Source organism: Bufo bufo, chromosome 3, assembly GCF_905171765.1.
Source record: "Bufo bufo chromosome 3, aBufBuf1.1, whole genome shotgun sequence".
Taxonomy (NCBI): Eukaryota; Metazoa; Chordata; class Amphibia; order Anura; family Bufonidae; genus Bufo; species Bufo bufo.
In genome coordinates, this window is record NC_053391.1 from 350,431,954 (window position 1) to 350,576,132 (window position 144,179).

The window sequence follows — 144,179 nt, forward strand, 5'->3', positions numbered from 1 at the left end:
GAGGGCCACAGACACCTTTGCATGGTGGAGGTTTTATAGCTTCAGTCAGCCACACCAAACTTCTAAGAGACAGTTGAGTTTTCCTGTCTAAAATATTCAGCTTGTAGGGAAAGTCAAGGAATAGGATCCAGCACATCAAAAAGAAACAAGGTACACCTAACCCACTGCTTCCAAAACTAAAAACCTGAAAAGCCTAGAAACAGTGGATTTGCAGAATTAACTCTGTACCATCAAAAGACTGCATATTTGTACTGCTGCAACCAAAGATATCCGAAGTAAAAGTTGTGAGTTGCATCTTACCACTGTCTACCTCATTATTACCACTATTGGTTGTACCACCATTAACGGTACTGGCGTCACGACAAAAACCATCAAGGAACTCAGCCGCAACAAGCACCCTAAGCACCCCTAACATCAAGGGCACCTCAACCACCATATTGGCTGATGCTTCCTACCACAGAGCGTGCCCCGGAGGATTTTGTGCTGTCCACCTCAACACTGTGCTGCCAGCCCAGGGAGGCTATCTGCTAACCGTGAGTAAACTGATGAACTGTGTGTTATTATTTGGCCCCTCATCGGTCCACCATGCACCTCACGTGTTGCCCCTGCGACTGGCTGGCTGCACATAGTCACTTTGCTGTTTGTTATCATGATGTACACCGCACTGAACATGGACAAAAGAAGGCGAATTAGAGAGTTGTCTCAGGAGATTAAAGGTAAAGGCTATAAGACCATCTCCAAACAGCTTCATGTTCCTATTGCTACAGTTGCACATATTATTCAGAATTTTTTTTTTTTAAACTCGCTTTATTGAAAAATGGTAAGCAAATTATGTGACAGTACATTCCAAAATTATTGCAATGAACATAGTCGTACAATGTTGTAAGGAGAGTAATGCACAATTATACATTTCGCATCATTACATACAGTAATAAACATGACATAGTATCCATATTACCTCGTTTTGACTGACGTCATTGGGCAAAGCAAAGCATTTCATGCTGTGAATTATTTCAGCTAAATTGAATTAATAGAACCTAATATCGCACATTTGGACGGGTGCATCCCTCAATCCATCAAATGCAGATGGGCCGTCGTAGCAGTCAGATGGGAAGCACACCAAGGTCCCCATATTTTCTCGAATTTTTGAGGACAACCCCTACGAGAATAAATAATCCTTTCGAAGGGAATAATATTATTAACCATGGTTTTCCATTGTCCAACCGTAGGAGGTCTGTCTGCCATCCATCTGATTGCAATGGCTTTCCTAGCCATAAATAGGGTTTCTCTAATGAAGGTGAGGGTATAACGTGAACGTGATTCAACTTCCACAATGCCCAGAAGACAAGATTTAGGGCAAACCACCAGTGAGTCCGGGATCAGGGACGAGACTACATCCACCACCCCTTTCCAGAACGATTGTATGTGACTGCAATCCCACATTAGGTGCCAGAAATCCGCATTCAGTTGTGAGCACCTGTGGCACTCTGTGTGCTGCCTCCTACCCATTTTAAAAAGTCTGGTTGGGGTCAAATAGCACCTATTTAAAATGAATAGCTGTGTCAATCTGTTATTGAGAGATGGAGATACAGCCACTGGAGCCTCCAGAGCTTCTCCCCATTCCTCATTCGTCATAGTAGGTATATTCCCTCTCCATTTACAGTACTTTCCGCGCCCAATGGAGAAGCTGAAATTTTGAGACCAAGTAAGTGAGTGTAGATAGCGGATATCAATCCCTTTGGGCCTTGAGTCCTGAAGACCCCTATCAAAGGATAGACTGACACAGGCCTCTTCAGATCCTTTAACTGGGCCTGGAGGGCATGTCTCAGTTGCAAATACCTGAAAAGATGTGATCTCAGAACCCCCGCTTTGGACTGTAGCTGGGAGAAAGAAAACAGTATACCCTTTTCATATAGGTCCCTCAAATAGCACACCCCATAACTTCTCCAAATCCCCTCCCAATCACTCTGCATCAGATGTGGAAACATCGGGTTGTTCCACAATGGCACATCCTCCTGTAGATCCTTCCTTGTATTGCTGCATCTTTGCAGCCCCCCACACCTGATGCGCCAGTTTATGAATCGGAAGGAGCGAGCCTGACACCGAAGATCGGCCCTCAAGTATAGGCCACAGGGTGGGGAGCTGCAAAAACTCCCGCAAATAATATTCAGAGCTAGGGAGCACGTCCCGGGTCACCCATGGCACCAGATACCTCAACTGACCAGCAAGAAAATATAAGTGCAAGTCCGGCAGAGCTGTTCCACCCTGATCCCAACTTCTCTGTAGAGATCTGACGGCTAATTTCCTTCTATTCCTACCCCAGATAAAGGTTGCCATAAGGGAGTGCAACTTATCAAAGAACGCGCGTGGTACAGGCGTGCAAGCGTGCTCTAATAGATACAGAGCTTTGGGCTGGAGAACCATTTTGATTAAGTTCACTCGTCCAATTGTGGACAGCGGTAAAGTATTCCAAGATTTAAACTTGTCTATGAAGTATGCCATCAGAGGAACTATGTTCAGCAAGTGGGATGTTTCCGGGGCTTTTGTAATGATCACTCCCAAATATTTAAATTTATCTACTACTATCAAATTCCTATGCACCGCTGGCCAGTCTGAGGCCCACAAAGGCATAATGGCCGACTTGGCCCAGTTTATACATAGTCCGGAGAATGTGCCAAATTGTTCAATAATGGATATCGCTCTCGGTAAAGTGCACTCCACGGAGTCCATGTACAAAATGAGGTCGTCAGCATATAGGCCCAGCCTATCCTCTCTGTTACCTAACTTTATACCAATATATACATCATCTTGACGAATTCTCAGCGCTAGATGTTCTATAGCTACTGCAAATAACAAGGGAGAAAGGGGGCATCCCTGCCTGGTACCTCTGTATAGTCTAAACGTGGATGATAAAAAGCCATTAATCAATATGTTCGCAGATGGGGAACTATATAGTATATTGATCCACTTGATAAACCTAGGACCAAAGCCAAAAAACTGCAAGACCTGCACCAGGAAGGGCCACTCGACAGAATCAAATGCCTTGGCGGTATCCAAGGCCGCCAAAGCCCATGATCTCCCATCCGCACAACCCACCTGAGCAATAACCTGCGCTCTACGTATGTTGCTAGAGGTAGATCTGCCTGGTATAAAACCTGATTGGTCGTCATGTATGATAGTAGATATGACTCTGTTCAGTCTATTCGCTAATAACTTAGTTAGAATTTTGTAATCTAAGTTCATCAGCGAAATAGGCCTGTATGAACCGCACTCTAGGGGTTCCTTATCAGGTTTTAATAAAACTACAATGGAAGCCTCGTATAGTGACTCCGAAAGGACCCCTCTGTCCAAAGACTTCTTGTACATGCGCAGGAGCTGCGGCGCTAGGATCTCCACATATTTGGAGTATACCTCCAATGGTATCCCGTCCGGTCCTGGGGCCTTTCCCAGATTTAACCCTGCGATCGCCTCACTTACTTCTTCCAGTGTAATCTCTCCATCTAGTATTTCCCTATCCGCCTCAGATAATTGTGGGTAAGTTACTTCCTGTAAATAATTCTCTAATGACTGAGGAGAATACTCAGCGTGGGAACAGTAGAGGTCCTGGTAAAATTCACTGTTCCATCTTTGTTCGAGATGCGAAGTATCGGTGGGGACATGTTATTCCTCCTCACTATCTGCGCCAGGACTTTACCCACTCTGCTTCCCTGTTCAAAGGTCTGTTGCTTCAAAAAGAGCATTTTGCGGTCTCCCTTCTCCTGCAGGTGGTTCATATAATTCCTACCTTTCAGCAACCAGTCACTCCTATTCTCCTCGGTGGGATCTAAGACAAACGCACATTCAGCATTTCTGCACTGCATGCCCAACTCCTCCTCTTTTCGGCGGGTAACCTTCTTGATATATGTATAAGTAGTGATAGACAGGCCGGAGGAGGATTGTACATATTCATAACCACGTATGGCATACCATTTATGTGAGCATAAACAAAAACAAATTTCCCCCCTGGGTCAATACTCGTGTGGTGCGGTTCCCATCTGACTGCTCGATGAATCAACAATGACACCCCTTTAGAGTATGAGTTCCCATACGCGTTTTCCACCCATTGAGCCCAGGGTTTCCGCACCCTCCCCCCGGTTTCAGCTGTGAGGTGCGTTTCCTGTAATCCTAGGATATGGGGAGCATAACTTCGGATATGTGAAAAAACAGCCATGCGTTTCCTGGGCCCGCCTAGCCCTCTGACGTTCCAAGACATTACTCTAATGTCTGCCATAGTGGGCACCAGATAATGGAGGAGGATTGAATCCCAGATGCTGGGGAACACTATGGCAGAAGAAATGTATATGGATCATAATACTCAGTAAACGACTGTACATTTTAGAAAAAGCGAATAACATAAAGCATACATTTAACCACCCAAACAGAGGGTAAACCAGTAGAACATGAACATGGCCTTTGTAGCTAGTGGCCTCGTACATTGGGGGACCTGCACGGTGTATAGGGATGTCAACCCAGTGCAGGTAGAGTAGCGGACCTCCACCATTTGCAGTGGGATGTACCGACTGGATATTCACAATCAACCCAGTAACATGTATATATGTATGTGATTAACCCTCAACAACTCTGAGTCCAGATACAAAAGAGGTAATACATCACCAAGTGAGGACCCAGGTGAAATGGAGGAGTAAGAACATAGGACAGCCGCGTCACATATTCTGTGTAGAATGTCCTAAGTCTCTTTTGATGACAATGGATCTTCATCCATTTCCCAAATCAGTTTGGAGGGGAACGGCGAGGTCTCCCAGAAAGCCAGTCCTCCGCCTCGGCAGGTGTAGAGAAGAATAACGATTTTTCGCCATCGACGATCCTCAAAGCGCAGGGTATGCCATGGAGTATTTGAAATTCATCTCGCGGAGTCGTCTTTTAATGGAGACAAAGGTAGCCCTTCTTTTTTGCAGGTCAGCGGAAAAGTCCGGGTATAAAGATATATTCGCCGAGCCCAGAGTAATAGCCTGTGCGACTCTGGCTTGCGCTAGGATAAGATCTCTGTCGAGCCAATTTAACATGCGGGCAAGTAAAGGCCTTGGCGGGGCACCCGGCGGTAGCGGTCTGGCCGGGACACGATGTGCTCTCTCGACAGCGTAAGCAGTGGAGAAGGTAGCGTTCGGGAATACCTCCTTGAACCACCCCTCCAGGAAAGCCGCCGGGTCGGCGCCCTCCGCCCGTTCAGGCATGCCTATGATGCGCACATTATTGCGACGCGCGCGATTCTCCAAGTCATCGCATTTCTGGCGGTACAACTCCACAGAAGCTTCCACGGCTGCAATTCTCGCCGGCAGGGGAGTAGTAATGTCCTCCAGGTCAGACACTCTGGTTTCGGTGAGTTTAACTCTCTCCCGCAGCTGCTGTACGTCATGCCGCAGTAGGCCCAAATCCACCCTGACCTCCTCTATCTTCCCTGTCAGGGAGACCTGGCAACCTGTAATAGCTGCCATCAGCTGCTGGTGAGAGGTCTGCAGGGTAAGTTCTGGCGCGTCCTCTGTGTCAGTCGGAGGCTGTTGCAAGGCCTGACTCCGCGTGCTGGCTGTGCGGGATGGTGAAGAGGTCGCGGCGCCATGTTGGGAGTCCTGCCTGGCGAACTCCTTAAGCCGCTCCGCCGCTAACTGTGCCTTGCTGGGACTCATGGTGCGCAACCGGGCTCAGTATTAGGTTCAGTAAGTGCAGGATGGCTCAGGATTGCTGGTGGAAGACGGAGCTGCTCTCAGATGCGACCGTCCATGACGGCAGTTAGGCACGCCCCCTTATTCAGAAGTTTAAGGTCTATGGGACTGTAGCCAACCTCCCTGAACATGGCCATAAGAGGAATATTGATGACAAATTGAAGAGACAGATAATACGAATGGTAACCAAAGAGCCCAAAACATCTTCCAAATACATTAGAGGTGAGTTCCAAGGTCAAGGTACATCAGTGTCAGATCGTACCATCCATTGTTGTCTTAGCCAAAGTGGACTAAATGGAAGACAACCGAGGAGGAAACTACAGTTGAAAGCAAATCATAAAAAAGCAAGACTAGAATTTGCCAAAATACATAATGACAAGCCACAAAGCTTTTGGGACAATGTACTTTGGACAGATGAGACAAAACTGGAGCTTTTTGGCACGTCACATCAGCTCTATGTTCACAGATGCAAAAATGAAGCATACAAAAAAAGAACATTGTAGCTACTGTGAACCATGGAGGAGGCTCGGTTATGTTTTGTGGCTGCTATGCTGCATCTGGCACAGGGTGCCTTGAATCTATGCAGGGTACAAAGAAATCTGAAAAGAAAAAGACGATTCCGGCACTTAATGTTCTTCCCATAAAATCTTCCTCTTTATTTAGTCATATCATATGCGGAACAGTGTCACAAACAAGCTGTTGTTTGCGCGTTTCGGAGACCTTCTCCTTAGTCGTAACAATGTGGTCTGAGAGTTTACAGAAATTTAAAGACCCATGTACCCTCCCCCAATGGTGGGTGGTGGTAACATTACGTCATGAATCAATCACCCCACAGACTCACACCCGGAGTATCATTCTCAGTAAACATTAGTTAAAATGGCCCCACATGATGCTCCTCCCGCATCCCTGCGCTTGGGCCACACATATCCCGGCTGAAACTTTCGCTTATCAAGAGCAAGCACAAGCGCAGGGTGTGAGAAAACGCATCGTGTGAACAAGGCTATACAAAGTATCAAAATACAAATAAAATGTAAACCTGTAGAAAAACTCTACATGCGAAAATGGATAAAGGTGGATAACATATGGCCACAATCTTCATATCAATGTAATATAATATAAATGTAAATATAAATATAAATGGACGTGTTGGAAACCATGATGGACGTGCTTAATATAACATGTGATATAATAAATAAATAGCACATGGTATGATACATAATGGATGACATCAAAAAGCAGCTGAGAGGTTGAATACTGGCTACCGATGTGAAGGGTTATTAATAAATGTACATCAATTCTTTCTTTTGATTAAGACCTGTTGGCACCCTTGTGTTTAGCAAAAAAATCCAAAAGTCCTCTCTCAAGAGTATTTTCTTTTGGTAGTCCCCTCCCCTAGTTGGTACTGTTACTTTCTCAATCGCGAAAGCACGGAGGGATCCCATGCTATGACCATGTGTATGGATGAAGTGTTTGGCAGCACCTGAAATATTGAGAATGGATGGATTTGAAATGTAGTTCAGATGTTCAAGTTTTCTATTTTTGAACTTACTTATGGTGCTGCCGACGTACATCAAGTCACACTCCACACACTGTATAACATAGATCACCCCCGAGTGATCAGCATTGTGGAAACTTTTTTGGACTGATACATATTTGCATGTTTTACAAGGATGGCTACCACACTTTGTGAAGCCTTTGTACTTAATCCACAAATTCTGTGATTTTTATATTTTTATTGGCCACAAACAGGGAAGGGGAAAGGGAACTTGCCATGGTTCCTGCTTTTCTAGGTACTATCTTGCAGCCATTTTTCAGAGCATTGTACAGAATGTTATCATCAAATAAAATAGGCAGACACCTCTGTACAATGCTTCGTATTCTATTGAATTGCCGGCTATATGTCAAAACCAGGGTAGGTGGATCTTTTTCTGTTATCTCCCGTTTATTTTTCTCTTGTGTGTATGATCATTATTCATGACTTCCTCATTGGTTTACTTTTTTACTTTTTTTACACTGACCTTTCGATCTACAGTTTTTACGGGTATTTTTAATTCCAAATAATAGATCATATCTGGATTTACTTGACGTTATATTAAGCCCTATTTCCAACATCCATGTTGGGTATCCTCTGATTTTTAATCTCATCTTGATACTTTCACATTCTTTATGGAAAGCCACCTCTGTATTAAAATTTCTACGTGCGCGCATGAATTCCCCCACAGGTATGGCCCTTAAGACATCTGCCGGGTGGTGGCTGTTCGCATGTAATATAGAATTGCCTGCAGTAGTTTTCCTATAGGTCTCTGTATAAATTGCTGCATCTGGGACACCTGTTAATCTCAGGTCAAGGAAAACAATAGACTCCACCTCCACAGCGCACATGAAACGCAAATTGTACGTGTGGTCATTCAGAAATGAATGAATGCATGAAATCCAATACGGCAGACACATCGCCCTCCCATAGAATGAGTAGGTTGTCGATGTATCTGCCGTACCACGACAAGCACCGTCTGAAAGGACAGTCAACATTGTATATATATCTCTCCTCCCAGTATGCCATAGTGAGGTTTGCCAGGGAGGGCGAGAATTTTGCCCCCATTGACACCCCTCATGTCTGCAAATAATACATGTTATTAAACATGCAGTAATTATGCGTGAGTAGGGAAGATGTAACTTCGCATACATGAAAACATTTCAATGACCGGTGTACCTGTGGAGGTTAAATTCTAGAGCCATAAGGGCCACTCCGTGGGGGATCGATGGATACAATGCTTCAACATCAGCAGTAACCCACTTGAATTGTGGGTGCCAAACAAAATCATGCATGGCACGTAACACATCTCCTGTGTCCTTAAGATATCCTGGTATACGCCTTACCAAAGGCTGTAATATATTATCTAGCCAGTTTCCCATGCGTTCCATCAGGGACCCAATGCCCGAGATGATGGGACGCAGTGGAGGGGGAGCCAGCCCTTTGTGTACCTTTGGCAAGGCGTGCATAATAGGGGTTATGGGTGAGTTCACACTGAGAAAGCGGTATTGTGAATCATTAAAAAGGCTAAGGTTAATCCTTTCTGAATGAGTGAGTTATAATCACATGTATATTCCGCAAGTGGATTCTTGTCAAGCTTTCTATATGTGGATGCATCACATAAAATTTCTTCTACCTGTTTTTCATAGCTATTTTTATCAAGAACCACGATGGATCCACCTTTGTTGGCCATCTTGATGACCACTTCTGTCATTGATTCCAATTCCACCAGGGCCTGTTTTAAAGAGCTAGAGAGATTATTGGGTCGTACCTCTACCATTATGTTGTTATATATATATATTAACTCTTTCTGGGAGGGAGATGGGAAAAACAGCAATACTTCCACAGAGTTTTTACGTTATAAATTTTACAGCGTTCATTTTTTTGTGCAATAAAACCCCTTTATTTAAAAAAAATCTTTTTGCATTGCCCTTTCCCAAGACATATTTTTTTTTTCTTTTCATTTTGCCTACGTCCAGGAACTTGCTGGCTTGACTCCGGGCACACGGGATACTACATGCCGACTAGGTGAGCTGGACAAACGTTTCCTATATACAATGAAATCTCAAGACTGTCAAGGCATGTGTCAGAAAGCCTGGTCTCAGTCGCAGGTCATGGGTCCTCCAACAGGACAATGACCCAAAACACACAGCTAAAAACATCCAAGAATTTCTAAGAATAAAGCATTGTACTATTCTGAAATGACCTTCTATGAGCCCTGATTTATATTCTATTGAACATCTTAGGAAGGAGCTGAAACATGCAGTCAGGAGAATGCACCCTTCAAACCTGAGACAGCTGGAGCAGTTTGTTCACAAGGAGTAGACCATAATACCTGCGGACAGGTGCAGGTATTGTGATTGACTCAAAAGGTTGTGCAACAACATATTAAATTAAGGGTACCATCGTTTAATTTTCTGTAAATTTTTATTATTACTTTTGTCAGTTTCGAGTTATTTCAGTGACCATTGTGAGTTTTTTTTTCTTTAACGGAAAGGTACCAACAATTTTGTCCACGTGTATATATAATTTTATTTGGCAGTAGTCATTATACACACATATAAAGCTTGCATGAAGATGGAAAAACAAATATATTAAACTTGAAATTGAAATTAACCCCTTTGTGACCAGCCTGTTTTGGGCCTTACTGACAAAGTGTTTTTCTTCCTTTTTGCTTCGTTACTTTCCAAAAGCTATAGCTTTTTTATTTTTCCGTCTATATAGCTGTATGAGGGCTTGTTGTAGTTGTAGCTTTTAATGGTGTCATTTTGGGGTACACATAACTTTTTAATTAACTTTTAGTAACTCTTTCTGGGAGGGAGATGGGAAAAACAGCAATACTTCCACTGAGTTTTTACGTTATAAATTTTACAGCGTTCATTTTTTTTATATAAATAAGATTATCTGGATCAGTATGATTACAGCGATACCAAATACATATATATTTTTTTTTTGTGCAATAAAACCCCTTTATTTAAAAAAAAAATTTGCATTGCCCTTTCCCAAGACATATTAACATAGTAACATAGTATATAAGGCCGAAAAAAAACATTTGTCCATCCAGTTCGGCCTGTTATCCTGCAAGACCCATAACTTTTTTTTTTCTGTGGAATTGTGAGGGCTTGATTTTTGCAGGAAGATTTGTATCATTTTGGAGTAAATTACGATTTTTGATCGCTTGTTATTATGTTTTTTTGGTGGCAACTAGGAATAAATTTGCAATTCTGTAATTCTGTAATTCTGTAATTTCTTTTTTCTTTTCTTTTTTACGGCGTTCACCGTAGAGGATAATTTATGTAATATTTATGTAGTGTGGGTCGTTATGGATGCGGTGATACCAATGCAGCACGCATCATGGGCCCATTCACTTCAGCATGCGCTACTTTTTTGCGGGCACACGGTCGTGTGCATGAGCCTAATAGTCCTCACTGGTACTGTTGATGCAATATTTTAGGTTTTAAAAATGTGGCTCTCGAAAGAAATTCCAATCGTGGTTTTGGCGATATTTGGCTTAGTTGACAAAAAAGGTTGCCCACCACTGCTATAGTGCATTGCATTTAAATGTCAGTTTTATATTGACATTGACCAGCAGGCTGCACCAGAGAGGCACAGCCTGCTGGAAATTGCTTAAGACAGGCTTGGTGTAACGGGGTGCCGAAGGCGCACTCGGTCTCCCATCAGCTGCAGACCTGCTGCTTAGCTTCGGGAGCGAGGATCTGTGTTTGGCCTCGTTCCCAGGGCGGCTTTGCTAGCTGGGAGGCTCCCTTAGGTCTGCCTTGAGCGCCGAGCTGATCACTCGGTGCTCGACTTGTCTGTCTGTCGGTCATGTGACGCTGGCCACGTCACATGACCCTCACTCCCCACTATAAATACAGGCGGCCTGCTGGCTACAGGTTGCCTGTGATTTTAGTCTCTTAGGCTGTGTGTATTGTTAGCTACTCAATTGATTGACCTCTGGAATTTGACCTTGACCTTTTCCTGACCTCCCTTTGCCTACATCTCGGATTCTGACCTCGGCTCGTTCTCGGATTTTCCACCTGCCTCTTCCCTTTGTATTGACGTGACCTCCCGGACTGACCTCGGCTAGCTGACCCGCCTTTGCCTTCTCCTTCACAGGGTACCTCTCTCTTGTCCACTTCCTTGTCCAATTGTCTGCCTGAATCTCGTGTACCGTTCTCTGCCTAGCTGTCCGGTACCCTCTCTGTTCCTTCCTCCCCTACCCTGCACTTACAGAGGTTAGGGACCGTCGCCCAGTTGCGCCCCGTCACCTAGGGCGGGTGGTGCAAGTAGGCAGGGACAGGGTTGAGGGTGGCAGTCTAGGGGGTGCACTTCCTTCTACCTTCCTTTCCCGTGACACTTGGGGCCTACATCAGACCCCATCCAGTCTTTACACGCATCGGTACCCCGCGATCGGATTTGCAGGGTGCCGATGGGAGACAGAGGGAGTCCGTTCCCTCTGTCAGTGCTTTACATGTGGCAGGCGCCATTGCCCACGGTATATAAAGCGTTAAACAGCCCAGATTGGCACTCCTGCCAGTCCAGGCTGTTAGAGCAAGACCGGGGCTCTCATGTTAGAGCCGGGTCCCCGCTCCCTGCTGCATTGAGGACCCGTGCAGCGCTTAGACTGGGCCACCGTGAAAAAGCGGTGGCCCAGCCTAAGGCCCCTTAGTGACTGCTGTAAAAAGGCGTATGGGTGGTCACTAAGGGGGTTAAAAATAATGATTGCCAAAAATAGGAACAAAAGCTTCTAGACAAGTTAAATGGTTGTGTTGTGGTATTGAAATGTCAGTGGCACAGGCCAGGAGTTTAATGTATATATTATTGATATATATACATGAGCATCCTGTCTTCTCAGACCATTGAACTGAACTTTATTGATTGCTGTATGTCTGCCTCTATAAATAGAAAGAAATCATTGTGCAATCAATACAGAAAATTAGGACCCTTGGTGTATTTACAGCTCTTTTAACACATATATAACTACCTTATAAATAGGAATAGGGTATGCAAATACGTTCTCAGCAAGCTCTGCCTCTTATGCCACCAGATGTAAGGCAGCTATCAAATAAGTCAATGTTCAACCTTTTAAACAGGCCTTTAGACCTATGAGGCCAAAAAAGAACAATCCACTACCTAGCTCATCTGTTTTCCAGCTGAAAAGGGGCAGCTTAACCCCCCAATAGTATGGCGCTGGCAGGAGACCTATAATGGCGATCTAATGGGAACTTTGCCTGCACACACAGCAGCAGGATCATGGTTGCAATACACAGCAGAGCTCCTAAAGCAATGACCCCCATAAAGAATTAATAAAAGTTATATTCACCCTAAAATGGTGTAGTTGAAAAGTACAACTCATTCCTCAAAAAACAAGCGCTCATACAGCTATGTCAATAAAAAAGTTTTAAAAAGTTATTGCTTTTATGATTTTACATTTTATTCACATGTCCATGTCCATTTCGCAGAACCATTTTGTGTTTGTGTTTTTCATACGAGTTAGGACACGTCACAATATTTTTTTCACAGTGGTTCATATTTTTTTTTGCATTTGTGAGGAAAAAATTGTGTGCAGTAGATCAGAGAAAAAGAGACCAAACTCAAATGTTATCCATGTGCTGTCTGGGGGTTTCTATTTTTCCATTAAATAGAATGGGCATGTTCAGCCCCAAAAATGGATCAAATTAGTGCACACCCCCATTTTCTTTTTGCAGACCAATGTTCTGCAGAATAAAAAAATTATGTTTATATAATAGAATTTTGTGGATCCATATGCTGTCCATGGAGAACACTGACAGCACATGGACATCAACTATTGACTTGAATAAGCCCTCGGAATCGGACAATTTAAAAAAAAAATAAAAAAATCGTTAAGGGGTTAAGCTGCAACAACTAGCATCAAAATTTCATAAAAATTTTGGCACGATGTAAACCAACCAATAGGTGGTATAAACTTAGACAAACGTGTCTTGCCATGCACCAAATCTATCATCCAGCCTGAGCCCCTTGTGATAAATTTGGTGGATCTTTAGACTGTGTATGTTTACGCTGTCTAATTTTTAGACAAAATTAGTAAATCAGCCCCAATGTGCTATTACTGACATTTTGACATCACTTTGTAAATTACTTTGTATTATCATTACCTGTGAATTTTATCACTGTGATATCATTATCTCAGAAATCCAGTTATATTTTTCAAAAAAATGTTTAGCACTTTTTGGGGCAGATTTATCACGCCTTCATTCCAGAATTCTAGCTTCAAAAAGTTGCGAGTTGCGACGTTTTGCATTTTTACACCACTCTAGATAAAAGTGTTAGGAATAAAACAAATGTATCAAACATGCGAAATTTGGTAAATGTGGCATAACGTACTCCAACACTCAAGCAAAAATTACTTCACATATTCCCTTTATGATAAATTCTCCCCTTTGTTACTATTATTTAGCTTTTTTGTAATTAAATATATAATGTCATTTGGCATTAGTCATTCTACACACATATAAAGCTTGCATGAAGATTGAAAAATAAATATATATATATATATATATATATATATATATATATATACTGTATATATATATATATATATATATATATATATATATATATATGAAGTTATTAAAGTTAAAATAATGATTGCTAAAACTAGGAATTAAAACTTCCAGACAAGTTAGGCTACTTTCACACTTGCGTTCAGAGCGGGTCCGTCTGGTGTCTGCACAGACGGATCCGCTCCTATAATGCAGACGTTTGGATCCGTTCAGAACGGATCCGTCTGCATTATAGTTTAGAAAAAATTCTAAGTGTGAAAGTTGTTCAGACGGATCAGTCCAGACTTTACATTGAAAGTCAATGGGGGACGGATCCGTTTGAAAATTGAGCCATATGGTGTCAACTTCAAACGGATCCGTCCCCATTGACTTACATTGTAAGTCTGGACGGATCCGTTAGCCTACGCACAGCCAGACGGACACCCGAACGCTGCAAGCAGCGTTCGGGTGTCCGCTTGCTGAGCGGAGCGGAGGCTGAACGCTGCCAGACTGATGCATTCTGAGCGGATCCGGGTCCACTCAGAATGCATTAGGGCAGTACGGATGCGTTCGGGGCTGCTTGTGAGAGCCTTCAAACGGAGCTCACAAGCGGAGCCTCGAACGCTAGTGTGAAAGTAGCCTTAAATGGTTGTGTTGTGGTATTGAAATGTCAGTGACACAGGCCAGGAGTTTAATCTATACATTAATAATATACTGTATATACATGAGCATCCTGTCTTCTCTGACCATTGAGCTGAGGTTTATTGCTTGCTGTATGTCTACCTCTATAAATAGAAAGAAATCATTGTGCAATCACTACAGGAAATTAGGGCCCTTGGCGTATTGACAGCTCTTTTAACACATATATAACTACCCTATAAATAAAATGTATATATACATTCTGGTATCAGCGATCTGTCTTTCTATAATTTCTATGACTCATTGAACAGTATTACCCTTTAATAGAAGGAATATCAGTAGCGACCTACTACAGTATAAGTAGATATCCCAAAGGAAAGCCAGCGACAACATTTGAAGTATGCTGTCCCTAAGTGCAACACAGTGACTCAGTGATTGGAAGGTGTCATCATAAAATGAATTATTGTTTAAATCACATTTTTATGTTTAATATACTTTAAAAGAATTTTTGCTTTTGTTATTTTACATTTTCCATGTCAATATCTATATTTAAACAAAAAACCATAAAATCCTGTAGATTTCGCACTGGCCACTAAGCCTAATAATTATTGGTCTGTACAGATCACTTTACTGCAGTTATCTGCTTATCTGTCATTCTAATCCTGCTTGTAATGATATCACCTCTGTGTATAGATAAGACATGATTCACCATTCATAATAGGTGATTATATCAGCTTATCTATTCTTTCCTTGTACAATGACCTCTGCACAGGTCACAGAGCGTGCCTAGAGAACTCTCCCATAGAAGTTAATGAGTTCCTCTCCTGACCATTGTGTCTATGGCCCATGGGGCTGCCGTAAAGCAATTTTCTTAATGCTTTCTAATTAACAGCTCAGGGAAGATGGCCACTCCTATAATAATGTACAGGAAATAGAAAAAATAAATCTGCAATCAGAAAATAAAAACAGAGTAGAAAAAAGATTGTGTGCTGCATTCTGGTTTTAACTGACAGAAAAGATTTTTGGTGAAACATTTCCTTTAAGGGCGATGTCTACAAGAAGTGTGTATGTTTTCTTATGTGTGATGGTTTCCTAGTAGACTAATTTCCCTGCTGTTACATTGATCATTATTGGGCCATTGTCAAGGACTGATGTGAGTGATAATCTGTACAGGGAGTGCAGAATTATTAGGCAAGTTGTATTTTTGAGGATTAATTTTATTATTGAACAACAACCATGTTCTCAATGAACCCAAAAAACTCATTAATATCAAAGCTGAATATTTTTGGAAGTAGTTTTTAGTTTGTTTTTAGTTTTAGCTATTTTAGGGGGATATCTGTGTGTGCAGGTGACTATTACTGTGCATAATTATTAGGCAACTTAACAAAAAACAAATATATACCCATTTCAATTATTTATTTTTACCAGTGAAACCAATATAACATCTCAACATTCACAAATATACATTTCTGACATTCAAAAACAAAACAAAAACAAATCAGTGACCAATATAGCCACCTTTCTTTGCAAGGACACTCAAAAGCCTGCCATCCATGGATTCTGTCAGTGTTTTGATCTGTTCACCATCAACATTGCGTGCAGCAGCAACCACAGCCTCCCAGACACTGTTCAGAGAGGTGTACTGTTTTCCCTCCTTGTAAATCTCACATTTGATGATGGACCACAGGTTCTCAATGGGGTTCAGATCAGGTGAACAAGGAGGCCATGTCATTAGATTTTCTTCTTTTATACCCTTTCTTGCCAGCCACGCTGTGGAGTACTTGGACGCGTGTGATGGAGAATTGTCCTGCATGAAAATCATGTTTTTCTTGAAGGATGCAGACTTCTTCCTGTACCACTGCTTGAAGAAGGTGTCTTCCAGAAACTGGCAGTAGGACTGGGAGTTGAGCTTGACTCCATCCTCAACCTGAAAAAGCCCCACAAGCTCATCTTTGATGATACCAGCCCAAACCAGTACTCCACCTCCACCTTGCTGGCGTCTGAGTCGGACTGGAGCTCTCTGCCCTTTACCAATCCAGCCACGGGCCCATCCACCTGGCCCATCAAGACTCACTCTCATTTCATCAGTCCATAAAACCTTAGAAAAATCAGTCTTGAGATATTTCTTGGCCCAGTCTTGACGTTTCAGCTTGTGTGTCTTGTTCAGTGGTGGTCGTCTTTCAGCCTTTCTTACCTTGGCCATGTCTCTGAGTATTGCACACCTTGTGCTTTTGGGCACTCCAGTGATGTTGCAGCTCTGAAATATGGCCAAACTGGTGGCAAGTGGCATCTTGGCAGCTGCACGCTTGACTTTTCTCAGTTCATGGGCAGTTATTTTGCGCCTTGGTTTTTCCACACGCTTCTTGCGACCCTGTTGACTATTTTGAATGAAACGCTTGATTGTTCGATGATCACGCTTCAGAAGCTTTGCAATTTTAAGAGTGCTGCATCCCTCTGCAAGATATCTCACTATTTTTGACTTTTCTGAGCCTGTCAAGTCCTTCTTTTGACCCATTTTGCCAAAGGAAAGGAAGTTGCCTAATAATTATGCACACCTAATATAGGGTGTTGATGTCATTAGACCACACCCCTTCTCATTACAGAGATGCACATCACCTAATATGCTTAATTGGTAGTAGGCTTTCGAGCCTATACAGCTTGGAGTAAGACAACATGCATAAAGAGGATGATGTGGTCAAAATACTCATTTGCCTAATAATTCTGCACGCAGTGTATACAATGCAGCATAATATACTGTAGAGGCTAATCAGTTCAGTAAATGGTGGGAACAATGCAGGTTTAGTTACTTATTCCAAAGTAAGGGAGGTAAATGTTACAGAAGTTATCCTAGAACAGGGATCAGCAACCTTCAGTATTCCAGCTGCTGTGAAACTACAACTCCCAACATGCAACATGGCCGGTTTTCCTTCTAACTCGCATAGAAGTGAATGGAGAATTCTGGGAGTTGTAGTTTCAGAATGGTTGTAGTTTCAGTTTCAAAACACATACGGACGTCTGAATGGAGCCTTACAGGGGGGTGATCACCCCATATAGACTCCCTGATCACCCCCCTGTCATTGATCACCCCCTTGTAAGGCTGGCTCCATTCAGAGGTCCGTATGTGTTTTGCGGATCCATGGATCGGATCCGCAAAACACATACGGACGTCTGAATGAAGCATTACAGGGGGGTGATCAATGACAGGGGGGTGATCACCCCATATAGACTCCCTGATCACCCCCCTGTCATTGATAACCCCCCGGTAAGGCTCCATTCAGACGTCCGTATGTGTTTTACGGATCCATGGATCGGATCCGCAAAACACATACGGACGTCTGAATGGAGCCTTACAGGGGGGTGATCAATGACAGGAGGGTGATCACCCCATATAGACTCCCTGATCACCCCCCTGTCATTGATCACCCCCCTGTAAGGCTCCATTCAGACATTTTTTGGCACAAGTTAGTGTAAATTTATTTTTTATTTTTTTTATTTTTTCTTACAAAGTCTCATATTCCACTAACTTGTGACAAAAAATAAAATCTCACATGAACTCACCATACCCCTCGCGGAATCCAAATGCGTAAAATTTTTTAGACATTTATATTCCAGACTTCTTCTCACGCTTTAGGGCCCCTAAAATGCTAGGGCAGTATAAATACCCCACATGTGACCCCATTTCGGAAAGAAGACACCCCAAGGTATTCGCTGAGGGGCATATTGAGTCCATGAAAGATTGAACTTTTTGTCCCAAGTTAGCGGAAAGGGAGACTTTGTGAGAAAAAAAAATAAGCAATTTCCGCTAACTTGTGCCAAAAAAAAAATCTTCTATGAACTCGCCATGCTCCTCATTGAATACCTTGGGGTGTCTTCTTTCCAAAATGGGGTCACATGTGGGGTATTTATACTGCCCTGGCATTTTAGGGGCCCTAAAGCGTGAGAAGTCTGGGATCCAAATGTCTAAAAATGCCCTCCTAAAAGGAATTTGGGCCCCTTTGCGCATCTAGGCTGCAAAAAAGTGTCACACATGTGGTATCGCCGTACTCAGGAGAAGTTGGGCAATGTGTTTTGGGGTGTTATTTTACATATACCCATGCTGGGTGAGATAAATATCTCGGTCAAATGCCAACTTTGTATAAAAAAATGGGAAAAGTTGTCTTTTGCCGAGATATTTCTCTCACCCAGCATGGGTATATGTAAAAAGACACCCCAAAACACATTGCCCTACTTCTTCTGAGTACGGCGATACCACATGTGTGACACTTTTTTGCAGCCTAGGTGGGCAAAGGGGCCACATTCCAAAGAGCACCTTTCGGATTTCACAGGGCATTTTTTACACATTTTGATTTCAAACTACTTCTCACGCATTAGGGCCCCTAAAATGCCAGGGCAGTATAACTACCCCACAAGTGACCCCATTTTGGAAAGAAGACACCCCAAGGTATTCCGTGAGCAGCATGGCGAGTTCCTAGAATTTTTTATTTTTTGTCACAAGTTAGCGGAAAATGATGATTTTTTATTTTTTTTCATCTTACAAAGTCTCATATTCCACTAACTTGTGACAAAAAATAAAAACTTCCATGAACTCACTATGCCCATCACGAAATACCTTGGGGTGTCTTCTTTCCAAAATGGGGTCACTTGTGGGGTAGTTATACTGCCCTGGCATTTTAGGGGCCCTAATGCGTGAGAAGTAGTTTGAAATCAAAATGTGTAAAAAATGCCCTGTGAAATCCGAAAGGTGCTCTTTGGAATGTGGGCCCATTTGCCCACCTAGGCTGCAAAAAATTGTCACACATCTGGTATCGCCGTACTCAGAAGAAGTAGGGCAATGTGTTTTGGGGTGTCTTTTTACATATACCCATGCTGGGTGAGGGAAATATCTCGGCAAAAGACAACTTTTCCCATTTTTTTATACAAAGTTGGCATTTGACTGAGATATTTATCTCACCCAGCATGGGTATATGTAAAATGACACCCCAAAACACATTGCCCAACTTCTCCTGAGTACGGCGATACCACATGTGTGACACTTTTTTGCAGCTTAGGTGGGCAAAGGGGCCCACATTCCAAAGAACACCTTTAGGATTTCACAGGGCATTTTTTACACATTTTGATTTCAAACTACTTCCCACACATTAGGCCCCCTAAAATGCCAGGGCAGTTTAACTACCCCACAAGTGACCCCATTTTGGAAAGAAGACACCCAAAGGTATTTCGTAATGGGCATAGTGAGTTCATGGAAGTTTATATTTTTTGTCACAAGTTAGTGGAATATGAGACTTTGTAAGGAAAAAAAAACAAAACATCATTTTCCGCTAACTTGTGACAAAAAAAAAAAAGTTCTATGAACTCACTATGCCCATCAGCGAATACCTTAGGGTGTCTACTTTCCAAAATGGGGTTATTTGTGGGGGTTTTTCTACTGTCTGGGCATTGTAGAACCTCAGGAAACATGACAGGTGCTCAGAAGTCAGAGCTGCTTCAAAAAGCGGAAATTCAAATTTTTGTACCATAGTTTGGAAACGCTATAACTTTTACCCAAACCATTTTTTTTTTTACCCAAACATTTTTTTTTTATCAAAGACATGTTTAGAGAAAAATTTATATATAGATGTCGTTTTTTAAAAAAAAAATTACAACTGAAAGTGAAAAATGAAATTTTTTTGCAAAAATTTAGTTAAATTTCGATTAATAACAAAAAAAGTAAAAATGTCAGCAGCAATGAAATACCACCAAATGAAAGCTCTATTAGTGAGAAGAAAAGGAGGTAACATTCATTTGGGTGGTAAGTAGCATGAACGAGCAATAAACGGTGAAAGTAGTGTAGTGCAGAATTGTAAAAAGTGGCCTGGTTATTAAGGGTGTTTAAGCTAGGGGGGCTGAGGTGGTTAAACTAATCATGGCAGAACAACTTTAAATATAATTTACTGGAATGTATACTGTATACCATATACAACATAATGGTATGTATACAGTATACAAGAATATAACTGTAACTGTATGAACATATAGTATAAATATACTACATGGATGGTATATAATAAGAAAACAATTTTTTTTTATTATTATTAACTATACACTTGCTGATAAATATAGTTGAAAAGATGAACTGAATAGAGAGAGAATAAAAACAGGATAAAGGCACATGTGGAAGGTAGAGCTAATTTTTCATCACATCAGCTATTTTTGTAGTGCTTCCAAACCAGGACCCTAAGTCTTGTTTCCCATAGAGAATGTGTCAATTATTGACTTCTAAAATGCACAGTCATCACATCATAGCAGGACCACTATACTGAGTAATGTACTGCAGTAATGAAGCTAGTACCGCACTACTGAACTCACAGCATTTACAACGTACACCGCCAAGCGCAATCAATACCTCCATAGTCTGGCTGTGAACAGAAGAGAGCCAATCAATCGGTCATGTCCGATTTCATAGTTAAATGGAAACCCTGCCCCAGTTTAATTAAGCAATGGGCAGCAAATAAACCTTTGAAGTTGAAGCAAATAGCCGCTTGATATTTACTGTGCTGAGAAACCGCTTGAGAGATTTTCCTAATATGCAGATGTTACTTTATTCAAATTTTAAGCAGATGTTGAGTTTCCAATTTATACATGACTGCCCTAATTATTTTACTTAAAGAGAACCTGCCACCACAAGAGGCCACCTGTCTTAAATTGTTAAAGAATTAGACCTCGCGGAAAATAATTCTGTAAAAAGAGACCTTTTTTCATTCGTTTTTTTTGTAGTGCATTTTTTAGTACCTATCTTGACAAAATTATTTTTGGTGGGGGATTACTTGTTATCAGTTAAAAATGGGTCCTCTTTTGATGATAGGTCCTCCATAAAGAGGATGTGCCACCACTTCTCTACAAAATAACAATTCTGGAGCATCTTTTTTTATAACTCTGCATTGTCCCTAATTATTACTCTTAGAAATATACTGTATGAATAAATTGACAGCTGGGTGTTACCATTCCATTTATCAACGTGTTGTGCCCCTGCACAGTGTTGACACTGTTAGCACCGATTAGACAACAACAATGTAGGGACCTATGCCCAACTGGTTACACCCGGTTGTCGATTGGCACAACAGAGTTCTAACAAAAGATTCTCCAAAATGATTTAATGGGGGCTGCAAATATTCCCTAAAACACGTCAGAATTGCTGACAAACCCTGTTTAAACCTTTTTTGCTTTGCAAGCTGTAGTTTTTATTGATATCATTTTGGGGAACATGCAACATTTTGATTAATTTAATTCCATTGTTTGGGACGAGATGACAAAAATGGCATTCTGGCTTTGAAATTGTTTCCTTTCTGCATTCATAGACATAGAAATGTTAATATTTTGGACATTTTTGGACACGGCGATACCTTTTTTTTATCATTGTTTTATTTGACAAGTGGATTTGTTGAAATTATTTATTTTTCTTATACTTTTAAACATTAACTTATTTTTACTTTTGTTTTTTACCTTTCTTAGGGGACTTGAACCTGCAATACTTCTGTATTGCTGTGAATAGTGATTTGGCTGAAATTATATTACACCTTGCTAGAAAATCGGAAACGTGGTATGCCTGTGGCCCAATATTTAACATTATAATGTTATTCAAACTGGATGGCAACCTTTAAAAAAATGCCAGAATTGTTGGTTTTTGTTGACATTCCCCCCCCCCCCAAAAAATAAAAAAATATTGATCAAAAAGTATGTATCCCAAAATGGTACCAATAAAAACCATCATTTTCTATTGTTATTGTGAAAAAGTAGTGAAACATTTTGGCATTGCTGTAATCAAACTGTTTTACAAAATAAAGTTAACAAATCACTCTTATTGCATGGTGAGTGCCATAAAAATGAAAACTTTGGAAAAGTACTACTGGGTTTTTTATTCCTCTCCAGCAAAAAAGTGATAAAAGTTTTTCAGTGTGTTATATGTATCCCAAGTGCTTTTAAAAATACAACTCTGCCCACAAAAACAATTCCTCAAACTAAGGCTACATGCACACGAACGTTGTTTGTTTCTGTGTCCGTTCCGTTTTTTTGCGGATAGGATGCGGACCGTGTGCTGTCCGCATCAGTATGTACGTTCTGTAGCCCGGCAAAAAAAATAGAACATGTCCTATTCTTGTCTGTTTTAGGCATTGTTACAATGGATCCACAAATCAAAGTCATAAAAGTAAAAGATACTGGTCCACACTGTTTATGTCTTCATAAAACAACCAATCTGGACAGAGATACAACCCTCTTGTAGGAGTTTTCATGTATTTATAAGATATCACAAAGAATCATTCTTCACCGTTAAGTCTAAACAGATGCAGACGATATAATGTTCGTTACTCCAGTCGTACTCCACAGAAAAACCTGTGGAAGACGCAGAGCAGCCCAGAATGGTGAAGCACAGCAAAATTCAGTAAAACAGCAATGTCATTTATTGTACTCACAAACACAGATAAAAAGCAGACACATGAAGTGCACAAAAGTGCATTAAAGCCAATTCTCACGACTACAGACGCAACTCACGTTTTGCTCAAAAGCTTCTTCCGGGACTTCAACCCCTTCCCCATCTAACATATAAATCCTGATAATCTCATAAACATCTGTTGTGTTTCTGTAACGGTCGCGTACACACACACACAGGGGGGAGGGAAGTGACCACTGCGCTCCACCCTTACCCCTGGCCCTGCCTACTTGCCTCGCGAGTCCTGGACGGCAATCCCTAACTTGGAATAAGTGCAGGGATGACAGACAGACAAACAACATGACGTGAACGGACCGAGTCAATTCCAGAAAAGCTACAAAGTACAAATGGAGCAAACAGAGAATTGTCAGGAGAAGCCGGGGTCATAAATACCAGGAGTGACGTGAAGTACCAAAGGAGTCAGCAGAGGATCGTCAGGAGGAGGCCGGGGTCAAATACCAGGAGAGCAGCAAAGTACACAAGGAGCAGGCAGAGGATCGTCAGGAATTCAGCAGGAGGTAAGTACGCCAGGAAAGACCAAATCACAGGTGGAACCTAAATTAACAGGCAACCTGTGGCCAGCAGGCTGACTGTATTATAACTTTGAAACGCCTTTACTTATCCAAGTCATTCAGAGATTGTTTGTTTTCTCGTGACACATTGTACTTCATGATAGTTATAAATTTGAGTCAATATATTTCACCTTTATTTATGAAAAAATTACAAATTTACCAAAAATTTGGAAAAATTTGCAATTTTCTAAATTTCAATTTCTCTGCTTTTAAAACAGAAAGTGATACCTCATAAAATATTTATTACTTAACGTTCCCCATATGTCAACTTTATGTTGGCATCATTTTGGAAATGTCATTTTATTTTTTTAGGACGTTAGAAGGCTTAGAAGTTTAGAAGCAATTCTTCAAATTTTTAAGAAAATTTCCAAAACCCACTTTTTAAGGACCAGTTTAGGTCTGAAGTCACTTTGTGGGGCTTACATAGTGGATACCCCCATAAATGACCCCATTGTAGAAACTACACCCCTCAAGTTACTTAAAACCGAATTTACAAACTTTGTTAACCCTTTAGGCGTTCCACAAGAATTAAAGGAAAATGAAGATCAAATTTTTAAATTTCACTTTTTTGGCAGATTTTCCATTTTAATCCAATTTTTTCTTTAACACATCGATGGTTAACAGCCAAACAAAACTCAATATTTATTACCCAGATTCTGCGGTTTATGACTACATGACCCACATGTGGTCATAAACTGCTGTATGGGCACACGTCAGGGCGCAGAAGAAAACGAACTCCACATGGTTTTTAGATGCCATGTCCCATTTAAAGCTCCCCTGATGCACCCTTACAGTAGAAACTCCTAAGAAGTGATCCCATTTTGGAAACTAGAGTATACGGTGCCAGTTTTATTGGTACTATTTATTATAACACTTTATGGGGCAAGGTGACCAAAAATGTGGTTGTTTTAGCACAGTTTTAGCACGCGTTCACCTGAGGGGTTTGGTCAAGTGACATTTTTATAGAGCAGATTGTTCCGGACGTGGTGATACCTAATATGTATACTTTTTTTATTTATTTAAGTTTTACACAATAATAGCATTTTTTAAACAAAAAAATTATGTTTTAATGTGTCCATGTTCTGAGAGCTATAGTTTTTTTTATTTTTTTGAGAGATTTTCCTATGCAGGGGCTCATTTTTTGCGGGATGAGGTGACGGTTTTATTGGTACCATTTTGTGGGACATACGCCTTTTTGATCACTTGGTGTTGCACTTTTTGTGATGTAAGGTGACAAAAATTGCTTTTTTTGACAGCTATTTTTTATTTATTTTTTATGGTGTTTATCGGACTGGGTCGATTATGTGATATATTTATAGAGCCGACGGTCACGGACGCGGCAATATCAAATCTGTCTATTTTATTTTATTTTTTATATTTTTTACATTTTTTTTATTTCTTACTTGGGGAATTTTTTTTTTTACATGTGAAACCTTTTTTTTTTTAGCACTTTATTTTTTTTATTTTTTTTTTACACTTTTCGTCCCCCATAAGGTCATACAAGACCTCTGGGGGACATTTACTTCACTTTTTCTTTTTTTTTTCACTGTTGATTTCTCCTGTAACTGGGGCTGACATAGTAGCCCCAGTTACAGGAGAAATACACCCCCCAGAGAGGCTGTAGAGCGCAATACAGCGCTGTACAGCCTCAGTGCAGGGCTGATCGAGGTCTCTGAAAGACCTCACACAGCTCCTGCACTCTCCGGTCCCGGCGATCACATGACCGCCGGGCCCGAACAGGAAGCGCATAGCGCTTCCTGCTCTGCATACACAGCGCTCGGTGAGCGCTGTGTATTGCAGCGATCCAGAAGGCAGGGACACCTGGGCACTGTCCCTGCCTTCCCTCTGGGTTGCCCTGCTGTCACTGACAGCAGGCAACCCGATCAGCAGCTGCACGATTAGCGTGCAGCTGCAGTTTCTGAACGGACGTTCTGGAACGTCCATTCAGAAATAGAGAACCACCTCCCGGACGTTTATAGTCAACATGCGGACGGGAGGTGGTTAAGTGTGCGCTCTGGAACCCACAGTCAGTGTGTAACAAATTCCCCTACATTCATAATTTCTTTTTTATAAATTCTCTTAACCTGCTGGCTCTCACCGAAACTTGGATTCAGAAATCTGACACTGCTTCTCCTACTGCTGTATTTTATGGTGGCTTACATTTTGTGCATACCCCCAGTCGGCATTGTCCCCAATCACTTTCCTAACCTGTCCTGAACTGACTGCAAAACACTATGACTTCTTCAGTAGCACCCTTGATAAAGTAGCGCCCCCTACACTCAGAACTTCCAATTAGAGACAAAGTCTGGCTTACATCTTGTGAAGAATATGGATTATTGTTCTTTGTCAGCCATGTTCCCACACCAGCCATCAGCTGTAAAATAGCAGAGGTAGGGAACTCCACAGGAGGGGCCTGCTTCAAAGCCCAGCCATATGGCAGAGAACTTCTTGCAGGCCGCCTTTGTTTACAAGTTTGCACATCCATTCAGCCAGCCAGGAACCCAGCTAATGGAACAGGAAATACCTCTCTGCAGGGGGTCTAGGCCAGTCTCCAGTTCAGTCAAAATTATCAGACTTTCTGCAACCGGCGGTTCATAAGGAATTATGAATCACCCGTCCATCACAGACATAAACCAGATACATATTTGTGTCCCTGTGGCCACGATGAACAGACCCGTGGTCATAGCTTGGTGGTGGGATGCCAGGGAGGGGAGATATACATATATCCCCACAGAAACCACTGATGAAGGGGTCACTGCTTTAAAACCCCGAAATGCATCTGGTATCAGCCCCTCTATTTGGAAAAGCACATTGTCTGACTGAGGAGGCTTGGACATCACTGTATGAATACTGAATTGCCAAAGAAAGAAACTACTATTACACGAAAGATATCTGGATCCAAACAAAAGACCACGTGTATTCAGAAATTTTTGGCGCCGAATTCAAATCTGATCAAACAGCCCTTGAGATCGGAATCCTAACCTTCATAGAAAGCAGACCGAGTCGAGGGCTTGAAGTCCATTTAAAGACCTCCCGGTAAGACTGTGCACATTCCATTCACAATTAAGCGATCGCCTTTCATTCAAATACAGCGGGACGCCGCTGTCTGTATGAGCAAGTGGAACATCATAACATACACTATCGACTTCCATTTGTGGTTCGAATTTTGGTACCAAGTATGTGTGTTGAAAATTGGTCACTAGTTGGGAATTAATCCGAATATTCGGTAGAAATCGATAGTTCCTCTTCTGTGACTTTCTTCGAACTTTACTAACAATTCTTATCATCGAATATAATTTTTCATCGAATACTATCATCGAAATTTTATGGTCGACTATTTTTACGATTATTATTACCTTTATGATTGGAGACTCCACATTGCTGCCTTTTAGAATTTATTGATTATTGGGATCGGTATATCTATGTAATTATTTTTTAGGTTTTTATGATGATATCCAGTTGAATATTTCTTATCAATTAACATTAATAATTTATTGCTATATCTGTGATTTATTCATCTCTACTTTTACTTAAACCTGTTGATATTATATTGCCATATTTGTGATTTATGAAATTCTATTCTTATCTAATAAAGATCCCTTTACTATAGAGAGTGCCCCACTACTTTTTATTTTTTCATTTATTCACATTTTGCCAGACTGGGTGTTGTCTGACAGTGGGAGCACCTCTGCGAGATTCCCCCCTCATCCTAGTGCGACATTTCTTTGTATTTATAGAAACCAAATAATGGTACCATGCTTGGACTCTACTGGTAGCCGGAACCAAGGCGGATCCATTGGTCCCAGAACCACCTCGCTGCGACATTCTGGTCTGGAGCCATGAGCCCTAATCGGTTTTGTGGCTCATGTGCTACCAGCCCAGCAGAGGGGGTGGACCCCTCCCAGAGGCCAGGAGAGGAGGGGTCGGCTACAGGTTAGAAGGCTTGTGCCAGCAAGTGGGCGTGTCTTTTCTCTGAATGAGAGTCACATCGTGCCATGTGTTTAGAGGGACCTGCAACCTGCTGACATCACTGCCCTCCATGTGAATACAGCAAATTACTCATCACCACCCAAAGGACTCCTATACCTGGTAAACTGACTTTTGTTCGGTTTAATCCTGTTTGTACCACGCCATCTGTATTTGTAACCTCAGACCACCGTATATAATCACGAATCCCCACGTCCGTGTTTCGGCCTAGTTATACGCTACCGCGGGTTGGTTTCTTACCCTATATAATCCCGTTAGCGGACCGGGCTTATATCAAACAAGAAACTGATGGCAGTCTTCCCAGGCTGAGAATGCACTGTTTCACTGGGGCAGTGAAAAGGCTCTCTCAGCTTGTTGCCTCTCTGTGCCCATGTGGACAGGCGGAATCTGTGAAAACTGTACCAAGACAGACCTTACCTGCTCCTCCAGGAGGGCGTAACGTCACGCCTTGGTAACCAGGGACCATACCATATCTTGCTAGCTCTACATAGTTGACGTCCGACATCAGTCGGGGTACGGTATTCGTCACACATCTCAAACTTAATTTTTCCAGTGATGCTTCATAAGTCCTGAATGCCTATGGAGAAAACTACAGGATTTCCTCCATTACAAATTTAAGATGACATTCACCTCTCCAAACTGACCTATTTTACGACCCTCATCTCCTCACTATTTAATAATCCAAAAAACTCTTTGACACCCTAAGTCCAAAAGTGCAGGTGCCTATCACAGACCTCTATGCTGAAGATCTGGCCACCTACTTCAAAGAGAAAATTGAAGATGTCCGGCAAGAAATTAGCTCCCAGCCTATAAGTGTCTTTAATCCCCTTCCCCCACATATCCTCTGGTTCACTTTCCACATTCAGCCAGTCACAGAATAAGAAGTCTCCCGGCCCCTCTCTTTTTCTCGCCCTACCACATGCACTGACTCTATTACCTCACAGCTTCTCCAGTCTATCTCCCTAGAAATTGGAAAATGGGTCAGGAGTGAGAACTGCTGGTTTATGCAGCTCTAACTGAGATCCATTTCTAACATCTGTATCTTGAGCTGTATGGTACTTAGCACCATGAGACAGTCTTGTTTTAAAGTTTAGATTGTCAGTCAATTATAGCCTAAGAAAGAACCCTCATAAGCGGAATCCCCTCTGTAGCCACACAGCCTGAACACAGTTCATCAAATACACTATTGTCCTTTTCTACTAGAACAAACTTTGTTTGGGGTGATCAGTGGGTGTGGGTTGGAGGGTCAGTTTGTTCAATTAATAACATGCATCCCAAAAATGTGTCCTGTAATTCTTCATAGCAATGTCAGATACATTGTTCAAATTATGAAACTGCTATAGTTGTGAGAACAAAGACCATAGTTACATAGTTACAGTACAAAGGCTGAAAAAAGACACGGGTCCATCAAGCTCAACCTTTTTTAAATCAATTATACAACATTTATTGTTAGATTACTTATAACCCTCAGTGCTGTTTGCTACGAGATAAGTAGCTAGGCCTTTTTTAAATGCTGACATAGTATCTGCCATTATTTCCTCTTGGTGCATTCTATAGCTTGACTACTGTACTGAAAGAACCCTTTCCTTGGAGGACCTATCTGCTTAAACTTTTAAATCTGTGTACCTCCCTTCATGACTGGGTATTTGAGGATATTACTGGCTGGGGTAATATACAAACAAGAATTCTACAACTGCCAGAATTTCCCTGGTTGTCATCTCTCACATACAAGAGCTGACAACCTATTGAAGAAAGAAAACACAAAATCTATCACTTCTCCATTTTCCCTCTCCTCCATACAAACTACATAGAATAGTCAAACTCACAGAACAGCTCCACCCCCTAAAGTGACATGATCATCCTCAAAGGTCGTTCAACCACCACTTATCCTCTCCACTGCTGAGCTCTGCCTACTCACATAACTTATCACATGGAGGCAGTGGCGTACCAAGGGGGGGGGGGGGGGGGGCCACTCACAAGGGGGGTGCCAGCCGCGACTGAGGATAAAAAAAAAATGTAAAAAAAAAAAAATGTGGCGAGTGGGCCAGGCGTGGCACTGTGATAGGGGCAGGGCTCCAGATGGTCTCTCCCTCCCCCTGTGCTGCTGCCGCCGCGGCCAATATGAAGAGGGACAGGGCCGGGGGAGGGGCTGTGGCCACTGTGCCACCAATGAAGATAACTGACCTGTTAATACAAATGCAGGAGGCGGGTGCCGGAATCAAATAGCCGGCACCCGACCTCTATGACAGGGAGCTGCGATCAGCCTCATCATCGGCAGTTAACCCCTCAGGTGCCGCTCCCTGTCATAGAGGTCGGGTGCCGCTATTTGATTCCGGCACCCGCCTCCTGCATTTGTATTAACAGGTCAGTTATCTTCATTAACATTGAGTGCGGACCCCCCCACCCCCCAGTATAATAAACATTGAGTGCGGCCACCCCAGTATAATAAACATTGAGTGCGGCCCCCCCAGTATAATAAACATTGAGTGCGGCCCCCCCCAGTATAATAAACATTGAGTGCGCCCCCCCCAGTATAATAAACATTGAGTGCGGCCCCCTCCAGTATAATAAACATTGAGTGCGGCCGCCCCCCCCCAGTATAATAAACATTGGTGGGCAGTGCCAATGAGGGTTAAAAAATAAAAAATTAACTCACCTCCTCCAATTGATCGCGTAGCTGCTGCCAGTCTACTTGTAATTTCTTCAGGACCTGTGGTGACGTCACTGAGCTCCAGCCTCTATCACATGGTCCATTACCATGGTGATGGATCATGTGATGTATCATGTGATGAGCTCAGTGACATCACCACAGGTCCTGAAGAAAGTACATGAGACCGGCTGCTACGCGATCAATTGGAGGTGGTGAGTTAATTTTTATTTATTTTTTTAACCCTCATTGGCACTGCCCACCAATGTTTATTATGTTGGGGGGGGGGCGCACTGTGCCACCAATGTTTATTATGCTGGGGTGTTGGGGGGAGGGCACACTGCACCACCAATGTTTATATGTTTATTATGCTAGGGAGGGGGGGCGCACTGCCCACCAATGTTTATTATGTTGGGGGGCACACTGTGCCACCAATGTTTATTATACTGGGGTGTTGGGGGGGGGCGCACTGCACCACCAATGTTTATATGTTTATTATACTAGGGAGGGGGGGCGCACTGCGCAACCAATGTTTATTATGTTGGGGGGGCACACTGCGCCACCAATGTTTATTATACTAGGGTGTTGGGGGGGGGGCGCACTGCACCACCAATGTTTATATGTTTATTATACTAGGGAGGGGAGGCGCACTGCGCCACCAATGTTTATTATGTTGGGGGGGGGGGGCACTGCGCCACCAATGTTTATTATACTGGGGTTTAAGGGAGTGCAGGTTTTTATTTTATTAAGGAAGGGTTAAGGGGTCTATTAAGGGGTGGTTAATGGGTTTTATTAAGGGGGGTTAATGGGTTTATTTCGTTAAGGGGGTGTGCAGAGGTTTATTTTATTAAGGGGTTTTAAGGGGGGGGGGTGCCAAACAAAGGGTTCGCCCCGGGTGCCAAATGCTCTAGGTACTACCCTGCATGGAGGTAAGATGACAAGTTCTTTAGTCAGAACTTAGAATTCCCACTGTTAAGCTCTGCCCATAGAGAGCAGGGGCAGTGGTGGTGGTGTGTGCCACCCTTCTCCTCAATCCTAGGTATGCCCAGGGCACATGCCTATATTGCCCAAGCCCCCCAGCTACATCCCTGCATAAAGAATGTCTCCTCGTCCTTTGTAAATGTCATTGAAATTAATAAAACATGTGCCATTTGTATTAGTAACATACTACATAAGGCCGAAAAAGAAATTTGTCCATCCAGTTCGGCCTGTTACTCTGCAAGTTGATCCAGAGGAAGGCAAAAAAAAAACTGTGAGGTAGAAGTGCTCCTCAATCCTACGTAATCCTCAATCCTAGGTATTCTCTCCTCTAGGTATGGAGGAGAGAAAAATGGAGAAGTGATAGATTTTGTGTTTTCTTTCTTCAATAGGTTGTCAGCTCTTGTATGTGAGAGATGACAACCAGGGAAATTCTTTTTCAAGGCTGCTAATCTAGTGCTGGTCTAATCAAGTGCTGATCTGCAAGTGCATTGGTCTAATCAAGTGCTGATCTGCAAGTGCATTGGAGATATTCAGGAGACAAACTTTATCCAACTCAGAGTTTTTCCACTGTAGCAGAACTTCAGTGGTGTTTCGGGTGGATACTCAGACACTGTTTCACAAGAGGAAAGGAATTTGCTAGACACGGTATCTCTATTGTCTGATTGCAAATGAGCATAGGCGGGTAAGGTGTTAATTTGCTGTTGGGGGAGGACCCTTTGTGGGAGGGTGTGTATATATAGCAACATTGCATTAGCTTGCTAATTATAGCTTGCTGCTTTTTTGAAGGCTGCTAATCTAGTGCTGGTCTAATCAAGTGCTGATCTGCAAGTGCATTGGAGATATTCAGGAGACGAACTTTATCTAACTCAGAGTTTTTCCACTGTAGCAGAACTTCAGTGGTGTTTCGGGTGGATACTCAGACACTGTTTCACAAGAGGAAAGGAATTTGCTAGACACAGTATCTCTATTGTCCGATTGCAAATGAGCATAGGCGGGTAAGGTGTTAATTTGCTGTTGGGGGAGGAGCCTTTGTGGGAGGGTGTGTATATATAGCAACATTGCATTAGCTTGCTAATTATAGCTTGCAGCTTTTTCAAGGCTGCTAATCTAGTGCTGGTCTAATCAAGTGCTGATCTGCAAGTGCATTGGAGATATTCAGGAGATACTCAGGAGGTAATCTGGAGGTGGATACAATCTAAACAAGTAAGATTTGTTTGTTTAAATCCCCCCCCCCCCTCTTTGCAATGGCAAACCTGGTTCTGTGCAGGAATTGTTGTGCTTTTATTTCAGGTTCCACTCTTCAGAGGTTTGGATACTGTCTGATCTGTAGACAGCTCTCCATAATGCAACAGGAAATTACCTTTTTGAAATATGAGATTTGTAAATTAACCATTAAGCAAACTCAGACTGAGAACATTGCAATGCCACTGCCACAGAGGCCCCCTAGAAATTGAAGATGGGTTACTGTAGGTTCTGGTAGACTGAGAGTTGTGGATAGAAGGCATGTCCCACAGTCTGTGGCTCTCCATAATTCATTTGCAGCACTTTCAGAGTGCAAGAGCAACATGGCGGATGGCTCAAGTACAGTGGGTGAGAAACAATCATCTCCCATGCCTAAAGTATGCAAGACTGCAGCCAAAGACAAAAAGGAGAAGGTGAGGACTGATAGTAAGCAGCTGTTGGTGGGCGATTCCATCATAAGAGGTGTGAAATTTGAGGAGAATGATGTTGTAAGATGTCTCCCTGGTGCTACCGCTAGCAGGGATAGACGACGGATCCTTAATATTGTTAGGCAAGCAAAACAGGAAAGGGAAGTGGATGTTATTGTCCATCTGGGGACAAACGATCTGGCTTGCAATGAGGTTTCAAAGGTGAAAGAAGCTTTTCACACACTTGGAAAGGATATACAGGAGGTTGCATCAACTGTTTCATTCTCTGCAGTTTTGCCTGTGCATAACCTTCAGCATGACAGGAAGATGCGCATTAAGGAATTCAATGTATGGCTTGGTGAATGGTGTCAGAACCAAGGGTTTGGCTTTCTGTCTCATGTTAGCTCTTGTTGGAATGGAAAAGAACTGTACAAGAAAGATGGTTTGCATCTTTCTCTCAAAGGAACGAATGTCCTCGGTGAACAGTTCCAAGTATTTGCTAAGGAGCATTTAAACTAGGAAAGGGGGGCAAAAGAGTGATAATCCAGCAGTCCGACTGCCCGCCGGAACAATGCCAGAAGATGCCAGTAGCACAAAGGTTAAGAAATGACAAGCTCAGATTCTTATCTACAAATGCTCGCAGTTTAGGGAATAAGATCAATGAACTTGAGGCTATAATGGCATCTGAGAATATAGATGTAGTGGCTGTTACTGAGACGTGGTTCAAGGGGAGTAATGACTGGGATATATCAATACCAGGGTTCTCTCTATACAGGAAAGACAGAGAAGGCAAGAAGGGGGAGGGGTGGCCCTGTATGTGAAAGACAGCATAAAATCTAATTTGATACAAGTTAGCGAGAACAATTTAGAGTCAGTTTGGGTTACCTTGCAGCTTGATAATCATAAGGTAACTCGTGTAGGTGTGATATATAGACCACCTAGCCAAGTCAAAGAATTAGATGATCTACTAGTTGAGGAAATAGCTAAAATGACATTGAAGGGGGAAGTTATCAATATGGGAGACTTCAATCTTCCTGATGTAAACTGGAAAACCAAAATAGCTAGTTCTGCCAGGAGTACAGATATTCTAAATTCCCTACTGGGATTATCTCTACAGCAAGTAGTTGAGGAGCCAACCCGGAAGGAGGCCATTTTAGATTTAGTATTCACAAATGGGAATTTGGTATATGATATTACTGTAGGGGAAAGCTTGGGATCTAGTGATCACCAGTCAGTGTGGTTTACTATAAGTACAGTGACTGAGTCACACCACACAAAAACAAAAGTTTTAGATTTTAGAAAAACTGACTTTTCTAAAATTAGATTAATGGTATACGAGTCCAGGAGAAATGGGACTACTTAAAAGAGGCACTATTAAAGGCAACAGAAAATTGCATTAGGCTTGTCAGTAAAAGCAAAAAAAAGGAAAAGACCACTGTGGTACTCAGCAGAAGTGGCCAAAATCATTAAAAACAAAAAGATAGCATTTAGGAATTATAAAAAAAAAAAAAGAGGATGACAGGCTAATTTACAAGATTAGGCAGAGAGAGGCCAAACAAGTTATAAGAGCTTCTAAAGCACAGGCAGAAGAGAAATTAGCTCAGTCAGGGAAAAAAGGCGATAAGGCATTCTTCAGATACATAAATGAAAAAAGGAAACTAAAACAAGGAATTACAAAATTAAAAACAAAAGAAGGAAGGTATATGGAAGAAGATAAAGAACTAGCTGACTGCCTCAATGAATACTTCTGTTCAGTCTTTACGAAGGAAAATGAAGGAAAAGGACCTCAGTTAGGAAAGAAGACTAATGAATCTTTTGATGCATGTGTCTTTACAGAGGAAGAGGTTCTAAGTCAGCTGTCTAAAATCAATACAAATAAGTCACAGGGGCCTGATGGGATACACCCAAAGCTATTAAAAGAGCTCAGCGGTGAACTAGCAAAACCATTAACAGATTTATTTAACCAATCACTGGCAACAGGAGTCGTCCCAGAAGATTGGAAATTAGCAAATGTTGTGCCGATTCACAAGAAAGGTAGTAGGGAGGAATCGGGCAACTATAGGCCAGTAAGCCTGACATCAATAGTGGGGAAATTAATGGAAACCATACTTAAGGAGAGGATTGTGGAACATCTAAAATCCCATGGATTGAAAGATGAAAAACAGCATGGGTTTACTTCAGGGAGATCATGTCAAACTAATCTTATTGATTTTTTTGATTGGGTGACTAAAACAATAGATGGCGGAGGTGCAGTAGACATCGCTTATCTAGACTTCAGTAAGGCTTTCAATACTGTCCCACACAGAAGGCTTATCAATAAATTGCAGTCTTTGGGCTTGGACTCCCATATTGTTGAATGGATTAGGCAGTAGCTGAGGGACAGGCAACAGAGGGTTGTAATCAATGGAGTATATTCAGACCAAGGTCTTGTTACCAGTGGGGTACCTCAGGGATCTGTTCTGGGACCCATATTGTTTAATATCTTTATCAGCAAAATTGCAGAAGGCCTCGATGGTAAGGTGTGTCTTTTTGCTGATGACACAAAGATTTGTAACAGGGTTGATGTTCCTGGAGGGATACACCAAATGGAAAAGGATTTAGGAAAACTAGAGGAATGGTCAAAAATCTGGCAACTAAAATTTAATGTGGATAAGTGCAAAATAATGCACCTGGGGCGTAAAAACCCAAGAGCAGAATATAAAATCGGTGATACAGTCCTAACCTCAGTATCTGAGGAAAGGGATTTAGGGGTCATTATTTCAGAAGACTTAAAGGTAGGCACACAATGTCATAGAGCAGCAGGAAATGCTAGCAGAATGCTTGGGTGTATAGGGAGAGGCATTACTAGTAGAAAGAGGGAGGTGCTCATGCCGCTCTACAGAGCACTAGTGAGACCTCATTTGGAGTATTGTGCTCAGTACTGGAGACCATATCTCCAGAAGGATATTGATACTTTGGAGAGAGTTCAGAGAAGAGCTACTAAACTGGTACATGGATTGCAGGATAAAACTTACCAGGAAAGATTAAAGGACCTTAACATGTATAGGTTGGAAGAAAGGCGAGACAGAGGGGATATGATAGAAACTTTTAAATACATAAAGGGAATCAACAAGGTAAAAGAGGAGAGAATATTTAAAAGAAGAAAAACTGCTACAAGAGGACATAGTTTTAAATTAGAGGGCCAAAGGTTTAAAAGTAATATCAGGAAGTATTACTTTACTGAGAGAGTAGTGGATGCATGGAATAGCCTTCCTGCAGAAGTGGTAGCTGCAAATACAGTGAAGGAGTTTAAGCATGCATGGGATAGGCATAAGGCCATCCTTCATATAAGATAGGGCCAGGGGCTATTCATAGTATTCAGTATATTGAGCAGACTAGATGGGCCAAATGGTTCTTATCTGCCGACACATTCTATGTTTCTATGTTTCTAATTTTCCCCACTTTAGGGGAATAAAAAATTCCTTCCCGACTCCAATCAGGCAATCAGAATAACTCCCTAGATCAACGACCCCTCTCTAGTAGCTATAGCCTGTAATATTATTACGCTCCAGAAATACATCCAGGCCCCTCTTGAATTCCTTTATTGTACTCACCATCACCGCCTCCTCAGGCAGAGTGTTCCATAGTCTCACTGCTTTTACCGTAAAGAATCCTTTTCTATGTTTGTGTACAAACCTTCTTTCCTCCAGACGCAGAGGATGTCCCCTCGTCACAGTCACAGTCCTGGGGATAAATAGATGATGGGATAGATCTCTTTACTGACCCCTGATATATTTATACATATTAATTAGATCTCCCCTCAGTCGTCTTTTTTCTAAAGTGAATAACCCTAATTTTGATAATCTTTCAGGGTACTGTAGTTGCCCCATTCCAGTTATTACTTTAGTTGGCCTCCTCTGAACCTTCTCCAGCTCTGCTATGTCTGCCTTGTTTACAGGAGCCCAGAACTGTACACAGTACTCCATGTGTGGTCTGACTAGCGATTTGTAAAGTGGTAGGACATAGTACAGTGGATGCTGCACTATGTTGCCGTTCTCTTGAAGGTGCTGGAGTGTATGAGATCTTGCTTGGCAGCGTGGAGTGAGGAACAGGGCGTCTGCCTGTGAGAAACACAGCGTCAGTTTACCTACAACAGATGTTAAACTTACCGGCCTATAGTTTCCAGGCTCTGTTTTTGGACCCTTTTTGAATATTGGCACCACATTTGCCATGCGCCAATCCTGTGGGACATTCCCTGTCAGTATATTGACCACACATATTTACACATGTAAATGATATATTTTTATTTGTGTTATATTTGGGGCAATACACATGCATGGAATGAACTGGTTAAGCACCTGGTTAATAATATGGGCCCAAACACTATATGTAAATTGTGGGTTTATTGCTTTGTGCAATGATCCCTGGCCTCAAAACTCAAAACACAGATTTTGCTGTGGGCCATGGCAAAAACAGAGATAAAATGCAAAACTTGCTGAAGGACCTTCAAATGATTACATGACCTCTGAAGGTCTCCAAACTACAGGAGAGAGCAGCAATGAGGCAGAGGGGAAACTGCTTGGTAAGTATATAGGGTCTGGTGTCTGAGTTTATTTAGGGTGTACGTCCTGGGACGTATTAAGAGGGTCTGAATTTATTTGGGGGGTCTGCTCTGGGTCTGTCTTTTCAGGGTCTGGTTTGGAGGTCTATATTTAGGGGGTCTGGTCTGAGTCTATATTTTGAAGGGGGTTGTTTGCTGTATGTATTTATTAAGGTCTGTCCTGAGTCAGTGTTTAGGAAGTCTGGGGTATGAATTTACAGTGGGTTGCGAAAGTTTGGGCAACCTTGCTAATCGTCATGATTTTCCTGTATAAATCGTTGGCTGTTACGATAAAAAATGTCAGTTAAATATATCATATAGGAGACACACACAGTGATATTTGAGAAGTGAAATGAAGTTTATTGGATTTACAGAAAGTGTGCTATAATTGTTTAAACAAAATTAGGCAGGTGCATACATTTGGGCACCACAAAAAAGAAATGAAATCAATATTTAGTAGATCCTCCTTTTGCAGAAATTACAGCCTCTACATATAGGACTGCATACATATGTTTACAAATATTTTGTTTTATGTATTGTATATGCACTTTTATTTTATATATAATCTAAAATATTTTAATAAATATTATTGCCAGTACTTTAGCCAACTGCTACTGCTCCAGATTCCAGTCCAGGTCCGACGATAGCCTGTTCTTCATCCCCAGATTCAGCCTGCCCTGGTGAATACATTCTGCCTGCTGGACACGGTAGTTCAGCTGTGTCTGTGCCTTCACCCAGCTTTTTAGCCCTGTGCAGGGCTATAAAGCAGTGTGAACCCAGTGTAAAGTGTAGTAACTCCTTCAGGAATTTCGCCATACATGTATTGCAGAAGTCCAAGGTTTAATAATGGTGTCCGCTCAGAAGCTGCAGTAGCCCCCATGTGCCTTTTGTTTTATACAGCAGACACCCAGCGGCATTGTCCATGATCTGAGCTGTCTTTCCCCGAAAGTGGTGCACTCAGAGATTGAGGGAGCTGTTCGGTAGGGAGGGGGCCCAAGTTGGGTAAACAGCCACAGGCATATGCTGCACCGTATCGACCCCTGATCACTGAGGTTTTTAATATAAGTGCAGCCAGCCAGTACCGCAGGGGCAACACGTGAGGTGCACGGTGGGCCGAGGAGGGGCCAAACAATAACACAGTTCACCAGTTTACACACGGTTAGCAGAAAGCCTCCCTGGGCTGGCAGCACAGTGTTGAGGTGGACAGCACGAAATCCTCCAGGGCACGCTCTGTGGTAGGAAGCATCAGCCAAGATGGTGGTTGAGGTGCCCTTGATGTTAGGGGTGCTTAGGGTGCTTGTTGCGGCTGAGTCCCTTGATGGTTTTTGTTGTGACGCCAGTACCGTTAATGGTGGTACAACCAATGGTAAGAATGAAGTAGATAGTGGTAGGATACAACTCACAGCTTTTACTGATGTTGGTTCCAGTTGCAGCATGTACATCAAATAGAATACAGTCCTTTGTAATTTAAAGGAATCCTATTGATCCACTGTTAATCGGTTTGGCTGGGTTTAGCTTAGCTTGAAGGTTCTGTATCAGTGCAATTTGGTGAGGTTGCCTGTGGCTATAGTATCCTTCACCTGGATAGCCAAAGGTCTTTTATGCCTGGTTTGTGGCTTTTATCCTTTGGATGTTACTCTTGTCTTTCTTTTGTCCCTTTCTGGACTAGACGTTTATCTGAGCAGAAGTGCTAGATCTGCACTCTCTCAAACTCAGCAGACTGAATAATCAATCACCAACCACTGACCTGTCTCACTAGGCCTGACCTAAGTATTTATATGACCTAAGTACTATCCCGATCTAGTGGTGGGATGTATAAATTACACCAGACCAGCCTATAAACAGGGATACAACAGGTGTTGTAATACAAAATAACATGCAATATGATAATGCAGTTTTAAGCAATTTTGCAGTTCCCAGGGGTTCCTGAGTGGGACGCTGCATAAGCACAATATTGTCAGTATCATTTTGCTTGAGAAAGGCCCTATGATTGGACGGAAAAGTAGCTGCTGTACGTATGGGTGAATAAACTCCACTTATTTGTGCTTTATTTACCAGACTGATGTAGATTTCTACTGTAGACAAAAAGACAGATACACAAGTGATAGAGATAGTGTAGGAAGGGGCAAGGGTCTGTCGTTGACGGAAGGTATGTGTCACCGAGGTTCCTGGCCTCGGTGAAGTAAGAGCTAGTATTTTCAGGTGTCAGCGGCAGCTAATGCTGATTGACACTTTGCAATTTTAGTATGGCTTTATAGCTGATCTGGGACAGCTCTTACTGGGAGTAGTCAAAGTGATGGGTGGGTGACTACTTCCCACATTCCAGGCCGGGTCTTGACTGGCCTATAAAAAACCCAGCCAGCAGTGTCAGCTGTGAGTGATTACTTCTCTCAGACAGAGGAGCTCTGGTAATTGCTGGTGTGGGAACTGAGCTCTGTGCTGGGCTGAAAAGCTGAGACCTGTGTGTTGGGAGAGCAGGCCACCTAAAGCCTGCATTTGGACTGCTGGAGGCAGAACCGCCGACAAGGTGACTTTTTTTGTTATGCACAAACTTTCTACTTGGTGTGAACAAACACCAACCTTGCAAAGAGTGTTTTTTGTTTGACCTTATGTGTGAATAAACACGGACATTTGAATTACGAACTTGTACTTTGCCTCTGTACTGCACCCGCTTATCCCAACTACCAGAGCGAATCCCCGCAATAGATAAATAGATAGATAGATAGATAGATAGATAGAAAGAAAGATAGACATGAGGCTCTAGTAGAAATGTATTGGTTCCAAAGGCAGCTCCAAATATTTTTTTGTCTCCTGGACCTTTAGGGCCCACTATGGTATCAGGGCCTGGGCCTACTGAAGGATTCTCTGGTACTCTAGTGGGCCAGTCTGCCATTGGTACACACCGAACATAAAGAAAACTCTCAGTGTAAATCCAGCCTTACTAGTGATTTGTATACACAGACATGCAGAGAATATGTAGATTGGATCTTCTTTGCTTGCCATTTTGAGCCCCCTCTCTAAAGGGTGATATAATTAAAGCCGTGACACGGTTCTCTGACATCAGCATGAATGCAGAATTGGCAGCTATTTCATTTCCCTGTCACAGTGCAGGATACAAGCTGTTAGTGGCATCCTGGTCATGGTACTACCGTATGTGCCATTAGTCCATTAAATTACACAGGGTAGACAGGAAGGTGTCCAGTGGCTTGACGGTAAAGTTTAATATTCTGAAAACTTTACAGCTTTTAAAGAGGTTGTCTGAGTTATTAAAAAGTCAGCCAAAATAGCATTTGTCATAAAACGTTAAAATAACATATAATCACCTATCTCATTCCCTACCGTTTTCACTGCTGTTGCTTGGATCCTCACTGCTGTAGCCATGACATGATCTTCTTGGCTGCAGTAGTAATGTTCCCATATACCTGACATCACTGGCCTCAGCAATATACAGAAAATGAGCACTGAGACCAGTGATTGGTTGCAGTATTCATATGGGGTATATAGAGGCATCATCGCTGAAGCCAAATAACCACAGCCAGGCGGGTTGGATTGGACCAGCAGCACTGGACGCAGCAGGAGATGAAATAGGTGAGTAAATATGTTATTTTGAAGCAAGTTGTAGATCCAGCACTGAATGAACCATAAAATATCCAACTATTATTGTATCTAAGGGGTATTAAAACTTTAATGGAACACTGTATGGTCAGCTGACACGTTTCAGCAATATAACATTTTTATAGCTCATTATACCATTATATACATGTTATTTTATTACTTTATGACAAAACCTGCCTTCTTTCTTATTGGTCATAGGATAGAACTTGATTTGCATGTGTGTCTGATTCAGGCAGGGTGGAAACAAACAATGAGTCAGCCTGAAGAATGATGCTAGCAGAATAATACCTTTGCTATTCTGCTGTCAATCATAAGCATTTTTCTACTTTTATCTGAATAGAACTTACTCATTGTATAACTGACAAGTGATGCAACTTGTATCAAGTCTAAATGTTTGTCAGGGGCTATACTTTAGGCTAAAAACCTGTACTGTCCTAATTGGAGGAGTAACTTGAACCCCCTCCCTGGGATTCAACTCAAAATCTGTAACAGCGCTTTTATAATACTGCACACCCTATAGTACGCCCCTCGACCTAATCCCTGCCAAATCTGAAAGTTTGCTACAATTGTATATTGGCAATCTGGTAAACATGCTCATTAGATTATATTACAGTAAAAAGCTATCACATAGACATCCTTATTTTATTAGTTTGATATCATAACTTTATATTATTGTATATAACTGTGTACATATGGATGACCACTGGAAGCAATATACAAGCCATGTGGTTTGTAGTTAAATGTATAGTGTTATAGTGGAGCTTCCACTATGCTGTATACTGTATACTTTTACTGTGCGCCACAACATCTCAAACAGCTTCTTTTGGCCTCAGCAGCCTTAGCATCAGTGGTCGACATCCATGTCAAAAGATGGATATGTAGACAGTGATTTATTAAACTGATGGAGGAGCTCTGAAAAATTAGAGGCAGAATCTGATTGGTTGCTATGGGCAAGTAAGCCAGTTTTTCTTTGCACCAATTTTGATAAATCTTCCCCAGTGTGTTCCTGCCTCTTCCCCATGGTGAAGGATCTTGCAGCTTTGACTTATCCACTTAAATGAAACAAAGCTGAAATATCCTGTACCACCCCTACTAAGTAGACGGCAAGCTGGTAGACAACCCCATGTAAATAATGAAGAGGCTGGAGCCTCCACACAAGCACTGCAGTTCTTCCAAACAGCTGGCTGGCCTGGGTGCTGAGAGTCAGCCCCCCACCGATTTGATGTTGGTGGCCTATCTTGAGGATAGGCTACCAATATCTTAAACCCAGAATACCTACATATGACCAATTTTGATTGCACCTTGCCTCCACCACTTGTACTCAATAGCGTAGAAGTGGTGTAGGGTATTACACATGCTACACTGTCATGTTCAATATGCAATTTCAACATTTTATTGTTCAAACAGGATACTATATATATTTAAAAAACTAAAAGCTTGAGTTCACTGTGACAAAAGCGCAAGTTATCATCACATGAAAAGTCAGTAAAAACTTAAAGAGTTTCTGTCATCAGAAAAATCGTTATGTAGCTGGCTGACATTAGGGATGTGCTAATGTCAGCAGAACATAACTGTGTGACTTATATCTCCCTGTCTGCCGCCATTTGCGCTAAATAATGACTTTTATAATATGCAAATGATCCTCTAGGTGCTAGTGGGGCGTTGCTGCAGCATCTAGAGGCTCCGTCCTCTCACCGTTTGGCACGCCCTTGTAAAAGTGATTGACATCATCGGTCTCCTCCGTGCCCTGCAAATCCCGCGCCATCCATTTTAGTATTCGGTGCAGGCGCAGTGAGTGAAGGATGGGAGCAGGCGAGTGTCTTTCACTCAATGCGCCTGTGCCTAATACTAAAATGGACGGCGCAGGCGCGGGATTTGCGGGACACGGAGGAGACCGAGGATGTCCATCACCTTTACAAGGGCGTGCCAAACGGTGAGAGGACGGAGCCTCTAGATCAGGGGTCTCCAAACTTTTCAACAGGAGGGCCACATTGAAGATTTTACAAGTATTCGGGGGCCGGAAAAAAAAATCAGTTATGTATTAAATTAAATGTCCCCATCAGCACAGCAATGTCCCCATCAGCACAGCAATGTCCCCATCAGAACAGCAATGTCCCCATCAGAACAGCAATGTCCCCATCAGCATCGCTGATGGGGATGCCGCTGATGGGGACATTGCTGTGCTGATGGGGACATTGCTGTGCTGATGGGGACATTGCTGTGCTGATGGGGACACCGCTGATGAGGACACCATTGATGGGGACACCCGTATCCCCATCAGCACAGCAATGTCCCCATCAGAACAGCAATTTCAGCATCAGCACAGCAATGTCCCCATCAGCGGTGTCCCCATTAGAAGCTGATGGGGACGCCGCTGATGGGGACATTGCTGTGCTGATGGGGACACCGCTGATGGGGACACCATTGATGGGGACACCCGTGTCCCCATCAGCACAGCAATGTCCTTATCAGAACAGCAATGTCAGCATCAGCACAGCAATGTCCCCATCAGCGGAGTCCCCATCAGCAGTGTCCCCATTAGCAGCTGATTGGAACACCACTGTGTCCCTATCAGCGGTGTCCCCATCAGAAAAACAATATTCCCATCAGAAAAACAATATTCCCATCAGAAAAACAATATTCCCATCAGAAAAACAATATTCCCATCAGAAAAACAATGTCCCCATGAGCGGAGTCCCTATCATCGCTGATAGGGACACTGCTGATGGGGACGCTGCTGTTGGGGACATTGCTGTGCTGATGGGGACACCGCTGATGGGGACACCATTGATGGGGACACCCGTGTCCCTATCAGCGGTGTCCCCATCAGCACAAAAATGTCCCCATCAGCACAGCAATGTCCCCATCAGCACAGCAATGTCCCCATCAGCACAGCAATGTCCCCATCAGCACAGCAATGTCCCCATCAGCACAGCAATGTCCCCATCAGCACAGCAATGTCAGCATCAGCACAGCAATGTCAGCATCAGCACAGCAATGTCAGCATCAGCACAACAATGTCCCCATCAGCACAGCAATGTCCCCATCAGCACAGCAATGTCAGCATCAGCACAGCAATGTCAGCATCAGCACAGCAATGTCAGCATCAGCACAGCAATGTCCCCATCAGCCGTGTCACCCTTAAGCACAGCAATGTCCCCATCAACGATGTCCCCATCAGAACAGCAATGTCCCCATCAGCGGAGTCCCCATTAGCAGCTGATAGGGGCCACCACTGATGGGGACACTGCTGTTGGGGACGCGGCTGATGGGGACACCATTGATGGGGACACCCGTGTCCCTATCAGCGGTGTCCCCATCAGAACAGCAATGGCCAAACAGAACAGCAATGTCCCCATCAGAAAAGCAATATTCCCATAAAAAAAAAAATATTCCCATCAAAAAAACAATATTCCCATCAGAAAAACAATATTCCCATCATGGGGACACCCACTGATTGGGACGCTGCTGTTGGGGACATTGCTGTGCTGATGGGGACACCACTGATGGGGACGCTGCTGTTGGGGACATTGCTGTGCTGATGGGGACACCACTGATGGGGACACCATTGATGGGGACACCCGTGTCCCTATCAGCGTTGTCCCCATCAGCACAGCAATGTCCCCATCAGCGGTGTCCCCATCAGCACAGCAATGTCCCCATCAGCGGTGTCCCCATCAGCACAGCAATGTCCCCATCAGAACAGCAATGTCAGCATCAGCACAGCAATGTCCCCATTAATGATGTCCCCATCAGAACAGCAATGTCCCCATCAGTGGAGTCCCCATTAGCAGCTGATGGGGACACCACTGATGGGGACACTGCCTTTGGGGACGCGGTTGATGGGGACACCCGTGTCCCTATCAGTGGTGTCCCCATCAGAACAGCAATGTCCCCATCAGAATGGGGACGCTGATGGGGACATTGCTGTACTGATGGGGACACTATTGATGGGGACACCTTTGTCCCCATCAGCAGTGTGCCAATCAGCGGTGTCCTCAGCAATGTCCCCATCAGCACAGCAATGTTCACATCAGCAGTTTCCACATTAGCAGCGTCCCCATCATTGCTGATGGGGACGCCGCTGTGCTGATGTGGAAACCGATGATGGGTCACCGCTGATGGGGATACCCATGTCCCCATCAGCGGTGTCCCCAGCAATGTCCCATCAGAACAGCAATGTCCCCATCAGCAGTGTCCACCGCAACATCCCCATCAGCACAGCAATGTCCCTGTCAGCGGTGTCCCCAGCAGCATGTGTCCCCATCACCGCTGATGGGGACACCTCTGATGGGGACATTGCTGTGCTGATGGGGACATCGATTATGGGGTTACCGCTGATGGGGACATTGCTATCCTGATGGGGACACCATTGATGTGGACACCCATGTCCCCATCAGCAGTGTGCCAAACAGCGGTGTCCCCAGCAATGTCCCCATCAGAACAGAATTGTCCCCATCAGCAGTGTGCCCATCATCGCTGATGGGGACACCTCTGATGGGGACATTGCTGTGCTGATGGGGACACCATTGATGGGGACACCCGTGTCCTCATCAACGGTGTCCCCATCAGAACAGCAATGTCCCCATCAGCACAGCAAAGTCCCCATCAGCAGTGTCCCCAGCAGCACAGCAATATCCCCATCAGTATGTGTCCTCAGCAGCTTGTGTCCCCATCAGCGCAGCACAGCAATGTCAGCGTTCCCCATTGTGTCCCCATCAGCGTTGTGCAACACTTGCCTCCGCTGTAGCCGGCTTCTGCTCCTCTTCTTTTTTTTTTCTTCTTGGACTCCTGAGTCCCGACTCCCGCCCGCTGCTACACACGTGGATTTGTTATTTCAAACAGCGGGCGGGAAGAGGGGAGGTGCCGCACCTGTGACGTCACTGGTTGCCGGGACATCGGCGGTCCCAGCAGCCAATCAAAAAGCACAGCGTGACAGCATGGGCGGTTGTGCGGCTTTCGTTCCTGCAACCTGTCAGCTGCGGGCGGGCGCGGAATCGAACACACAACACAAGCGTGACAGCATGGGCGGTTGTGCGGATTTGGTTCCTGCAACCTGCCAGCTGCGGGCGGGCCGGATCGAACGCACAAGCGGGCCGGATGTGGCCCGCGGGCCGGGGTTTGGAGACCCCTGCTCTAGATGCTGCAGCAACGCCCCACTAGCACCTAGAGGCTCATTTGCATATTATAAAAGTCATTATTTAGCGCAAACGGCGGCAGACAGGGAGATATAAGTCATACAGTTATGTTCTGCTGACATTATCAGATCGCTAATGTCAGCCAGCTACATAACGATTTTCTGATAACAGGAACTCTTTAAATGTGTAAACTGTCATTAGCACCACTCTTGTCTATGGGCAATATCGCTAATATTGCAGTTTACGTGGTGTGGATCCACCGATGTATTTAGCAGCCGCAATGAAGATTTCCCATTGAGAGAAAATAGAAGATGGAATACACATGGTTTTCCATGCAGAATATATGTCAAAATAACATAGAGAATCCACTGTGTGAACATGCCCTTACTATTAAATATCTGTGTATATTTAAATATTTCTGGGGTTAGCAAAATATGCTCATATACCATTTATTTTAATTTACGGTAATTAAAGTGACTTGGAAGGGACAAAGAAGACCCCAAACAGTCCCTATTGTAATAAAGAAATCGTCAGAGAGCCTGCTTCTATTGAAGTTTGAAACCATAAACTAAAAGGGCATGTACCATTAACTTCATATATACAGCGTGGAAGTGATCAAGGTTGCTACGCTGGTTTTATGGCATAGAATAGCGGAAAAATTTTGTGCAAGGCTCATATGCGCAAAAATTATGAGACTTTCTGTTGCTTTCAAAATGTTTTTAAAAAGTGGGCAGGGTGTGAGTGGGAGGTAATGAGAAACGTAACACGACTTACAGCAGAAATCAGGTTTAAATTACGCCTGAGATCTACACCAACTTCTGGCTGGTATAGTTTTCAGTTTCTGACGCACACACACCTTCCCAGATGCGCCAACATTTTTAAGAGGTGTGTGCCAGCAAAACAGCTGATTAAGACAGGCATATTACATGCCACTCAATAAATAAGTCCCAATGAGTAAAAGTAAAAGAGCCACCAAGAATATAGAAAACAGGCAGATGACAGCTGGGCTTAAAGACATGCTATAAGATGTCAGGAATAGTGGCACTACAAACGGGATAATACATGAGTATATATGTACAACATAACTGATCAATAACTATAGTAAACCTTTAGGTACACATGACATTTAAATTACAAGTAAAAATGCCCAAAACATGTATAGTTCTGATATGATCCATCAAGCACGATGAATTGGTCAAGTACTACGCATATCAAGGCACTTCATGGATGTTCAACCACAGGCAATAGTCTTTCCAAAATTTGACATATACACTTAGTAAGTGAGGAAAGGGTTTTCTCCTGTGGCATTGAGGTATAAACTAGATTTTCTGAATCTTGTAAACATTTTTAAAAGTAAGGCAGTAGCATACTGGTCAAGTTGAACCGTGGCATGATGGTTAGTAATGACTCCACTAGGCGCTCTTTTTTGTGTCCATATTCTGAGCATTATCCAAAACTGTGTTTAACTATTGGGATATCTGGGGTCAAGAACAGGGGTGTAATTTTAGAGGTAGCGCCTAAAGACCTTCAGGCGAGGGCACCTTTGCAACATGAGAAGACATCCATAATATAAATTGCATGTGGTAGGTTGGCTCAGAAGCTTCAAGTTCTCAGATTTGAGATGTTGAGGAGTAAACATATTCTGGTTTTTGAAAAGAATTAGGACACCGGAGACAAGAATATATTGAAGAATACAGCAAAAACTAGGAAAGCGACGTATGCGGCAATGCAGATCCAGAACCTTGGGTCCTTTATCAATTTTTTGTCAAAGCAGCTGAACACTGCGTAGCCTATAGACATTCCTGCAAGCCCTCCTGCAAAGTGAGCCACAAATGAGACCTGTGAAAGCCAGGAGAACAAATGGTTAATGCCAAGAAAGCCATTAATTGATTGACTGTAGCCTGCAAGTTCCAAAGCATTTTGACATATTTTTTTGACTTACTTTAGTTTTATTCAAAGTAGAAGAAAAATGTCCCAAAAATGGCAAGACCACTTTTACAAATTATATTTCTAAATTCACATAAAAAATGGATACATGTACACCTTTTACATATGCCCGATCCTGCCAGAGCAGTATGAAAGTGGCTTTCTCGCCTCTCCTCATTCAAACACATCCATACTTATTGGAGCTGGGGATGTGTGTGTGTATGGGGGATCAGGAGTGATAGCTGTCAGCTGAGCAATGTGTCCGGCTGACATCTATCTCATATGTATGACAGGCCTTTCTCCCTGTGTGAGCTTAGCTTTATTGAAAAAAGACAGTTTACCTTTGAACCGGTCACTTTAGAGATATATCTTCTGTAGAGGGCAAATCCAACATCAGTCCCAACTGTACAACAAAGAGGAAATCATGAAAAAAGATACTGGGCACTCTCTAGAATAAAAGGAACCTCACAATTTATTATCAATAGGACATATAAACATATAGACAATTCATTTAATACCATTAAAACACCATAACATAAAATCCGGATAAATATAATAAAATATGAAATATAAAACTAAATTCCTATTAATCTAAAAAATATTTAGGAATAAGACCGCCTCTGATTATTCGGGGATAAAAAGTCTTTAAAATAAATGTTCCTCCAACTTTGAGTTTGGGTATACTGTAGAAATATTCTTTAGGGTATTGATAGCCCAAATATAACTTCTCCTCCGCAAATGAAATGAAATCTCAGATTTTCAATACAGTGATTTAGTTATGCGGCGTCCCGCTTTACTCACTGTTCAGTTGAAATGCTTTATTCCGCTGCTGTGCCGGTACTTTGAGTTCAGGGATATCACATATGAGTTTCGTTCCCCTCTCTGTCTCGTAGGCGCCGCTCTATCAGTAGAAGAGCCGGCGCTCGATGATTAATGCAGGCTCCTTTTTTCTGCGCTGGACTTGATTTGTAGATGAGAGTGTGATACTCCTCAGAGAAATCCTTTTGGAGTGCGCATAAGGTCTGCAGTGAGACACAGTAGATCCGGGTATCTATGATACTTTAGCACGGAAAGTCAATGTCCATCAGGGGGGATCCTAGCACCAAACGCGTTTCGGGGTCTGTTATCACCCCTTCCTCAGTGGTAATGAGTCCCCCTTCTAAGCTTCTTTATATAGTCTCAGATAATGACACAACTATCATCTGCTGTGTAATTGGACTTGTTTCACAAGACCTGGTGTGGATTTTGGAAACGCCTCATTTTCAACAGTTTCTTTTATTCTCTATACTAAATTTGTATATACTTCTTTTTATCCTTCAGCTATATCCCAATATAGGCAGTACGAAATGTAGAAAAACAAATTAAGTTGGCATTAAGCAAATATAAATTTTTATCACTACATTCAGTGTGATTTGTCGCCATTTCTATAATATCTTATCTGCAACAAAACGCAATCTCTCCCGCGGTATTCATGCGGTTTTCTTCCGACTTATTCATATCACCAAAATTTACTAGCATCCAATAAAATTTAGAATTAAACACTTGCACAAGCATCAATATAAATATACATAAATAAATATATGACTAATTATTTTTATACATTTTTTCAAAAAATCTTTTTAATTTCTACAAAGTTTTTACGTAGGGTGTGGGCGAGTTCGTGGCTAAGCAGAGTATACATGAATAGTGTCGGATACGGGACTGAAGTGTCGGTGGAGGCCCGCCGCGGAGGACCGGACCCCCCCAGAAAAAAATTTTTTCACTGGGAAGGATCCCGTCTCCCGCCGCGGGCCCCCCCCATCATAAGAATCCGAATAACTCGAACTCTGAGTTCAGTCCTCCCGGCACAAGTGTGTTCAGTTCATAAATTCTCTGCGTCTCCACCCTCGACATTTTGCCTATATGATCTCCCCCCCTCCATTCTTTGGTCACCTTGTCAATTGCGGCAAATTTTATCCCAGATGGATTCTGATTATGTAGCATTTTAAAATGTTTGGACAATACGTGTGTCTCCAATCCTTTTTTAATGTTAGCTACATGTTCGGAGATACGTTTTTTCAACATTCTTTTTGTTCTTCCCACATATTGCTTCCCACAGGGACATTCTATAATATAAATTACGTTTTCAGAACTGCAGGTTAAAAAATCTTTTATAACATGTTTGTGGTGATTCACTGTTGAGATCACTTCTCCTGTTTTGCGTGGGAATGTGGTAATTTTGCAATTGCCACATTGCCCACATCTATAGAATCCTTCCATATGGATCCAGTTTTGTATGGAGGGTTCAGGTATTTTATTCTTTTTTATCGTAGGTGCCACTATATTTGCCAGGTTAGGGGCCTTGGTGAAAGTAATGCATGGATTAGGTGGGATCAGGGGGCCTATTATTTTTTCTTTCTTTAATATGTGCCAATGTTTGCGTATGATTCCCTGAATTTTTCTATATTCATTATTAAATGGGAGTGTAATCCTAATTTGATCATTTTTGCAAACTTCATCTTCCACCTTTTTATTTTTATTTTCAAAAAAATCTTTCCTTTGCATTCGTCTCACTTTATCTAGTGATCCCTTAATCAAACTCTCTGGATACTCTTTTTCCCTAAATGCTTCTGACATTGCGAATGCCTCCTTCTCAAATTGTTCATCCATCGTACAGTTACGTTTTAATCTTTGAAATTGTCCCTGTGGGATATTTGTCAACCAATTGGGAAGATGACAGCTACTGTACAAAATATAACTGTTCCTGGTTGCAGGTTTGATGAATGTGCAACTTTTTAAAAAACCGTCTTCTACATATAATTTTAAATCTAAAAATTCTAAAATGTCTTGACTAATATTGTGGATAAATTTGAGATTAAAATCATTTACATTAATAATATTGAGAAATTCTTCCAAACTACTTTTGCCCGATTTCCAAATAAAAAACACGTCATCTATATATCTTTTCCAGAGCACCAGGTCCGTCCCCAGCCGGAGCGTTATGGCCAGATCTTCCCAAAATGCCATAAAAAGATTGGCATAGCTGGGGGCGAACCTGGTGCCCATCGCCGTGCCCTGAATCTGTAAGTAAAAATTTCCCTCATAATAAAAATAATTGTGCGTTAAAATGAAATCTATCCCTCTTATTAAGAACTCTATTTGGTCATCTTTTAAACTTCCTTCTTTTTTTAGTTGAGCACTCACTGCCTCCTTGCCCTGTTTGTGTTTAATGATCGTGTACAGTGAGTGTACGTCCAGAGAGCCCATCCACCAGCCTTCCTCAAATACCATATTTTCCACAGTTTTGATTATTTCTGTGGAATCTTTCGTATAGGAGGGGATTTTTTTAACTATTGGTTGTAATAATGTGTCTATATATTGGGACAGATTACATGTTAAGGAATCTATCCCTGACACTATTGGGCGACCTGGTGGATTTGTCATATCCTTATGGATTTTTGGTATGCAATAAAAGATTGGGATTCTCGGGTATTTGTTTAAAATAAAATTATATTCCTCATCTTTTAGAATGCCCTTCATTTTACCTTCTTCACATAGTTTGACCAGTTCTTCAAAAAATTCATTTGTGGGATCTTTAGTAAGTTTCTGATATGTATTAGTGTCAGACAATTGTCTAAGACATTCCGAATTGTAATTTTCCGTACTTTGTATTACTATCGACCCTCCTTTGTCGGCAGGGCGGATAATAATATTATTGTCCTTTTGTAACTGTTTCAAAATACCAATTTCGCTTTTCGTTAGATTTTGGCGCTTAAACCTATTCGTATCTTTAATCTTACGTATGTCATTTCCTACATTCTCCTTAAAAGACGCCATTTCTTGGCTGATTTCGTTTCTCGGATATTTTTTTGAACGATTTTTTAGGTTAGTGTGGGTGTAATTTTTGCTTTCTATTCCACTTATTTGTAGTTCCCTTTCTATAGGATTTTTAGCGAAATATTTTTTTAGACATAGGCGTCTTATGAATTTTTCTATCCCAATAAACGTTGTGAATTTGTTTAATTTTTCGGTTGGGGCGAACTTTAAACCTTTGTTTAAAAGATGACTTTGGACTTCTGTTAATATAGTGGAACTTAAATTTATGATAGCATCGTTATTTACTGATGTGTTTTTTACCTGTGATAGTGATCCCTTCCTCCTACCTCTCCTTGTTCTAACCTTTCTTCTTCGTGAAATCGTCTGGTTTGTGCATTGTGATTGTGTGCATTGGGGTATTGGTGGTGTCTCCCTGATCTCGGTGTTTTGTAGTCTTGCTGTGTCCAATGTGATTGAGGTCTGTCCCTCAAATTGTAGTGATGATCTATTGGTGAATTGTGGTGAGCCCTGTATGTTTTCTTTGGAGGTGATGGGTTTCTCGTGCGTGTGTGGTGATGTGGGGGAGTTCGATCTAAAAAAGACTCCCTTTCTTCCAAAGCTTCAAACCTATTGTGTACTGGAATGTTGAAATTAGGGTGTTTATTTGAATCATTACTTTCTTTTTCTTTTATTACTGTGCTCGTGCCTATTTGAGTGTCTCCCTTACTTGCTACCATTATTTGTTCCACATTTTGTTCTTTCCTTTCTTTTCTTTCTCTTTTATGAAAAAAGAATTTTTTTATTTTTTTGTCCATTATTTCCCGTTCTATTCTGTCCAAATTGTTGCACAATCTGTTCTGCAATATATTAGATTCTTCATTCTTTGGAAATTTGTCTGTTATAATTTTAATTTCAGCAATTTTTTGCGTAGTTTCCTCCAAGATTATGCACCGCCTTGTAATAATCAGGTGGGTTAGAGCTATGGATTGCTCCTGTAATAATTTATCCCACTCCCGACTAAAATCTGGACGGCATAAATCCTGGGCCGGGGTTTTTATATGTAATAACCCTTTAGGGAAGAGGAAATCATATTTTAAGATTTAACAAGCAAAATCCATATAACCTTATGATTCTGGTGATGCTGAAAGCCATTCCTTCACCTCTGTTGTGCATCATACTGTATGTAGGACAACTTACAGTGGATGCACAGTTGTATGTAAGTGACTACTTATTTTCATCAGTGCTGGCTGCATTTTGCCTCTGCTTTATTAGGCCACAGATATGGTCAGTGGCTCCAGCGATTCTGAAGTAGTTTAAAATGCATCTTCTGGCAACGGAACTGCCTGCCGGATCCGGCAAACAGTATGCAAACGGAAATATGTTTTTTTCCGGAACCGTTAGATCAAAGATCAAAAGCAAAAATAGCTGCTCCTATGTCCTGGCGCATGCGCAGACCGGAGGACCAGATCCGGCAACGCGGCAATTTCCGGAACACTTGGTACCGGATCTGGCATTAATACATCTCTATGGAAATCAATGCCGGATCCGGCAAGTGTGGTAGTGTTCCGGGATTTTGGCAAAATACCTTTGTCAAATACCATTTTGTCAAATACCGTACAAGGGACGGAACGGAAGACATCCTGATGCATGCTGAATGGATTGCTTTCCATTCAGAATGCCTTAGGACAAAACTGATGCGTTTTTTTCCGGTATTGAGACCCTTTACCAGATTTCAATACCGGAAAAGAATAACGCTAGTGTGAAAGTACCCTCACTCATCACAAAATCAGGCCACTGTTCTCCCCTATTGCCTACTCTGCAGCTCTGCTTTTTAAAGTTGGCTGATTTCCATGAACACAAGCCCACCCTAATATTTAATAGACTATAGTGCTGCCTATCGCCATTACAGAACGAACAGATGATTTTAAACTGCTGTGATTTTGTAATATTAATAACAAGATGCAAACATGTCCCCTCTGTGAGAAGAGAGACAGAAAGAGACTCAAAACAGCCTATAATGAGAAATAATATCAGACCAGTTGGTATATATGTAGACTATATTGATAAAAGTATTGGGACAACTACACATTACATCTACAGGATCTTTAAAAGAGCTTCTACTCTTCTGGGAAGACTTTCTACAACATTTTAGAGTGTGTCTCCAGAAATTTTTGCCAATTCATCCAGAAAAGCATTTGTGAGGTCAGACGTTGATACTGGATAAGAGGGGCCTGGCTCTCAATCTCCGTTCTAGTTCATCCCAAAGGTGTTTGATGGGGTTGAGGTCAGGGCTCTGTGTGGACCAGTCAAGCTCTTCCAAACCAAGCTCACCCAACCATGCCATTATGAACCTTTCTTTGCTGGGGCACAGTCATGCTGGAACAGAAAAGGGTCTTGACTAAACTGCTCTCACAAAGTTGGAAGCGTACAACTGCCCAAATGTCTTGGTATGCTGAAGCATTAAATGGAACCTGTCACATTGAACATGGTGTCTGAGTTGCAGACATCATGTTATAGAACTGTAAGAGCTGTGTGGACTCAGTATAACTTGTATATCATTCATTTGTATTCCTGATCATTCTGGGCTTTGAAGTCAAGGGTGTATCACTGACTGACGGCTATCTGTGTATTCACAGTCATAGGGGGGGGAGACTGTCAATCACTGATAGGACTATCTCCTTCCCTTCAAGGCCCAGAATGAGCAGGAATTTAAATGTATAAATTACAAGTTTTACTAAATCTTTTCCCATAAAACTTATATCAATCTACTCAGCTCCACCTGCTCTATAACATGATGCCTGTAGATTTACACCCCATTTTTATAGTGACAGGTACCTTTAGGATTTTCCTACACTGTAGCTAAGGGGCTTAGGCCAACCATTGAAAAGCAACCCCATCACATTATCCCTCCGCCACTAAACCTTATAGTTGGCACATTGCAGTCAGGCAGGTAATGTTTTCCGAGCATTTGTCAAATCCAGACTTGTCCATCAGACTGCCGGAGAAACATGATTCATCAGTCCACCAAACCTTTTTCCACTGCTCCAGAGTCCAGGGGCAGCATACTTTACACCACTCTATCCGATGCATCGTGCTTGGTGATGTAAGACGTGCGGTACATGCACCTGCTCGGTAATAGAAATCCAGGCCATGAAGTTTTTGTGCTGATGTTAATGCCAAAGGAGGTTTGTAGCTCTGCAGTTATTCAGTCGGCAGAGCGTTGGCAACTTTTATGCACTATGCGCCTCAGCACTCAGTGACCCAGCTCTGTAACTTTACATGGTTTGCTACTTTGTTGCTGAGTTGCTGTGGTTCCTAAATGCTTCCACTTTGCAAAAATAACGCTCACAGTTGATGGTGAAATATCTAGTAGGGAAGAAATTTCATGCACTGACTTGTTACAGCAGTGGTTCCCCGCTCAATGTTTCTAAAGGCAGACTGCATGGCTAGATGCTGGATTTTATACACCTGTGGCAAGGGGACTGAATGAAATACCTGAATTCCATGATTAAGAGGTGTGTCCAAATACTTTTGTCCATCTAGTGTATATTATAGGCACTTACCTATCATAAGAATGGCCAATATTCTAAAAATTCCAAACAAAGGCACCATGTCTGTGAAATTCTGTGGGGAAAAAAAATAAAAAAACATTTTCTTCATTTTGACTGTACCTCTAGCATTTATTGCAGTTCTGGTATAAATTATAGTAAGTCTTTTGGGCTACGAAGTCCTAGCCCTTTCTGCTAATCCCCACCCATTTAAAAAAAACTGGCAAGAGCAGAGAGTCTCACATTATTCACGAAATGAGACTTGAACAAACATTAGCAACTTTCATATGCCAGTCCAGGTGTAAGTAGTTTCCAGTATAAATACATTTTACAACTCTACTTGGCTAGACCCAATTACCCCCATTGTTTTACTGTGAGCAGAAGAATATAGATTTATATCAAGGGTTGCAGCAAGTACTAAAAAGAATCAGCATTTAAAATAAATGTCAAATGGCATCAGACATGATTTGTTGATTCCTCTACTAGACATTTTTTTATTAGTTCTTATTACTACAGTACCAGGTATCTTATTTAGTCAGTATTATGGATACACAATAACTGCTGAAAAGTTCATATACAATATGTATATATTGTTACAAAATTCAACTTACCACTATGACATTCATGAAGTAACCTCCAATTAGGGCGTAGACTCCCCCAGAGGCTCCTACCAGACCAAGGTGTGGATCAAAGATGGAGCTTGCCAGAGACCCTAGTTGTAAAGACAGAAATCCTCACATGTTGGTATGCAGCTGCAGAATATGAATAATGGGTGCACTTTTCTGAAAGTTCAAGCATTCAGTTGGATTGTGAGCCCCCCTACGGACAGGGACTGAGGTATGTGATGAGAATCGCTGTACAGCACTGCAGAATATGTTAGCGCTAAAATTAAAATAAATGAGTTCAGATTGATGTGGAAAGTATCTATGATTAGAGTGCTTCTTTAAATGACATTAGAATAATTAGATACGTTGATAAAGTCTTGAATTATATCAATATATTCCACAGCACTGTACTGAGATTGTCAACTCTCACACCAGTCCCTGTCCTCAGTGGAGGTCACAATCTAGAAATTGTCATCACTCACACCAGTCCTTGTCCCCAGTGAGATCACAATCTAGAGGGCATCACTCACACCAGTCCTTGTCCCCAAGGGAGTCACAATCTAGAGGGCATCACTCACACCAGTCCTTGTCCCCAGGGGAGTCACAATCTAGAGGGCATCACTCATACCAGTCCTTGTCCCCCAGGGGAGTCACAATCTAGAGGGCATCACTCACACCAGCCCTTGTCCCCAGTGAGATCACAATCTAGAAATTGTCATCACTCACACCAGTCCTTGTCCCCAGTGAGATCACAATCTAGAGGGCATCACTCACACCAGTCCTTGTCCCCAGGGGAATCACAATCTAGAGGGCATCACTAACACTAGTCCTTGTCCCCAGGGGAGTCACAATCTAGAGGGCATCACTCACACCAATCCTTGTCCCCAGTGAGATTACAATCTAGAACTTGTCATCTCTCACACCAGTCCTCGTCCCCAGTGAGATCACAATCTAGAGGGCATCACTCACACCAATCCTTGTCCCCAGTGAGATCACAATCTAGAAATTGTCATCACTCACACCAGTCCTCGTCCCCAGTGAGATCACAATCTAGAGGGCATCGCTCACACCAGTCCTTGTCCCTAGGGGAGTCACAGTCTTGAGATTGTCATCACTCACATCAGTCCTTGTCCCCAGTGGAGTCACAATCTTGAGATTGGGTGCAGGCAGATGAAATGTTATCATTTGACTTTACTTATTATGGCCCTATCCACCCTAAAGAAAGATATGCTGCATTGTGAAATTCTGAAAGGATATGTTAACATTCTGTCTGGGGTTCCACAATTTTTGATGTGTCTTTCAAAGGTATTCTTGCTGGGGAAAAAACACAACCAAACTGAAGCCTAACAAACCCTTATTATAGGTCAGTGGGACCCATCAGAGTTGAGAACAGGATCTGTCATAGCGGCCACGCTTCCATCATGAATGGAAGACATGACGCCTTAAAAAAAACAAAAACCAATAGGTACATAATCATGAGTAAATATGAATATGTTTTGATATATTTATGTACAAACCGGATTCCAAAAAAGTTGGGACACTAAACAAATTGTGAATAAAAACTGAATGCAATGATGTGGAGATGGCAAATGTCAATATTTTACACTAATTAGGTCAATTGGCAACATGATTGGGTATAAAAAGAGCTTCTCAGAGTGGCAGTGTCTCTCAGAAGCCAAGATGGGTAGAGGATCACCAATTCCCACAATGTTGCGCAGAAAGATAGTGGAGCAATATCAGAAAGGTGTTACCCAGCAAAAAATTGCAAAGACTTTGCATCTATCATCATCAACTGTGCATAACATCATCCGAAGATTCAGAGAATCTGGAACAATCTCTGTGCGTAAGGGTCAAGGCCGTAAAACCATACTGAGTGCCCGTGATCTCCGGGCCCTTAAACGACACTGCACCACAAACAGGAATGCTACTGTAAAGGAAATCACAGAATGGGCTCAGGAATACTTCCAGAAACCATTGTCAGTGAACACAATCCACCGTGCCATCCGCCGTTGCCAGCTGAAACTCTACAGTGCAAAGAAGAAGCCATTTCTAAGCAAGATCCACAAGCTCAGGCGTTTTCACTGGGCCAGGGATCATTTAAAATGGAGTGTGGCAAAATGGAAGACTGTTCTGTGGTCAGACGAGTCACGATTCAAAGTTCTTTTTGGAAATCTGGGACGCCATGTCATCCGGACCAAAGAGGACAAGGACAACCCAAGTTGTTATCAACGCTCAGTTCAGAAGCCTGCATCTCTGATGGTATGGGGTTGCATGAGTGCGTGTGGCATGGGCAGCTTGCATGTCTGGAAAGGCACCATCAATGCAGAAAAATATATTCAGGTTCTAGAACAACATATGCTCCCATCCAGACGTCATCTTTTTCAGGGAAGACCCTGCATTTTTCAACAAGGTAATGCCAGACCACATTCTGCATCAATCACAACATCATGGCTGCGTAGAAGAAGGATCCGGGTACTGAAATGGCCAGTCTGCAGTCCAGATCTTTCACCTATAGAGAACATTTGGCGCATCATAAAGAGGAAGGTGCAACAAAGAAGGCCCAAGACGATTGAACAGTTAGAGGCCTGTATTAGACAAGAATGGGACAGCATTCCTATTTCTAAACTTGAGAAACTGGTCTCCTCTGTCCCCAGACGTCTGTTGAGTGTTGTAAGAAGAAGGGGAGATGCCACACAGTGGTGAAAATGGCCTTGTCCCAACTTTTTTGGGATTTGTTGACACCATGAAATTCTGATTCAACATATTTTTCCCCTAAAATGGTACATTTTCTCAGTTTAAACTTTTGTTCCGTGATTTATGTTCTATTCTGAATAAAATATTAGAAGTTGGCACCTCCACATCATTGCATTCAGTTTTTATTCACGATTTGTATAGTGTCCCAACTTTTTTGGAATCCGGTTTGTATTATTTATTACATTATTTATGTCATTTATTAACCAGAAATACACCTATATTAGGCGTATTTCTGGCACAGATTGCGGCGCAAAGGTCCTTTATGCCGCAATCTGCGACTTCACCCTGCTCACGCCAGGTCTAAAAAAGTGGGTGTGGTGTGGGCTGGGAAGGCCAGCAGGCCCATTTCATTTACCATTTTCTATGCCTGTTTTCGTCATAGAAAATGGTCTAAATGTAAGTCAGCTCGGAAACTGGCTTACATTTAGAAGCGGCGGTGGATCCGCCAAAGTTACAGGGGTCTAGAGCTCCCCGTTCCTCTTTGCTGCCCAGTGGAAGTGAGGATGAGTTGGAATGGAGTGGCGGTTAACCGTGAACACTGCTGATAGATTCTGAATCTATGAGGTTGAGTTAGTAAAGGCAAAAATAATTACTGTAAAGTGAAGCCTCTCCTTTGAATAACACTCATTATGGTCTGTGAAAATACCTACTGTAGATCAGCCATGATCATTAACACATTAGTGCCTGCTGCTTTTTATTATGTGAGCATACAAGCAGTCTAAGCAGGCCCACAGCATGTATTATGGTCATAATAATCCAGTCAGAGCCATGGTCCATGACAATACATCCCAGTGTATTCATATTACTAATAGAGACATAAGGGCAACAGCTCCATCAGCAGCAGCTTGTTGATATTCTTTGTACACTACGCAGTATAATACAAAAGTATGATGTAAAATCCTTAGACTTATGCACTTTTTTGACTATAGAGAGTCAGTGTTACTCATTCATTCAAAAAATGGTACATTAGAGTTTACAGGTTAGCACTTGCAATAACACTGACCTCCGATGACTCCTGCAATGTAAACTAATCCAACACGATGTCCTTTATGGACCATCTCTAGTGGGATTCCAAGAAAAAGCTGGAGAAACAGGTTCCCAATAATGTGTTGTACTCTATGAAAAAAATGCATACATGGTTAAATTAAATGTCAGCCTGGGTCTGTCTGTTAGACTGTTGGAATGGACTGGAGGAGCAAAGGGCCATGTTATCTGCAGCAACAATCCCACCCTCTCACTCAGGCTTCATGGCCATCATTGCTGTTGCCTTCAGGCTTTTGTTTCCACAGCGCATGTCACTTTAAGGGTGGTGTCACACACAGCTTTGATGGCAGCTTTTGATGTGGTCTTTTGAGTCAGAAGTGGGTTGGAAGGGAATTTGAAAAATAAAGGAAGGATTTCTATTTATGGTTCCTCCAGGATCTACTTCAGGCTTTGGCTCACAAAACTGCATGAAAAACTGCCACAGAAACGTATGTGTGACACCACCCTAATAGTGCATGAGCTGTACAAACATTGCCAAACCTTCTTATTAATCCATGGATGATGTTTTTATTTTCGATGCCAGACATAATAGTCAATAGAAAAACCCCAATGTTGTCTGTGGGCAACCATGGTTTGATTTTGCATGCACTGTCATGTTCAAATCATTCTTACTAAGAAAGGTTCCTCTGAAAAACATTTTCCTTGTAGCAAAGATCACTCAAACATAAGGGGTTGTATGAGATAAGAATAAAAGGGTCTTCATTTTTCCCCTGTTGTCCATAGGTTGTGTCTAGGAGTTGCAAGTGAATGGAATTAATCTACAATTAAACTACAATCCCAGATGAAGCACATAGATAAGATTGGTGCTGTTTTTTTTTTAATGAAAAACAGGGCCTTGTTTCCAAATCTCACACATACTCAGCTCAGTCAAACGTGTGTTGTTTCATAAGCACTTGCCTAATAGTATTCATACACATAACAGCATAGTCAGCCAAAGCCAATTTCAGCAGGACTGTCAGAATATATGTGTATGGGTGTGTGCAAACTCTCCTGTCCCTTGGCTATCTCTTCTTTCTCCCGACATGGGGAAGGGGGGAGGGGGGGGGGGGGCTGGAATGGGTTGGATATGTTGAATGTCAACCTGTTCAGTCCATTGTTCTCCTGGGTGTTAAGCCACTACTGTTGGTGTCTGGCAGCTCCTTATTTCTCTTGAGAGTACATGTGCACTTGTTCGAAATGAGAGTGCATATGTATGGAGAAATCAGGAGGAACAACAGTCGGACAAAAATGGGGGAACTTATCACACCCTGCACTCTAGAATTCTGGTTTCAAAAAGTTGCAAAATAGAGTTTGCAACTTTTTGAATTTTACACCTCTCACTGATTAGGTATGGTAATTATTTCCCCTCCAGACTTATCAATGTAACTTTTTTTGAAAAGTCACAAAAAAGTTGCAAAGTTACTCGAGCAGGGGGATGGCATAGAAAAAGTGGAGTAGCAAGTGTAAAGTTCAAAGATGCATTAAATGAACCAAACTATTTTGACATTTGATAAATTTGGATCAAAGTATGCCAATGCAGACTTAAGCAAAACAGACTTCAAATATTGCATATGATAAATTCCCCCCAATGTGTTTTGGCAACAGCTATTGAAGGCATAGCTTAGGTCGTTTAGTTTATGCAGCCACCAGGATCCTTGTTTCCCCCAAAGGTAGACATTGGTAGAAGCCTGTCAGACCCCGTATATATTAAATAGTCTGTAGATCCGATTGAAATAGGAGACAAAAATCCACTTTACGGCAAGCTTTATTTATGGTGTATACCAGGCATGCTCAACCTGCGGCCCTCCAGCTGTTGCAAAACTACAACTCCCGCCATTCCCTGACAGCCTACAGCTATCATCCTACAGAAGAGCATCGTGGGAGTTGTAGTTTTACAACAGCTGGAGCGCCACAGGTTGAGCATCCCTAGTGTATACAATGCTGACTACTTAAGTGGAAGAAATCATTCTTCTAGATAATTTATTCTTTGTGCCATGAAAAATATTTAACATTTTTCAAACAAGCACCTGGATCTGAATACTTTTGTAATAGCATGTAATTAAGCATTTAGTACAACCACTGAGTTATTCAGTAAAATGTAACTATATAGTGCTACCTGCTGTTAGTTCTTTTCCTTATTTCTTGTCCACCTCATTCAGGTGGTCGCACGCGCTCAGTTTAAATCTTCAACTACCACCCGCCATATGTTTTGTTACAAGCTGTGGCAGTTACGCAGAAAGAGTTGCAGCATAAAGAGCATGCCCCCACGAGAAAGGATACACCCCTGAGCTACCGGCCTAAAATAATAGCAGTGCAATTGGCGCAATGAATGGGGATATCTCTGGATCCATGTGAGATACATGGCTAGTTCTAGCTTTGTTAGAAAGAGATTGTTATGTAAAATATGATAATCATTTTTTACATTAATCATGGCATAACCCCTTTAATTGCAGAAAATGGCATATTGTATAAAGCCCTTCATTATGCTCCGGGTGAGATTTCGGAACTTCTCTGGTATAGCTTCCGTGTGTAGTTTCCAGAGTAAAATCCACAGATAAGTGAGTTCCATTGCACATTTAGGCCTTGGGTTAGTGAGTTCAATCGATACAAGTTATTGATTAGCTGCATGCTGCTTCGGCTACAGAACTGGGTGACAGGTCTTCTCTTAATGGTATGTTTAAGGGCCTAAAATCTGATATCATTACTCCCATTCCAGAAGAAATGGAACCTAATGGATATACAGTATATTCTCTTTATAGAGTATAGTAATAAATCATTTCCTCAGTTCTTGTATTAACATGTCTTTGTATGAATAACAGTCGTCGGTGTGAATTCCTGCCTGTATTCAATCTGTATTCATGTGAGGGATCTCATTTACAGAAACTATACACCATATGCTTCGTTACATCACATTGAAGGCCTTCCAGCTTTCATTCTTACCCTGCATGGACTAACATGTAAGATACAAATCGCCATGCCTCCTCTCGCTTATCTGGTCGGTATATGAATGGACTGTTAGTGATACCAGTATCCAGTGTGATCCATTGTTTCTGTGGCATCCATACTGCATAGTAAATGAAAACCCCCAGCTGGATCAAAAGAAACAAACAGGGACAAAGATGAATGAAAGGAAACATTTCTCTACTTTTCTTGTAGAATAAAATCTGCATTCATTTTTCCTGTTAGACATTACCAGTTACTGAATTGGAAGAGCTTCATAGGCTGCTCAGAAATTAAAGGGAACTTGTCATATTGTGTGTGTGTGATCTGCACCATCGTGGGGCAAAGCCGAAGAAAATGAGTAAAATGATATATAGATATATAAGCTTCAATAATTCATTTATTTAATCCCCTGCTCTCTATGTCTAGGAGTCCAGTGGGCGGTCCTACTCATGCCTGACAGCTATCTCTGTATGCATACTTATAGAGGAAAGGCTGTCAATCACTGAGTAGGACCGCCCACTGGACTCCTAAACATAGAAAACAGGGATTTAAATTAATCGTTTCCTAGTAACGATATATCAGTCTGCTCATCTCGTTGATGGGAATGTGTCATCAGAAAAATATATATTGTTTAAATCAAGTTTTATATTTGAAAAGAATTTTTGGTGATGTTATTTCTCATTTTCCATATCACTATCTATATTTAAAAAAAATCCCAAAATGTTTACAGTGTTCACACTGGCCTCTAAGCCTAATAAAAGGTGCCACTTCTTGGTCTGTACAGATCACTTTTCAGCAGTCATCTCCTTATCATCACAGTCAGGAATGCTGAACATGTATGTGTATTTATTTTAGGGAGAGCAGAGAAAGCCGCTGTCAGACACTTTTGACTGTAGATTACCTCCACAGAGAACAAAAGGATCGGGTAAAGTATTCATTTCGTCCAGTCCATCTCTCCGCTGACAAAATCTGTCTGGAGAAAGTTGGGAGCTCCCCATGCACATTAGACTGTCGGTTGAACCCATGTGAACAGGGCCTTAAAGACACATGGTAGGTGGAGGTCCCTGCTACAGATTTTGCATCGGTGTGGTGTATTCTTAGGAATATGACTGGCTTCCTTTACCGGCACAGAGAACCATTCATCACACATGTAATCAACAAGAAGTAGGAAGCTGTAGCCCTATTTACTGGAATATATTACATAGTTACATAGTTAATACGGTTGAAAAAAGACATACGTCCATCAACTTCAACCAAGGGACAGGTGGGAACGCGAATCCCAAAAAGAAATGATACTCAGATTTCTACACGTTTTCATAAACATTAATGTAATTTACTTTTAAGAATTCATCTAAACCCTTTTTAAAACTGTCCACTGTTCCTGCTGTGACCACGTCCTGAGGAAGTCTATTCCACAGATTCACAGTTCTTACAATAAAAGAAGCTTTGACGCTTCTGGAGACAGACGTTTTTCTTCTCCAGTCGGAGACAGTGCCCCCTTGTCTTTTTAAGGGGATTTTACGTAGAACAGTTTTTCACCATATATTTTGTATGGCCCATTTATATATTTGTATAGGTTAATCATGTTCCCCCTTAGACGTCTTAGGCTACTTTCACATTAGCGGCAGCCTTCTCCACAGGCTGTTCCGGCGGGTGAACAGCCTGCCGAATCCGTGCTACCACTAGTGCACACTTGCCGCCGAAAGTCCACTCCGGCCCCATTCACTATAATGGGGGCGGGCCGGAGGTCCGGCCGCGGCCTGGCAAACATGCCGAGAGGCGGCCAGAATAAAACTACACCGGAACAGCCTGCCGGAGAAGGCTGCCGCTAATGTGAAAGTAGCCTAAGACCCTCCCTGCCCCTTATTAGTCTCTCTCCTCTTTACTTAAAAGATTCTTCCCCACCATTCTTTTAATTTTCTTTTAAAGCCTCATGCAGACGTCCGTGGAGCATGGTCTGTGAGATACCGGACTGGCATTGCCGGAGCTCACGGCGTCATAGCAACCAATAACGCCGTGCACTCCTGCAATGCCAGTCTGTATTCCACGGACGTCTGCATGAGGCTTAAGACTTCATAGCTACCACACCTACTGTAATTTTTTTTTGGAATGACTGACCTTGTCATTGAATTATAGGGATATACTGCTGTATATCGTATGTGCTCACCCCTGTGAAATAAGGGTGTGATTTCATATAAATCCCCTGGACTCAATGGATGCAGTTGCATATCCTAAATCATGACTGGATGAACTATAAGGAAGAAGGACTGTATGAAAATAGGATTGACTAGATTAATGTTAATGGGGTATGTAATGGAATCATCTTTTATGAGGATTGGTTGTACTCATGTCAGGGTTGATGCATTATGGTAATCCTCATTTTACCTGTTTTTGCTTGTCATTACAGGTAAATAATTGTAGCAAACTTAGTTTTAAGATAGGAGTAATACAGGCTAAAATTAATCAGCAATGCTATAACAATGAATTGTGTGCAAGTCCTGGTTATCTATGGGAAAATAATAGCCTTATACATGTATTCAAATGTGTGGAAAAACATAGCATGGCAGGCGGTCAAATTTATGTGGGAGAACATAATCATTAGGGGCTATCTGAAAACTGGCTTAGTCGCCCATAGCAACCAATCAGATTCCAGCTTTCATTTTACAAAGGAGCTTTTAAAAATTGAAAGGTGGAATCTGATTGGTTGCTATGGGCAACTAAGCCATTTTCCTTTACACCAGTTTTGATCAATCTCCCCCATAGTAATTACAGTAAAAATAATAGATAAAACAATATGGTTGGTGGATATTGATATCAGTGATTTGGGACGGCTGCAGTAGCTCAGCAATGATAGTGTGTACATTAGTCAAGGGCTGGTTCACATGCATATACTATTGTCTTCTGAAATCTGAATTCAGACAGAAGGAAGGCATTTTAAACTGTATGATTTTTCATTAAAAAAAATATATATATGGAATGTAATATGAACATGAATTTAATTTTTTTACATTAAAGGGGTTGTCTGGCCATATATATTGATGACCTATCCCCAGGATATGTCATCAATATCTGATCCTCTGGGATCCGACACCAAGCACCGCAGCCGATCAGCTGTTTGAAGAGGAAACAGTGCTTCATGTGCGCGCCGCTTCCTGTTCATTACACTGCACTTTGTCTTGGAAATGCAGTGTAATACAAGTACTCATTCCATTTAAGTGAATGATACGAGTGCCTGTAATTACACTACGCCACCGACGAGTGCCTGTAATTACACTACGCCACCGCTTCACAGGAAACAACACGTAGTGTAAAGATGAGTGGTTCAAGTACCCCTAGTGGGACTAAAAAAAAAAATAATTAAGATTTTTGAAAAAATATTAACACATTATATATAACCTGTATGATGAAGGCCAAATAAATGCCAGAATTGCTATTATTTGTTCATTTCACCTCCCAAAAAAAAACTGAATAAAAAGTGATCAAAAAGTTATATGCAGAAACAAAGTAGGGGGTCCAGCAATCGGGTTTTGGATAACATCATAGATATTTTTATTTCAAACATCTTTTAAAAAAAAGGTCCAAAATGGCACACAGCAGGACATCTCCCCACACCAGTCAACGCATTTCGGAGAGTAGAGTACAGTCCTTCTCCTAAGGATCCACGCACCAAGGACTGCCAAAGGCAGTGATCTGATTGCATTCATTTTTTTGTGTGATGTAGAAAGTTATATGTATCCCAAAATGGTACAAATGAAAACAATTAATTCTGCAAAAACAAACTTAGTTGCTGGAAAAACAAAAAAAGAAGTTCTGACTCTTAGAATATGGTAACACAACAACAGACTTTTTTTAAAAGACAAAAGTTCTTGTGCTCAGTGTAAAACTAGTAAAACATTAAAATAAACTTGACATAATTGTACCTATCATAGAATAATGTTAACATGTTATTTTTGCCTTATATTGAATGCCAAATATAAAGCAAATAAAAAGCCACATTTTTTTTTCATTCTCACCCACAGAAAGAGTAAACAATTAATCAATAACAGTTAAATAATATGGTATATGTACCCAGAAATGTTGCCCAGAAAAAACAAGCTGTCAAGCAGCTACAATGATGGAAAAATAAAAAAGTTGTGGCTCTTAGAATGTGAAAAAAGTCTTGGTCTTAAAGGGGTTATCCAAGACTTAAAAAGACCTCAGAGTGTGGCTGACCCGTGGTGTGGTTCATACTTACCTGATCCCCGCAGCTGGGTTCCAGCTCCATTGCTCTCCGGGCGCCTCTACAGCTCCACAATTCTGTAGTGTCAACATCTGGTTGATGGGCGCACATGCTGCAAGGGTGAATGCTGTGTTCAGTGATTGGCTGCAGCGGTCACATGGTGCCCGTCAACAGAATGCTAATCCCAGAGCATCGCAGAGCTGTAGAGATGGCCAGGGAGCTGGAACCTAGAGACAGGGACCAGGTAAGTATGAACCCCATTGCGGGTCCGCCACTCTCCGATGTCTTTTTAAGCCTTAGATAACCCCTTTAAGGTCCATGCAGGCATCATTGTCAAAAGGCTTCAAGGTGTAAGATCTTATCTCTGGTTTGCAAGAAGGGATCTGCAGTGTTTAGATGTGTCACTACAGAGGAAGTGAAGCATTATGGACACATTGTCCACAGTTCTGTAGCTTACTATGATGAGAATGCCTTCATGGTTATATCTAATACTGATTTTATATTATTTAGCTGCTTATTAAAAATCTATGAATTTCCCACATACCTCAATGATGCTGATGGAAATAATAAAAATAGGAGGCGGTAGACAGTTTGCTCTCTCCATATATGTTATTCTGTGGCGAGGTGGCAGCATCCAGTTTGAAATTGTGGTGTGAAATTTTTCCCAACATGTTGTAGGAGGAGGATCTTTCTCAGGTTCTTCAGTCTCTTCTGCCCAACCTGCCATCCCTTCAAGTTCCATGTTAGTCATTGTGTCTGCAATATCAAAGAAATGGAAGAAGCTTGGAATGGAACCAAGGTATATGCATTACTTAGGCTACTTTCACACTCGCGTTTTGCGCGGATCCGTCATGGACGGATCTGTTCAGATAATACAAATGTCTGCATCCGTTCTGAATGGATCAGTTTGTATTATCTGTAACATAGCCAAGACGGATCGTCATGAACTCTATTAAAAGTCAATGGAGGACGGATCCTTTTTCTATTGCGCCAGATTGTGTAATAGAAAACAGATCCGTCCCAATTGATCCGTTTGGCTGAACTGGAGACTGAACTGATGAAAACTGATGCATTCTGAGCGGATCCTTTTCCATTCAGAATGCAAACTGATCCGTTTTGGACCGCTTATGAGAGGCCATGACGGATCTCACAAACGGTAAACCAAAACGCGAGTATGAAAGTGACTTTCCTTCTTTCCTTGGTCTCCCAGTGACCTGCACTCAATTGCCCACTCTCTCCTTCCATTATCCAAAGTTAACATCAGCTGCACCTCACCTCTAAAGCGAGATGGGCCACATTTATTTCTAGATTCCACAACAGCTGCTACGTAATTACATACATTCAGTCATAATATGTCTTCACAAATCTGTCCTGCTCACTTTAGGGCTGATTCACACGACTGTGCTCAGTCCGGAAAACACGGTCCATGTGTTGGTCATATCTCCCTGACTGCATCATAATGATTTATTAAATGGTCAGATGATGGGTCTGTTGTACTGTTATCACACCATCATATTAGTATAGTACAATAGACCTGTGATTAGATATGAACTGAGTGTATGTGTATCATAAATCACTTTGATGCAGTTAATTTGGGTCAGGGGAGCTGCAGTCAAGTATTAGTGGCCAGTTGCCACTATTTATAGCCATACTACTACATGTACCCTATATGCATAATTACAGTAAATTACGAAGAACAGAAATGCCTCCAATATTTACATAGTTAAATGGTTGATAAGAATAAAAAAGACAGAGGTCAATCAAGTCAACCTATAATCCTACTATATTAATCTAGAGAAAGGCAAAACTCCTTGAGATGGATACCAATTACCCCATATTAGAGGAAAAAATCCTTTCCGACACCAAATATGGCAATTAGAGTAAGTCCCTGGATCAACATTCTATCTCCAGTAATGTAGTACCCATAACCTGCTATATTTTTACGTTCAAGAAAAGCATCCAGCATTGGACTGGCTCACCAGTGTACCAGAGGATCCTACAGTGGCCTCAGGCTCTAATACCATAGTGGGTCCCAAAGGTCTAGGAGAAAACAAAACATTTGGCTGCCTTTGGAGCCAATCAGCTGTCACTAGTGTCTATTTATTTGATTCAAGACCTATTGCATTTTATTGATGTTTTAGGGGTTGGGACCTGAAAATAGTTTCCTCCGGTGGTCCCAAGGAATTTCATTCAAACACTGAAGGCATCAGGGCCTTCTTGGACTGGTTCAATGAATCAACCATCACACTATTGTGTGGAAGAAAGTTAGGCTACTTTCACATTAGCATTTTCAATTCCGATATTGCAGTTTTGTCCCCATTCATTGTCAATGGGGACAAAACTGAACTGAACGAAACGGAATGCACCAGAATGCATTCCGCTCCGTTTGGTTGCGCTCCCATCGCGGGCAGAATAAGGCTGCAACCAGTGTTTTTCTGTCTGCGATGTGGTGCGGAGCAAGGTGGATCGGTCCTGACACACAATGTAAGTCAATCGGGATGGATCCGTTTTCTCTGACACAATAGAAAACAGATCCACCCCCCATTGACTTTCAATCGTGTTCATGACTGATCCGTCATGGCTATAGAAGACATAATACGGATATGTTCATGACGGATGCATGCGGTTGTATTATGGTAACGGAAGCGTTTTTGCAGATCCATGATGGATCCGCAAAAAACGCTAATGTGAAAGTAGCCTTACATAGTCTCCATTACAGTAAAGAATCTCCTATTCTGAGGGTGAAACTTTCTAACCTACAGATGTAGAAGATGCCTCATTTCCCTGCTTCCATCTCTAGTTATAAACAGATCTACTGTATTTGTGCATTACAATTAGATCTTCCCTAAAGGCTCGTTTACACAGGACAATGATTGTGGCAATTATCAGGAAGGAGCATTCTAGGAAACAATGCACAATAACACACAGAAGTTCTCAAACATGACTGAAGACATGGGAATTTCTTTTAACATATCTGCATACTATACCTCACTAGCACCATCTCAAAATAGAATATAAACCTTAAGTTGTCCCTCCAACTACACAGAAAAAAAAACTTCAATAAAAATGACTATATTATTTTCATGACTAGTTTCTCGGCAGAGTTCTGGCCTCTTTTTCTCCCTTTCAGTAGTTAGGAAAAAATCTTTATAATGAAACAGCATGTGGGCGTAAGGGACCCAAGAGATTGTGACTGCAAGAAAATATAAACCGGTTCATTCCTGATAATTGCCTGCAGAGTTGTCCCATGTAAAGTCCCTCTACGTATTCTACTTCCTGTCCTGGCTCTTTAACGTCTCCCTTTGCTTGAACTTTTAGCACGATAAACAGTCTTACTTGACTTTCTCAGTCAAACCATTCACTCTCACAAGATAGGGAAGGGGATGAGTTAAGGTCCTTTTACACTAATAGATTTAGCAGACGATTGTCAGGAAGAAAGCTCAGCCAGTGTAAAGGGGCAAGTGCAATTCTCTTCTGTGTTCAACTTTATCTATGCCTATCAAGGGAACAACAGTGCTGTCTTACTGTTATCCCAATTCTACACCTATCATTGTCATGAGATAATATCTTCTCTCACAGCAGCAGTAAACTGACAATAGAATGAAAAAGAAAAACATTTTAAAAAATTACTCTTTCTGGTAGAAGTGTCCCTTTACCTGCGCCTTGCAGGGATTCAGAAGAATGCTTGCTCTTTATCTTAGGCTACTTTCACACTCGCGTTTTGTGCGTTCAGATAATACAACCGTCTGCATCCGTTCAGAACGGATCCGTTTGTATTATCTTTAACACAGCCAAGACGGATCCGTCTTGAACATCATTGAAAGTCAATGGAGGACGGATCCGTTTTCTATTGTGCCAGATTGTGTCAGAGAAAACGGATCCATCCCCATTGACTTACATTGTGTGCCAGGACCGTTTGGCTCAGTTTCATCAGACGGACAGCAAAACGCTGCAAGCAGTGGTTTGGTGTCCGTCTCCAAAGCGGAATGGAGACTGAACTGATACAAACTGATGCATTCTGAGCGGATCCTTTTCCATTCAGAATGCATTAGAATGCAAACTGATCCGTTTTGGACCGCTCTGCCATAACTCTGTAGCTCTGCAGACAGCAGACACCCCTCCCCTTAACAACCAGTAGCAGAGAAACCAGTGTCTCACAGGGATGGATATGGAAACTACATGACTACAGGCTGAGAATGAACAGTTTGTGTTTGTATACTGCAGTTAACGTGTGCTAATGGAGAACTACAAAGAGAAAATCTAATAAATAGTGCATTGCAAGCCATTCCTAAACCACTAAAGTGTAAATAAACTTCAAAGAGCTCTCCAGGGCCCTACCAAAATTGTCTGTTTCAGCTAACCTATGGAAGGAAGAGAGTTCCAGCAGTACTTATCCTTCCATCGCTATGCCAATTCAGCGATCTTGGCGGTGATCACATGACTGCTCAATTGGCTGGGGGCTCTTCCTCTAAGGTCCCGGCCGGTTGCGCTCCTATGTCTTCCTGTTGAGCTGCATAATGTACAGAGAAACAGGAGGACATCTGGTTGGGACTTTAGCAGATGAGCCAACAGCCATTCAGGTGGTCATGTGATCACAGCCGAGATCACAGAATCGGTAGCGCGGTGGAAAGGTAAGTACTGTTGAAACTCTCTTCTTTTCACAGGTTAGCTGAAACAGACAATTTAGGTAAGGCGCCAGGGAACCCCTTTAAAAGCCATGTTTTCAAGGCAGATTTCAGAAATTAGTGCCACCCTACTAGTTCAGAAGTTCAGAGCTTACAGTTCAGATGTTTCATTTTAGTTAAAGGTTAAAGGTCCCGAAAAAATAATTAAGGATACTCATGTGAGTTAAAAACAAAACAAAATAAAACCCCTCACCTGCTCTGGTCATCTCAGTTTCTGTGGTGCGTCTCAATTGCCGCCGCTTCCGGTCCCAGCCAGGCTGGAAATGTGATGTGCTGACTCCTCACACGTCACTGCTGCTGGCCAGACACATGCCATACCTGCACACATCAATGCTGAGGCCACTGATTGACCATCAGTGGTGACATGCAGGGACTGGAAGTGGCAAGGATAGAGACATGGCCCAGGAGCCAGAACAACTAGAGCAGGTGCCTTTTTCTTTTGTAGTCACACACCATGCTTGGCCATCCCCAACTTTCTTTCAGAGCCTGGACAACCCCCTTTAACTAAAATGAAATGTAAGCTCTGAACATTTAAGACTTGATGGGTGGAACTGACTTCTGAAATCTGCCTTGAAAACATGGCTTTTAAGTTTATTTATACATCAGTGGTTTAGGAACTGCTTCCAACATAACCAGTGGAAAAAAGTAACTGGCGGACACAGAAATGACTACTGTGCTTGATCTGTATGTGTAGAACCAGTTTGTAATCTCTATGTGCCAGAGCTGGCCTGTACAGGAAGACTTCATGTGGCTGCACTTTTTGCTGTTTCATTAAAATGATCATGATGAACTTTCCATGGAAATGAATATTTTCCAAAATTGTACAGTTCCTAATGTGTCGTTCAACAAAGGGTTACTGTATGGACCTTAAGAGCTTAATTTATATAGCCAGAAGGAAATTTATATAGCCAGAAGGAAATAGGGGAAAGAAGAGGCATGATCGAGAACATGACGGCACAATCTAAAATTACTTGGGAGGAGGATAAGAAGCAATGTCAGTAAATATTATTTTACTGAAAGAGTATTAGATGCTTAGAGGAAACTTCCAGCAGATGTGATTGGGAAATTTACAGTAAGGGCTTATGCACACAGTCATAGTTTTGGTCTGCATCCGATCAGCATTTCTTGTGGCTCGGATGTGGACCCATTTATGTCAATGGGGCTGAAAAAGATGCGGACAGCACACATTAGCGCCACTACTGCTTCAAAGAGCTTATCAGCAGGGGTTCCAAGAGTCGACCCCCACTGATCTGATATTGATGACCTATCCTAAGAATAGGTCATCAATATTGTAGAGCTGCACAACCCCTTTAAATCAGGAATAAACATCTATGCTAAGTGTCTATGCTAAGGGAAAAATAAGTGATGGTTAAATGAATCCAGCCAGCAAAGGAAGCAATATGGACAATCACAATACATTAGTAAGTGCCTTGTAATAAAGGGGTTATTCAAAGTCTAAAATATCCCCCCCAATGCCTATGCCCCTCGTATACATTATACTTACCTGCTTCCTGGCACCCGCATCGCTCCGGATCCCAACACACAACACAGCCACCACTGCATCTCCCCATCATGCGGATCAAAACATCTGGCGACGGGGGGGAGCAGCCAATAGCAGGCTGTGATGGAGACGAGCCTACCTAGCATCGTGGGTGACGCTAGGGAGACTCCCTCCGGATCACGGTCTGCTATTGGCTCAACCCGGGAGACACGGGGAGATGCAGCGGCGGCTGTGAGGGCATCAGAAGCAACGCAGGTGCTGGAGAGCGGGGTAAGTATAACCAGTATAAGGCGCCAGGGCATTTTGGGGGGCATTATAGGGGTTGGATAACTACTTTAATTACTACATGCATACTTATCTGCTGTACAGATCTCAGCTGCTAATTTGCTACAATGTATCAGTCTGGACTGCTGGCTCTTTAACTCACAGACAATTGCCTAGAATGGAAACAATCTTATCCACTTTTTAGCTGTGAAAGCAGGACTAGGTCTGCCTTCCAGTCTCTGAATGTAAGCAAGAATGTTCACATTCACTGACAGCAAAATAATACCTTGGCACTGGTGAGGAAGTTTAACAAAAAGTTAATGAGAAAGTTGTAAAAAAAATTATTTCAACAGTGGTTTCTTTAAGTTATAGTAACACATGGTATCCTACCAGCAGTTAACATACATAAATCTAGGACAAGTTCCCTATAAAACAAATGTTCTCAGCACTTAGGTTTTGTAACTTGTACACACGATAATTGAATATACTGACAATTGTATCACAGCCAACATAAGTTATAGGATTAGAAGTTACTGTTGGGACTTGAGGAACGAGTCCAGGAAATGGAGGATATTGCTAAAGCTGAGCTGAAAATACCAGATATCTTAGGAGTAAATCTTGGTGCATAGCACAGTAAAAAAACATACCTTACCTGATTGTGCCCTGATGTCTTCTGGTCTCTGGAATCTTTGACTGAACTTGTGGGTGTGTTACAAGTTCTCCCCTTTCACAGCCGGTTTCCCCTCCTCCAGGCCACAATGAGTTTGGAGAAGGCAAAGCTGGTTAGTCCACCTCCACAGTCACATTTCCATACTGAAAAGGTAAAGAACAAGCCTATTATGATTCTAATGTGTATGGAGGACCTTATTCTGGTAACAGCAAAGATTAAGGGTGTGACTGACCATACCAGGGTTTATGACCTGTTCTAAGGCTGTGCTACAAGTGTGATTCATTTACATCAGAGTATAAAATATTATTTTCCCATCTGTTTTATTAGATACTATATAATGGATTACATTATTTTAACCAAGACCGTCTGCTTTTATACACAAAATAAAGGGAACACAAAAATAACACATCTTAGATCTGAATTAATTAAATATTCTTCTGAAATACTTTGTTCTTTACATAGTTGAATGTGCTGACAACAAAATCACACAAAAATAAAAAAATGGAAATCAAATTTTTTAACCCATGGAGGTCTGGATTTGGAGTCACACTCAAAATTAAAGTGGAAAAACACACTACAGGCTGATCCAACTTTGATGTAATGTCCTTAAAACAAGTCAAAATGAGGCTCAGTAGTGTGTGTGGCATCCACGTGCCTGTCTGACCTCCCTACAACACCTGTGCATGCTCCTGATGAGGTGGTGGACGGTCTCCTGAGGGATCTCCTCCCAGACCTGGACTAAAGCATCTGCCAACTCATGGACAGTCTGTGGTGCAACGTGACGTTGGTGGATAGAGCGAGACATGATGTCCCAGATGTGCTCAATTGGATTCAGGTCTGGGGAACGGGCGGGCCAGTCCATAGCATCAATGCCTTCGTCTTGCAGGAACTGCTGACACACTCCAGCCACATGAGGTCTAGCATTGTCTTGCATTAGGAGGAACCCAGGGCCAACCGCACCAGCATATGGTCTCACAAGGGGTCTGAGGATCTCATCTCGGTACCTAATGGCAGTCAGGCTACCTCTGGCGAGCATATGGAGGGCTGTGCGGCCCTCCAAAGAAATGCCACCCCACACCATTACTGACCCAATGCCAAACCGGTCATGCTGGAGGATGTTGCAGGCAGCAGAACGTTCTCCACGGCGTCTCCAGACTCTGTCACGTCTGTCACATGTGCTCAGTGTGAACCTGCTTTCATCTGTGAAGAGCACAGGGCGCCAGTGGCAAATTTGCCAATCTTGGTGTTCTCTGGCAAATGCCGAACGTCCTGCACGGTGTTGGGCTGTAAGCACAACCCCCACCTGTGGACGTCGGGCCCTCATATTATCCTCATGGAGTCTGTTTCTGACCGTTTGAGCAGACACATGCACATTTGTGGCCTGCTGGAGGTCATTTTACAGGGCTCTGGCAGTGCACCTCCTGTTCCTCCTTGCACAAAGGTGGAGGTAGCGGTCCTGCTGCTGGGTTGTTGCCCTCCTACGGCCTCCTCCACGTCTCCTGATGTACTGGCCTGTCTCCTGGTAGCGCCTCCATGCTCTGGACACTACGCTGACAGACACAGCAAACCTTCTAGTCACAGCTCGCATTGATGTGCCATCCTGGATAAGCTGCACTACTTGAGCCACTTGTGTGGGTTGTAGACTCCGTCTCATGCTACCACTAGAGTGAAAGCACCACCAGCATTCAAAAGTGACCAAAACATCAGCCAGGAAGCATAGGAACTGAGAAGTGATCTGTGGTCACCACCTGCAGAACCACTCCTTTATTGGGGGTGTCTTGCTAATTGCCTATAATTTCCTATTTGTCTATCCCATTTGCACAACAGCATGTGAAATTGATTGTCACTCAGTGTTGCTTCCTAAGTGGACAGTTTGATTTCACAGAAGTGTGATTGACTTGGAGTTACATTGTGTTGTTTAAGTGTTCCCTTTATTTTTTTGAGCAGTGTATTTTCTGGACAAATTCAGCCATGAAGCTGCTATCTGGAGACGTAGGTGGGAACTTGCCAATGATAAGAAACCCTCAAGATCAAATTATTGGAAAATCTCTTGAAAATGAACCAGTCCTTCCTCTTCCTCACGGGTATGCCTCAGTTAGGACCAGTGTTGCTTTGATGTTTGAAGGACAGATGTCTGAACATTTAGTGCCCTAGGATAAAGGAAAAGTGCAAACGCTGAAATCATATTGAGGTGTCTGAGGGGTTCCAAAAGCCCCTCTGCCTCATAACAGAAAATATGTACTATAAATGGCAAATGATGATTGGGACATTCCCAGATTTGGGCCTAGAAGTTCCAACAAAAATTTCACTAAGACATCCACCAAGACACATATTCATAATTTTACTGATTTTTAAGATATTACAAAACGTGTGAAATATCTTGCATCTCTATGATGTATATTTAAAAAAGGGAATACATTTTATTTGCTCAAAGTACCGTACTTTATATTGAAATTCATTCTCTTCCAGAGCCAATGTCCTTGGAAATGATGTCGGCAATGATTTACAGTTTACAATAGTCTGATAATCCAGTGTAATGAAGTGCTGGACTGTGCACATTGTGGGACCAGTATATACTTCCTTAAGATGCTGGTAAAATATCACATTTAAATATGACTCCATTTACCACAGCTGAGCCAACCTTCCCACACATTATACTTAACCCTGCTGGAGTAATTGGTTACAACCGATTGTAATCTCTCAGGTGCATGCGTGAGATTTTAGGGCCTGGTATCACAACAGTGAGGATTCCTGACCCTGTTAATCAGCGCCGGAGGGGGCATGGTGATGGGGGATAGGACAAGTTGAGGCAGTGCTCTGAGGGGCTAGGCACTGCCCCTTGATGCTCCATTAGCATATTGATAAAAGTTAACATTTCCCTGCAAAGGAACATCTGATTGCACAAAGTGAGGTATAGTGTTCAACTCTCTCCATGATCAACCCTACAAGGCACTATGCCTCGTTTAATAGGGTTGATCATGGTGACAGATGCTGTTTAACACATGAGCTATCTTGTCACTGTTGAGTATATGTGACATGCTATTTTGTGGCCCTTGCATCAGGGAGGGCACAAAGAGTAACATGTAGAGCACTCTGGCAAAACAGGCCTACATGTTGGATGATGGGGCAAGTAGCCAACATCTCCATTTTACACGCCAAGGGAATAGGATTTGGGTTTGCCTAACTACCGATTCTGATGGAAGAGCACAAACAGTACAAAACCAGTTCCCTAAACAATATTGAAAACAAGGTTAGATGATGATTATGGCTACTGTATCTACTTACCGACATATAGTGGACAATGTATCAGAGGTGGACCTAAGCTTTGCATTGATAATCAAATAAAATGCTGCTTGTAAAATATTAATATATCACACTGTGAAATGGTGCCCATCTCCTGCAATTCTTCACATGCTAGAACCTAAACAGCAAATGAGTGCCGTTCATGAATAGATAGAAATGATACCGATACCAAAAAACATGACTCAGTATCCTACAGGAAATATAGAAGGCTAATGCAACTTTCAAACAGAGAATGCTTCAGTATGCTTCCTTGTTCCTTAAATGTTTAATTTGTTAATATGGGAATAAAACAAGAGTCATACTAGAAATAAATGGTTAATGAAAATCTAGCCTTTCCTGTTACCGATTTATTTAGTTAATCAATGGTACATTGTCTACAAAGTATTAAATGTAGGAAGTGAAGACATTTACTGTATTTTTATCTGCCAATGATAAACATGTAGGCATAGACATAGAAGAATGATGGTATTAAAGGCCACATGGTCCATCTAGTCTTCTCTTTTCTCTTATGATAGATATATGTTTCTTAACAGGCATGTTTAAAGAGGTTTTACAGGACTCGTATATTGATGACTTATCCTCGGTGGGGCAACTACTACTCTTTCATGAAACTATTTTCTGACATTGCTTCTGATAGTCTCACTAATTTCAGATTCTAAGAAAAAAAATAGAAAGTTTTGTACAGCTCACCCTGAATTTGTGTAATCCAGACACATGTGAAGGAAAAGGCAGCACGGATGAATCCCCTGAATGTGGGATCATGAAAGACTTCAGTAACAAATTTTTAAAGGATCCAGCGCCTTGGAATTTAGAATAAAATGTAACTGTTATTTACATAAGTAAAAGAAATCGATGGTGTCCTCGGGGGAGGAGTTTCGCAGAGATCACGCTTCATCAAGCCCTAGTGAGAACATTCTCCAGGAAAAATTTAAAAGGTTAATTGACAAATTGAGATATCGAGTAAACTTGATATATCACACCCCTCTCCTGCAGCTGAAATTTTTTTACTGTAATTTCAGATTCTGCCCATTGATCTCACATTCAGTTTCGAAATAAGAAACCTCCTCCTGAACCTTATGTAACCCTTTAACATATTTAAACATTTCGATTGTGTCTCCTCTCTCCTTTCTATCCTCCCGGCTATACAAATTAAGTCATTTAAGTCTTTCTTGATATGTTTTATGCCTAAAGGTGCATTTAGACAAGCAGATAATTGTTACGGTTCAATTGCTAATGATTCATGTAGGACGATAATAGTAAGGCCTCATGCACTGTAAATGCCATAATGGAAAAAAAATAAAATTCCCAATTAGCAAGTTTTTAACAGTCACCCTATGAAAGAAATTAAATAAATAGTGATCAAATAGATGTACCGGTATGTATCCCAAAATGGTACCAATGAAAACTACAGTTCTCCCCGCAAAAAATACAAGTTGTAACAGACATTGGGGGTGGACCCACTGTGCCAATAACCAGTTTGACTTTGGGCTAGACCTAGGGACGTTATCCGGGGGGTCTCCTGGTTTTCACCTTTTAACCCCTATAGCTGGGATCTGGCCTTTACTGCAGAGGCAACTGACCCATGGGGGTCAGAAACACCAGTACAGAGCACTGAGGGATCAGGCAATACTTATAGTCAGGCATCAGTTCAAGGGCAGGCAGAGTTCAGGCGTATCCGTAAAACAGGTTTGAGGCTGGGGATGACAAATGAGAATTTGTACGATAAACAGGCAGCAGTCATGACAGGCAGTGTAGGGTCAAATATGGTAACTGGCAGGGTTGGGTAAACAGGTACAGGGGCGGACTGGGAACTTAAAGTGGCCCTGGAAAAAATACTAAAAGTGGCCCTGTTTTGTAGTCGGGTCCAAATTGATGCAAGGCAGGGCCAGCAATACCATATTGTGGCACATTATATCACCCAACAGAACCAAATACCACAGTCCATTACAAAATACTGCCAGCAGCACAAAATACATCCCCAAAAACTTCCACTTTCTGGCCATGAGGAGGGTCCAGGTGGCCCCCTAGGCATCGGCCCACCAGGAAATTTCCCTGTAAGGTCTATGGCCTTTGCTATCAGCGGAGATATAGGCGGTGTGGAGAGGACAAAGGAAGAAAAGCCCTTCACACCCGTGGAGAAAAAAGTTTGAAACACGTACCAGGCGCCAGATCACTCGGTCATTAGTCGTGATGAAGATACAGATTGAATCTTATTTGTGTATAAGATATAAAGAAGACCTTCACCTAGGTCTATTTGACCTAGGTGAAGGTCTTCTTTATATCTTATACACAAATAAGAATCAATCTGTATCTTCATCACGACTAATGACCGAGTGATCTGGCGCCTGGTACGTGTTTCAAACTTTTTTCTCCACGGGTGTGAAGGGCTTCTCTTCCTTTGTCCTCTCCACACCGCCTATATCTCTTCAAAAGTGGGCAAGGGTAATCCTTGACCCACTGAAACACTTGAGCTGCCTATCTTGTTCCATAATTGCAGACGAGCATAACTCCTATATACATATACATATATATATATATTGTTCTGTATAGAACTCACCTCCGCCCCCTGGTGCCTCTGATAGCCTCTACTCTAGGTACCCATTTTGCGACTCCTGGTCTGCTTCTAAGACCAGGGAGTTCAAATTGTACCGTAATCCTCTTTTTGTATTTCTACATTTTGCTTTGCTATCAGCAGCAGAGAAAGAAGAAAGCGTGACCTGGTGAGTGATGTGGGTCCATCCATGCCTGGAGGAGTGGGGCAGCCATGGGCATGGACTGCCAGCACAACACAAGCCCACACATACTGTAGTTCTGTAGACACAAATATACTGAACCAAACAATAAGGGTAAAGTCATTTTTTCAAAGGGTACATGTGCATCACAGCTAGAGGATGGAGCAAAGGAAGAATGTGGCCTAGTCTGATACTGTAATTTACATTCTCTTTTGTGTGTGTGTGTGTGCATCACCTGCCTAGGTAAGAAATGGCACCAGGGTGTACTGTAGGAAGAAGACAAGCTGCCGGAGGCAGTGTGATGCTCTGGGCGACAGTCTGTTGGGAAAAATTGGGTCCTGACACCCATGTGGATGTTTATTTGACATGTACCACCTACTTAAACATTATTTAAGACCACATACATCTCTTCATGGTAACAGTATTTCCTAATGACACTGGCCTCTTTGAGCAGGATAATGTCCCTGTTGCATTGCAAATATTGTTCATGAATGGTTTGAAAAACATGGCAAAGAGTTTAAGGTGTTGATGTGGCCTCTAAATTCCCAGCTATTAATCTGTTGAGCATCTGAGGGATGTGCTGGAAAAACAAGTCCGATCCATTAAGGCCCCACCATGCAACTTACATGCTACTGATGTTTTGGTGCACAGGACAACATCAGAGGTCTTATGGAACCCATGTCTCAATGGGTCAAAGCTGTTTGGGTGGCAAGGGAAAGACCAAAGACAAATGGTTTTAGTGTATAAGGGTACAGCTACACAGAGATGTTGGGTGTGACACATGTTGTACGCCCAATATTACAGTGTAGCAGGGCAGCCATAGGAATAAATGGGGTCCCAGCGCGACTCTCGCGTTTGACTTGACCGTGACACAAGACTCGCAAAAAATCCAGCAGTGATAGATATTTTGCAACTCGTGTGAAGCAGTTGCAGCAAACATGTGAGTCATGCTGCGAACCCCATTCATTTCAATGGCATCCTGCTACACTGTGATACTTGGGTGCACAACACAAGTCACGCCCAAAATTGCTGTGTAGCATAACCCATCACCTTCATGTAGAATGGAACCTCTTAGGTTTAGGGCTCATGCACACAAACACATTTTTTTTCATGTCTGCTCTGGGTTTTTTTGTGGCCCATTTTCGGAACCATTCACTTCATTGGGCCCTCAAAAAACGGATGTTGGCCGTTCCGCAAAAAAGATGGAACATGTCCTATTCTTGTCCATTTTGAGGTACAAGGATAGGCTTTGTTACAATACATCTGCAAACAAAAAGGATGCAATACGGATGTCACACTGACGTCATCGTATTTTTTGCAGATCTGTGCTTTGTGGACTGCAAAATACATATGGTCGTGTGCGTCAGTAAAAAACAAAGGTTTATAATTTACATTAAAAAGCATAATGAAGAATACATTTTGTACATAGTAATATAGTGTGTATATATATATATATTTATATACACTAGCTGACGGACTCGGCTTCGCTCGGATATATTTAATCTATTTCATTTAATATTTGTGTGTGTCGTTAAAAAATATCAACACTATCCACTATAACAGTGACATCTACAGCACCCCGCCCCCTTCAGACTCCCTGTCCTCCGTCTGGAGCAGGGCCTGGACGGACATAAGGATGTCCTTTTGAACAGCTCACTCTAAGGCCCCTTTCACACGGGCGAGTTTTCCACGCGGATGCGATGCGTGAGGTGAACGCATTGCACCCGCACTGAATACCGACCCATTCATTTCTATGGGGCTGTTCAGATGAGCGGTGATTTTCACGCATCACTTATGCGTTGCATGAAAATCGCAGCATGCTCTATATTCTGCGTTTTTTAGAAGTGAATGGGGTTGCGTGAAAATCGCAAGCATCCGCAAGCAAGTGCGGATGCGGTGCGATTTTCACGCATGGTTGCTAGGTGACAGTCTATTCACTGTATTATTTTCCCTTATAACATGGTTATAAGGGAAAATAATAGCATTCTGAATCCAGAATGCATAGTAGGTGATCAATTGAGGGTTAAAAAAAAATAAAAAAAATTAACTCACCTTCTCCTCTTGTTCGCGTAGTTCCCGGTCTCTTCTTTACTTCTTAAAAGATGAAAATACCGGCTAGGACCTGTGGTGACGTCAGATCACATGCTCCAATCACATGGTCCATCCATGTGATTGGAGCATGTGATCTGATGTCACCAAAGGTCCTTTAGCCCACAGCTCATCATTAAAGAAGTAAAGAAGGGACCGGGAACTACGCGAACAAGAGGAGAAGGTGAGTTAATTATATATATTTTTTTAACCCTCAATTGATCACCTACTAAGCATTCTGTATTCAGAATGCTATTATTTTCCCTTATAACCATGTTATAAGGGAAAATAATAACATCTACACAACACCTAACCCAAACCTGAACTTCTGTGAAGAAGTTCGGGTTTGGGTACCAAACATGCGTGATTTTTCTCATGCGAGTGCAAAACGCATTACAATTTTTTGCACTCGCGCGGAAAAATCGCGGGTGTTTCCGCAACGCACCCGCACATTTTCCCGCAACACCCGTGTGAAAGGGGCCTTAGGCTACTTTCACACCTGCGTTAGGTGCGGATCCGTCTGGTATCTGCACAGACGGATCCGCACCTATAATGCAAACGCTTAGATCCGTTCAGAACGGATCCGTTTTCATTACCGTTTTTTTTTTGTTCATGATAATGCAAACGGATCCGTTTTGACTTTACATTGAAAGTCAATGGGGGACGGATCCGTTTGAAAATTGAGCCATATTGTGTCAACTTCAAACGGATCCATCCCCATTGACTTACATTGTAAGTATGGACGGATCCGTTTGCCTCCGCACAGCCAGGCGGACACCCGAACGCTGCAAGCTGCGTTCGGGTGTCCGCTTGCTGAGCGGAGCGGAGGACAAACGGTGCCAGACTGATGCATTCTGAGCGGATCCGCGTCCACTCAGAATGCATTAGGGCTGGACGGGGCCGCTTGTGAGAGCCTTCAAACGGAACTCACAAGCGGAGCCCCGAACGCTAGTGTGAAAGTAGCCTTAGACAGCAGCACTGTGCTGTCTGAGCGTGAGCTGCAGGGAGAAAGTCACCCTCCCTCCCACCTCTGCAGCTGACAGAAGTGGATTTTTAACTTAATTTTTTCAATCCCTGTCAGCTGAGGAGTGGGAGGGGTGTGGCTTAACCGAATCGGGGGCGTGACTAGCGGGACCTAGAAGTTGATTTTTAATTTCATGTTTTGAATCTCAGTCGGCTGAGGAGTGGGAGGGGCGTGGCCTAACCAGATCAGGGGCGTGTCCTTTTGAACAGCTCACTTTAAGACAGCAGCCTTGTGCTGTCTGACTGTGAGCTGCAGGGAGAAAGTCACCCTCTCTGCCACCCCTGCAGCTGACAGTTGATTTTTACCTTCATTTTTTCAATCCCCATCGACTAAGGAGTGCGAGGGGGAATGGCCTAACCGGGTCAGGGGCGTGGCTTAGTGGGACCTGGGGGTGGGGTTTTAAGTTCGTCTTTTGAGTGTGGACACATTGTGGCAAGGGGCGTGTCCGGGCTCCTTCCTGCAAGAGTGACTTGATTTTCAGGGGATAAAAACATCTATTTCTGGAACAAAGGCACATCTTGAAATAAGGTACTAAGTGCTATTAGGCCATGGCTTTACTTCAATAGCGATTATCCTGGTGACAGATTTCCTTTAAAGCTCACCTACAGCAGTGAAGAAAAATGGCTGGGTTGTTATGGAAACCTGGAGTTAAACTTCCCGGACACCTGATGTACCTGTGTGCCAAATTTCGTGACTGTAAATGCGACAGTGCGGATTCCTTTAGCGGACATATATACATACACACACACACATACACAAAACTTTATCTAATATATATATATATGTATATATATATACACTGCTCGAAAAAATAAAGGGAACACAAAAATAACACATCCTAGATCTGAATTAATTAAACATTCTTCTGAAATACTTTGTTCTTTACATAGTTGAATGTGCTGACAACAATATCACACAAAAATAAAAAAATGGAAATCAAATTTTTCAACCCATGGAGGTCTGGATTTGGAGTCACACTCAAAATTAAAGTGGAAAAACACACTACAGGCTGATCCAACTTTGATGTAATGTCCTTAAAACAAGACAAAATGAGGCTCAGTAGTGTGTGTGGCCTCCATGTGCCTGTATGACCTCCCTACAACGCCTGTGCATGCTCCTGATGAGGTGGCAGACGGTCTCCTAAGGGATCTCCTCCCAGACCTGGACTAAAGCATCTGCCAACTCCTGGACAGTCTGTTGGTGGATAGAGCGAGACATGATGTCCTAGATGTGCTCAATTGGATTCAGGTCTGGGGAACGGGCGGGCCAGTTCATAGCATCAATGCCTTCATCTTGCAGGAACTGCTGACACACTCCAGCCCCATGAGGTCTAGCATTGTCTTGCATTAGGAGGAACCCAGGGCCAACCGCAGCAGCATATGGTCTCACAAGGGGTCTGAGGATCTCATCTCGGTACCTAATGGCAGTCAGGTTACCTCTGACGAGCACATGGAGGGCTGTGCGGCCCTCCAAAGAAATGCCACCCGACACCATTACTGACCCAATGCCAAACCGGTCATGCTGGAGGATGTTGCAGGCAGCAGAACGTTCTCCACGGCGTCTCAAGACTCTGTCACGTCTGTCACATGTGCTCAGTGTGAACCTGCTTTCATCTGTGAAGAGCACAGGGCGCCAGTGGCGAATTTGCCAATCTTGGTGTTCTCTGGCAAATGCCAAACGTCCTGCACGGTGTTGCGCTGTAAGCACAACCCCCACCTGTGGACGTCGGGCCCTCATATCACCCTCATGGAGTCTGTTTCTGACCATTTAAGCAGACACATGCCCATTTGTGGCCTGCTGGAGGTCATTTTGCAGGGCTCTGGCAGTGCTCCTCCTGTTCCTCCTTGCACAAAGGCGGAGGTAGCGGTCCTGCTGCTGGGTTGTTGCCCTCCTACGGCCTCCTCCACGTCTCCTGATGTACTGGCCTGTCTCCTTGTAGCGCCTCCATGCTCTGGACACTACGCTGACAGACACAGCAAACCTTCTTGCCACAGCTCGCATTGATGTGCCATCCTGGATAAGCTGCACTACCTGAGCCACTTGTGCGGGTTGTAGACTCCGTCTCATGCTACCACTAGAGTGAAAGCACCGCCAGCATTCAAAAGTGACCAAAACATCAGCCAGGAAGCATAGGAACTGAGAAGTGGTCTGTGGTCACCACCTGCAGAACCACTCCTTTATTGGGGGTGTCTTGCTAATTGCCTATAATTTCCACCTGTTGTCTATCCCATTTGCACAACAGCATGTGAAATTGATTGTCACTCAGTGTTGCTTCCTAAGTGGACAGTTTGATTTCACAGAAGTGTGATTGACTTGGAGTAACATTGTGTTGTTTAAGTGTTCCTTTTTTTTTTGTTGAGCCGTGTGTATATATATATATATATATATATATATATATATATATATAATTTATCGTTTTCCTTTATTTTGCAGTATTCTCAATTGATGCTTACCTATAGAAATTAGCATCTTTGGGTAAAAAGTAATATATTTTAGACACAATGACTTTTCTAGTAATAAAACTAATCAGTAAATAAATACAATATTAGAGATGAGCAAACCAGTCAAGATTCGTTTTAGGTCCGGTTCGCAGAATATTTGAAAAAGTTTGGTTTGGACCCAAATTAGTTTGGGCTGAACCGAAGTTGCTCCAATTGCCCTGAAAGTTGGTATATAACCCCCTCTAGCTTCCTAAGAGCATTAAGGATTTCTAGTAGAAATAGTAGTAGTAGTGATAGTGGCTGCAGATGCTTTGTGTTAATGGTGGTGGCAGTAGGGGATTAAAGCGGGGAGCTGCAGCAGCTGGGCAACGGCAGCTGCAGCAACAGCCATATGGTACATGTTGGCAAAAAAGCAGCAGCATGATGGAGGGAGCAGCAGCCTTACAGAAGATGATGGTCGGCAGGTCGCAGCAGTGGCATGATGGCGGCGGTGGTATGATGATGGCGGCAGCAACATCCATACAGAATGTGAATGTAGGCAGGTAGCAGAAGTGGCATGATGGAGGCAGCAGCCATACAGAACGTGATGGTTTGTAGACGGACAGCAACAGTGGCAAGATGAGGCATTGCTAGCAAGGAGAGATCTATTCATTGGAATCAGCCAGAGGAATGGGAAAATCCTCCTGAATCCAGGCTTGGTTCATTTTGACAAAAGTGATGTTTTGGACACTGGCAGAAGACAACTTCGTCTTTTTGGCTGTCACCACCCAAACCCATCGCCCCCCTTGCTGAAGGCCCCCTCTTTCGGATGACACTGGAAGCTGGGCAAGAAAGAGAGCGTGCTGTGCCAATTCGGGCCACTGTTCCAGTCTGCCTGCCCAGAAATCCATGGAGATACGTAGAATTAAGAATGTTTGCTCCTGGCGGTCCACCATTCTTAATTCTACTTTCCGCCATGGAAAACTGGGCACCTGTCCTTGAAGTTCATGTGACTGCGGCTGCATCCCATACAACTTTTGCGATCCTGATACGCATACATTAGAATTGTGCCTAATCGAGCACAACCTATACAGAGGAGCCTCTAATTTACAGGGGTCTGACAATACATAGTCCTGATGTACTCACCCTATGGTGCACTGCATATTTCTGCTTTAACCCTAAAAGATACTTGCTGCCTTCCGTTTCAGAAATCCATAGGGGCAGCGAACAGGGTATGCAACAGAGGCTGGCCATAATTAAAGTAGGCCTGAACCTGGACGTTGAGGCTGGAGTCAGCTTCCTGACTGGCTTCAGCCTTGCGCGGCACATGGAAAAACTGCCCCATTATGTTGAGGAGACTGAAATGGCTGCAGCTACTGCTGCTCATGGCGGTGGGAGGGTGGTGACTGTGGAGGGCAGAGAGGGGCCTCCCTTTCAGACATGCTGGTGGCAGGCGTCTGCCCACTGTAAGTATTTCATGGTAATTACGTAATTTGGCCTCCCTTTCTGCGAGAGGAAAACATTCCACCCTTTTGCCTCGGGAGCGAGGGTCTAAAAGCATGGCTATTCAGTAATTATCATACTGCTTGATGTCAACGGTACACCTATCACTGCATAAGCAAGCAACCATACAGGTCGCCATTCTGGCCAGTGTGCCTGAGGAGCCAGTTCTTTCCACCTTCGACACCACTGAGACGATTGGGTGTTATGGCCGTTGACACTGTCTTCATTATCATCCTCTTTCTCCTCCACCTTCTCCTCAAGTGGTAGCACCTCCTTCCCCATGGAAGATTCTCATCGTGGGTCCCCAACAGCTACAGTGCCACCTGTTGCATGAGTGTCAGCGTCTCTTTAAAAATACATATGAGGGGATAAAGGACAAGTGCTGCATGAACGGCACGAGCTGCCACTGCACAACCTGGAAACAACACATGTTTCCTGCTAAGGCAGCCTGGTGTATGAACAAATCGTTCACGGCTTTCTGCTGCTTGTATAAACGCTTGAGCATGTGCAATGCTGAATTCCAGCGAGTTTGAACGTAGAAGATTAAAAGGTGTAGCTGCATACCATTCTGACGCTGCAGGTCCAGGAGAGCGTTTGTCACCGCTAGAGAATGGATGAAAAGAGGAACAGTTTCCTGTACATTGCCAGCACCTTGCACAAGCCAGTGCATTTTTGTAATAAAAAATGCCATGTAGAGAGCATGTGTTATTTCCTCAGGTTCAGGGCAGCCAGGATGTTGTGTCCATTGTCGCTGACCACCTTGCCCAGTTGGAGTCAGCGAGGTGACAGCCAGCTGGATGTTTGCTACTTGATGTACTTGAACAACTGCTAACATGTGATAGGAAGGATAGGTTGTGGGAGTGACGTTGTGCCCTGCTGCTGTTGGGACTGTGTCCATGGAGGAGGAGGTAGAAGAGGCAGATAAGTGCCTGCTGTGGGAGCCAGTCCCATTATATGGTGGGAGAGGTTCAAAATAAATTGGCCATGGGCCTGGGGTGCTGCCTCTCCACTGCCACAAAAAACATTGACCCAGTGGGCTGTGAAAGACATGTACTGTCCCTGTCCGTAAAAGCTGCTCCAGGTGTCCATCGTGGAGTGCACATTGATGCACAGCGAAAATTGCAAGGAGTGGCCCGAATTCTCTGCTAACATGAGGGTAGAAGGCTCTAGTACAATAGTACAACAGTGACTGCACCGCCAGAAACATGGCCAAGTGGGGGTTCAGTAGATAAGCTGAAAAGTTTTTTTATGGCCAAGTGTTCCATTATAGAAGCCTCACGATGGTGCCAAGGATGAGGAGGAGTTTTAGTAGATAAAAAAGGTGATGATGACAAAGATACCATACCGCTTGGGGATGCTGGTTGGCTGCCACAGAGAGGACCAGGAGAAGAAGGACAGACTGATCGAGAATGCTGGCCAGTTGTATTTTCCCAAAGGATCTGGTAATGCCGCCTCATGTGCTGCAATAGACCACTGGTACCTATAATTGTGTTTGAACAGCCACGGCTTATTTTAATCCTGCAGATCTTGCACTTCGCTGTGGCTTTGTGTGCCTGCCTTGTGGAAATAAAGCGCCATACGGGAGTTGCTCACACAGAGCTACAGGCAGCCAACCTGGCAGACGTGGTCCTGACTGTTCTTTGGGAGGTAGGTGGCTCTGCTCTTTATTACTGCTGCCACCGTCCTTCTCCACTGATGATGCCTCCTTCTCAGTACCCCGATCCAGCTCCCAGGTCATGTCCAGCACACAATCATCATCGGAGTCCTTACTCTCCCTGCCACTTTTGTCAGACTGTGAGATATCATGATGGGCTCCTGACGATTGAGGCTAACACTCAATTTCTTGTTATCACTCACAGGTAAATTGCTGCCCTACCCTGTGTCTTGTAGTAATCACATTTAAATGCTAGTTTAATTAAATTTAACAATCCCCCCAAAAATGTAATTCCAACCGTGTGGAAACTGAATAAACAAAATGGACAATTGAGGCTTGATGCTAAATTTCTCGTTAATACACACAGGTAGATCGCTGCTACACCTTGGATATTGATGCAGACAGACAGTAACAGTGGCAAGATGGGGCACTGCCAGCAAGGCGAGGTCTATTCATCAGAATCAGCAGGAGGAGTGTGAAAATGTTGGTATTGATGCAGTAATCAAGTACATGTAGCTTAATTAAATTGAACCCCTCCCCCCCCAAAAAAAATGTTATTTGCAACTAGGTGGAAACTGAATAAACGGAAATGGACAATTGAGGATTGATGCTCAATTTATCATTAATATACCCTGGTTCTGGGGCGGGGCTTAGGGGGTGGGCGGGGCTGACTGATTCACGCGCATAACAAAACACAAGGTGCATATTAAAATATATAACACTATATAATGACTATATAAACTGACTATGGTCTCTGCCGCACTGGTCTCTGCTGCACTGGTCTCTGCTGCACTGTACCGTATTTTTCGCCCTATAAGATGCACCTAGTTTTAGAGGAGAACAATAAGAAGAAAAAAAATTTCATTACACCTCTGGTCAGACCAGCAATCAGACCCCCAATGTTAATCAGACCTCAGATCAGACCCCCAATGGCTCAGATCAACCCCCAAACCTTTAGCCATCTATCAGCCCCCAATGTCAGCCATAACCCCCTCCCCAATGTCAGCCATAAACCCCCCCCAATGTCAGCCATAAACCCCCCCAATATCAGCCATAAACCCCCCCAATGTCAGCCATAAACCCCCCCAATGTCAGCCATTAGCCCCTCATGTCAACCATAAGCCCCCCATTAGCCCCTCATGTCAGCCATAAGCCTCCATTACCCCCTCATGTCAGCCATAAACCCCTCATTAGCCCCTCATGTCAGCCATAAGCCCCCCATTAGCCCCTCATGTCAGCCATAAGCCCCCCATTAGCCCCTCATGTCAGCCATAAGCCCCCCATTAGCCCTTCATGTCAGCCATAAGCCCCCCATTAGCCCCTCATGTCAGCCATAAGCCCCCCATTAGCCCCTCATGTCAGCCATAAGCCCCCCATTAGCCCCTCATGTCAGCCATAAGCCCCCATTAGCCCCTCATGTCAGCCATTAACCCCCTCATGTCAGCCATAAGCCCCCCATTAGCCCCTCATGTCAGCCATAAGCCCCCCATTAGCCCCTTATGTCAGCCATTAGCCCCCCATTAGCCCCTCATGTCAGCCATAAGCCCCCCATTAGCCCCTCATGTCAGCCATAAGCCCCCCATTAGCCTCTCATGTCAGCCATTAGCCCCCCATTAGCCCCTCATGTCAGCCATTAGCCCCTCATGTCAGCCATTAGCCCCTCATGTCAGCCATAAGCCCCCATTAGCCCCTCATGTCAGCCATAAGCCCCCCATTAGCCCCTCATGTCAGCCCCATGTCCCTCATGTCAGCCCCATGTCCCTCATGTCAGCCCAATGTCCCCCAGGTCAGCCATCAGCCCCTAGTGCAAATAAAATAAAATAAAATAAACACTTACCTCTCCTGCTCCTGGTCACCATCGCGATCCTCTTCATTCTGCTGTCGGCTGGCTGTGTATAGCGGCGCACAGCGTGAGGTCACAGAAAGACCTCTCGCTGTGCGCAGCCATGCACAGCCGATAGCCGAGCCGAGGACCAGGAAGTGGTGAGTACAGATCCTTCACCGCTTCCTGGTACTTCTGTACTAATGAAGCGCTTCCATAATGGAAGCACTTCATTAGTACAGAGTTAAAGACTGCCCTGATCGCCGTGGCCCGGCTAACAATCCTCCACGGCCCGGTCCTGGGCCGCGGCCCGGCGGTTGGGGACCGCTGATCTAGACTATCAGGTCTTATATATGTTTGTATGTATCTATGTTTGTTTGAAGTGGGTGGATTATTTTATATTTAACAATAAAAGTTACGTTTTATTAATGCTTAGGCTACTTTCACACTAGCGTTCGGAGCGGATCCGTCTGATGCTTCATCAGACGGATCCGCTCCGATAATGCAGACGTTTGCATCCGTTCAGAACGGATCCGTCTGCATTATTACTTAGAGAATTTTCTAAGTCTGAAAGTAGCCTGAGCGGATCCGTTCAGACTTTACATTGAAAGTCAATGGGGAACGGATCCGCTTGAAGATTGAGCCATATGGTGTCATCTTCAAGCGGATCCGTCCCCATTGACTTACATTGTAAGTGTGGACGGATCCGCTCGCCTCCGCACGGCCAGGCGGACACCCGAACGCTGCAAGCAGCGTTCAGGTGTCTGCTCACTGAGCGGAGCGGAGGCTGAGCGCTGGCAGGCGGATGCATTCTCAGTGGATCCGCCTCCACTGAGAATGCATTAGGGCCAGACGGATGCGTTCGGGGCCGCTCGTGAGCCCCTTCAAACGGAGCGCACGAGCGGACACCCGAACGCTAGTGTGAAAGTAGCCTTACTGTGATCCAAATGCTCCTACTGCATGAATTCACAATTACAACACATGCATATCCTCGACGAGGTTAATAGTGCTGGGAGACTCAGCAGCATATTGTATGTGTAGAACTACAAATCCCAGCTGTACAATGACATTGCTGATACCCACATGATCTTTCCTCTACCTGTTCATGTGCAATGCTCTACAGAACTCCAGTCTGTCAGCTCTGTGTCTGCAGGATGAGGAGGGCAGATCCCAGCATTTGTCTCTTCACTGCCTGCAGCTACTCAGTAAAGCCTTCAGCCCTGAGTCTGTGCTGCTGAAGGGGTTAAAGTTTTTTTTCCAGAAGAATCCAGAGAGAGAGAGAGCAGACGGCATCTCAGCCAGTGCAGGGGGCCGTGGCCAGCACAATGACGTCTCGTGTACAGACACATATCTGCCCCTTGTGCACGAAACATCATCAGAGCAGAGAGAGAAGTGGACATCACAGGTCATATGACTCTCAGTGAAATCTGAGAAAGCAGCAACTGCAGAGAAAGTAAGTGCATGGTAAAGCCTTTACATTTGATCAGTTAGAAACATACAAAGGACAAAAAAAATAACTCGGAAAACCCCTTTAATTAAATTGAAATAAATTTTTATTGCAACCGTCTGGAAACTGAATAAACAGAAATGGAGGATTGAGGCTTGACCCTAAATTTCTCGTTAATACACACAGGTAGATTGATGGTACACCTTGGGTATTGATGCAGACAGACAACAACAGTGGCAAGATGCAGCACCGCGAGAAAGGCAAGGTCTATTCATCAGAGTCAACCAGAGCAGTGTGAAAATGTAGGCATTGATGCAGTAATCACTTATATATGCTGCTTAATTAAACTGAACCCCCCCCCCCCCCCAAAAAAAAAAAAAAGTAAATAAATAAATAAATTTGAAATTGCAACCGTGTGGAAACTGAATAAATGTATGATTGAGAATTTGCGTTCAATTTCATGTTAATACACACAGGTAGATTGCTGCTACACCTTGGGTATTGCTGCAGTAATCATATATATATATATATATATATACACTGCTCAAAAAAATAAAGGGAACACTTAAACAACACAATGTAACTCCAAGTCAATCACACTTCTGTGAAATCAAACTGTCCACTTAGGAAGCAACACTGAGTGACAATCAATTTCACATGCTGTTGTGCAAATGGGATAGACAACAGGTGGAAATTATAGGCAATTAGCAAGACACCCCCAATAAAGGAGTGGTTCTGCAGGTGGTGACCACAGACCACTTCTCAGTTCCTATGCTTCCTGGCTGATGTTTTGGTCACTTTTGAATGCTGGCGGTGCTTTCACTCTAGTGGTAGCATGAGACGGAGTCTACAACCCACACAAGTGGCTCAGGTAGTGCAGCTTATCCAGGATGGCACATCAATGCGAGCTGTGGCAAGAAGGTTTGCTGTGTCTGTCAGCGTAGTGTCTAGAGCATGGAGGCGCTACCAGGAGACAGGCCAGTACATCAGGAGACGTGGAGGAGGCCGTAGGAGGGCAACAACCCAGCAGCAGGACCGCTACCCCCGCCTTTGTGCGAGGAGGAACAGGAGGAGCACTGCCAGAGCCCTGCAAAATGACCTCCAGCAGGCCACAAATGTGCATGTGTCTGCTCAAACGGTCAGAAACAGACTCCATGAGGATGATATGAGGGCCCGACGTCCACAGGTGGGGGTTGTTCTTACAGCCCAACACCGTGCAGGACGTTTGGCATTTGCCAGAGAACACCAAGATTGGCAAATTCGCCACTGGCGCCCTGTGCTCTTCACAGATGAAAGCAGGTTCACACTGAGCACATGTGACAGACATGACAGAGTCTGGAGACGCCGTGGAGAATGTTCTGCTGCCTGCAACATCCTCCAGCGTGACTGGTTTGGCATTGGGTCAGTAATGGTGTGGGGAGGCATTTCTTTGGAGGGCCGCACAGCCCTCCATGTGCTCACCAGAGGTAGCCTGACTGCCATTAGGTACTGAGATGAGATCCTCAGACCCCTTGTGAGACCATATGCTGGTGCGGTTGGCCCTGGGTTCCTCCTAATGCAAGACAATGCTAGACCTCATGGGGCTGGAGTGTGTCAGCAGTTCCTGCAAGACGAAGGCATTAATGCTATGGACTGGCCCGCCCGTTCCCCAGACCTGAATCCAATTGAGCACATCTGGGACATCATGTCTCGCTCTATCCACCAACGTCACATTGCACCACAGACTGTCCAGGAGTTGGCAGATGCTTTAGTCCAGGTCTGGGAGGAGATCCCTCAGGAGACCGTCCGCCACTTCATCAGGAGCATGCACAGGCGTTGTAGGGAGGTCATACAGGCACGTGGAGGCCACACACACTACTGAGCCTCATTTTGACTTGTTTTAAGGACATTACATCAAAGTTGGATCAGCCTGTAGTGTGTTTTTCCACTTTAATTTTGAGTGTGACTCCAAATCCAGACCTCCATGGGTTAAAAAAATTTGATTTCCATTTTTTTATTTTTGTGTGATATTGTTGTCAACACATTCAACTATGTAAAGAACAAAGTATTTCAGAAGAATATTTAATTAATTCAGATCTAGGATGTGTTATTTTTGTGTTCCCTTTATTTTTTTGAGCAGTGTATATATATATATGCTGCATAATTAAACTGAACCACACAAAAAAAGGATTTCTATGAAAAAAAGGGGGGGGGGGGAGAAAGTATTTGCTTGCAGGTAGCTGTTTTTGAGGTCTGCAATGCAGCACCTGCACTTCAGTCACAGCCAGCCACAGCTCCTGTCTTCTCTCTCCCAGGCTAACAGCTGCCCTGCTTGTCCGTATTCTACACAGCACACACAATTCTTCTTTGTAATTCTAGCCTTTCCCTTCACTCTCCCTGGCAATAAGCTTGATTGATTTCTAACTCTCCTTGACTGCCTAAGATCGTTTTCCTGGCAGTCACTGACATTCTTCTCCCTGCCTGCTGCAGCACTGATTGGCTTATCCAGGCTGTTTGTCAACCTGGGAGCCAATCAGGGCCAGCCTTTCCCCCCACTTTCTCCCTAGTGCTTTTTCCCGTCGACATGTGTACTAAAATGCATGTGCCGTTTTAGTGGATTTGTCCAAAACAAACCTGCAAATATTTGGGTTTGTCTGCCATACAAAAAATACCAAAGTTTAGACCGAAACTGGTTCGGTCCGAACTGGTTCGCTCTTCCTTACACAATATACTGGAAAAAGTGAGCATTAGGTCCAAGCAGGATGGAACTTCTGTGGATTTCCCAAATGGATTTTGGAATAGAAAATCTGTAGAGATCTATAGTAGCAGCAAAGTAGATATTTTAACAAATCTCTTCTGCATGCTGCTGAATTTTTTAACATGTAAATTGACCTGCGGTAAAACGTTGACACCATATGAATCTGCTTTAGAATGAGCAAGGATTTGGTGCAGATTTTCCCCATGGAGGTCAATTGATATAAAGAAATCTGCAATGAAATCCCATTTTTGCAGATTACCTGTTCAGCAAAATCTGTAGGTGTGGACAATCGTAAAATAAAAAGGTATATCAGTATATCAGGTATATCAAAAAATCTGTATCCTCCCCTTCCCAATCTTCTGCTGTTCCTGTAGTAATATTTGCCTGGTCCTCCGCCAGTCTCTATATCTTTTGATCCTGCAATAAGTGTCATATGGACATGTGACTTCTGCAGGCAATCACAGGCATCATCATCGATGGAGGCCAGGATATACAGACAGAATGTAAGTATACTGAAATTTTATCCCATGAGTTGGACCCCACTGATCAAATATTGATGGCTGCCCTATGCTAAGGAGAAATCATCAATATTGGAACCCAGAAAACCTATTTGAATAGCCTCATTTTAGAGGGGACTTGTCAGAATGTGCCCTGAGCCCCTAGCAAATTGCTCTCATCTGGACTTCTGAAGTTCAATTGACAGATATTTAACCAAAGTTCACCTAAGTCTAGTTGCACTGGGTAGCCATTTCCCTGCATGTCTAGGAGACAGAAATGTACTGAGTCTAGTGAAGACAGGGCGGCACTACCTTCTTGAATTCGCGGTGCACGTGTCCGTGGAATGGCGTCCAGACAAACGTTTCAAAGAAGAAGACCGGCACTTCGCAGATGTAGATCACAATGTAGATTTATTCAGTCACATATTCAAGTGGCATAGTGACGCGTTTCAGCACAAATGTGCTTTCATCAGACTGCAATGAAACATCTTACACTCCAGCTATTTATACATAAATGAGACACTAAGGAACTGACATCATCAGAGGAGCTCCGCCTCCCTCATTAACTAAAAATTCGCATATCAAATAATCGCAATGAAATATTCGCATTAGAAAATTTGAAAAAAAAAATTCGCATAAAAAATTCGCATAAAAAAATTCGCATAAACATATCCACTCTATACTGGCGAAGATTTTCAGTCCAATAGTCCATTTTGGCAGTGATTAATCACGCTGAAGAAAAAGAGAAATATATTTATCTAATTGCATAAAGCCGAATGCCTTATAGGAAGCAGGACACATTGTACTCACGATTGAGGCCCCTGGGCTCCATTGTCTGAAGACGATGGATCCAGTAAGCCTCTCTTTTCAATAACAATTTATTTCTATCACCCCCTCGACGGGGTAATGATACACCTTCAATAATCTGATACCTCAACTGCGAGATATTATGTTTTTTATCATGAAAATGAAGGGGTATTGGAAGTAATAAATTCTGTTTGCGGATAGTAGATTTGTGTTTACTTAGTCTGTCCTTCATTCTCATCGAGGTTTCCCCCACATATAATAATCCACATGGACATTTAAGAATGTAAACCACAAATCTACTATCACAGGTGAACGTGCCCCTTATTGGAATATTTTCACCTGAGTGAGGGTGGGAAAAACATGAACCCTTTATGACGCTGGAACAATTGACACAATTTAAACAAGGAAAAGTGCCCCGTCTAGGTGTAGATAAAAAACTCTGTCCTCTTTCTATTTTATTACTTCCCACATCTGCCCGGACTATTTTATCCCTAATATTTTCTGCCCGTTTATAGCATATCATGGGTGGCCTCTGGAACTCTCCTATCCGTGGATAGGACTTGGATAATATGTGCCAATGTTGATTAACAATAGTCCTCAGGCGCTGGGACCAGGGATGGTATTTAATCACTAAGGGGATCCTTGTTTCTTTCTTAGTTCTATCCGGTGGTGTAGTCTCAGCTTTATTACGCTGTATTTTCAATAGATCAGGGGGGTAGCCTCGCTCTCTAAATTTATTGGTCATATCGTCTAATCTTATTTGGCACATATCCCTATCAGGTGGCTCTCGGGGGCCTTTTTTAGGCCAACGCCGTACAAGAAGACCAAACACCCGGCGAGCCGGCCGTCATCATCGGCGAGGCAGACGCACCGAGGAAAACGCGGTCACAGGTACGGGAGAAAACTTAGTGTTAAACTTATCATCCAAGAGCCTCAGTCCTGCCCAGATGAACTTATTGAAAAAGGGCTTATCTTTCAGCCCGACCGGGAACTTTGATACGTTCACCTTGGACACTGACTTACATCGTTTTTTTCGCAATTTGCGTCTAAAAGCTCAATTTGGTGGTAATGAAACTACTGGTGATGTGGAACAGGTGGAGGATAGCTCTGTTACTACTATGTTAACTGTTAAACAGTTTAATTTGAGAGTAAAAAGTAATTATACACCTCCCAGGACATATCATCCAGTTGAGACATTTGTTAAATTGGTGCAAAATGATGTCGATAAATTGTTGCAACAATGTAAACAAGGAAAGTTACATGTAAATTATAATTTACCTGTGGAGGAGAAACATGCCCTTGACTCCTTATTAAAGGAGAAATCCTTAATAATAAAACCTGCAGATAAGGGGGGGGGGGGGCCATCGTTATCTTAGACAAAGAATATTATGTTAGTGAAATTTTACAACAATTACAGGATAGTAGTACTTATAAAATGCTAAATAGTGATCCAGTCTACCATATCAAAGAAATTTTACAGCGAGTGGTAGATAAAGCCAAAGAGAATGAAGTGGTGGACGCCAAATTGGGGGACTTTCTTATAAATCAACATCCGATTACCCCGGTGTTTTACACTCTACCAAAAGTGCATAAGTCACTAATTAATCCACCAGGTCGCCCGATAGTGGCGTCCACCGACTCCATACTTTCAAATCCAGCTATTTTTTTGGAGAGGGTATTAACCCCTCTAACTAAACTAGCACCATCGTATATCCGAGATACTGGCCACTTTCTATCTGAAATTAGCTCTCTCCAGGTGGATGACGGCTGCATATTCGTCACTTTAGACGTGTGCAGTCTTTATACATCTATTATTCATGAAAAAGGAATCAATGCAGTCGCGGGTCTCTTAGGCACAAGCACATACAAAAAGGCAGAAAAGGAATTTTTTCTGGAACTTTTGAAAATAGTCCTTGAGCAAAATTATTTTTTGTTTCAAGATTCTTTTTATCAGCAGTGCCGTGGGACCGCGATGGGATCGAACGTCGCGCCGCCATACGCAAATACATATATGGCTTCTTTTGAGTGTCAATTTGTTTACTCTAGCCCTCTATATCATCAACATTGTATATTTTGGCGTCGATTCATCGACGATATTTTTTGCGTATGGCGAGGCGACGTCCGATCCCTTACGGAATTTACCACGTATTTAAATTCCATCTGGGATGAACTTAAATTCACTGTACACCATAGTTCTGATAGAATTTCCTTTTTGGATACCTGGGTGACTAGGGACAAAGAAGGTAAGATACAGATGGATTTATTTGTGAAATCAACTGATAGGAACAGTTTACTGTCCTTTTCAAGTAGTCACCCAGCAACCATCAAGGAATCTATCCCATATTCACAATACCAGAGGGTTAGACGGATCGTCAGTGATAGGGATATGTGCCAAATAAGATTAGACGATATGACCAATAAATTTAGAGAGCGAGGCTACCCCCCTGATCTATTGAAAATACAGCGTAATAAAGCTGAGACTACACCACCGGATAGAACTAAGAAAGAAACAAGGATCCCCTTAGTGATTAAATACCATCCCTGGTCCCAGCGCCTGAGGACTATTGTTAATCAACATTGGCACATATTATCCAAGTCCTATCCACGGATAGGAGAGTTCCAGAGGCCACCCATGATATGGTATAAACGGGCAGAAAATATTAGGGATAAAATAGTCCGGGCAGATGTGGGAAGTAATAAAATAGAAAGAGGACAGAGTTTTTTTATCTACACCTAGACGGGGCACTTTTCCTTGTTTAAATTGTGTCAATTGTTCCAGCGTCATAAAGGATTCATGTTTTTCCCACCCTCACTCAGGTGAAAATATTCCAATAAGGGGCACGTTCACCTGTGATAGTAGATTTGTGGTTTACATTCTTAAATGTCCATGTGGATTATTATATGTGGGGGAAACCTCGATGAGAATGAAGGACAGACTAAGTAAACACAAATCTACTATCCGCAAACAGAATTTATTACTTCCAATACCCCTTCATTTTCATGATAAAAAACATAATATCTCGCAGTTGAGGTATCAGATTATTGAAGGTGTATCATTACCCCGTCGAGGGGGTGATAGAAATAAATTGTTATTGAAAAGAGAGGCTTACTGGATCCATCGTCTTCAGACAATGGAGCCCAGGGGCCTCAATCGTGAGTACAATGTGTCCTGCTTCCTATAAGGCATTCGGCTTTATGCAATTAGATAAATATATTTCTCTTTTTCTTCAGCGTGATTAATCACTGCCAAAATGGACTATTGGACTGAAAATCTTCGCCAGTATAGAGTGGATATGTTTATGCGAATTTTTTTATGCGAATTTTTTAATGCGAATATTTCATTGCGATTATTTGATATGCGAATTTTTAGTTAATGAGGGAGGCGGAGCTCCTCTGATGATGTCAGTTCCTTAGTGTCTCATTTATGTATAAATAGCTGGAGTGTAAGATGTTTCATTGCAGTCTGATGAAAGCACACTTGTGCTGAAACGCGTCACTATGCCACTTGAATATGTGACTGAATAAATCTACATTGTGATCTACATCTGCGAAGTGCCGGTCTTCTTCTTTGAAAAGAAATGTACTGAGATCACATTGATATTGCTGATATCAGCTGAGACAGCGTTGGGGGGGGGGGCAAACTGGACAATTGCCCTGGGCCCCCGTCACCGAAGGGGCCCCATTCCAGTCAGTGGCGGATTACAATAGGGACATTTGGGTCGGCAGCCCCGGGACCAGCATCGCTGGGGGCCCAACTCCAACCTGAACGCTCACATACTGCGGCGGGGCACGGGAGCGCATAGTTCCCTGCCCTGCACCGATCACCGCCCATAAGCTTCAGGCCTAGTAGGCCTGAGGCCTATGTTGTAGTGAAATACCGGCGCAGGCGTGCGTGATGACGTCATCTCGCGTGCCTGTGTTGAGACACAGCACAGTGAAGTGTGCGCGGCTGCCATCGCGCGCCTGGACAGTGATAAGTATTTAGCTTTTAGTTTTTTTTGTTTTGTTTTTATTTTATGTGCCAACTTTGGGGGACATGGGGGGGACACACAGGAGAACATGTGAAGAGACAGTACATCGGGGGAAATTGCAGTATGGGAGGAAATTACTATGTGGGGGAAAAATATTATGGTGGGATTACTGTGTGGGGACAAATTATTATGGGAGGGATTACTATGTGGGGGCAAATTATTATTGGAAGGGATTACTATGTGGGGCAAAAGACTATATGGGGTAATGTGGGGGAAACTACTGTGTGGGGGAAACTACTGTGTGGGGGAAATTACTGTGTGGGGGCAAACTACTCTATGGGGAAGTGTGGTGGAAATTACTGTGTGGGGCAAATTACTATGTGAGGAAATTACTGTGTGGGGGGGGCAAATTACTATAAGGGGATTACTATATAGGGGCAGCGTGGGGGGCCTTGCTATTGGGAAGGCACTGTAGGGGCAATTCTATTATTTTTGGGGACACTATACAGGGATTATTACCTGGAGCACAATATAGGGTGTTATTATTATTACTGGGACACTCTAGGGGACATTATAGCTGCTGTGGACACTATACAGACATTTGGGGTAATTTATCAAATTGGTGTAAAGTAGAACTGGCTTAGTTGCCCATAGCAGCCAATCAGATCTCACCTTTAATTTTTGACAGCTCTTCTGGAAATCCAGTTTTACTTTACACCAGTTTGATAAATGACCCCAATTATGTCTATTAGGGTCACTATTTTTTCAGCAGTATAGTACCTGGGACATTGGATGAGCACCACGGGCACAGTATTGGGAGTGGCAGCAGGATGACACCGTGGGGACAATAGGATGGGGAGGTTGATAGAAATTTTTTTAAATCTAACGTGTCTGTGTTACAAACTCTGTAGAGACGAGATGCGGCTGAAAGAATTTGTCATGGTGGTCTGGGTCAAACGGAGGAGATGTCCCTGGATGTAAGAGGTATGTGGTCACTATGACATGTAGAAAGTGTTTTTAAAGGAGAGTTACACTTTAAAGGCTATATTTGTTTGTCTTTCCAACCTGCTTCTTGTTTTTTTTTTTCAGTTAAAAGGTTTACCTGGGAATTTGATATGGATGGTCTGTCCTCAGGATAGGTCATCAGTATCAGATCAGTGGGGGTCGGACTTCTGACACCCCTGTTGATCAGCTTTTAGAAGAGGCCAGGGCGCTCACCAGAGCTCCAGTAAGCACTGCGGTCTCTTTATAGTTTACCAAGCACAGCGCCGTACATTAGACAGCAGCGATGCTTGGTATTGCAGCTCATCTCCTTTCACTTAAATGGGACTGAACTGCAACTAGGCCATGTGACTGATATAGAGTGACATCACTGGCCTCCCAACAGTAAATCGGCAGGTGTCCCAGGAGAAGGACACCAGACGAGCTAATATTCATGACCTATCCTAAAGATAATCTTATACACCTTGCTGGTACTGTATTACACTGCAGTTTCTCTGCACGAGAATCTGCGTGGAAAAACCATATGTAATTTGCAATCAGTGCAGGCAGGCTATGTGTCAATGTGTTGTTTGTGCAACACTTAAATTTTTTTTCCCAGGGCCACACTTTGTCTAAAACCATGGGGTTCTGTGAAAACGATTTTATACGTTTTATTTATATCTTATCAGAAGGCTAAAATACAGCTTTATCTAATTTAGTGCCAAGAATGGAATCAGATCCATTCATTACAAGGCAGGAAAACCTTTTCCAAACAGCCTTTATGAAAGGTTTCCTTGCTTTGTCCTGTTATGATATGATCCACTTCTTGGCCCTAAGTATACAGCTCTTGCACAGAACTGTATTCTGGCTGAATGTGGCCGAAAGTAAGGCCCCTTGCAGACGAGCGTTCCTCCCGCAGCGAGTCCGCAGCGCAGCTCCCGGCCTGACCTCCCAGCGCTGCCAGGGGGTCACATAGCATTATATTGATTTAGGACGCTATGTAATCCTTACAGTTCTGGAATGTATTGGATAACACTGGCATAATGCTGTCACTGTTATCCAATACATTCCAGAACTTTAAGGCCTCTTTTACACGGGCGTCACGTTTTTGGGCCGGATAAGATGCGGGTGCAAAACGCTGTAATGCGTTTTGCACGCGCGTGAGAAAAATCGGCATGTTTGGTACCCAAACCCGAACTTCTTCACTTCGGTGTTGTGTAGATTGTATTATTTTCCCTTATACCAAAAAAATAAATAAAAAATAAAATAAATTAAAAAAACTCACATTAATCCACTTGTTCGCGCAGCCCGGCTTCTCTTCTGTCTTATTTCTTCAGGAGCTGGGTAAAGGACCTTTGATGACGTCACTGCGCTCATGACATGGTCCATCACATGATCCATCACCATGGTGATGGATCATGTGACGGACCATGTGATGAGCGCAGTGACGTCACCACAGGTCCTTTTCCTACTGCACAGCAAAGGTGAAGACAGAAGAGAAGCCGGGCCTTGCGAACAAGTGGATTGAGGTGAGTTAAATTATTTTTTATTTTTTTTAGCCCCTCCAGCCCTATTGTACAGTCGTGGCCAAAAGTTTTGAGAATGACACAAATATTAGTTTTCACAAAGTTTGCTGCTAAACTGCTTTTAGAGCTTTGTTTCAGTTGTTTCTGTGATGTAGTGAAATATAATTACACGCACTTCATACGTTTCAAAGGCTTTTATCGACAATTACATGACATTTATGCAAAGAGTCAGTATTTGCAGTGTTGGCCCTTCTTTTTCAGGACCTCTGCAATTCGACTGGGCATGCTCTCAATCAACTTCTGGGCCAATTCCTGACTGATAGCAACCCATTCTTTCATAATCACTTCTTGGAGTTTGTCAGAATTAGTGGGTTTTTGTTTGTCCACCCGCCTCTTGAGGATTGACCACTAGTTCTCAATGGGATTAAGATCTGGGGAGTTTCCAGGCCATGGACCCAAAATGTCAACGTTTTGGTCCCCGAGCCACTTAGTTATCACTTTTGCCTTATGGCACGGTGCTCCTTCGTGCTGGAAAATGCATTGTTCTTCCCCAAACTGTTGTTGGATTGTTGGAAGAAGTTGCTGTTGGAGGGTGTTTTGGTACCATTCTTTATTCATGGCTGTGTTTTTGGGCAAAATTGTGAGTGAGCCCACTCCCTTGGATGAGAAGCAACCCCACACATGAATGGTCTCAGGATGCTTTACTGTTGGCATGACACAGGACTGATGGTAGTGCTTACCTTTTCTTCTCCGGACAAGCCTTTTCCAGATGCCCCAAACAATTGTAAAGAGGCTTGATCGGATATTATGACTTTGCCCCAGTTCTCAGCAGTCCATTCACCATACTTTCTGCAGAAGATCAATCTGTCCCTGATGTTTTTTTTGGAGAGAAGTGGCTTCTTTGCTGGCCTTCTTGACACCAGGCCATCTTCCAAAAGTCTTCGCCTCACTGTGCGTGCAGATGCGCTCACACCTGCCTGCTGCCATTCCTGAGCAAGCTCTGCACTGGTGGCACTCCGATCCCGCAGCTGAATCCTCTTTAGGAGACGATCCTGGCGCTTGCTGGACTTTCTTGGACGCCATGAAGCCTTCTTAACAAGAATTGAACCTCTTTCCTTGAAGTTCTTGATGGTCCTATAAATTGTTGATTGAGGTGCAATCTTAGTAGCCACAATATCCTTGCCTGTGAAGAAATTTTTATGCAACGCAATGATGGCTGCACGCGTTTCTTTGCAGGTCACCATGGTTAACAATGGAAGAACAATGATTTCAAGCATCATCCTCCTTTTAACATGTCAAGTCTGCCATTTTAACTTAATCAGCCTGACATAATGATCTCCAGCCTTGTGCTCGTCAACATTCTCACCTGAGTTAACAAGACGATTACTGAAATGATCTCAGCAGGTCCTTCAATGACAGAAATGAAATGCAGTGGAAAGTTTTTTTTGGGATTAAGTTAATTTTCATGGCAAAGAAGGACTATGCAATTCATCTGATCACTCTTCATAACATTCTGTAGTATATGCAAATTGCTAATATAAAAACTTAAGCAGCAACTTTTCCAATTTCCAATATTTATGTAATTCTCAAAACTTTTGGCCACGACTGTACTATGCATTCTGTATTAAGAATGCTATTATTTTCCCTTATAACCATGTTATAAGGGAAAATAATAATGATCGGGTCCCCATCCTAATCGTCTCCTAGCAACCGTGTGTGAAAATCGCACCGCATCCGCACTTGCTTGCGGATGCTTGCGATTTTCACGCAGCCCCATTCACTTCTATGCGTCAAAACGAACAAAGAGGAGCATGCTGCGATTTTCACGCAACGCACAAGTGATGCGTGAAAATCACCGCTCATGTGCACAGCCCCATAGAAATTAATAGGTCCGGATTCAGTGCGGGTGCAATGCGTTCACCTCACGCATTGCACCCGCACGGAAAACTCGCCCGTGTAAAAGAAGCCTAAGGGTTACATAGCATCATAACTCAATATAATGCTATGTGACCCCCGGCAGCGCTGGGAGGTCAGGCCGGGAGCTGCGTTGCGGACTCGCTGCGGGAGGAACGCTCGTCTGCAAGGGGCCTAAGAGTTTGAGCTTGTGTTTTCTAACAGAGGTGATAAAATGTGAAAAAACTTAACATGGTTTTCTGTAAAAAATCTGATCTTTCAGTCCTTGCTGTGGGATTCTCAGGCCAATGACAGGGAGATTCAACATTTTTACTGGAAAAAGGGAGGCATAAAAGTAACAGCTACATATTAGAGAATTGTGCTTTATAGGATTTACTACTGTGCTGTTTATGGTATAGCAATAAATGTAATCTTAACAAGAGCATAAATACAATAAAACCACAAGTTCATGAGTCACTTTATTACCTTGTGATTCTTCTTCTGTTGTGTCTTTGTGCAGATTTTGTATTCCCCTCCCGCTTTCTTGTCTGCAGTTGTATTCTGTAGGCTGCACGCTCTCCTTGTGCGGCTACTTTCACTTTCACTTTCACTTGTGGGGTAATAAATGTCACACATATTCTACTTCCACTCTCAAAGTCAAATTCAACATATATGTATGTATCTGGCTTGCTCTCACCCATATAACTAATTCATTGTGATATTACAGACTCCTTGTATATAGTTTTATAGTAAATTTAATGTGTAGCAAAAAAAATAATAATAATAAACACATACAGTAAAAACAACAAAGAAAATTACCAATTATGTTTGGGGTTTTCTCATGTCCATAGGGAAGGTGTTAAGTGTCTGACTGTAGGGAGTCTGACTGCTGGGACTCCCACTGACTATAAGAACCTGGATCTCTATGGGATTGACAGAATTAGATGAGTACAGCAATCACGAATCTCCCTCAGTCCGGTATATTTTTAATGGAGCAGTAGTGTGCACGTGTGACTATCACTCCATTACAGTGAGGCACAGAGACCCCTGTTCTCATGATAGGTGGGGGTCTTGGCATTCAGACCTCATTGATAGACTTCTAGTAGGAAAAATAGAGGAATGGCACAATATGGATGAATAGATTTGTTATTACATGGGGAATGTAAGTAGTTACTAAAACAGAAATGTTTGGAGAGGTGACAGGTCCTCTTTAATCAATAAGTCCTATGTACCCCAAAATGGTAACAAATGAAAATTACAGTTTGCAGAAAAACAAGCCTCATGCAGTGCTGTGGATGGGTGTTACGTGTTGAATGAGAAAAGCTCTTTAACAAGGTTGGTACGAAGGGGGTTTTATCACACAATACATTTATCACCTATTCATAATGCAGTAACCCCATATAGCTTAAAGGGGTTTTCCCATCTAAACATCTCCGGTATATCACAACTGTCAGATAGGTGTGGGTCTTGCCTATGGTGCCCACTCCTATCTCCAGAACTGGACCCCCAAAGTAAACAGAGAGTAGACACGCATGCACATTCTGAAGATGGGATTCACTCCTATCTGACATTTGTGGCATATCCTAGTGATATATCAGAGATGTCTAGATGGGAATACTCCTTTACTATCACCTAGCCTGTGGAAAGGTGATAAATCTATTTTGCAAAAAACTTTGGGGTCATTTCATATTTCACATCTCCTTTGGAAAATGAAAGGTGGAATCTGACTGGTTGCTATGGGAAACTAAGCCGGTTCTATTTTACACCAGTTTCATAAATATCTCCCTTTGCTTAATCAAATTGTATTATTTTGAAAGTATCTTTCTAAAACTGGTCAGTAGATGGCGCTGTGGTATTAGCAATAATGCAGACTCACCAAAATGTTCATATATTTTTCCTTATGCAGTAATATGTAACTTTAAGTTGAATTTCAGAATTTAGACACTTGTTACTAACCAATGTGCTCCTATTATGTTCCACTTATATTCAATATATTCTTTGAAGATTTCAGTGACAAATTCAACATGACTCTTTTACAGATTAGAAAACAAAAACATAAAGATTATTAGTAGTGATGGACGAACATCTGCCGGGACGGTTCGCGAATGCGATCAAATGTTCGCGAACCGCAAGTTCGCGGCGGGTCCCATTCATTTTAATGGCAGGCGAACCTGATAAACCTTCAGCTCATATTTGCAGCCAAGAAATAATTACTAGAAGTGCACAAATAGTCCCACAACATGGACAGTGACATACCAGATGTATTATTCGAATTTGCGATCTCCATTCATTATTTTTTTCAATGTGAAATATCGGCAATGTAATCGGCCAGTTATAATTATTTTTTCCAATACCGTTTGTCACTGTGTATAGCAGAGGGAACACAGCAAAACAGCAAACAAATGCTGCTGTACCCAAATACACTATATAGAAAGTATATTATTGGTATATAACACCCCTGCTTCAATGTGTTTTTTGGGGGGGCAACTGGTATATCACACCAGTTACAATTATTTTTTCTAATAGCGTTTGTCCATCTATATACCTGAGTTATCGCAGCAGAACCGCTCACAATTGCTGCACAATACAAATCCACTATAATATGCTTTCTATGTTAGAAAGTATATTATAAGTATATCGCACCCCTCTGTAAGTCACACCTATCGATAGCACTCCTATACCAGTTCTTAAAAAGACTATTGTGGCCCTATTAGCTAGAGATTGGTGTCCCTAACAGCCTGTCCCTGCTCAACACAGCAACCTCTCCCTACACTGGCAAAACATTGAATGTAAAATGGCTGCCAGATCAGGTTTATTTATAAGGTAGGGGGTATGTCCATGTGCTGAAACGTCTCAATTGGCTGTCCTGTACCACCTGATGGATGTGTCATGGGTCAAAGTTCTTCACAATGTAAAAGAATATGGCGGGCGCGAATATCTCCATATGTTCGCATGTTCGGCAAATCGCGAACGAGCAAAGTTCACCACAAACCGACCGCCAGGCAAACCGCAAGGCCATCACTAATTCTTAGTGTATCATATACATTAGAAATGCAATAGCAGCATTTAAAGGGGTTGTCCAGACCCTTTAACTTTTTTTTTTTTTACCACAAACTTATAGGGGGAGATTTATCATAACCGGTGAAATAGAAAACCGGCTTTAACAACCGGCTTTAATTGCCCCTTTAACAACCAATCAGCTTGATAATTTCATTTTCCAAATTTATAAACCTGTTGTTATTGTAACTGTAACGGTCTCTGTATCTTGGGGTCCAGCGGTGACACGAACATGCGACCTCTGCAGCCAACACCACTGAGGTTCACCGCTGGTAAGATATTAACCCTTTGAGGACCAAGGGACGTATTTGTCCCATGTTTTTAATTGCCTGTATCATCTGATTAAGAACTTAAAATACTTTCTTTTTTTTTTTTGAGTCAAAATATAAGTTCTTATCAACAAATGGATCTAGCTTTTTGCCAGTTATTTCATGAAATGGCTTAGTTACAGCAACTGAAGTGTACGGACTTCAGTTGCTGTAACAAAAAAAAATTTGCTTCTTTTGGCTCTCCATTAAAAGTAACCTAAATAGTCACATTTGTCCCGTGTCATAACTCCTCCCCCAAAAATGACACAAGTGTGGAAATGCTTTTATTTATTGTTCAAATACATTCTTAAATGGAAAAAATTATAATTATTTTTATATTGATGACGGTAGTTTATTATTTTATAGCATTCTAAACTTAAAGGGACTGGACAACCCCTTCAACCTCTTCCTGACATTTGACATATATGTACACCCTAATGGGAGACGGGGTGTATCGAGTGGTTCCAGTGACTAGGGCGGATATACCACGGCCATTTAACCCCTCAGATGCCTTCCTCTGTCCTGTGATCGCATCCCCTCCCCCCAATCTCAGGGTGTTGAGTGGTTGTAATATAAGAATGAAATTCTGGATAGAGACCCCACTGAGGGATACAGGCGGGAACTGAAAATTATTTTGGAAGAGGCCAAGGCCTCTCACATCATCACAGCTGATGAATATGCCTTCCTTTTTCCCACATATCCCCGTAAATCCACCTTTTACAGCCTTCCCAAGGTTCATATGGGGGTCAGCCCCCTCAAGGGGAGACCCATAGTCTCTGGGGTGGATAACCTCAATCAGAATTTGGGGATTTATATTGACCGGGTATTGGCACCCTTCGTGATGGCTCTCCCCTCCCATGTCAGAGACACCACTGATCTTCTTAAACGTCTGGAGGGTCTGACATTGGAGGAGACATGTCTCCTGTCCAGTATCGATGTGGAGGCTTTATATTCATCTATACCACATCGTCTGGGCCTTCTTGCTGTGGAACACTTCCTTCGATCACGGGGATGTCAGTATCACGCCCACAGCCAATTTGTCCTGCGCATCTTGGAATTCACCCTCACACGAAACTTCTTCTCCTTTGACGACAAGACCTACCACCAGCTCAGGGGTACGGTGATGGGGAGCCCCTGTGCCCCGTCGTACGCAAAATTATTCCTGGGCTGGTGGGAGGAGACCTTGGTTTTTAGTGAGGATGAAGCGTTGGACACTTTTGAAATTGGCTTGTGGGCGCGATACATCGATGACATTTTCATCCTCTGGAATGGAGATCAAGTGGGTTTTGAGGCCTTTGTCCAGCACCTCAACCAGAACCAAATAGGAATGCACTTCACTTGTGAATCGCATCCTACGAGTCTACCTTTTTTGGACATAAAAATCTCCAAGAACAACAGGGGTGAACTCGATACCTCCATTTATAGGAAGGCCAGCTCCACGAATTCCCTCCTGAGATGGGAGAGTAATCATCCGCTCCCACTCAGGAGTGGAATTCCTAGGGGCCAATACCTACGACTCAGACGCAACTGCTCGGACAAGCGTGATTTCATCAATCAGGCAGCTGATCTGAGGAGGAGATTCCTGTCAAGGGGATACCCTGACCATGTTTTGAGGTCTGCATATCAGACCGCCCTGTCCCGACCGAGATCTTCCCTACTAACTCCCAATCAATCTCCAACTCCCCAACCAAAAGTAATGAGAATCATCACCAACTTTGATAGAGGATCCAAACAAGTTAAGCACATCATACAACGCCACTGGGAGGTCCTTAAAATGGACCCGGACCTGCAGGATGTGCTGGGAGACCAGCCTCAGATTACTTATAGAAGGGGGCCTAACCTACGTGATAAACTGGTTCACAGCCACTATGCACCCAATCGCACAAAGTCCACCTGGTTGTAAACGCATACAGACCACAAAATCCTTTGTAAGCCACGTGACAGGCAAAAAATATTCCATCCAACACTTCATCAACTGTAAATCCAGAGGGATTATATACCGCATTCAGTGTGAGTGTGGGATGGAATATATAGGGAAGACGATACGTGAGTTCAGGAGGCGGATAGGAGAACATCTGGGGGATATCTCACACAAACGGGATACCCCACTATCCAAACATGTACACACTGCCCATAATGGTAAGGCTTCGCTGAGATTTATGGGTATTGACCTAGTAAAACCTCCCATCAGAGGGGGTGACTGGGACAAATATCTCCTCCAGCGTGAATCCCGCTGGATATTCTGTTTGAAAACTACTGCACCCTTGGGCCTTAATGAAAGGCTGGATTATGGGTGCTTTATATAAATATAAATTGATATTAGGAACCCAGATTACCCCTCTAGGTTCCTGTCATACATCCAATCGCTTCTCCCAGTACTCTCTGCGACGTATCCTCGTCTCACATTTTACCTGCAAGAAATGTCAGTTTTTATCTAGCTGTGATTTTGTGTCACAGCGTTACTATGGACGCTTCCATCGGGAGGCGTGCCGTATGGCTGCCTATCTGTTGATATAGTCTCCAAGGCAACCGCTTCTTCCCACGGCCTTCTCATGACTGTGACTGGCCGCCGCTATCATGTGGTGTTGGGCGCTGGCGTCTGACGTGTTTCCGAGCGGCGCATGCGCGTGACGTCAGACGCCGACGCGGACGATCACAGGGCGGTCTTTCCAGGAGAGGCGCGTTTGGCCTCTATTTAAATCCCACAAAGGTATGTATCAGTGTGGCTGGTAAACGTAAAGGAACCCCCAGAACTAGTGGGACTTTACCTTCAGTGAGGATCACCATATCCCCATACACCAACGTGCAGAGGAATATCCATCACTCTGCAGCACGGCACTTCAACACCAGGAGTGTCTGCCCACCGGCTCTTACCCCAGCTGATAGAGCATTCTTTGCATCCTTGACCACAGGGATCATTTTCCTTTTTGTACCCACGGTCGTATATGCTATAGCACGGCACTTCAACACCAGGAGTGTCTGCCCACCGGCTCTTAATCCTGCTGATAGAGTATTTCTAGCATCTCTAACCGTGGGGATCATTTTCCTTTTTGTACCCACGGTCGTATATGCTATAGCACGGCACTTCAACACCAGGGGTACCTGCTCACCGGCTCTTATTCCAGCTGATAGAGCCTTTCTGCATCTTTGACTGCAGGGTCCATTTTCTTTTGCACCCACGATCGTATATGCTATATGCTGTTTCCCTATTTGTACCAACTTCCCCTGAGGAGTCGACACGACAGAAACGTGCCACGTTGGGAGGTCTGAAGAATCTGCATCCTTTTTAACAGTGCTAGTGATCAGGTCCATAACTAGGGACAGGTATCCAGACGGGGTCGCCCTTTTCAGGGCGAGTGCTCTGTGTAGACAGGCAGTATGGGAGCAGTCCCCTTCCCCCAAGTTTTAGGGTGAGATAGGGCACAGTACCAAGACTCTCTCTGACTACACAAGACTCCGTCTGGTCCAGGCATCACCAAAAGCCTCAGCTGATCCTAGCCATCTGGTTGGTCGGGTAAGACTGCTTGCGTCTTCACAGGCGCAGCAGGTCTATTTTCCTTTCCTTGCTTTACCAGCAGTGGGGTACCTATGCACGGACCCCGTTACATGTTTGTATGTGTGTTATGTTGATGCATCCTCTGGTGTATTTTATTTTATTGCATACCCTTTAAAAGTTATATTTTAATAAGGATATTTCCCCACACCTCCTGTGGTGGGCCCCTTCACACGTTGTAATATAAGATAATTAAAGCCACTAAACATTGTAATACAGTGGAGTAGAAAAAAATAGAAATCAGTTTTTACATTTTTTTATTACAGTTTTGCAACACAGTATATGGAACATTAAATGGTGCCATTAAAAACAAAGCCCTCACACAGAAGCCCTCAATGAAAATTGGTTGTGGCAGTAAGGGGTTAACAATTATCATATGTCATTATAACAGGTCAAGTCTGGATGCATGAACCTTGCACAGTGACACAAGTGGTCCCTCTGATCTATAGTTTCCTTGTGGTCCCTGTTGTCCATGCCATATGATGCCTCCACACTGGACAGGTCTGGTGCAATTTCAGAGAAAAAGAACACCTTTCTCTAACCTTAGGAATCATATCTTAAAAACAAAAACACATGGGGAATAAATTCCATTCAGGCCGGGTATAAAGTTAAACTTCAACAGAAATCCAAATGAATATTGTAAAAGCTATTATGAAACCAGAAATACTATGTTTTTCTAAAGAACGGTCTTGGCTACCTATAGCATATTGTAATTCTGCCCACCTACATGTTTGGAGTGAATAAAAAGGAAAAAATCACCACGTGGCGCCTAACTGCTAATAAGATATTGTATATATCACCTACATGTTTACCAGAGTACCAGCATATTCTATCTGGTTGACCTCCATATGGGTGCATCTCAACAAATTAAAATATCATGAAAAAGCTAATTTATTTCAGTAACTCAATTCAAAAAGTGAAACTCATTATTATATAGATTCATTACACACATAGTGATCCATTTCAAGCATTTATTTATTTAAAAGCTGATCATTATGGCTTACAGCTAATGAAAACCTGACAGTCAGTGGGTCATTTATGAAGCTGAAATATGCCTGTATTAGGTGTATTTCAGGTGCAGATCGCAGTGCAATGGCTAGTTGCTCCGCAATCTGCTTCTTTTTCCTGCTTACGCCAGGTCTAAAAAGAGTGGGTGTGACGTGGAAGGGGACGGGCCAGCAGGCCTGTCTCATTTACTATTTTCTACTGTTTCAGGCATACACGCAAATTCGTGAAGCGTTCCATAGAAAAAAAATCTAAATGTAAGAAAACTTGGAAACTGTCTTATATTTAGAAGTGGCAGTGGATCCGTTGAAGTTATGAAGAAGCCTACCCCTCTTCATAACTCCGGAGGATTCACTGCCAGCTTCAGGGTTTATTAAGAGCGGTGCCTAAAACGCCGGTCTTAATAAATGTTCCCCTAGTATCTCAAAAAATTTGAAGATTGTGAAAAAGTTCAATATTGTAGACTCATGGTGTCACGCTCTAATCAGTTAATCAACACCTGCAAAGGTTTCCTAAGCCTTTAAATCAGTGGTTCTCAACCTTTCTAAAGCCGTGACCCCTTAATACAGTTCCTCATGTTGTGGTGACCCCCAACCATTACATTTTTTTCCTTGCTACGTCATAACTAATTTTGCTACTGTTATGAATTGTAATGTAAATATCTGATATGCAGGATGCAATTTTGTATTGAAGCATGGTGTATAAATCAGTGGTGCTTCAAGTCCCCCCCAAATAAATAAATCAGAAGTGCTCAGGGTCCCCCAAATAAATAAATCAGCGGGGCTTCAGGTCTCCCCCAAATAAATAAATCAGCGGTGCTCAGGATACCCCCAAATAAATAAATCAGTGGTGCATCAGGTTTCCCCCAAATAAATAAATCAATGGTGCTCAGGGTCCCCCAAATAAATAAATCAGAAGTGCTCAGGGTCCCCCAAATAAATAAATCAGCGGGGCTTCAGGTCTCCTCCAAATAAATAAATCTGAAGTGCTCAGGGTCCCCCAAATAAATAAATCAGCGGGGCTTCAGGTCTCCCCCAAATAAATAAATCAGCGGTGCTCAGGGTACCCCCAAATAAATAAATCAGTGGTGCATCAGGTTTCCCCCAAATAAATAAATCAATGGTGCTCAGGGTCCCCCAAATAAATAAATCAGAAGTGCTCAGGGTCCCCCAAATAAATAAATCAGCGGTGCTTCAGGTCCCCCCCCCCCCCCAAATAAATAAATCAATGGTGCTCAGGGTCCCCCAAATAAATAAATCAGAAGTGCTCAGGGTCCCCCAAATAAATAAATCAGCGGGGCTTCAGGTCTCCCCCAAATAAATAAATCAGCGGTGCTCAGGGTACCCCCAAATAAATAAATCAGTGGTGCATCAGGTTTCCCCCAAATAAATAAATCAATGGTGCTCCGGGTCCCCCAAATAAATAAATCAGAAGTGCTCAGGGTCCCCCAAATAAATAAATCAGCGGTGCTTCATGTCCCCCCAAATAAATTAAGCCTTGCTCAGCCAAATAATTAAAATAAAATTAGCCAGGCTCACTTAAATCATTGGTGGCAGTGGTGCTCAGCGGCGGTGTCATTAACGAAAAAACTCGGACCTCAGCAGACAGGCGGCCCGACTTACCCGTCCAGACGTCAGGCTCCTTCAAGCACAGGCAGTGATAGGACATCACTTCCTGTGCGCGAGGATAAGGGGCCGCTGCCGTTGTGCGGGCGACCCACAATAGGAAGCCTCAAGCGACCCCCCGGAAAGGGCCGATCGACCCCCAAAGGGGTCGCGACCCCTAGGTTGAGAACCGCTGCTTTAAATGGTCCCTCAGTCTGGTTCAGTAGCCTACACAATCATGGGGAAGACTACTGACCTGACAATTTTCCAGAAGTCATGACACCCTCCACAAGAAAGGTAAGCCACAAAAGGCCCTTGCTGAAGAAGTTGGCTGTTCATAGAGTGCTGTATGCAAGCATATTAATGGGAAGTTGAGTAGAAGGAGTGGTAGAAAAAGGTGCACAAGCAATAGGGATAACCACAAGAAGGATTGTCAAGAAAAGGCCATTCAAGAATTCAGGAGAGATTCACAAAGAGTGGACTGCAGCTGGAGTCAGTGCTTCAAGAGCCACCACACACAGACATATCCAGGACATGGGCTACAACTGTCACATTCCTTGTGTCAAGCCACTCATAATAGTGTCTTACCTGAGCTAAAGATAAAAAGGGCTGTACTGTTGCCCAATGATTCAAAGTCCTGTTTTCAGATGAAAGTAAATTTAGCATTTCATTTGGAGATAAGCGTCCCAGAGTCTGGATGAAAAGTGGATAGGCACAAAATCCAAGTTGCTTAAGGTCCAGTGATGGTTTGGAGAGCCATGTCATCTGCTGGTGTTGGTCCACTGTGTTATATCAAGTCCAAAGTCAGCACAGACGTCTACCAGGAAATTTTGGAGCACTTCAAGCTTCCCTCTGCTAATAAGTTTTATGGAGATGCTGATTTCATTTTCCAGCAGAACTTGGCACCTACCAGAACTGCCAAAAGTGCCAATACTTAGTTTAATAACTACAGTATCACTGTGCTTGATTGCCTAGCAAACTTAGTCAGAAGAAGAAAGGAGAAAGACCCCGGATGTACCAGACACAGTTGAGGGACAGTGCCTACTCAGTATAGATGTACTGGGACATCCGAAAAGGAAATAACTCGGTACAAGCTCCGAGTGCAATGGTAGAAGACGAGAGAAAAGAAGCTCAAAGTACCAAAAATAATAATAATAGCAAAGTTAATATTTTATTGAATCAAGAACATGATAAAAAGACACATATACAAATGATGCCACAGACAGGGGAGGGGAAGCAGGGAAGGAGAGAACAAGCGCCACCCTGGATGACCACAAGGTCACAAGATACATAAACATATAAATAATGATAGTGAAATCATGATGGTGCATAAGGTACAGTGACCAGCTCATGAACCACGTACAGAAAATATGTAAATAATAATATGAGGTGAGGTAAGGATCAATGAGAGAGCCAACCACGGCAGTGGTGCATAATGTGCTGACCAGGGTACAATATGAGAATAATATAGGGCCAGCAGAATAATGAAAGCGCCAAGTGAGGGGTCTCAGCATCGGCGGCACAAGAGCCGTGGGAGGGAAACAATGATCAAACACTCACCTCAAGATGGACCTAATGTGGACACAGAGAACCAGGATGGCGCTACCCCAAGGGCTTCCATAACACTATTAACATCCATAGTTATTAATATGGAATTAACTGTTGGTGTGCTCTGACTTAATTTGCTAATGAAATCTTGGGTATCTAGTAAAAAAGAGCGTGATTTTTTGATAAGGGGGGTCAAAATCTTATCTAGATAAATGGATAAGGGTGATAGTATCGACTCTGTTGAAGCAACTATTGGTCTCCTGGGGGGATTATTAAGGTTTTTATGGATTTTTGGAAGAGTATAAAAAACTGGCGTGATTGGGTGTTGTTTCGTCAAGACATATATACTTGACCCTCAATTTTTTATTATTTGCACATGACCCTCATTTCATTTTCATTATTATATGAACTTAAAAGTGATTTCAATTTATATAATTTCTTATAGATCCCTTGACAAAGGCCAGATATATGGCCGAAACGTTGGGACACGTTATACAAGCTTAATTTGCTCCTATCCGGATGTATCAATTATGTGTATATTTATGAATACATGAAATGATGTAGAACATCAATGAACTAATTAAATTGCATCAAACTAACTCTGGTGTGCCACGAATTTCTTCACTTTGTTACGTGACGATCCTTCGTCCTCCGTGGGCACCCATTACCCAACAGGGTGTCCTCATTATCCCCTACAATATTTCTGTATTAAACTGATATTTTTAATAGGTCTTTTCTAATTTTCTGAGATACTGACTTTTGGGTTTTTATTAGCTATAAGCCATAATCAACATTAAAAGAAACACAGATCTTGAAATAGATCACTCTGTATGTAATGAATCTATAGAATATATGAGTTTCCTTTTTTGAATTGAATTACTGACATAAATTAATTATTCAATGATATTCTAATTTATTGAGATGCATCTGTGGTCCGCTGCGGGCATCCTCCATTGTATGCATTTTTGCTGGGGATTGACATTAGCAGCGGACCACAATGCCCCCCCCCCCCGGTATAGATGCATATGGGGTTGAGCACTTCCTGCTTTCTATTACCACGCCAATTTGTAGTTTTTATATAGAATTGTTTGGAGGTGTAAAAACTCCTAGTCTGAATGTGCCTTTATTTCCATCTACAGGCAACATTCTGGTGAGGCCTGGGCTATATCAGCCAGTCTTGGGTGAGGCTTAGAGCTCTCTCCCTCCTCCCATTGTAAGCATGGCTGCATGCTGGAGGTAACTAGGAGTTTGCTGTGAGTCGGACCTTGAGCGCCTGTAATTTGCCCACTGGCTCCTGGTATTGCCCATATGGCACAGGTAGGTTTAGCGGGCTCAGACATGTCCTCCACAGTAGGATATGTTGGCTAATCTCTCAATTTTACATCAGTATAAAGGTTTAGTAAGACCGCAGAGTGCACCTGTCTTTGTAAAAGTTATTGTTATTTTGTTTTATTGTTTATCACATCCACACATTTGCTATCCTGTGTAGGATGTCTATTGTGGTACTTGTGGTCCGCTGCGGGCATCCTCCATTGTATGCATTTTTGCTGGGGATTGCCATTAGCAGCGCACCACAAGTGAAGGTCTTTGTATAAGTTATTGTTATTTTGCATCTGTAGCTCAGGCAACCAACCCACCAAAAGTTCTCCACAATATTCAACTATCACACAGATTTTAGATGCAGCTGCATTTTTTATGTGATTTTGATGCTTTTTTTTGTTATTGCTTTACATTTATGCGCATTTCTTTATAGAAAGTTTTTTTTATAGCATTTAACTCTTAGTTTCACAATTTTAGGTACAGCTATGTTTTGGATGTTATTTATTAGATTTTTTTTATGCTAAATCTCCAGATGTAAATCTATATTCTCACAGGTGGATATGGATTGGGGGATATTAAGTTGGGAGATTTATTAAGCTAAATATGTCAAAATTCTGGCTCAATTTGTAATAATAATGTGTTTATGCCAAAAATCTGTCTAAAGAATGGAGCAAATTTTGGTGAAACTAAGGTTTCTACACCTTTCTGACTTGCTAAAAAAAAGTGGGTGGGGCTTGTCTGAAATGAAAGGAGTTTCATACGCAAGGGCATGGCCTAAGATGCACCATTTGAAGCCACAGTTGAAACACAATTCTGTCATAAAATTCTGTCTCAAAGTAAGCCAACCAATAGTTAATATGACCATGGGCACATGGGCGTAGCTTCAGGGAGTGCAGATGTAACAGTCACTACCAGGCCCAGGAGCCTGAGGGGGCCCAAAGACATCTGTATTATAGAGAGTGCACGCTGGGAGGGCTCTGTCATAGATTTTCCACTGGGGCCTAGAATTTTCAACTAACACTTCTGGCTGGAGGGAAGGGGATTAGGTCAACAATTTGCCATGAGGGGGTGCTGCTTCAATTTTTGCCTCAGACAGCACAAAGGCTATGTGCTTCCCTGTCCCTGGCTACAGGGAAGGGGGGCCCCAAGCTGAACTCTTGCACCAGGGCCCATGAGCCTTTAGCTATGCCCCTGCACGGGCATATTATAATCAAAGTAAGGGTTAACAGCCAAACAAAACTTAATATTTATTACCCTCATACCGCAGTTTACAGAAATACCCCATATGTGGTCGTAAACTGCTGTATGACCAAACGGCAGGGCGCAGAAGGAAAGGAACGCTGTATGGTTTCTGGAAGGCAGATTTTGATGGCCTTTTTTTTTTAGCACCATGTCCCATTTGAAGCCCACCTGATGCACCCCTAGAGTAAAAACTCCATAAAAGCGACCCCATATAAGAAACTAAACCCCTCAAGGTATCCAAAACTGATTTTACAATCGTCGTTAACCCTTTAGGTCAGCGGTTCTCAACCTAGGGGTCGCGACCCCTTTGGGGGTCGATCGGCCTTTTCCGGGGGGTCGCCTGAGGCTTCCTATTGTGGGTCCAGGCCCGTCGCTAACAGACAGGCAAAACAAGCAATTGCTTGGGGCCCCGAGCTGGTTGGGGCCCCGAGCTGGCCCGGGGCCAAGCAGAGCCGGTGCTTGTTTTGCGGCTGAGTAACTCAGAAGATCCGATGGTATATTCTAACCCCCAGGCGTTCCCATGGTGACGGGGACGCTTGCCTGGGGGTTAGAATATACCATCGGATCTGAGTTGTACGAGCTCAGTGAGATTGTAAAAACTCAAATCCGATGGAATATTCTAACCCCCAGGCGTTCCCATGGTGACAGGGACGCTTACCTGGGGGTTAGAATATACAGGGCCACGCTGCTCACAGCAGTATATTTATAAACTAATCAGTAACTACTTTAACTTTAATCATTGCTCATTGCTGAGCTCTTTACTTGGATTATAATTTATTTGGATATGGGATATCTTACTTTGTCTTAGCTCCGGTAATAGCAGGCAGTGTGGGGGGCGGCGCTCACTCACTGACTTCACGTGCCTGCTCCTCCCACTAGGCGGCGCAGGCGCGTGACGTCAGTGAGTGAGCGCCGCCCCCCGCACTGCCTGCTGTTACCGTAGCTAAGACAAAGTAAGATATCCAAATAATCCAAGTAAAGAGCACAACAATGAGCAATGATTAAAGTTAAAGTAGTTACTGATTAGTTTATAAATAAACTGCTGTGAGCGTCGGGGAGGGAGATCTGTGGATGGCACTGTAGGGGGATCTGTGGATGGCACTGTTTAGGGGGAATCTGTGGATGGCACTGTTTAGGGGGATCTGTGGATGGCACTGTTTAGGGGGGAGATCTGTGGATGGCACTGTTTAGGGGAGGGGGGATCTGTGGATGGCACTGTTTAGGGGGGATCTGTGGATGGCACTGTTTAGGGGGGATCTGTGGATGGCCCTGTTTAGGGGGCGATCTGTGGATGGCACTGTTTAGGGGGGAGATCTGTGGATGGCACTGTTTAGGGGAGGGGGATCTGTGGATGGCACTGTTTAGGGGAGGAGGGATCTGTGGATGGCACTGTTTAGGGGGGAGATCTGTGGATGGCACTGTTTAGGGGAGGGGGATCTCTGGATGGCACTGTTTAGGGGGGATCTGTGGATGGCACTGTTTAGGGGGGGATCTGTGAATGTCTTTGTGATTAATTACTCTGCTTTAATTATGTTCAATTTGTAGCAATAAAAATACATCCTGCATATCAGATATTTACATTACAATTCATAACAGTAGCAAAATTAGTTATGACGTAGCAAGGAAAAAAATTTAATGATTGGGGGTCACCACAACATGAGGAACTGTATTAAGGGGTCACGGCTTGGTTGAGAACCACTGCTTTAGGTGTTTCACAAGAGTTATTAGCAAATGGAGATGAAATTTCAGAATTTCTATTTCTGGTAACCTTGCCTCACAAAAATGTAATATAGATAAACCAAAAATAATATGTACCCTAAAAATAGTCCCAACAAAACTGCCACCTTATCCCGTAGTTTTCAAAATGGGGTCACTTTTATGGAGTTTCTACTGGGTGCATCAGGGGGGCTTCAAATGGGACATGGTGTAAATAAACCAGTCCAGCAAAATCTGCCTTCCAAAAACCCTACGGCACACCTTTCCCTCTATGCCCTACCGTGTGCCCGTACAGTAGTTTACGGCCACATATGGGGTGTTCCTGCAAACTACAGAATCGGGGCAATAAATATAGCATTTTGTTTGGCTGTTAACCCTTGATTTGTTACAGGAAAAAATTGATTAAAATGGAAAATTTGCCCAAAAATTTAAATTCTCAAATTTCATCCCCATTTGCCAATAACTCTTGTGCAACACCTAAAGGGTTAACAAAGTTTGTAAAATTAGTTTTGAATACCTTGAGGGGTGTAGTTTCTTAGATGGTGTCACCTTTATGGAGTTTCTACTCTAGGGGTGCATCAGGGGGGCTTCAAATGGGACATGGTGTAAATAAACCAGTCCAGCAAAATCAGCCTTCCAAAAACCATACGGCGCACCTTTCGCTCTACGCCCTACTATGTGCCCGTACAGTAGTTTACGGCCACATATGGGGTGTTCCTGCAAACTACAGATTCGGGGCAATAAATATAGCTTTTTGTTTGGCTGTTAACCCTTGCTTTGTTACTGGAAAAAATGGATTAAAATGAAATTTGAGAATTAAATTTTTTGGGCAAATTTTCTATCTCCATTTGCCAATAACTCTTGTGCAACACCTAAAGGGTTAACAAAGTTTGTAAAATCAGTTTTGAATACCTTGAAGGGTGTAGTTTCTTAGATGGTGTCACTTTTATGGAGTTTCTACTCTAGGGGTGCATCAGGATGGCTTCAAATGGGACATGGTGTAAATAAACCAGTCCAGCAAAATCGGCCTTCCAAAAACCATACGGCACACCTTTCCCTCTACGCCCTACTATGTGCCTGTACAGGCACATATGGGCTGTTTCTGCAAACTACAGAATCGGAACAATAAATATAGCATTTTGTTTTGTTAACCCTTGATTTGTTACTGGAAAAAAATGGATTAAAATGTAAAATTGGCCCAAAAATTTAAATTCTCAAATTTCATCCCCATTTGCCAATAACTCTTGTGCAACACCTAAAGGGTTAGCAAAGTTTGTAAAATCAGTTTTAAATACCTTGAAGGGTGTAGTTTCTTAGATGGTGTCACTTTTATGGAGTTTCTACTCTAGGGGTGCATCAGGATGGCTTCAAATGGGACATGGTGTAAATAAACCAGTCCAGCAAAATCGGCCTTCCAAAAACCATACGGCGCACCTTTCCCTCTACGCCCTACTGTGTGCCCGTACAGTAGTTTACGGCCACATATGGGGTGTTTCTGCAAACTACAGAATCGGGGCAATAAATATAGCATTTTGTTTGGCTGTTAACCCTTGATTTGCTACTGGAAAAAATGGATTAAAATGGAAAATTTGGCAAAAAATGAAAATTCGCAAATTTCATCTCCATTTGCCAATAACTCTTGTGCAACACCTAAAGGGTTAACAAAGTTTGTAAAATTTGTTTTGAATACCTTGAGGGGTGTAGTTTCTTAGATGCTCTCACTTTTATGGAGTTTCTACTCTAGGGGTGCATCAGGGGGGCTTCAAATGGGACATGGTGTAAATAAACCAGACCAGCAAAATCAGCCTTCCAAAAACCATACGGCGCACTTTTCCCTCTACGCCCTACTATGTGCCCGTACAGTAGTTTACGGACACATATGGGGTGTTTCTGCAAACTACAGAATCGGGGCAATAAATATAGCATTTTGTTTGGCTGTTAACCCTTGATTTGTTACTGGAAAAAAAGGATTAAAATGGAAAATTTGCCCAAAAATTTTAATTCTCAAATTTCATCCCCATTTGCCAATAACTCTTGTGCAACACCTAAAGGGTTAACAAAGTTTGTAAAATCAGTTTTGAATACCTTGAGGGGTGTAGTTCCTTAGATGGTGTCACTTTTATGGAGTTTCTACTCTAGGGGTGCATCAAGGGGGCTTCAAATGGGACATGGTGTAAATAAACCAGTCCAGCAAAATCGGCCTTCCAAAAACCATACGGCCCACCTTTCCCTCTACACCCTACTGTGTGCCCGTACAGTAGTTTACGGCCACATATGGGGTATTTCTGCAAACTACAGAATCGGGGCAATAAATATAGCATTTTGTTTGGCTGGTAACCCTTGATTTTTTACTGGAAAAAATGGTTTAAAATGGGAAATTTGCCAAAAAATGAAAATTCTCAAATTTCATCCCCATTTGCCAATAACTCTTGTGCAACACCTAAAGGGTTAACAAAGTTTTTGAAATCAGTTTTGAATACCTTGAAGGGTGTAGTTTCTTAGATGGTGTCACTTTTATGGAGTTTCTACTCTAGGGTTGCATCAGGGGGGCTTCAAATGGGACATGGTGTAAATAAACCAGTCCAGCAAAATCGGCCTTCCAAAAATCATACGGCACACCTTTCCCTCTACGCCCTACTGTGTACCCGTACAGTAGTTTACGGCCACATATAGGGTGTTTCTGCAAACTACAGAATCGGGGCAATAAATATAGCATTTTGTTTGGCTGTTAACCCTTGATTTGTTACTGGAAAAAATGGATTAAAATGGAAAATTTGCCCAAAATTTTAAATTCTCAAATTTCATCCCCATTTGCCAATAACTCTTGTGCAACACCTAAAGTGTTAACGACGTTTGTAAAATCAGTTTAGAATACCTTGAGGGGTGTAGTTTCTAGAATGAGGTCATTTTTGGGTGGTTTCTATTATGTAAGCCTCACAAAGTGACTTCAGACCTGAACTGGTCCCTAAAAATTGGGTTTTTGAAAATTTCTGAAAAATTTCAAGATTTGCTTCTAAACTTCTAAGCCTTGTAACATCCCCAAAATATAAAATATCATTCCCAAAATGATTCAAACATGAAGTAGACATATGGGGGATGTAAAGTAATAACTATTTTAGGGCTGCAGCTAACGATTATTTGAATAATCGATTAGTTGTCGATAATTTAATCGATTAATTGGGAAAAAACACCAAAATGACAAAAAAAGGGGTTTATATGATTTTACTTAAAAAATTATGTTCAAAGGCCATATTAAAACAAATTGTGAATGGCACTGTTATGGGGGATTTGTGGATGGCCCTGTTATGGAGGGGTTCTGTGGATGGCACTGTTATGGAGGGGTTCTGTGGATGGCACTTATGGAGGGGATCTGTAGATTGCACTGTTATTGGGGATCTGTGGATGGCACTGTTATTGGGGATCTGTGGATGCACTGTAATTTGGGATCTGTGGATGGCACTGTAATTGGGGATCTGTGGATGGCACTGTAATTGGGGATCTGTGGATGGCACTGTTATTGGGGATCTGTGGATGGCACTGTTATAGGGGATCTGTGGATGGCGCTGTTATGGGGGATCTGTGGATGGCGCTGTTATGGGGGATCTGTGGATGGCACTTTTATGGGGGGGATCTGTGGATGACACTGTTATGGGGGATCTGTGGATGACACTGTTATGGGGGATCTGTGGATGACACTGTTATGGGGAGAGGGATCTGTGGATGGCACTGTTATGGGGAGGGGGATCTGTGGATGGCACTGTTATGGGGAGGGGGATCTGTGGATGGCACTGTTATGGGGAGGGGGATCTGTGGATGACAATGTTATGGGGAGGGGGACCTGTGGATGACTATGCTATGGGGGATCTATGGATGACACTATATAGCATCTTATGCTATATGTGTCATCCACATATCTCCCCCATAGCAGTGTCATCCACAGATCCCCCTCCCCATAACAGTGCCATACACAGATCCCCTCCATAACAGTGCCATACACAGATCCCCCTCCCCATAACAGCCCTGGCCCCGCCGCTCACAGCAGTATTCCTTAACCGGCAGTAACTTTTACTTTAAATCACTGCATCTTCTTTTACCTTACAATGAAGCTCCAGTAACAGGCAGAGCGGGCGGTGGTGTAATGTCACTTACTCACGTGACTCGCCTGCTCCACCTACTTTATGAATGAAGCAGGCAGAGCATGTGCGTCACGTGAGCAAGTGACGTTACGCCGCCGTCCGCCCTGTCTGTTACTGGAGCTTCATTGTAAGGTAATAAAGATGCAGTGATCTAAAGTTCAAGGACCCGCAGGCATAGCGCCTGACCGCCCGCTCCCGCCCGCATAGCAACAAATCGGTCGATTATTCGATAACGGGATTCGTTGTCAAATATTATCGATAACATTGATTAATCGTTGCAGCCCTAAACAATTTTTGGAGGTATTACTATGTATTATAGAAGTAGAGAAATTAAAACTTGGAAATTTGCAATTTTTTACAAATTTTTGGTAAATTTGGTATTTTTTTATAAATAAAAATGAAATTTTTTTACTTAATTTTACCAGTGTCGTGAAGTACAATACCGGTATGTGACGAAAAAACAATCTCAGAATGGCCTGGATAAGTCAAAGCGTTTTAAAGTTATCACCTCTTAAAGCGACACTGGTCAGATTTGCAAAAAATGGGCTGGTCCTTAAGGTGAAATAAGGCTGTGTCCTTAAGGAGTTAAATGTCATTAATAAAGGTGATATTTTAGGAAGGGTTATTCCTCTTTTCTTCTGTGATTTTACTTGTACCCCTTTCTTATACCAGATCGATCAGTTGTGTGTGTTTCATCTATCTTATTGAATGCCAATGTGTGCTACAATGATATGACGATGCTGGCTAAGACTAAAATTAAAAAGGGATATATCAAGCAGGGACAACATAAGTAAACATTGTACTCTTAAACACTCTGGGAGTACCTAATCCTATTAAAATGACGCCCAATGAATATTATCCACCTTAAGACATACCATAGATTTCAAGTCCCAAAAAAAGAAATATTTTGGATGTATAAATTACAAACCATAAATCATCTGGGTCTTAATGAAATTACCAAGACTATTTTATAGATATTTAATCCTGAGTAATTTACAAAACTGGTATGCTTAACTTTTAGGCGATCTGACCCTATCTTGTGCTCAGTGAGTAGAATGGTGATTCTTTCAATAAGGCTGGTTTCACACGGGCGTTGTGGAAAAAGATGCGGGTGCGTTGCGGGAACATGCGCGATTTTTCCACGCGAGTGCAAAACATTGTAATGTGTTTTGCACGCGAGTGAGAAAAATCGGCATGTTTGGTACCCAAACCCGAACTTCTTCACAGAAGTTCGGATTTGGGTTCGGTGTTGTGTAGACTGAATTATTTTCCCTTATAACATGGTTATAAGGGAAAATAATAGCATTCTTAATACAGAATGCATAGTACAATACGGCTGGAGGGGTTAAAAAAATAACAATAATAATTTAACTCACCTTAATCCACTTGCTCGCGCAGCCCGGCTTCTCTTCTGTTTTGATCTTTGAGGAATTTGACCTTTGATGACATCACTGCGCTCATCACATGGTCCATCACATAATCTTTTACCATGGTGATGGACCATGTAATGAGCGCACAGATGTCATCAAAGGTCCTATTCCTCCTTTTTATTAACTCCTCCAACCCTATTGTACTATGCATTCTGTATTAAGAATGCTATTATTTTCCCTTATAACCATGTTATAAGGGAAAATAATAATGATCAGGTCTCCATCCCGATCGTCTCCTAGCAACCGTGCATCAAAATCGCACCGCTTCCGCACTTGCTTGAATATAGAACATGCTGCGATTTTCATGCAACGCACAAGTGATGCGCGAAAACCAACGCTCATGTGCACAGCCCCATAGAAATGAATGGGTTCGGATTCAGTGCGGGTGCAAATCTCGCCCGTGTGAAAGGGGCCTAAGTCTTATAACACACGAGTAATTCTGGTTTTATGTTAACTAATATATTACTAACTTTGTTGACATCTTTTACATTGCATATGTTTTTTTTTAATATATTTTATATCATTTAATTATGACAACTATACCGTTTTATTTATATTATTAAAGCTCTGTATTAGGAGTGGGCGATATAAAAGATATACATTTGGGCAACGATATAGATTTTGTCTATATCGCGACAGATGACCATGGAGCGGTAGTGAATTGAAAAAAGCTTCTCACTCACCGCTCCATGGCCTCCCGACTCTGCACCGCGCGGCACCAGCCAGGGCCTTGCGTGCACTGCGCACATCGTCAGCGCGCTGGCTGACGCTGTGTGTGACGTCAGATTCCGCCCAGTGCATGCTGGGAAGACGACGCGGTTTGTCTCCTACAGACTCCATCAGCCAGCCGCGCACCCTGCAGGAAAGGTAATTATATTAGCAGGGGCCCGTATCTACCCGTGTGTGGGGGGGGGGGGTTGGAGGATGGCTATGGCATATGAATATATCGCAATATAGATTTTAAGCCATATCGCCCAGCCCTACTCTGCATTTTAATGGCACGAAAATACACTTCAGGCAAACGCCAGGGCTAATTGTTCATGCTCTTACTCTACAATATTGATATTTGCCCCCCCCCCCCCGCCCTTCCGTTCCTGTTTTTTTCTGTATACATTTAATGTCATCTGAAAAAGGAGCCTGTCCGGCTCAGAAACGCGTTATCTGGCATCCTAATAAATGGTTACATGTATACTTGTCAGCTGAAGACAGACTCACCTCAGAAACGCTCAGTTACAGCTTTGATACTAAACTTTTTATACCGAAACAACATTTACCCTTTAAGTAGTCTCCTTATCAATGCCCCATTGATGCTGTTCGGTCACCACTCTCTCTTCAAGGGATTGAAATGCCAAAAACAGCTTGGACTGCCCACTCAGGTAGTCACTTGGTAAGGTGGGTCACCGCTACAGCTAGATTGACTGAGCAGGCATGTCAAGCCTGAGAAGCGGGAGTGTAGAGGACTAGAGAAGCAACGGGGAATCCGTGACTATTTGCAGTTTGTTATTTTTGCGTCTCAGCCTCCATTTTCAAAATGATCACAACAGAATGGCCCTTTAACAAAAAAGCTATTTTTTCATCTTTTCTCATTGTCGCCATAACTTTATTTTTTGCCAAAGGGCTTGATTTTTCTTCCAGTGGCACAATTTTGGGATACATCATTTAAAGCAAACCTATCAGGTGATTTCTGTTGCCCTATTTTAGAGCAGGATATGACAGAGGGAGAGAAGCTGAGCAATGTGATATATAGGGTTATATGATCTGGATCAGAATTTCTGATTAAAAAAAATCCTGCCAGGACTTGTAGAAACAGTGGCAGTCCTAATTAAGTAACCCAGCAATTGACAGCTTTCCCTCAATCAGTGTGTGCACAGAAAGTTGTCAATCTATATCGGCGGGGTAATCAAGACTCTCACCTTCTATCCTAGGAGTCCTGTCAGGGTTGCCTCTGCTTTTACTCCAAAATCCTGCTGTAAACCTATATACACCTTAAAGGGATTCTGTCACCTCTTTTTACCCTATAGAGATGCGGACATGCACGGCTAGATCGCCGCTAGCATGTCCGCAATATACCTGTCCCATATCTCTGAGTGGTTTTATTTAGGGGACAAAATGATTTTATATATATATGTAAATCAGCCTGGTAAGGTGCCCAAGGGGCTGCACTAACCGTTCTGGAGCCCAGCCACGCCCCCCTGTGAAGGAGCCCAGCACCGCCTGTAACCAGCAATCTCCTCCTTGCTCACAAAGTCAGATTGCCGTAATCTCACGATGCGCGAGCTCATGCATACACAGTTCCTTCCCTGAGGCTGATGCCGTGCGCATCGTGAGATTACGGCAATCTGACTTCGTGAGCAAGGAGATTTGTGGATACAGGCGGTGCTGGGCTCCTTCACAGAGGGGCGTGGCTGGGCTCCAGAACGGTTAGTACAGCCCCTTGGGCTCCTTACCAGGCTGATTTACATATATATAAAATCATTTTGTCCCCTAAATAAAACCACTCAGAGATATGGGACAAGTATATTGCGGACATGCTAGCGGCGATCTAGCCGTGCATGTCTGCATCTCTATAGGGTAAAAAGAGGTGACAGAAGCCCTTTAAGTGTAATAGTAAATGATCAAAAAACATATGTACCAAAAAAAAAAAAATAATTGTACCAATAAAAATGTCAGATCTTCTTGGGGAGAGAAAAAAAAAAAAAAGCTCCTACACACGATTAAAAACAACAGATGACCTATCCTGTCAGGAGAACACTTGGAGAGAAAAATTAAAAATAAAAAGTGCCACAACAGCATTTTGTGGTTACCTTGCCTCATAAAAAGCGTAATATCAAGCAATAATAAAAAAAAAAAATCATATGTGCCCCAAAATAGTACCAATTAAAACTGCCACCTTATCCTGCAGTTTCCAAAATGGAGTCAATCTTTGGGAATTTGTACAAAATGGGGTCACTTTATGGGAGTTTCTACTGTAGGGGAGCATCAGGGGGTCTTCTGATGCCACATGGCAACTAAAAATTATCCCAGTGAAATCTGTCCTCTAAAATCCATATTCTGTGCCCTGCCGTGTGCCCATACAGCAGTTTCCAACTACATATGGGGTGTTTCTGTAAACTGCAGAACCAGTGTAATAAATATTGTTTTGTTAGGCTGTTAACCCTTTTTGTGTTACAGGAAAATGGAAAATCTGCAAACAAAATTTCACCTCCATTTTCCATCTTTGAATAATTTGAGGGGAGTGTGTTTTAAAATGGAGTAATTTATGAGCGATTTCTACTATGTAAGCCCCTCAAAATGACTTCATAACTGAATTAGTACTTAAAGTGGGTTTGGAAGTTTTCTTTAAGAATTTCAAAATGTCTTCTATAATTCAAAGCCTTCTAAAGAAAATATAAGATGACATTTAATAAATGGCAACAAAGTAGACATGGGCATGTTATTAACTATTTTATGAGGTATCACTATCCATCTTAAAAGCATAGAAATTCAAATTTAGAAAATAGCTAATTTTTCCAAATTTTTCATACATTTGGGATTTTTTTTTTTATAAATAAAAGGTTAAACCTATTGACTCAAAATTAACCACTAACATGAAGTACAGTATGTCACAAAAAAACAATCTCCGAATGGCTGGGATAAGTAAAAGCGTTCCGGAGCTATTACCACATAAAGTGAAATGTCAGATTTCCAAAATGTGGCTTGGTCCTTATGGTGAAAACTAGTTTGGTCTTGAAGGGGTTAAATAAGCAGATATGAATATAGTAGTAATTCAAAGTTTTGCCCAAATTCAGGCCAGACAAAGTTTGGCTCCACGGAGCCAATACATTTTAATGCTGTACAATCAAAGTGTTTGAACTAATGGACTTCGGATCTATGATCCGAAGGTGGATTCATTCAAGCCTAATTACACCTGAGACAAAAGTGGGACTCATCACTGTAGAGGATAGACTACCGTTTCTGTGCCCCATGATACCCTTTCAGAGCGGTAATGTTATGTCAATGGAACACCTGTAGCTGGGCAGCTGCCCAATGGTTTGCATAGACACTGATGCCTTAGGCTTGGGATGTGACATCCAATTTCACTTGCAATACAAAATGGATCACTACACACCATTCTCCATCCATCCGATTCCAGATCGTCATTGTTTTCCCAACCACTGGGACACACAACATTACAGTCATATTGGCCTAGGTCAGTGCTTCTCAATTATTTTCTGTCATGCCCCCCCTAGGAAGAAGAAAACATTTCGCGCCCCCCGGGCGACTGTAAATAGTATCATTTGTCTATAAAATTGTTATAATTACACCTCTGCATAACACTGTATCCTTATTAACGTATAAGAGAATAAAAAAAGAAAGAAATGTAGATCGGACACACGCTTATGGGGGGATCTGTGGATGACGAACACTTATGGGGGGATCTGTGGATGACGGACACTTATGGGGGGGATCTGTGGATGACAGACACTTATGGGGGGATCTGTGGATGACGGACACTTATGGGGGGATCTGTGGATGACGGACACTTATGGGGGATCTGTGGATGACGGACACTTATGGGGGGATCTGTGGATGACGGACACTTATGGGGGGGATCTGTGGATGACGGACACTTATGGGGGGATCTGTGGATGACGGACACTTATGGGGGGATCTGTGGATGACGGACACTTATGGGGGGATCTGTGGATGACGGACACTTATGGGGGATCTGTGGATGACGGACACTTATGGGGGGATCTGTGGATGACGGACACTTATGGGGGGATCTGTGGATGACGGACACTTATGGGGGGATCTGTGGATGACGGACACTTATGGGGGGATCTGTGGATGAAGGACACTTATGGGGGGATCTGTGGCTGGCACTGTTACAGGGGGATCTGTGGCTGGCACTGTTATATATGTGCCATCCACAGACCCCCCACCCCATAACAGTGCCATCCACAGTGCCCCCCCAGCCCATAACAGTGCCATCCACAGACCCCCACCCCTTAACTGTGCCATCCACAGATTCCGTGTCCTCGCCGCCGCCGTTTAAAGTTATTAAACATGCCCCCTCACTCCTAATAGTACCGTATATCCGAATCTCTTCTGTATAATGCCGGCAGGCGGGCCGGGTGGCCGGCGCGTCCCTCAGTGACGTCACTTGTCTGCGCCGCCTGCTTTATTCATAAAGCAGGCGGCGCAGGCACGTGACATCACTGAGGGACGCGCCGGCCGCCCGGCCGGCATTATACAGAAGAAATTCGCACACCCGGGGGGCGTGGCCGAACCAGCATGGAGTGAGGAAGCAGGATCGCAGTGCTCCTGCAAAATCCTGTGAATTATCCTATATACACCTAGCAGAATCGGGGTTTCTTGAGCCCATTCATTATATATCGGATCCCTTCATACTCAGGGGCACTCTGCCCGGTGCTGGATTGCTGCGTTTTGGCTATTGCGCTGTGGAGGCTGGCGGAACAGAGGAGAGGAGCGGAGTGACCTGACCTGAGGGGAGTGTGGAGCGAAGCCGGGGCACGATTTGCCGCAAGATACACAGAGCAGGTACGGCTTACTGACAGTAGCTAACAACTTACCTGGGACTGCTGCCGATACCTGCTGGAGTCTCGTGCCCTGTGGCCGAGGCGGGAAGAAACCGCGTGGCGGGCGCCATCTTGCCAGTGAGTGTGTGTGCGGCGGCGCTTCTCTCTGCCCCAGCAGACGGAGTGAGACGGCGAAACGCTCAGTGTCTCCCTCCGATACTACTTCCACTATTCTCCTGAAGTCCTGCAGCGATAATCCTACTAGGAGTCCTTATATATGAAAGTTGCAGAGTACACTACAGTATATCTGAAAGTTTAATGGTGGTGCTGGCGTACTTATCCCCCCCCCTGAGGAATGTAAAGATAACTAGCAGTCTGCTTGGCTGAGTGGCAGGACTTGCCGGATTGAATAAAGCCTCATCTTGATTTGCTGCATGAGTGACATACCCCAGCAGGTCTTTAAAGTTTCTGTGGACTATTTCTATGGGCCGCAAAACTTCTTCTGTGGCTCCATCAATTGTTAAACGATTCATGGACGCCATGAGTCAGACAGAGCAGGAAAGTGAGGGGTCTCCTGTCCCTGGTGACTCTGCTGAAGCCTCTCAAATTATGAAAGCTATAGCTGCTTGTCAAGCTGCTCTTAACATCAAAGATAGACCATCTACAGTCTGACCTTAGCTGTTTGCGACACGATTTTGACAAAATTCGTGAAAGAACATCTGCAGTGGAGCAAAGAGTAAGTGATGTGGAAGATGCATCCAGAGCAGCTGGAAATGACACCAGGCAGTTGCTGCAACAGGTTCAGATGCTGCAAGCCAGGGCGGAGGACGCTGAGAACCGCAATAGACGTAACAACGTCCGTATCCTGGGCTTACCAGAGCGAGCAGAGGGGTCTACCCCAGAAATTTTTGTGGAGCAACTCATAAAAGAAGTGTTACATCCCATCTCGCTTTCCAGTTGCTTTGTTATAGAAAGGGCACATCGGATTCCAACCAGGCCTATACCGCCGGGATCCCCTGCTAGACCTTTCATCATGAAGATCCTGAATTATAGGGACAGAGACGCTATTTTGCTAGCTGCTCGGCAGAAGGGGAATGTCAGCTATGAGAATGTCCGTTTGTCCTTTTACCCAGACTTTACTGCAGAGGTCCAGAAGAAAAGGAAGCAGTTTACTGAGGTCCGAGCGCGGCTGAGGGACAAAAATGTGAAATATGCCATGATTTACCCTTCTCGCTTGAGGGTGCAGGATGGTGAAACGGTCCGTTTCTTTAATACTCCTGAAGAGGCTACTGAAGGGATTGAGAGAAATCTAAATGCTAGGCCTCACCGCTGATGGTTTATACTATAGTGATGGCAGTTGGAGCAAATAATACCTGATTAAATGTTAAATTGTTTTGCTGACAAGGTGGTTGGGGGAGGGGGGGAGTATTTGGTTTTAATGCACCACTATTACTCCTGTTAGAATCCCTGTTCTTTGACTTTGTCTATTGATCAGATGTTTAACCCCATATAGGTATGCTGGGTGGCAACACCCTGTATGACTATGCACTGTTATAGGTAGACTTATATACTTGCTTTCTATCACTAACGTACCTATATGGTATATGTGTTCTAATGAGTTAGGGTAGGTTATCGTACCCAGGAGTTGCTAGTTTGGGGTGTCAGGCTCAACCATGTTAGGTAGGTTTGGGCAGGGTGGGTTGGGGAGGTTGGGAGTGGGTGGGCTGGAGAGAGTATCTCTGTTGGGGGGTTCTTTGATGTGGATTGTATGTGTGTGTGAATGTGCCTTCATTGGTCGGAGAGTATGGAGATGTTATCTTTGGAAGGATAAATGGCGGTAATTAAGCTACTTTCGTGGAATGTTAGGGGTCTTAATGATAAGATTAAAAGGTCTTTAGTATTCAATTATCTGAAGAGGTATAACCCTGACATAATGTTATTGCAAGAAACGCACCTGCAGGGCCAGAAAGTACTAGCTTTACGGCGGCCATGGATAGGCCCCACATATCATGCGGTTTACTCAAACCACGCTAGAGGCGTGTCTATTTTAATTGCTAAAAGTCTTCCGTTTCAAATATTGTCTGTACAGCTGGACCCTTATGGTAGGTATGTGATTTTACATGCTTGTGTCAGAGGCCTGCAGTACCTATTTGTGGGACTATATATTCCTCCGCCATTCCGCAGAGAAGTCCTAGATTTAATTACAGCTAAAATAGCAGGGTTTCCAGCAATGCCTTATATTATTATGGGTGACTACAATGCCACCTTAGATCCTGTATGGGACAGAAGGGTTCCCCAGACCTCACACAACGATGTCCTATCACATTGGGCTAGTACTGATGATTTAGTAGAGACGTGGCGCTATTTCCACCCCACGGATGCACAATTTTCGTGCTATTCAGCTTCTACTGGCTCACTCTCTCGCATAGATCTAGCCTTTGTCAGCAGAGATTTATCCCCTTATATCAAGTCCAGTGATTATCTACCGAGAGGGGTTTCAGATCATGCCCCCCTCCTTCTGATACTGTCACAGTCGCTGGCTTCGACTGATAAGCAGTGGCGGTTAAACCCTATGTGGCTCGAGGTATTACCCGTGGTGAGCGAGAGTCTAGATACAATGGGGAATTACTGGGCAGAAAATGAAGGGTCTACGAATTCTCTGGTAGAATGGGATGCTTTTAAGTCAGTAATGAGGGGGACATTGATTGCTGCTATTGCAACTCACAGAAAGGAACTGAATATCAAACGGATGAAACTAGAGACGGAGCTAGCTGATAAAGAGAGGTTATTTATACTAGATCCGTGCCCTGAGAAGCAGACTTTGTGGCTTGATGCGCAGCATAGGTTTACTCTACATTTAACTGAATATAATGAGAAGAAACTTTTAAATCAGAGACAAACAATTTTTTCAGATGGTGATAAGTGTGGCAGGGCTTTAGCGTACTTGACTAGATCTGAGACTCAGCAAACGGTGGTAGCGGGAGTGCTGAATGATCAGGGGCTCTTATTGAGGGAACCTAGAGATGTCTGCCGCCAGTTCGCCTCCTATTATGAAACATTGTATGCCCCCAAGATCACGTGTACCTCGGAGGAAATTGTCAATTTCTTAGCAGATATTAATATTCCTTCTTTGGACAGAGATGACAGGGTGGCCCTTGCGACAGACATATCTGACCTGGAGATTGAAATGGCCATTAGTTCCTTAGCAACCAAGAAAACCCCAGGACCCGATGGATTTCCTGCTGAATGGTATAAGCGGTTTTCTAAAGACCTGGTTAGCAGATTTGGGAAGCTGTTGAGGTATGCGCTGGAAAGAGGTTTGTTGCCTCCGTCTTTCCTGGAGGCAACGATAGTAGTGATTCACAAGTCCGGGAAGCCATCTGACCAGTGTAGCTCTTATCGGCCTATCTCACTTCTGAATCTTGACATTAAAATCTTTGCGAAGGTACTGGCGTTAAGATTGAGGGGGGTAATTCTCTCCTTGGTTGGGGTAGATCAATCAGGGTTTATGCCAGGGAAAACCACAGATATTAATTTAAGGCGATTGTTCACGAACCTTCAGGTCAACCATGATAATAGAGGTATGAGGGCTCTCGTGTCCTTAGACAATGAAAAAGCCTTTGATTCAGTAGAATGGGAATTTATGTGGGCAGTACTGACTCGAATAGGCTTTCCGGAGAAATTTTTGGGCTGGCTACAAATGCCTTATAGATCCCCGTCGGCGAGAGTCAGGGTAAACGGGTACACATCGGACTCCTTCCCCTTGGGTAGAGGCACTAGACAGGGCTGCCCTCTCTGCCCCCTACTATTTGCATTAATCATGGAACCTTTGTCGATACTCATATCCTCTAACTCAGGTATAGAAGGCTGGGAAATAGCTGGAATATCAGAAAAGCTTTCATTACATGCTGATGACATGTTGGTATACCTGGCGGATTCAGGGAAGTCCTTGGATACCCTTTTAGGTGTTGTTGATCAATTTGGTGGCTTCTCAGGTATCCGTGTGAACTGGGCTAAGTCTAGTCTCTGTCTGGTTGATGACGTTGACCCAGCTCGCATTTCGGTGAACAATAAGCTTCAGATTGTGGAGCAATTTACATATTTGGGGATTATTGTTCATAAAGAGGTGGCAAAGTTTTATGATTTGAATGTTGTTCCTACAATGCAATCCATTACTCGAAAGCTGGAAGCTTGGGAAAACCTTCCTTTAACTTTGATTAGGCGTATCAATGTTGTAAAAATGATTCTTCTCCCAAAATTGCTATACTTATATAGGGCTGCCCCAGTGTTACTTCCCAAGAGACATTTTGCTACCTTGGATAGAGTAATCGCTCCCTTTCTATGGAATAAGTCTTCTCCCAGAATAGCGAGATCCACCCTACAGGCATCTTACCTGCGGGGGGGCCTTGCCTTACCAAACCTGTACATGTACTATGTAGCGGTGCAGTTGAGTTATGTGGCGTGGTGGGTACAGGCTGACTCCGGTAACCCGGCGGTAGTGTTGGAAGCAGCTTTGTTGGGGTCTTATGAGGCACTTACAAACTTGGCATATAGGAGGGGGGCTAGGTCTACAGTGCATTACACCCAATCGATGGCAGCTGCAGTACAGATTTGGGTAAAATGGGGTCAGAAGTGTAGCCCTGAAGAGAATGATATTACTTGGTCGCCATATTTGTGCCGTTGTGGAGAAACAGAGTGCTTCCGGAGCTGTTCTCACTACTAGAGTTTGAATTTTGGCCCCAGAGGGGGGTGTGTTACCTTACCCAACTATATGATAAGGGCCTCTTTAGAACCTTTAACAGTTTGAAGCAGGAATTTAATTTGCCCCAGTGTTGTTTATACAGATATTTTCAACTTAGGCATGCCTGTCAGGCTCAGTTTGGTAGAGAACCTTTAAAGCTGGAGTGTAGTCCAGTGGAGGCAGCGATTAGGAGGGTTCCCTTGGTCAAACCAGTGTCGACTCTTTATGCGTCGCTGATGGCGTTGCAGGCCTCCCCTCTAGATAAGGCTTTTGTCAGATGGAAAAGGGATATCGAAGGTTTGGAAGATGTACATTTTAAAGAATCTAGCTGTACATGGAGATCTACGGTGGTAAGTGCTAGGGATCAGTTGATTCAAGTTAAGTGGCTTCATAGGGTTTATTATACTCCTGTGAGGCTATTTAAAATGGGTAAATTGCCAAACCCTCATTGCACAAGATGTGGACATGAAAATGGTTGCCTTATACACATGGTTTGGCAGTGTCCGATTATTCATGGCTTCTGGGAGGAGATTCATACGTATATTAATGATAAACTAGGCTTTCCTAATGTCTGTACTGAGCTCACTAGTTTGTTGGGGGTAGCTAACGAGGTTGTTCCCACCAAATTTGGCAGGAAACTTTATAGAATACTCTTATACTATGCTAGGAATACTATCCTTCTCAATTGGAAACCTCCTAAGAATCCTACTGTGCAACAATGGGTGCATCTAGTTAATGCTGATCTTGAATTATATAAGTTTGTATATGAGAGAAGAGGGACCCCTGATCGCTTCATGAAGATATGGGACCCTTGGATTGGAGCCCAGACTCTGGTACCATAGATGACAGTGTGACTGTTTCCGACCAATGAAGGTGTGTGTGAATGTGTGTGTGTATGCGCAGTACTTCTAATCATCCTCAGGCAAAGTATGTTGGGTAATATTCATACTGAACTTGATATTTGCTTCTGGCCTGAACTTGGGTCATGAGGAGCTGTTATGACTGATCCCATGTATTTGATTTGTACTGGACTCAATTGATGATTGTCTGTATTGTAGTGTTTGTTATGCTTTTTGCTAAATTAATAAAATAAAAAGATACTATTAAAAAAAAATTCGCACACCCCAAAGGCCGGCCCTGAACGAGCCCCCCTTTACGGAGCCTGGCACCCCCCCTGGGGGGCGCGCCCCACTATTTGAGAAGCACTGCCCTAGGTGTATAGTGATCTGCTGGAGTGCAACTGAGGCCTCTCAACTGAAGGCCTCTTTCACACAGTTTTTTTTTTTCCCGTTTGCGGGCCGTTTTTTGCGTTCCGTATACAGAACCATTTATTTCAATGGTTCCGCCAAAAAAAAAAAAAAAAAAAAAAAAGGAATGTGCTGCGTATGCATTCCGTTTCGTTGAAAGATAAAACATGTCCTATTATTGCCCGCAAATCACGTTCCGTGGCTCCATTCAAGTCAATGGGTCCGCCCAAAAAAAAAAAAAGGGGGAACACATACTGAATGTACTCCGCATGTCTTCCATATCAGTTCCGTTTTTGCGGAACCATCCATTGAAAATTTTATGCCCAGCCCAATTTTCTTCTATGTAATTACTGTATATGCCATACGGAAAAACTGAACGGAAACACAAACAAAAAAACTGAACGGATCTGTGAAAAACGGACCGCAAAATAAAAAAAAGCCATACGGTTGTGTGAAAGAGGTCGAAGGCTTCTGTCCCTCTGAGTTTTCAAAAAAACTTAATTAGACTTACCGGTAATTTTGTTTCCTTAAATCCACCATGACGGCTACCATAGAGAGATGACCTTTTTCCTCTATAGGGGCAGGAACACAGAGTTTAAAAGGCCACCACCCACTCTCACCCTCAGTGTTTTACAAATTACCAAAGTGGGTGCAGCCTAAGTGTCTATAAAATAAAGCTTATCTAAATAGGTATAGACCAAGTGATATATATATATATATATTTTTTTTTACGAGCAAAGAACCTGAGTATTGCGTCATACCCAGATCTTAAATATATACAGGGTGGGAATATCCGAGCCGTCATGGTGGATTCAAGAAAGCAAAATTACCGGTAAGTCTAATTACGGTTTTCCTTATCATCCACCATGACGGCTACCATAGAGAACTACCAGATTATTTGGTAGGGGGGGTAATAGCAGCTTGCAGAATTTTTTGACCAAAGGACAAATCTGCCCCAGCTGAAACATTAACACGATAGTGTTTTATGAACGTGTTATACTTGACCAGGTAGCAGCTTTGCAGATGGTATCTAGTGAAACGCCAGCCTTCTCTGCCCAAGAGGATGCCATTGCCCTGGTGGAATGGGCTCTAATGTTGGTCGGGCTAGACAAACCTACCATGGAGTAACAGCATGAGATGGTAGATTTAATCCAGCGCCCGATAGAAGCCTTTGAAACCTTTTTCCCCCTGTTCTGCCCTGCAAACTGAACTAGGAGGTTATTATCTTTCCTAAAATCTTTGGTGACTGTCAGATACAGGATAATGGCCTCTCTTACAGTAGGTGAACCCGATTTTGTGTCAATCTCGCTCTCTTTCTCGGCGAGATTGAGCACCTACGAGCCCCATCGCGGGAGCCAGCGCCGAGCTGGCTTGCCGCGATGGAGACAGAGCCGTCATAGAAGCGACGGGAGATCCGACTTGGATTCCCGCCAATTCTACACGTGTGCGGCGTTTGTTATGAATCCTGAGGGGGAAGTCCCCGCCGGATTTTAAATAAAAATCCGGCATGGGTCCCCCCCTCAGGAGCATACCGGGCCCTTAGGTCTGTTATGGGTTGTAAGGAGAGCCCCCCCTACGCCGAAAAAAACGGCGTAGGGGGTCCCCCTACAATCCATACCAGACCCGTATCCAAAGCACGCTACCCGGCCAGCCAGGAAGGGAGTGGGGACGAGCGAGCGCCCCCCCCCCCCCCCCCCCCCTCCTGAGCCGTACCAGGCTGCATGCCCTCAACATGGGGGGGTTGGGTGCTCTGGGGCAGGGGGCGCACTGCGGCCCCCCCACCTCAGAGCACCCTGTCCCCATGTTGATGAGGACAGGGCCCCTTCCCGACAACCCTGGCCGTTGGTTGTCGGGGTATGCGGGCGGGAGGCTTATCGGAATCTGGGAGCCCCCTTTAATAAGGGGGCCCCCAGATACCGGCCCCCCACCCTAAGTGAATGAGTATGGGGTACATCGTACCCCTACCCATTCACCTGCAAGAAAAGTGGTAAAAACACAAATAAACCACACAGTGTATTAAAATATTTTATTTTTCTGCTCCGGAGGCCGCCCCCTGTCTTCATTATTAGCTCTTTTACCAGGGGGGGCTCTTCTTCTTCCGCTATCCCGACGGGTCTTCTCCGCTATCCGGGGGGTCTTCTCAACTCTCCGGGGTTCTCCTTCTGTCTTCGCCGCTCTCCGTTGTTGACTCGGCGCACCCCGGTTCTTCGTCTCGCTAAATTTTTATTTAAAATCCGAGATCTCGCGAGACGAAGAACCGGGGTGCGCCGAGTCAACAACGGAGAGCGGCGAAGACAGAAGGAGAACCCCGGAGAGTTGAGAAGACCCCCCGGATAGCGGAGAAGACCCGTCGGGATAGCGGAAGAAGAAGAGCCCCCCCTGGTAAAAGAGCTAATAAAGAAGACAGGGGGCGGCCTCCGGAGCAGAAAAATAAAATATTTTAATACACTGTGTGGTTTATTTGTGTTTTTACAACTTTTCTTGCAGGTGAATGGGTAGGGGTACGATGTACCCCATACTCATTCACTTAGGGTGGGGGGCCGGTATCTGGGGGCCCCCTTATTAAAGGGGGCTCCCAGATTCCGATAAGCCTCCCGCCCGCATACCCCGACAACCAACGGCCAGGGTTGTCGGGAAGGGGCCCTGTCCTCATCAACATGGGGACAGGGTGCTCTGAGGTGGGGGGGCCGCAGTGCGCCCCCTGCCCCAGAGCACCCAACCCCCCCATGTTGAGGGCATGCAGCCTGGTACGGCTCAGGAGGGGGGGGGGGGGGCGCTCGCTCGTCCCCACTCCCTTCCTGGCTGGCCGGGTAGCGTGCTTTGGATACGGGTCTGGTATGGATTGTAGGGGGACCCCCTACGCCGTTTTTTTCGGCGTAGGGGGGGCTCTCCTTACAACCCATAACAGACCTAAGGGCCCGGTATGCTCCTGAGGGGGGGACCCATGCCGGATTTTTATTTAAAATCCGGCGGGGACTTCCCCCTCAGGATTCATAACAAACGCCGCACACGTGTAGAATTGGCGGGAATCCAAGTCGGATCTCCCGTCGCTTCTATGACGCGCTTGCTGGGATGTGCTGTCACTATTCCAGTGAGTGCGAGATCTCGGCACCATGTCGCCGAGTATCAGCGCGACGCTGTCGTGCTAAAAGCACAATATCACAAACACCTACTGTACGTCCAGGAGATGGAATTGTGTCTCGTCTGGGCTAAGAACATCTGTAGGGAAGGATGGCAGAATGATTTCCTGGTCCCTGTGGAAGTTTGATACTACCTTGGGAAGGAAACCCGGATCTAATCTAAGTACAATTCTGTCTGGAAATACCGAAAGGTAGGGTTCTCGGCAGGATAGGGCCTGGATTTCCCCTAAGCGTCTGGCCGATGTATTGGCGATTAGAAATGCCGTCTTGTACGATAGGTGTTTGATAGAAATGTCTGACAAAGGTGTGAATGGGGGCTTCGTCAGGCCTCTCAATACTATATTTAAGTCCCATTGTGGTACCCTCTGGGTAAGGGACGGTCTTTTTCTGGACGCTGCCCATATGAACCTCCTAATCCACCTGTGGCTGGATAGGTCAGAATCATAGAAGGTTCCCAATGCGGAAATTTGTACTTTTAATGTACTTGGTTTAAGTCCCATGTCCAGGCCCCTTTGGAGAAAATCCAAAATTTTCTGAATGCAAGGGGGAGATTTATTGGGAGAGGCATCCCCTAGCCAGGAATAGTATTTCTTCCATATTTTAAGGTAAATAGCCGTGGCAACTTTCTTGCGGCTCGATTTCAGAGTATTAATAACCTTTCCTGACAGGCCCTTGCTTTTCAACATTTCGTCCCCAGGATCCATGCCGATAATCTGAAAAAGGTGTGGTTCTGATGTATGATCGGACCTTGAGATAAAAGGTTCACTTGGTATGGAATTTCCCATGGGTCCTCCATGGCCAGCTCCTTTAGGATGGAGAACCAGCTTCTCTTGGGCCAATATGGGACTACCAGTATTACTGTTACTGGATCCCTCGATATTTTTTGCAAAACTCTGGGAATTAGAGCCCAGGGAGGAAAGGCGTACGCTAGATCCCACGTTCACTTGACGGAGAAAGCGTCCATTGCCTAAGGATGGTCTCTGGGATTTAGGGAGCAGAATCGATCTACTTTTGCGTTTTGTTTTGACGCGAAGAGGTCTACTTGGGGTGTTCCCCATTTTTTGCATATCTTCAGAAAAATTTCCTGGCACAGAGACCACTCCCCGGGGTCTAGAGTCTTCCTGCTGAGGTAGTCGGCTTCTATAATTTCAGAGCCTATCAAATGGACAGCTGTAACAGAAAGAACATTTTCTTCTGCCTACCGAAGATTTGTTCTGCAAGCTTCTTTAGACCTGGAGATTTTGTGCCCCCCCCTGGTGTTTTAGATAGGCTACCGTTGTTGTATTGTCTGAAAATACTTTTAGGTGTTTTTTGAGTGGTAAGTTGTGAGATACTTTTATGGTTTCCCACACGGCTCTCAATTCCTTGTAGTTTGACGATCTGGTTTTTACTCCGTCTGACCATTTGCCTTGCCAGTTTGAGGAGTCCACTTTCGCACCCCATTCCTGGCCGCTTGCGTCCGTTATGATTTGGATTTCTGGGACTGTCTCCCAGGTTACGCAATTTAGTAGGTTCTTTCTTTCCTTCCACCAGTTTAGATCTAGTTTTACGTGGTGAGGAATTGAAAGTTTTCCGTCTAAGGAGGATTGCTTTCCGTCCCAATACCGCAGTATCCAGGTTTGTGTTATTCTGGAGTGTGCTTGGGCCCAAGCTACGGTCGTAATACAAGACGTCATCGACCCCAGTATGCTCATTGCTTCTCTTATCGAGCAATTTTTCTGAGCTTGGAATTTTTGTATCCTTAGGGCTCTTTCACACCTGCGTTCTTTTCTTCCGGCATAGAGTTCCATCGTCGGGGCTCTATGCCGGAAGAATCCTGATCAGTTTTATCCTAATGCATTCTGAATGGAGTGAAATCCGTTCAGGATGCATCAGGATGTCTTCAGTTCCGGAACGGAACGTTTTTTGGCCGGAGAAAATACTGCAGCATGCTGCGCTTTTTGCTCCGGCCAAAAATCCTGAAGACTTGCCGCAAGGCCGGATCCGGAATTAATGCCCATTGAAAGGCATTGATCCGGATCCGGCCTTAAAGGGAGTCTGTCACCACATTTGAGCCTATTAGACAGATCCAATAGCGTTAATAGTGCCACCCAGAAGTTTAAAACGGTACCTTTGTTGCATATACCGGAGTCTTGTTTGAGCCAAAAATGAACTTTGTAGGTTCTGTAAATGCGCCGTCTCAAGTGCCCAGGGCGGCGTCTCAATCTTCCGAGCCCAAGACCGGACCTCCCCAACGGCTCATAACCCCGCCCTCCTTGTGCCTCTGCCCGCCCGTTTACACTCCTCCTCTCTCCTGCGGCGCAGTGGAAAAGGAGAGAGGAGGAGTGTAAACGGGCGGGCAGAGGCACAAGGAGGGCGGGGTTATGAGCCGTTGGGGAGGTCCGGTCTTGGGCTCGGAAGATTGAGACGCCGCCCTGGGCACTTGAGACGGCGCATTTACAGAACCTACAAAGTTCATTTTTGGCTCAAACAAGACTCCGGTATATGCAACAAAGGTACTGTTTTAAACTTCTGGGTGGCACTATTAACGCTATTGGATCTGTCTAATAGGCTCAAATGTGGTGACAGACTCCCTTTAAGCTAAACGTCGTTTCGGCGCATTGCCGGACCCGACATTTAGCTTTTTCTGAATGGTTACCATGGCTGCCGGGACGCTAAAGTCCTGGCAGCCATGGTAAAGTGTAGCGGGGAGCAGCATACTTACCGTCCGTGCGGCTCCCGGGGCGCTCCAGAGTGACGTCAGGGCGCCCCAAGCGCATGGATCACGTGATCGCATGGATCACGTCATCCATGCGCATGGGGCGCTCTGACGTCATTCTGGAGCGCCCCGGGAGCCGCACGGACTGTAAGTATGCTGCTCCCCCGCTCCCCGCTCCCACTATGGCAACCAGGACTTTAATAGTGTCCTGGCTGCCATAGTAACGCTGAACGCAATTTGAAGACGGCTCCGTCTTCAAATGCTTTCAGTACACTTGCGTTTTTCCGGATCCGGCGTGTAATTCCGGCAAGTGGAGTACACGCCGGATCCGGACAACGCAAGTGTGAAAGAGGCCTTACCCTGAAAGCCTCTAGCTTTTCTAGTGGGAGGGATGACGACTGGGAAACTGAGTCTAGTAATACCCCCAGAAATTTTATTTTCGTGTCTGCTATTAAACAAGATTTTTTCGTGTTTATATGCCAGCCCAGTTTTGAAATCTCTTGTATGACATAGTCGGTCAGTCTGGATGTGATCAGTGAAGACTCTAATGAGGAAGTCGTCCAAATAAGGAAATATTTTTAGACCGTTTAGTCTGAAATAGGTTATCATTTCTATTATAATTTTCGCAAAAACCCTTGGGGCAGAGGAAATGCCGAAGGGTAACGCTGTGAATTGGAAATGATTTGTTATGCCTTTCTGGTCTTTTAGCGTAAACCTGAGGTAGGATTGAGATTTTTGATGTATAGGAACGTGATAGTATGCGTCCTTGAGGTCGATGGAAGTCATGTAAGCCCCTTTTTTTAATAGGGGAATTATGGACGCGATCGACTCCATCTTGAATTTTCGATAGGTTATATGCCTGTTCAATTCTTTGAAATTTATGATGGTACGAGAGGATCCGTCAGGTTTTTGGACCAGGAATAGTCTTGACTAAAACCCCCTCCCCCTTTCTGGCTTGGGGACCTCTGTTATGACGCCTGAAATTTTTAAGTCTAAGACTCCCTGCCAGATTCTTTTTTAACACGCTTGGGCTGTGGGATGTCACCTGAGGAAAATTCTATGCCATATCCGCTTTGGATTATATTTAGGGCCCAAGGATTTTGGGTCACCTGCTGCCATGGCGATAGAAAATTCCTCAATGTTCCCCCGACGCTGGCGTCATTGCTTATCGGACTGTTTATTCTGGGGATTAAGGAGGAAACCCCTGCCTTTGCCTCCTTTAGGATAACTCCATCGTCCTGTCTTCCCCTTACCTCTATAGGATTTTGACTGGGAAGAGTGGGGACGAAAAGGCTTTTTCTTTTTCTCTTCTGGGAAACCTTTTTTTTTTGTATCCGCTGCCTTTTCTAAGATTGTGTCGAGAACAGGCCCGAACACATACTCCCCAGAGAAGGCAATGGAGCACAGTTTGGCTTTTGATGCTCTGTCGCCCCCCCAGGACTTAACCCATAACTAGGGATGAGCGAACCCGAACTGTATAGTTCGGGTTCGTACCGAATTTTGGGGTGTCCGTGACACGGACCCGAACCCG

The 144,179-nt window shown here is 43.3% G+C and overlaps 1 protein-coding gene and 1 long non-coding RNA gene across 4 annotated transcripts in view; one reads left to right on the forward strand and one right to left on the reverse strand.

The window, feature by feature from the left end:
* The window catches only part of LOC120993411, a 9,699-nt gene extending 259 nt beyond the window's left edge, over positions 1-9,440 (forward strand). Inside the window, exons 2-3 of the long non-coding RNA XR_005777253.1 lie at positions 4,459-4,461; positions 9,328-9,440. This is a non-coding gene — a long non-coding RNA (uncharacterized LOC120993411). The remainder of the gene's footprint in view (positions 1-4,458; positions 4,462-9,327) is intronic.
* Positions 9,441-47,579: 38,139 nt separating this feature from the next.
* Positions 47,580-104,923, reverse strand: RHBDL2 (rhomboid like 2). Of its 3 annotated transcripts, XM_040424457.1 has the most exons (10): positions 104,868-104,923; positions 73,959-74,119; positions 73,593-73,731; positions 67,401-67,612; positions 62,635-62,783; positions 59,675-59,787; positions 55,924-56,024; positions 55,328-55,388; positions 48,311-48,372; positions 47,580-47,882 (listed from the first exon to the last, which is right to left on the reverse strand). In XM_040424457.1, the coding sequence occupies exons 4-10, from the start codon at positions 67,605-67,607 to the stop codon at positions 47,703-47,705; spliced, it is 873 nt and encodes a 290-aa protein (XP_040280391.1). In that variant the 5' UTR covers positions 67,608-67,612; positions 73,593-73,731; positions 73,959-74,119; positions 104,868-104,923; the 3' UTR covers positions 47,580-47,702. The 3 variants fall into 3 exon arrangements, with proteins under 3 accessions (XP_040280391.1, XP_040280390.1, XP_040280392.1); XM_040424456.1 differs by lacking the exon at positions 73,593-73,731; XM_040424458.1 differs by lacking the exon at positions 73,593-73,731 and having other exon boundaries at positions 73,954-74,119.
* Positions 104,924-144,179: the final 39,256 nt, after the last annotated feature.

Coding starts and splice junctions, on each gene's coding strand:
- RHBDL2 (XM_040424456.1), bottom strand. CDS start 67,607: ATGACTAACATGGAACTTGAAGGGATGGCAGGTTGGGCAGAAGAGACT. Junction 62,784..67,400: donor TTTCCATCAGCATCATTGAG/GTATGTGGGAAA, acceptor CTTTTGATCCAG/CTGGGGGTTTTCATTTACTA. Junction 56,025..59,674: donor CATTGCAGGAGTCATCGGAG/GTCAGTGTTATT, acceptor CTTTACAACTAG/GGTCTCTGGCAAGCTCCATC.